This window comes from Microtus oregoni, unplaced genomic scaffold, assembly GCF_018167655.1.
Source record: "Microtus oregoni isolate MIOR12 unplaced genomic scaffold, Mior012 000050F_003, whole genome shotgun sequence".
NCBI classification, from domain to species: Eukaryota; Metazoa; Chordata; class Mammalia; order Rodentia; family Cricetidae; genus Microtus; species Microtus oregoni.
The window spans coordinates 97,501-227,064 of NW_024543227.1; the positions used below are offsets into that span (position 1 = coordinate 97,501).

The window sequence follows — 129,564 nt, forward strand, 5'->3', positions numbered from 1 at the left end:
ACCTGTGGTGAGCATTTCCTGAAATCAGGAGAGTGACATGCTCAGACTGGACCCTCTGCCTGTCTTTGTCTTTGAAGATGTGGTTCCTCTTCCTCTCTGAGTCCTGTGGCTCTGGTTCTAGGCCCACAGTGTGGGAAAGGGAAGTCACTTGCTTGGTGTAACCTCAATGACCTCCTTAAACAAATTGCTTTCTTATAGATCATCCATACATGTTAACTGCACTATCAAATGGAAGCAGAATCAGAAAAAAATCTACTCCGCACCCAGGATAACTTCCAAGACCGACACCACACAAGGTTTATCCTCCCTCCCCTCTGTAAGGGAGATATAGCCAGGAGAAGAGTGGGGCCTGATAGCGAACACTGTGGGAAGGATGGGCCAAATTTTCCTTGGTTTCCAAGGCAACATTTGTTTTTCTTTGTGGACCAGACAGTTTAAGGCAGTCTCTTTGAATGGTTTCCATGGGAATCCACTTGAGCAGATCAAAAGAGGGAAAAAGGAATTGTGTGAGACATGTAGGTGTGGGGTTAGAATGATGATGCCTGGCACACAATAAACTACTAATTCACAGAAATAAATTGATGACATGGCTGAAGAAATGTATGTGTGTGTGTATATGTGTGTGTGTGTTTGTGTGTGTACCTTCACTCAATATTGTAGAATTCACAATACACAAAGAGAATCATGGCATATTGGTACTTATTATTTTGTTACCTATTTTGAGAAGTATTTTTTTCTTTCATTAAAAATATTAATTTATTCAGGGAAAACTAGCCTTTAGTAAACAGAGCCAGGCGCGCCATCTGGTGAACAAAATGTGAGTTGCAGGACTTCAAGGCAACTATGGAGTTTCCCTATAGGCAAGGTTGGGGCATCAGAGGGCAGTGTGGGGGACCACTCACTCAGAGAACTCAGGGAGTTCAGTGCCCTTAGGATCCCGACATCTGGGGATGGTTAGACAATTATGCAATACATCCGAGTGTTAACGTGTACGTAGCTGCCAAAGAACCCGTAGATTAATATACAGACTGCAACTTTCCATTCCAGAGAGGATTTCTGAGGTTTCTGGGGTCAGGTCATCTGGGACCACTTGGACATGTGTAGCTTTGCTGTGGGACCATTCTTGTGCATGTTCTCTCGTGTGTACATCATGTCTGAGTCTCTCCCCTTAGTACCTGGGACTGCGGTAGCTGTGGAAGCTTCACATCTGACTGTTGGTCAACACTGCCTAGTTTTTCTACATAGGGAGTACATGGAATTTCTCCTCCAGCAATGTATGGCCTTTTCTTCTGTCACATTTTCCATTTAAATGGGTGTAGCATAGAGACATCTCAGTCATTAAGCTTTCCCTTCTAGAGTATGAAGTCCAGAATTAGCCCAAGACATATGTTGGGGCATCAATGTAAACTATGGAACACACATGGAAATTAGAGAAAATAAAAAGCAATTCTACTTTCTAACACTAGAAGAATATAGACAACATCTACTAAAATTGTGTGACTTGCATATTTTGGCCAATTGGAAACATACATGCATTCTTTTATGGCAGGGTTGGTACATGCACACGGAAGAACCAAGACTGTGGAATTCTTGGCCCATCTGTTGGCTCACCAGGCAAAGGTGCTTGCAGCCCAGCCCAACGAGTTTGAGGCCTGGAACTTACTTGGTGGAAGAAAAGAGCCAACTCCTGTAAATTGTCCTCTGATCTTGAACACACTACATCCCAGCACAATAAATATATACAATAAATTCTTGTTAAAGCTATGAATTTTTCTACTGCTTAAGGAAGCAGTCCCTCTTCTCCCGCTGTCCACACAGCTCAGGGCAGAGGTGACCATGTTCCCAGTTTCCCTAGAGCCTTTCCTTCGGGAACCCTGACCCTGAGGCGGTGTTTCACAATGTTCCTTCCATCCCTGCTCTTGCAGGGTGAGGTAAGTGTCCAGGTGGCCGCAGAAATGGGAAGAGTCTGGTCCTCCCAGTTGCTGAGATGAGCAGCCTCTCTTGCCACACAACCTCCACAAGAGGAAGCTGCAGATGAGATTAAGAAAAAGCTGGGCGAAAACGAGGCAGGAGCCTTCAGTATTCCTTCCACTCCAGGTGACAGGCGGGCTTGGAGTCCAGCCCTCTGAAGAATGTCAGAAAGCTCTGGAATTCATGGACTTCCCTGAGCTATGTGGTAGCAGGCCTCACCATGTTTACAGTGGAAAATCCCCACCAGTAGTGTGGGAGCGTAATAGAGACAGTGAGTTTGTATGTGCAGGGGCTCTGGATTGGGGTATGTGATAGGAAACAGTCCTGCTGTTCCCACATGGATCAGGAGATGTCTCCTGACTCCATTTTTAACAGATTATTTTATCACCATGAAATGGCATCTTTCAAAATTTTTTAAATGCTTTTTTTGTTGTTGTTGTTAATGAACAGAAACAAAACTTTTCCTCAAAATATAACAGGACAGGGAAAAACTTTTCCCAATTTTCATTGGTTGTCTTTGCCTTTAGATTTACTTTAATCCTGGGGAGGAGGGCTATGTATGTGAATGTCAGTGTCCAACAGTGTTGGATCCCGGAGGCTGGAGTTGCACATGGTTTGAGCTTCCTGTCATCGGTGCTGGGATTTGAATTCAGGTCCTCTGGGGAAGCAAGTATCGCTCCTAACCAATGAACCATCTACTGCCTCAGCTCCCCAAGGGTTAAGGTTAGGGTTAGGGTAAGGTCCTTCTATGTACCATATAGTATGTGAAGGATTGCAATTCTGTAAAAATCCCTCTGCTCATTTGAGAGATAATCACTGGAAATGTAATTTCTCAAAAGCTTTCCTATTATGTCCAGAAGATGCCACCAACCAGAGCGTACTGATTTTTCTGTTACCCGGAATGCATGGATCCTTGAATCCCCGACAGCCACCCCAGTTCTCATGGCTATAGACCAACTGTCTAGACGGCTTGTGATCCTGCCATTCTGACATGAATCATCAGATGTTACCTGCCTCCACTGGAGGGTGGGGTTGAGACGGGGTGTCTCTGTAGTTTTGGAGCCCTCCTGGAACTAGCTCTTGTAGACCAGGCTGGCCTTGAGCTCACAGAGATCCACCTGCCTCTACCTCCCGAGTGTTGGGATTAAAGGTGTGCGCCACCACTGCCCAGCCACTTGCCTCCAATTTTAACAGATTATTTTTCTCGCCATGGACCATCTATCTCTCCAGCTCCCCAACGGTGGCGTACATAGTTAACTTACTTCAGTGCATTAGGAATTTATTATGGTGGTAGCCTGTCTGCATGCGCCACCATCTCATTCTATAGCTGCTTCTTACAAAAGGAAATTCCCCTGTGGATATTTGTGCCCACTCACAAGAAATGACTAAAGGACACTTCCTTTTACCAGTGGGCCTGCTTCTTCAAGCATCTTGACAATTCAAATCTCCGAGTTTCCCGTTTTAGTTAGTTGCACGATGTTTTCATTTGCCCCAAGTCAGCTAAGCACCCGAAGAGAACACCTGTCTGTGCATGTCTGAGAAATTGATGAGTTCCAGAAAACTCTAGCTATGTGCACATCTGATATCCTGGTATAATGACTCAGACTGTATCTTAGAAGCAACTGCAGAATTGGAAGGGAAACCTTACTGGCCAAGTTGTGTTTATGCTACCCCTATAAGAGCACAAAGTTGGGAGAAGGTCACCTTATGCTAAAAAAGAGAGAAATTTCCCACATCCTCTTTGCAGAAAATTGGGGAAGCATCAATGTGGGATAAAAGGGAAGATTTACAGCATAGACCATCCCAGGGATATGCGCCTGGCAAACACAGAGCTCAAATCTCTTGGAGTCTGGAGGTGGTGTGGAGGTTTGAATAAGAATGGTCCCCATAGGCTCATGTATCTGAATGCTTAGTCTCCAAGGAGGGGCACTCTTTGAGAAGGCTTAGATGATGTGGTGTCCTTGTTGGAGTAGATGTGGCATCATTGAAGGAAGTGTGCCACTGGGGGTGGGCTTTGAATTTCAAAATCCCATGTCAGGCCCAGTGTCAGCCTCTCTCTCCCTGTGGATCAGGTAATAGAACTCTCAGCTACTTCTCCAACACCATGTCTGCCTGTGTGCCACCATGCTCCCTGCCGTGATGGTAACAGACCAACCTCAGAAACTATAAGCAAGGCACGTGAATGCTTTCTTTGATAAGAGTGGCCTTGCTCATGGTGTCTCTTCACAGCAATAGAACAGTGATCAAGACAGATGGTGTTTCATAAATTCCTGTGTTCTCAAGGTCTTTACAGTTTTAGTATACACAGGTTTGTCCATGAAGAGGGCCAAAAGGGGACTACTGTCTTCTGAAGAGCACATTATTTTAGACAAGTAACTGGAATGGCCTCCTGCTCTGCCCAAATGTCCCACAGTAGTCTCTTGTATTAATGACTGACATCTTGGAACAGATTCTAGTCAAGGCACTTATGAGTATTCAACCAGCCCCAATTCTCCCTCTGCAGCTGCTGATGGGGCAGAGGAAATCCCTTACATGACAGTGGTAGTTTGAATGAGGATGGTCCCCGTAAGCTCCTATGGTTAATGTTTCAGTGGTGAATAATTTAAGAAAGATTAGGATGTGTGTCCTTTTTGGACAAGGCGTGTCACTGGGTGTGAGTTCTGATGACTCAAAAGAACTCTGCCTCCAAGGGGAACCCTCATCCATTGCTGGTGGGAATGCAATCTTGTGCAACCACTTTGGAAATCGGTGTTTCGGTTTCTCAGGAAATTCGGGATCAACTTACCCCTGGACCCAGCAATACCACTCCTGGGAATATACCCAAGAGATGCCCTATCATATGACAAGAGCATTTGTTCAACTATGTTTATAGCAGTATTATTTGTAATAGCCAGAACCTGGAAACAACCTAGATGCCCTTCAATGGAAGAATGGATGAAGAAAGTGTGGAATATCTACACATTAGAGTACTATGCTGCGGTAAAAAACAATGACTTCTCAAATTTTGCATGCAAATGGATGGAAATAGAAAACACTATCCTGAGTGAGGTAACCCAGACCCAAAAAGATGAACATGGGATGTACTCACTCATAATTGGTTTCTAGCCATAAACAAGGGTCACGGAGTCTACAATTGGTGATACCAAAGAAGCTAAGTAAGAAGGTGAACCAAAGGAAAAGCATATAGATGTCCTCTTGGCTATGGGAAGTAGACAAAATTGCCGGGGAGAAAATTGAGATCTTGGGGGTGGGGTGGGATGGGGATTAAAGGGAGATGGGGAGAGAGGGGGATAGGGGGAGAATGGGGGAGCTTGGGGAAGGGGGAGGATTGGGATGAAGGAAGGTTGGATGGGGGAGCACGGAAGCACGGTTCTTAGTTAAGGGAGCCACCTTAGGGTTGGCAAGAGACTTGAACCTAGAGTGGCTCCCAGATACCCAAGCCGAGGTCCCCAGTTAGTTCCTTGGGCAGCTGAGGATGAGGAACCTGAAATGACCCTATCCTATAGCAATACTGACGAATATCTTGCATATCATCATAGAACCTTCATCTGGTGATGGATGGAGACAGAGACAGAGACCCACACTGGAGCACTGGACTGAGCTCCCAAGGTCCCGATGAGGAGCAGAAGGAGGGAGAACATGAGCAAAGAAGTCGGGACCACGAGGGGAGCACCCACCCACTGAGACAGTGGAGCTGATCTACTGGGAGCTCACCAAGACCAGCTGGACTGTGACTGAAAAAGCATGGGATAAAACTGGACTCTCTGAGCATGGCGAACAATGAGGGCTGATGAGAACCCAAGGACAATGGCACGGGGTTTTGAACCTACGTAATGTGCTGGCTTTGTGGGATCCTGGCCAGTTTGGATGTTCACCTTCCTAGAAATGGACGGAGGGGGGAGGACCTAGGACTTACCACAGGGCAGGGAAATCTGACTGCTCTTTGGGCTGGAGAGGGACGGGGAGAGGAGTGGGAGGAGGGGGAGAAGGGTGGGAGGAGGGGGAGAAGGGTGGGACGAGGGGTAGGGAAATGGGAGACTGGGAGGAGGAGGAAATTTGTTTTTTTTTTTCTTTTCTCAATAAAAAAAAATAAAAAAAAAAAATAAAAGACCTCTGCCTCCTGCCTGTGATCAGGATGTAAACTCTCAGTTACTGCTACGGTGTCCTGCCAGGCTGCCTGCTGCCATGCTGCCCACAGTGATGGTACTGGACTAACCCTCTGACACTGAAAGCAAGCTCCCAATTTAATGCTTTGTTCTGTAAATTCCCTTCAGCACAGCGCCTTTTCCCAGCAATAGAACAGTAGCTCAGTCAATGTCCTGTGGCTGTCAAGGGACTTGCAGTTCCTGCCTCTTTTCTTCTGTGTTATCTCTTCTTGTAGGTCACAGAGGATAATTTCTATTTCAATATCAAATTAGTGGCTCCAAAATGATGGTGAGGTAAAGGAAATACTTTGGAGATCTCCCTGCAATAGAGAAGGGACCCCAAGTTTGTTCTACATCGTAAGGGTGAATACATATTACATCTGAGTCATATGCAGAGCATATTCATAGAAAAATACATGGCAACCACACCACAAACACCGTGGAAACATACTTGGCTACCACACCACAAACACCAGGTTGCTCTTGGAAGTCCCCAGCAGGCATGGTGCAACACAATTGCAGTGACTGACCAGGATACAACTTGCCTGGCAGGCAGCGATCTGGGGACTGTACCACAGCCTCCTGGAGAGGGGATGGAAAGTCTAGGAAATCCATCCATCCCAGAGTCAGGGGATTCAAGGTGACCACCACATTCATATTCTCTACAGAGCACCACTCTGTATCCCGTGTGCACTGCCCACTTTACACTCAGGGAGGATGAAGTGAGTTGTGGAGCACTACAGTTGCTGCAGTCCATAAATGGAACTGCTCTATACGTGTGCCAGCTTTCCAAACACACTAAAAACGCATTGTATTCCATAAAACATCAGCCCTTTTTAAGAAAATAAATGTAGGCATGTAGTTTGAATGCCACCTCCTGGCCTTAGTGGGAACTACATCAGTGAGAGTCTTGGGCCCAGTGGAGTCTATGTTTGGATGGGAGGGAACATTGACTGTGACCTGGACTTGAAGGGACCATACCTCTGAAGATAAGGCAGTGTTTTTTCACCTCATTATGATTTCCTGTCACATAATACTTGACATCTTAGGTATATCAAATGTAAACCCGAGATTGGAGACCAATCCTAGTCTAAGGCTAAGATAAAGCAGCCTCATTAGATAGAGATGGTGGAGCTCTGTGTGTAAACACACACACACACACACACACACACACACACACACACCACACACACACCACACACACACACACACAGAGGCATGCACACAGCATCAAAATAGATTACATTCGTCCTTACTGCTCCAGAAACTGAACAAAATGACTACTTCTCCTGAAGTATGGAAGGTGTATAATCCTTTATCCAAAGTGCGATTGTGGGTTCGTGCATGCCTGTGAGTGCGTGAGCAATTGTGTGTGTGTGTGTTTGTGTGTGTGCGCGCGCGTGAGGTCAGGGGACAGAAGACAGCCTCCGGTGTTGTACCTCAGGTGCCATCCCCCTGAAGTTTTTCTTAGACAAGGTTTCCAACTGGCCTGGAACAAGCAAGGCAGGCTGGGTTGGCTGGGCAGCACACTCCAGGGAAAGCTTGCCTCCACCTTCACACACAAGCATGTCCCACCACACCTACTACTTTTCCTGCTGTAGTTTATCTTCATTTTCTTGATGATGCTCTCTGTGAATGACACTCAGGGCCTCATGCCCACAAGGCCAGCAATTTATTGATTTAGCTGTCTCCCCAGCCCCACTTTTACCACCCGAGCACAAGCATTTTTCTCAGTTTACACTTTAAAGTACTTTCCTTCCTGGATACGAAATTTGAAACACCACAGGAAAGCACATGTACTACCATAAGGAAATCTGTGTCTGTCGCTGGGCTGATTCCTACCCCTAAGGCACAGGGCTGTCTGCAGGGAAATCTCCTGAGAGTGAGCAATCTGAGTACAGTCCAAGCCACCATTTTCTATACGCCTTGCTGTATGTGGTGGTGAGGAAGTTGCCTTCCCATTTAGGGGATGGTAATCTTTAAAATGTCTGGGCCAGGGGCGTACATTGCTGTGCCTCATATCCGGGGAAAGAGGATGGCTTCCCATGCCAGAACTAAGCTGAAACTTTACAACAGTGAATGGAATGATAATAGTCCTGCTAACTACTTTGTGTGTTTAGTGCAGAGTCTCAGAGAAGCCCAGCCCAGCCTGGGACTCTTGCCCTTCCTCCCTCAGCCTTCAGAGTGCTGCTGGTCTTCCAAGCTTAGCACACTGCCACAGCTCAAGTATTCATTTTAATGTAAACACATTCTTAATGCTACTGTTTTCTTCTCGGCCCAGTAACATTTTCATTCCATTTCTACATGTATATGGTTGAATTCCCAAGAAATAAGTAATTTTATCATTGATTTCCCTGCAAAAATTTATTTTATAATGATCCACATCTCTTGAAAAACCATGAATTCTAAGATTGCTATTTTAGGAAATTTAGCATTGACGAGATATTTTAGGTTTTTGCTTGGTTTTCATTGTTAGTTAGGGCCTCTCTATGCTATTCAGGCTGTTCTGAAACTTTTTAGCACTAATGATCGATCGTGTAACCCCAGTGTTCAAATAGCTGGAAGTGCACGCATTTGCCACCTAACGCTGATGAAAACTGTTCTCAATACTGCCTGGCATTTGACCATTTTTCTTCATTGTTTCACAACAATTATTTTAATTTGTACATAATTTTAAAATGTACATAACTTAATAATAATTACGTTGTGTATATTCCTATGTGTATGTACACATGAATTCCTGTGCCTCCAAAGGTCAGGAGAGGTCATACCTTCCTGGAGCTGAGGTATGGTCCTTCAAGGATGTTGGAAATGGATGCTGGAAACTACCTTGGATCCTCAGCAACAATAGAATGCACTCTGAACCACTGAGACATCTCCCCTGCCAGACTGTAGACTGTTAGATTCCGTTAGCCTTTATAATGTTCATATTTTAAATTCCACTGTGTTTTCCCCTTGGTCAATGACCTGGAGTTGATGCTTCTTTTTTTTTCTTGTTTAGATTTTAGTTATACTTTTAATTATGTCTGTCTGTCTGTCTGTGGTATGCACATGATTGGCAGAGGCATTGACTCCTGATGGGGCTAGAGTTAAAGGCAGTTGTGAGCTATCTGCCATGGGGGCTGGGAGCCATACTCTCATAAACAGTAATGACTCTCTTGTCTCTTTCCTCCTCCCTCTACGCCTTGAGTGCTGGTATTACAGGTGAGGGTGAACATGCCCAGAGGGTCAAAGAACACAGAGCAATTTCCATTCTAGGCAATCATTCTGCCACGAGAGCTATGTCGCCAGTCCCCATACTGTGGCTTTTTAAATTCACCAGTGATTTCTTTTCATGGTATAGCATTCTCATTGAACAGCTACCAGAGAAACCAAGAATATAGCTGGGAATGTGTGCACAGCCAGGGGAGCAATAGCAGTGTCTAGGGACCACTTTTAAAAATCCCCAAATGTGCTCCCACCACATTTGTGAAGAGCTTGGGACAGGGCCGTCAGATGCTGGGCAGATCTAAGTGCTGTAGCATCCTCGAGTCCAGCCTCTGGCAAGGACATCCTGTTCCCGAGAGCAAGTCTCCTGCCAGCAAACCTACCTTACATGCCCAGCTTCCCAAAGGTCAGCAACAAGGGACTAGAGGCTGTTGTTGTACTGTCTGTGGATGTGTGTGCACAGCCAACGACCCAGACCCTGCAGAAGAATCACAAAACAGGAAAAAGGTTGGTCAAAGAATCAGACACATCCTTAAGCTCAGTGCTGAAGACATAAAAAAAGAAAATTTGGAAATATAGCATAGTGTGTGGAAATAGAAATGACGGAGAAAGAAGAACAGGATTTCCCTTGCACGGAGATGTGAGTGTATGTGTCCTGATGTGGGGCTGTGCCTCCCTAGGAGTATGGGGACAATGATGAAGGGATCCCAGAGATATCTGAGAAGCCGGATTCTGTGTTTGGATGTCTGTACAGCAATGGTTCTCAGCCTTCCTATGCTGTGACGTGACTCTTTTTTTTTTAAATATTTATTTATTATGTATACAATATTCTGTCTGTGTGTATGCCTGAAGGCCAGAAGAGGGCGCCAGACCTCTTTACAGATGGTTGTGAGCCACCATGTGGTTGCTGGGAATTGAACTCAGGACCTTTGAAAGAGCAGGCAATGCTCTTAACCACTGAGCCATCTCTCCAGCCCCCTGTGACATGACTCTTAATACAGTCCCTCATGCGTGGTGATCCCAACCAGAAAATTATTTCTGTTGCTTCATCATCGCTGTAAAGTTGTTACAGGTAAGAATCACAATGGAAATAGTTTTGGAGATAGACGTTTGCTGAAGGGGTCAAGTCACAGGTTGAACCACTTTTCTAGAGTCAGAGATATGTGGGACCTTCCTAGCCCCAGCAACTTTGGTTCCCTGAGCCAGGATGTCCTGGACCCATTTTCCAAACACAGGCTGGGAATTTCTGTGAGGAGAAAACAGAGTGAGACCCTCTGCTCTGAGCTGTGCTTCCCACTCTGTGAATTGAGAGCATCACACTGCTCATGTGCTAATTTGGGCGTCTTTAGTGATAATACCTGCTTTAAATACCAGTCACAAGTTCCTGCATATGTGACAGACTAATGTTGATATATGCAATTGGAATTACAGGCTGGCCTTGAACTCAGACATCCAACTGCCTCTGTCTTGTGAATGTTTGCTCCGTGCCCAGCTGTCAAAAATACGCATTTCTAAAGGCAGTCTTCTTCTGGAGAAAGAATAGGGACAAGCAGTTGCTACAGAATTTAGAGACTGATTTCACTTCAACTCTGCCTAAAACCTACTCACTTCCTTCATCTGTAAACCTACCAAGAGCAGTACATGCTGTAGAACAGCCATTTTCAAAAATACACTGAATTTTGTGTTCACTTTTTATGAGACAAATGTTAGATTCTTATTCTGTTGGAAATTATGCTACAGTTAGCTGTACTTAGAAAACTTTACATCTGAAAATTATTCATCAGCAACTCGTTATCAAATTGTTAAGTTTTACAATGACTAGATTGGGTATTCAAACTATCCTGTGTCAATACACGTGGAATAACTGATGTCAGTAAATGGAAGCACCGTGTCTCCATGTGGTCAGACAAATCCAGAGATGTTAGAGCAATGTCTCCACAAGGAAAATGCACAGCGCATCCAGGTGCTATCTGCCCTCTCCCAGACAAGGCTGCACAGGGCAGCTCTCCTGCTGATCACTGCAGCATGGCTTCATCCCTCTTTCATACCTCCATCCCTCCCCTGTCTTCGGAACCATCTCCACTGTCTCCACACACTACCTCATCCCGCCCTCCCCAGGCCTTTCTCTGTTCAGTGCCAAGTCACCTTCTACCAAAAGGAAACATATCATGACAATTCCATAACTCACCTTCCACACAGATCATATAATCCAAATGTCATACACAGCTGACAATGACAACATTTTCCTTTCTGTCCTATCCCCAAGCAGTGTCCACGTTGTCTTCAAGGTTCTGGCAACTAGCCTTGTTCTCTGCTCTTAGATCCACTGTTCTCCATGGAAGCAAGCACGCCCACAACTTGGTTTGTGCACGGTCTTGCTTCTATTTGCCATTCAGGACTCAGATCACATGCTAACTTCTGAAACCTTTGGGGGTAACATCACATACGACAATCCCCATCACAACTATTTCCTGTCCCCTTTATGATCTTTAAAGCGCCAATAATACACGGAATTGCTGTGATTACTGATTTCTTCTGCTTACTGACAGTTTGCCTATCTAACACGATATACAAGGACCCGTGCTAGTCTTCACAGTGCAGGAACAAGGTGTTCACTAAAGAGGCCACTATGTGAATATCTGGATAAACGTACACGAAGGAATTGATTTGTCTATTTGATATGCCATGCAACACAGTGGTATTTAAGGCAGTAACAAGAGAACATGGCATGGACTTAAGCAGTCTGTGACTTCATATCCTGGAAGACAGAATATCAAACACACTAGCAATACGTTTTAACATGGACAGCCATCAGAAAGAAGTGGCTATGCCACACTCACTTCCTAGGGTTTGAATCAGTGTCTGCTGTGGACCCAGATATCTACCATTTTAATAAGCATGATTCAGTGTCTGTTGTGGATCCAGATTTCTACCATCTTAATAAGCAATCCCTCCAAATGTGATGCAGTCATGCATGGCCCATTCGGGGAAATGGTCTGATGGGGATTGCTTCCATTTCAGTCCTGGTCATTTAAAGGGACCCCTACAGGGTTCAGTCATCTGGGGAGTCTATGAATGCCAGTGTTTCACAGTGTGCTGCTCTTTGCTGCGACCTGCTCAACAGGATGTGTTCCTACAAGGCATCACAGACCAGCTGCTGGTCACACAGATGGGAAGAGAAAAGGAAATGACTCACCTGGTGAGTCCCACATGATCTTGTCACTCTACTGTACTGAATATAAGGATGGAGTAGTCTGTCTGCATCCAGTCAAGTCAAAGATGTGCAGTGACATCTTCCTTTTCTTTGTTCATTTCACAGACCCTTTATACACAGCCATGTACACATCACACACACACACACACACACACACACACACACACACACACACACTCACATTGGTGGCAATGATGACTCACATACTGGAAACAAGGGCTCATGTCAGCTTCTTGTCAACATTCTGCGTGTTCTCTCTGCAGGTCTGCTGTTCTTCTCATAGAAGAGACCTGACATTGATAGACAGAGTACACAAAGTATCACTGACAAGAAGCATTTGCTTTTGGCTTTCTTCCCAGGGGTGGTCAGATAATCCAGAATTCTAGACAGATAACAAATGAAGAGCAGGTCCACTTGAATGTACTCCCACGGGCATGTTATGGGATAATTTAAGCATCACAGTATATAATGATGACAAAGGAGTACTCCTTTAAGAAATGGGTGTTTCTTAGTAGACACAAACGCATGAGTAAATCCATTAATAAACAAAAGATAAAAGGGAAACTTTACTCAAAGACAAGCAATGCTTGTATACTAGTAACTGCACAGGGAAGTAGGTATCAGAGCAACACTTAGCAGGCGTCATGGTTATAATAAACATGGAAAGAACCATACATAAAACACCCCTCTGTACAAGTCCACAGCAACACTGCTAAAATCTGCATGACTGGATGGGAAAACAAGAGGGAAAACACACGAGTACTAACCTTTTCCTTTTTGTGTTGGGGAAAATAATATTAGATATTTTGAAAATAATTACCTAAGTATTCTTCATAATACAAACCTTTCTGGAGTTACACATACATACCTAACTCTTCACATGTATCCCCTTCTTTCTCTCCACCGTGATCTCAGCACCTCCCTGATGGAGCTAGCTGGGAGGTAAAGGACTATCTCTATGATTCCAAAGATGCCATTGGGGCAAACCTTTGACCTGTGGCTGCCTTAGAAATTTTCCCCCAAACTGGTTGTTGGACATTTGTTTCTGTTCTCATAATTCACTTGCAACTTCAAAGTACTAAATTTTAAACACAGCAAATATATGTTAGCATCAAAGACATTTTCATCATAGAGAATGTAATTAAATATTTTAACCTAAAAGATTCATCAATAACTCTGTCTAAATTTAACACAGACAGCTGACCACAGTGAAATGAATGTGTGGAAGCTGTAATTTAAAATCCCTGTCACTGGAGATAGCATCAGGAAATATGAAATAATTAGGAAAACTCTGCCCACTTCTCTGTAGTGCCTAGACACTGAATGGGACAACTCATTGCTGAGAGTAAAGATGTATAGATTCATCGACTGTGGCGATATTTTGTTTCTTCCATGACAATAAAGCTTGCCTGAGAATCAGTGTGTGCAGATAGCCACTAGTTAGCCACAGAAGACAGGCAGTGTTGGAACTCACCTTTCCCAACACTTAAGAAACAGAACTCTGTGAGTTCAAGGCCATCCTGGGCTACATTAGATTGATCCAGTCTAAAAGAGAAACAGAGTCAGGCAGTGGTGACTCACATCTTTCATCAAAGTGCTTTGGTGTCACACACCTTTAATCCCAGCACGAGGGAGATGGAGAATGAAAGGAATGTGGCTGGGAAAAGAGAGGAATATAAGGTGGGAGGAGATAGGAGATCCAGGCAGTCAGTCTGAGGTCTTGTAGAGACAGGATGCTCCATTTGGTCTGAGGGTTTTGTTGAGGAAAGAACTAGTGTCTGGCTGCTCTGCTGTTCTGATCTTATAGCTCCAACCACTTAATATCTGACTCCAGATTTTATTATTAAGACCAATTAGAACTCACGCTACAATCATCTTCATGTGATGGAATATACAGGTGTCTGTTCTCCTCATACAGTCCTATAGATCCAGTGCAATACCAACAGAACTCTAACAGACTTTTCATAAACTAATGGGCTTAATCTGAAACTCACAGTGAATATGAAAAACCCCAGCTTGAAACAACCTTATAAAGGAACAAACTTGGAGGATGAACACATGATTTCCAGACTCCTTATAAACATAGAGAAATGTAGACAGTGTGCCTGATTGGAAATGACAATAAGACAGAAAAGAATATGAAGGGGACAGAAGAGTCACACATGTGTAGGGGACACCTTTAGCAAAGACACAAAGACACTTCAGTGAACAAAACATATGCTCTTCACGAGGTTTTCTGGGACTCTTGGTGGTGGTAGGGAGGTACAGCCCAGCACAGTGACCAGCAGCCTGAGGATAACCCTGTCGCTTTGATGACCTTGACCCTGGTAAAGATGAATCTAGGATGCAGTAAAGAATTTCAGAAACAGCCAGGATGAAGCAAAGGTTGTGAGCTTATTAATCCTGTGGATAGAAGCTCACACAGAATAAGGATGGCTCCTGCATGATGGCCTGAGAGTGGACTGGAGAGAGACTTGAGATTAGGTGTCATTGCAAAGGGTATGTGAGGTGGGCAGGGAGGGAGGTACAGTGGGAGAGGGAGAAATGGGAGGATTTTTATGGCTCTAAAGTTACATTGCTGAAAGAATGTAATTCAAAAAATTTCAAGATTAAATTACATTAAAGCCTATATTCAGGTTTTTAAATTAACTATAAGAATATTTTTACTCTTTAAATGGGTTCTATTTTTCCATTAGGAAAAAATATTCAATAGGTAATTAAAAAGTAAAAAATGAAACTAAAAAGCAATGCTTTTAAATGTGCTTATTCCTTTTAAAGTTTCTTTCAGTAAATTAAATTGTAAGGTGATTATGTGACTTAGGCGAGAGAATAGAGTGCTATCATCATCCATCTCAAGGCTACAAGTATTCTGCCCCTAAGAAAGCATAACTGCGTTTTTTATTTTCTGCTTTTGAATGCTTTTCCACAGAGAAGTCTGTGCACCACGTGAGTACCTAAAGCCCACAGAGGGTACCAGACTTTATGAGATCTCTCGGAACTGGAGTTACAGACAGTTGTGAACCATCGGGTAGGTGTTGGGTATCAACCCTGAATCCTCTGGAAGACATCCAGTGATATAAAAGAATGAACCCTATCTTCAGACTCTAGTTTATTTGTTGTTATTTTTAAACATTATTTGGGATGTCTTTATGAATAATTGCATCATATCTGCAGGTAATTTTGGCTCTATCAGTTGAGTTGAGGTTTCTTGAATGTCAAAAAAAAATGTAAAAATGATTACAGGGTGAGGGGCTGTGTGTTCCCTCTCATATCCCCTTCAATGCCCTGTCTTTCTGTCTTATTTTGGGACAAACAGACCTCCCCATGCACAAATATGAATATAGACAAACGTATATCGCAGGATACAAAAGTCAATCTAGAGTGAACAAATGATCTACACAGGACTAGGGAGACATCTCAGAAGTTAAGAGTGCCTTTTGCTATTGCAGAGGACCTGACTTCAGTTTCCAGCACCCAGTTCCAGTCTCTGAGCAACAGTGACAAGAACCCCAATCTTCACCCTTCTTTAGTGAAGAAGGGTTAATATTTTAAATTAAAATGAGTTTTGTGTCCCAAAGATTAAAACAATTGTTTAGTCTGCACCTTAGCTCCAAAGCAAACCAGAATTCAAGCTGCAGAAGCAGTTTAGCATTTGTGCTCCAGGGCAGGTGGGATTTCTGAGTGAGGTGAGCTGGATTCAGCTATCTGGAGCACATCCTGGCACTTATCTCAGCCGGGTCTCCCTGACTCTCTAGAGGCAGTATGACACCCTGCAGAGTGGAGCAGCAGGTTCTGTTATCAGGCACTCCTCTCCTTGGGGCAGGAAAGGCCAGACCAAGGACCTCTCCCCAGTTGCCTCTGGAAGACCTCTGTGGGGCATCTGCAGCCTCAACATCATCCAGGTCCAGATTTTATTTTCTTTCTGTGAAAAAAGCATAAACATATCATCGACCCCAAATATATATAGGTCGGGTTTTTTCATAATGCATTGTAAGGGCTTTTTCCACCTTGCCCTAGCAAAGGTCAGCTTGGTTTTATCATGTCAGATCCGTTTGCATCAGGATCTGCTTACAACTTTTATGATTTGCTTTGAAGGACCCTTGTTATGCTCCACAATTTTTTTTATTAGCCCTATATGCAGTTCTTCCATTGGAAGAGCCATTTGTAAAATTTAGCATAAAAGGCACGCCCGCAAGGGACCCAAGGAGCTAGTGGCAGCGGGGGAGGCCATGTGGACCAAGGCGCTGAGGGCAGCAGGCCTTGGCGCCCCAGGCCCCCCCCCCCCTGCCGCCGCCATGGGCATCAGCAATATGCGCCCAGGAACCCGCCTGCGGGGAGGATCAAGGCAGAGGGTTCAAAGGCTGGGGAAGTTCTTGGAAGGCGGCCACTTGGGAGATCTGTTCCTTCTCGAGAGTCTAATCCAGCACTGCCCTTGGGAAGGAGCTCCCCAAGGAACCCCCACAACCTCATGCTGGAGGCAAGAGTGGACATGCTCGGCTCCAGTATGATCATCAATGGCCCGGCTGCAGACCTCGGTGCTAAAGAGGCCAGCAGGCCCTCGAAGAAGCAGCCTGGCAGCGTCCAGAACCCCGGGCCATCCACCGGAGACCGAGCCCCTCAGCATAAAGGACAAGATATCCAAGTGGGAAGGCAAGAAGGAGCCACCTACTCCTGAGCCTGCCAGGCCAACGGAGGGCCAAGAGAACTACTTGCCACCCTGCGGGGTAGAGCGGAGAGGCAGCGAGGTCACCAGAACAAAGAATGGGTTGAGGCTTGAAACAGAGAGCTTGGAAAATGACAGCAGAAGGACAGCAAAGACCACGTGTCAGGACACAGACCGGTGGCCAGGCCTGAGGCAGAGTGATGGGCAGCCGGAGCCCAGCCAGCGCCGAGGTGTCGAGCTGAAGCCCAGTGACTTGCGTTTTCAGAGTGACCACCTCTCCGCGCTCAAACAGGTCAGGAGACTGGAGAAGGCCTTGAAGGATGGCTCTGCTGGTTTGAACCCCCAGTTGCTGGGGACTTGTTATTCCCCACACTGTCTGCCTGACAAAGCAGAAGAGGACCAGCACATTCCCGAGAGTCCTGGAAGTGGGGGTGCTTTTGCAGCTGGCCGCAAGGCCCACCCCTTGGAGGACAAGGAGCCAGGCCCTGAGGCTTCAGAGAAGTGTAAAGGCCAGGAGAGTGTATACCCGGGCTCCAGGCAGTGTCCCCGAAGCCTTTCATCAACCCCCTTCCCAAGCCCCGCAGAACGTTCAAACATGCAGGAGAAGGGGACAAGGACAGCAGTCCTGGGAGCTCAGGCATTGGCTTCAGGAAAGAGAAGAGAAACCTGCCTCCCCTGCCCACTTTACCTCCCCCTCCCCCACCGCTACCCTCCTCCCCGCCTCCTACTTCTGTGAATAGAAGACTGTGGACTGGGAAGCAGAGACCCAGTGCTGACCACAGGAAGTCCTATGAGTTTGAAGACCTACTGCAGTCCTCCTCTGAGAGCAGCAGGGTGGACTGGTACGCACAGACCAAGCTGGGACTCACATGCACTTTATCGGAGAACGTCTACGAAGACATTCTAGATCCACCTATGAAGGAAAATCCGTATGAGGACATCGAGCTACATGGCCGCTGCCTGGGCAAGAAGTGTGTCTTGACTTTCCCTGGATCTCCCACCTCTTCCATCCCGGACACTTTCACCAAGCAATCCTTGTCCAAGTCTGCATTTTTCAGGCAAAATTCAGAGAGAAGAAACTTCAAACTGCTGGACACCCAGAAGCTGAGTCGGGAGGGAGCTGGGTCCCCAGTGAGAGCCAGCCCCCCCCTAAACAGCTAGCAACCCGGATGACACTTTCTTTAACCTCGGAGACCTACAGAATGGCAGGAAGAAGAAAAAGATCCCCAGGCTGGTATTGCGGATCAATGCCTTTTATGAGGCCCGGAGAGGAAAGAAACGGGTGAAGAGGCTATCCCAGTCCACGGAGAGCAACTCAGGAAAAGTGACAGACAAGAACAGCGAGTCTGACAGCGACACCGAGGAGAAGCTGAAAGCCCACAGCCAGCGCCTGGTCAATGTGAAGTCCCGCCTGAAGCAGGCCCCTCGCTACTCCACGCTTGACCGGGATCTCAGCGAGTACCAGTAGAGGCAACTCTTCGAGTACTTTGTGGTCGTGTCTTTGCACAAGAAGCAGGCAGGGGCTGCCTATGTGCCAGAACTCACCCAGCAGTTTCCTCTGAAGTTAGAAAAGTCATTCAAGTTCATAAGGGAGGCTGAGGACCAGCTGAAGGCAATGCCCCAGTTCTGCTTTCCTGACGCCAAGGACTGGGCTTCCATCCAGGAGTTTACCAGTGAAACATTCTCATTTGTCTTAACTGGAGAAGACGGGAGCAGAAGGTTCGGTTATTGCCAAAGATTGCTGCCTGGAGGCAAAGGGAAGAGGCTTCCTGAAGTTTATTGCATTGTGAGCCATCTGGGATGTTTCAGCCTCTTTTCAAAGTTCTTGGATGAGGTGGAAAAGAGAAGAGGCATTTCCCCTGCTCTGGTGCAGCCCCTCATGAGGAGCATCATGGAAGCCCCTTTCCCAGTCCTGGGCAAAATCATCGTTGTCAAGAACTTCCTGCCAAGCTCGGGGACTGTTGTGATTGAGCTGTGTTGGCCCCTGGACTCCCGGCTGGAGCACGTGGATTTTGAGTCTCTGTTCTCCTCCCTCAGCGTCTGGCACCTCATCAGTGATTTTGCCTCCCTGCTCCTGGAAAGGAGGGTCATCTTCATTGCGGACAAACTCAGCACGCTGTCCAAGTGCTGCCATGCCGTGGTGGCGCTCATCTACCCCTTCAGCTGGCAGCACACCTACATCCCAGTGCTGCCACCCGCCACGATTGACATAGTGTGCTCACCCACGCCCTTCCTCATCGGGCTGCTCTCCAGCTCACTGCCGCTGCTCAGGGAGCTGCCACTGGAAGAGGTCCTTGTGGTCGATCTCATCAATGATCGGTTCCTCAGACAGATGGAGGACGAGGATTCCATTCTGCCCCGGAAGCTTCAGGTAGCCCTGGAACACATTCTGGAGCAGAGGAATGACCTGGCCTGTGACTAGGATGGAGGCCCACTGGACTGCGTGCATGGCCCTGAGTTCAGCCCCTTGAATGCGGTGGCGTCTGAAGCCTTTGTCCGATTCTTCGTGGAGATTGTGGGCCACTATTCCTCGTTCCTGACCTCGGACGAGGAGAGGAGCCTGCAGCGAGAGGCCTTCAGAAAAGCTGTCTCCTCCAAGAGCCTGCGCCGCTTCCTGCAGGTCTTCATGGAGACCCAGACTTTCCGTGGCTTCATCCAGGAGCGGGAACTACGCAGGCAGGATGCCAAAGGTCTGTTTGAGGTCCGAGCCCAGGAATACCTCGAAACCTTGCCCAGCGGAGAACACAGCGGAGTCAATAAGTTCCTAAAGGGTCTGGGCAATAAAATGAAGTTTCTCCACAAGTAATAACCCTCATCTTGGTTCAAGGGAAGACCTCCTCCACTGGGACCACACATTTCCAACAGAGGTCTGAGAGGCTGTGGGCTGAAGGCAGTCCCTAGCCCCAGCTCCTCCTAGAACGGGGCCTGCGAGCTGGGCACGTGGCAGGTGCTCAGGACAGCCCTGGAAGGGACCTGCCAACATGCAGCTGTTGTTACTGTGGTCGGTTCTGGGATCTTTATATCTAGGTATTAAAAGAGATTAAAAGAGAAGGAGAAGAAAGGCGTTTGGGTCTTCATTCTGTCTTGCCAGGGCTAAGAAAACTCCCTCCTGCCCTACCTCATCTCTTCTGGGTCAGCTGTTGACAGCTGTGGAGCCAGGAGGAGGGAGGAGATAGGTAGAGTGGCTGCCACCACCCATCCAGGTTCTTGTGGACTGCTCTATGACGCCACCTGGTGGCAGAGACCGTGAGCTTCGCTGTTCTTGACTGGGGTTTTTTGCCCCTTAGAAGGAAGTCCCGTAGACCTGTTCTTGCCCTAATACCACACATAAAAAGAGGAAAACTTGTTAATTGTTAATAAAATATTCTTAGGGTCCTGAAATGGATATCTCCTGTGGCCTAACCGTGACACTTAGACCTCTGCTGTGAACCTATTCCTCATAGCTGACAGACCTTTCAGGCTTCTGTAGTTGGTTCTCTTATTGAGAGGGAAGAGCTGGACAAGGTCACAGTCAGATGACCTGTGTGGGACAGTGGGAGTCTGTGAGTCCTGTGTGTACACAGGAAGGGTCTCAGGCTGGCCTCGGACTACCACCCCAATACTGTGGACACCCAATGGATTGTATGAGAAAGTAACTTCTAGCCCACATGGCCTGGAGTGGGGCGGGAGTAGTGGGAGGGGGTGTGGCTGAGGCGTTGGGGGAAGCCTGAGTGAGAATGTGAGCATGGGGGCTCACACAAGTGCCTCGGTTTAGTTAACTTTCATGATAGCAATGCTCTGTGTATTTTTATACTGCCCCTAAGTGATCACTTTTAGGATTTTGGAATATACAGTCTTTTCTAACTTATTTTCTATTATACTGTTTTACTTAAGAACTCCAAGTGAATGAATAAACAAATATCTTTATCAACATTCCTAGTGAGTGTATAATATTCTATAATATTATGAATGTTTTTGTATTTGATATAAGCATAAAAACAAAAATAAATTTGGGGAAATGTGCTAAAAATTAGCATAAAATCCTTTAAGGGATTTTTTGCTATAACATTAGCAAAATACAGTTGTGTGAATTGTAGCAATGATCTGGGAAAAGATTATTGTTTTTGCCTTTGAATTGAGCAAAGACAATTGTCCAGGAATCAGGCTTAAAATTATCAATGAATCTATTGTTTAGTATAAGAAACACTGATCATAGTCAATATTCTGTCAAACAATTTTTCAGCTTTTATCCTGTCCTTTTGTATCAGACAGGCTACTGTTTTAAATTAAGAGTTTAATATCTTAACTGGCAAAACTGGGAAGGTTTAGCCACAAACAGCATTTTTTTATAAAACTGTTGTAGAATAAGTTTGTACTTAATATACACACTTGCCATAGCTGAATTATAATTAATATACTGTATTTGTTGATTATTGCATACTTTACCTTTTGATTTATATTTTACCTGCTTGAGTATCTGTTAGGCAGCTTGCTTAAGCTTTCTATTGAAAACTGTTTTTTTTGTAAGAATTTTATCTATTGGCTCAAGGTCCCTCATAAGACTATTATAACTAGAGCTTTAACCATTGGACATCCAACCAAAAGTTTGCAAGCTATCCTCCTCTTAAGTTTTAAGTCTGCCTTACAGATAGGAAAATGGAAAAAGGAAGCATTTTAACTAATAATGCTGGCCTCATTAGACACCAACATGTAGAAGAATGAAAATAGATCCATATTCATCTCCATGTACAAAACTTAAGTTTAAATGAGCCAAAGGCCTCAGCATATAAAAATTATGTTGAACCTCACAGAGAAAAAAATTTTTGAAGTACACTTTGCCACATCTCAAACACAGCCTCAGTGGCACAAACATTGTGAGAAACCATAAACTAGATCTCTTGAATTGAGAAACTTTTGTATAACAAGGCTATAGAGTGGGAAAAGATCTTTACTTACCATAAATCCCTTTCAAAAATATATGAAGAACTCAGGAAATTAGTTATTAAAAATTAATCCAATAAGAATATTTGTTACAGACCTAATCTGAAAACTCTCAGACGAACTTAAAAATGAGAGACACCTAAAAAATGTTTAAGCAGAACATTCTTTAGCCCTCAGAGAAATGCAAACCAAAACTCTGAGATTTTATTTTATCCTTGCAAAAATGACCAAGATTAAAAATTACTGCTAACAATTTATGCTTAAGAAAATGTGGGTAGGGAAAAAACTCCATTGCTGGAAGTGCAAACTGACAGTCACCTTTGGATCACACATAGTATTGAAAAACCTGGATAAACCAGACTCCCTCATCAGGAAGAGAAGGATCAAAAATCCAGGACTAGCCTGTTCAGCGACCCTGTACCAGGAACTGTCTGAAGACAAAGCCAGACCTTTACCTCGAAAAACGTGTTTTCCAGCTGCAATTATCACAGTACTGTTTTAGGAACTAGCGGATTATGACCCTGGGAGTGGTCCCAAGGCAGGCAGCTGTCCTCCTGCGACCACCACTGTATTTTTGGAATTTATGACCCTCCTGGACCACTGGGCTGTGGCCCCTTTTCAAAAATTTTCTCTTTAGGTCACTAGAGGCTGAACTCCTCCCCCCACCCCCCCCCAACTAAAGCCACGTGCACTACCTCAGCAAGGATGGCCTCCAGCGAGCCATGGGGAGACCTGAGTGAGAGTCTCCCCAGCACTGGGGGACCCCCATTATGTCTATTTTTTTAAAATTAGGCAAATATTTACCTCAAAACTTAGCAATAACCCTTTTGGGCCTAAATACAAAGTTGTTTAACCATAAGACCATGGGCTCAGACTTGCTTACAGCAGAGTTACTTATCATAGCCAGAATCTGAAAATAACCCAAATGTACCTCTTTTACACCTAGGATAAATGAGACATCATCCTTTTAAGTATCCATGAATACCACAAAATATCTTGGAATAACTTTAAGCAAGCAGGACAGAAGTTTGAGTCCCGTAATCTCTGCGTGTGAAGGCAGAAATGTTTTTTATTTTTAACCATTATCACTTGGTAGAGTATAACTCCTGCCCTTGATAAATTTAGTGAGAGGCTGGAGTCTCAGCAGTTTAGCCTGGAGCAACACCTGTCAGCAGGAAAGAACCTCAAGCTGAAACAATACGACTCCCACCCAAGAGCGGGCTGTACAAATGGAAAAACTTGTATGAGAATTTTAAATCTTGAGAGATCCCCTACTTTCTTGGGAAAGCAGAAGAAACACAGCAAAAATGACAATTTTACTGAAAGCAATCTACAGATTCAGTGTAAATGTCCATTAAAAATTATAGCAACGGGCTGGAGAGATGGCTCAGTGGTTAAGAGCACCGGCTGCTCTCCCAGAGGTCATGAGTTCAATTCCCAGCAACCACATGGTGGCTCACAACCATCTGTAATGAGATCTGGTGCCCTCTTCTAGTGTGTGGGCATACATGGAGGCAGAATGTTGTATACACAATAAATAAATAAATTAAAAAAAATTATAGCAACATTTTTCACAGAACTCACATACAGATTTTAATGTAAATGTTCATTAAAATTATAGCAAAACTTTTCACGGAACTCGAAAGAACAAACCTCAACTTTATGAGAAAGAAATGAAAACTCAGGATAGCCTAAACAATTTTAAAAATTTTCTGAATGTATTACAATCTTTGATTTTAAAACTTTTTTACAGAAACACAGTACTGAAATTAATCTACCTTAGATATAAACTTAGACACCTACAAACTAAAGATTTTTGACCAAGAAACAAGATTTTTAAAAATGGAAAAGAAGCATATTTACTGTCCTAAATGAAGCTGCAGCTTTTTGAGTCTAGATTCCTTTATAGCAAACCTGCCTGTCAGCTTTTGCTCCATATGGCAGGGGGTTAAAGACATAGGCTCTCTAGCCCTAGCAGCCAGCCTGCTTGGCAGGCATAGCTGTGTGGATTGTACCCTAACTTATCGCACCTCGAGGGACTCCCTTTTGAGTCCGCAAGCAAACACATAAAGCAAACACATAAATCTCTCTTTTTGACTCTTACTCCTCTCTCCCTGATTGATTGATTTTTTTTTTTTTGAGACAGGGTTTCTCTCTGGCTTTGGAGCCTGTCCTGGAACTCGCTCTGTAGACCAGGCTGGTCTCGAACTCACAGAGATCCGCCTGCCTCTGCCTCCCGAGTGCTGGGATTAAAGGCGTGCGCAAATTCCTGTATGAATTTCTCTTCCTTTGAAAGTCCCATATCTTTTTGGACGACAGTGATCCTGCGCCTACCTCATTCTGCAGATGTGTCTGAGTTCTACAGCCACAGAATCTTCTTTTTTCTTCTTGTTGTTGTCCCGGGACCGCGCATCTTCATCCAATAGTTGGCCGTGCTCCAAGTCACTGGTTCGGGCGCCACTGTAAACCGCTTTGGGTGGGTTACTCAGTCTAGGGTCTGTAACCCACCTGGCAGTTCAGCTATTCCAGGGTCCCGGAGAGGCACTATCTGGAAGATATGGGGGGAAAGAGGAAGAAGGCTAGGTAGATTTGTCGAAGCCTGCGCTTATTAGAGACAGGTTTACAGTTTATATAAGGTAAGGAATTGGGGGGGGGGGCACAGGGGCCTGGACTCTTGTCGCATGGTTCACGTAGTTCACGTTGGTCACTAGGCCAGGAGGTTACATTCGGTCAGATCACATAGGCGGGGAACTCACAACTAGGAGTTGACACACCTAGTTCTCTAGATAGTTTGGAATGTGGGGCGGGTTCCACTAACAGATAGCTCTCCATTAACAGCCAATTTGGGTATGGGGTAGGCTCTGTCAATAGAACGATTCCTAACACAATTAGGGGTGTGGGGTTCTCTGCAGACTCCCCAGGGTGATGGTTCCTGTAATGACTTCAGGAGGAAACAGCTCCTGACACCCTATCTTCAGACTCTAGTTTATTTGTTCTTATTTTTAAACATTATTTGGGATGTCTTTAGGAATAGTTGCATCATATCTGCAGGTAATTTTGGCTCTATCAGTTGGCTTGAGGTTTCTTGAATGTCAGAAAAATGTAAAAATGATTACAGGGTGAGGGGCTGTGTGTTCCCTCTCATATCCCCTTCAATGCCCTGTCTTTCTGTCTTATTTTGGGACAAGCAGACCTCCCCATGCACAAATATAAATATAGACAAACGTATATCGCAGGATACAAAAGTCAATCGAGAATGAACAAATGATCTACACAGGACTAGAGAGACATCTCAGAAGTTAAGAGTACCTTTTGCTATTGCAGAGGACCTGACTTCAGTTTCCAGCACCCATATGGTGGGTGACAGATGTCTGTAACTCCAGATCCAGGGGAACTGACAGTCTCTTCTGGTCTCAGTGGGCATCTGCACTCAAACGTGTATATGGCACACACAGACATACAGGCAGACCCTCAGTAAATAGGGAAAATAAACCTAAAAGAAGTCCAAATTACAACCTAAACATGAATCTTGTAGCAGAATACAATTGGATGTTCAGGTTCATGAATTACAAACAAACTTCTTAGATACGGCAAACCCCCTTTCATTAAATGAAGAACAGGAGTGTTAAGAATTCCATAAAGTGAGAAAATGTCTATTCTTCCAAATATATGATAGAAACATATTTTTCTTACCTGGGAAAATGAATGTGGGAAATTGTATATCAGATGACAGTCTTCTTGTATCCAGAATACAGAAAGCTTCTAAAGGAGACACTAAGAAAATAAACAATTCAGGAAATAAAACTTGACCAGAAGGGTGAGTAGATGCTCCACTAAGAGAAACATACAGCAGCAACATGCTTAACACTTAGGGAAGAGAGACAGGTGATTCTGATGGGACTCTCGACACCCATATAAAATACTCAGAAATAAAGACTTGTCATACAAAGACCTGGCAAGTTTGTGGAGGATGACTCTCAAATACCCACTGCTGGTGGCCATGGAAAACAGGATGATAACTTGGAAAAATCTTTTTCTGTTTCTTCATATGTTAATTGTCATCTGGCCATCACAACCCAAATATATAACCTGGAGAAAGAGGACATATTTTCTTTTAAAGACTTATTTATTTCAGTTCACAACAGCTTTATATACAAGACACTGAAATTGAAAACAACCTCAGCAACAGGCAACAGGCAAAGACTCATTTCCCAAAACCAGCACGGCAGTTTTCAACTGTTAACTCCAGTGCCAAGGGATTCAATGTCCACTCTTGGCTTCCATGAGCAACAGGCATGCATGAGCTCTTCATACCTATATGTAGGCAAGCATATATACACATGAAATAAACTAAATTATAAAACTTGCCGTGTAGCTATACATTGCTACACTATTTCATATTAAGAATGAACAATTATCATGGGCAACAAAAGAGATAAATTTAAACATATATTCAAGATGAATGAAGGCCAGATGTCTCTAAACTCTGGTTTTATCCTAATACATTCCAGCATATATAAATTTGTCTATAATATCAGATTGTTGTATTTTTCTGCAGACAGGGTTGGGCAGTGGTTGGGTATGAGAACCTAAGTAACATAAAGAAACTTTATGGATTGGTAAATAATAATGAAACTTATACCTACCTGAGTATAAGAAGATGTCTATTGTCATTATGGGGAAAAGTGGAAAAATACAAATTACGTTTTATATTTGGTGACTTGGACTTCAGAGATTGCCCCATGGTTAACAGGACTTGCGGCTATTACAGAAGACCTGGGCTGGGTTCTCAGCACTCACTTGCTGGCCCACAATGGACTGCATATCTGTTTCTAGGGGAAACAACACCCCTTTCTGTCCAAAGCAGCACACCCTGATCCTGAAACCAGAGCAAAAGAAACATACACTGACCCTGAGACTAGAATCAATTCACTGGCCCTGAAACCAGAGCCCAACGTTTTAAAAAGGCCAGTGAAATAAACACACTTTGTCCCTGAAACCAAAGCCACAGAAACACACTCTTCCACTTACCAATTCAGCGAAACAAACTAACCAATCTCTCAGCATAAAAGGAACCAATCCCAGAGCAGGAAAACAAGCTAATCACTGAGCATGAAACCACCCTGTACCTGTTCAGTTGGGAGCTGCCTTTCCCACTCTTGCAGGGTCAGCCACCTCCTGGACTCTTCCCTCCCAGTGAATCTCTTAAATGAGGCTTGGGTGAGACCTTCTTTGCCTAAGAAGAACAGAGAAGCAATGACTTCAACTGGAGCCAAGCAGAGGTGAGGGGAGCAGAACTGGAAAAGTTTCTCCTAGCAGAGCAGAGTTGTTACTCTTCTGAGGATCTAAGGAGAGCTGTAACAACCTGGCTGGGGTAACCCTCCCCTACCAGAGCAGAGCTGTTAATTTGGGGCAAACTTTCCCTGAAGCAGGGCTGTGAGCTCCTAAGCTTAAGGTGAATTTGTGATATTCATTGATGCCATTTTAAAAGGATTCCTCTAGCCAATACTGGGACAAATGGAGCATGGAAATAGAGAACGGCAATAGAGAGGAAAACAGTTTAGGAAAATGGGTGTTGAGCCATACTGATAAAAGTCAGCACATGAGTAAAGAACTATGGAGATAAGTAAGCAGTGTACTACACACCAGGTCATCATTGAAGAGGACCAGGAGAATTATAACACATAACCTATCACAGCAGTAAGTGATTAACTAACTTTCACACATATATATCCAGGGACATATCTGCACAAGCATGAGCATATACACAACACACACTAACAATTGTCAATGTAAACACACAGCTCTCACCTCGAAGGAAGAAGAGAGTTCATTCTGGAGTCAAATATCTGTGAGTAAACATGAGTGAGACAGGTTTATGTTAGTACAAATTGCATGTCACAATGTGGAAACAGTTTCATGAAGTTTTTATAATAACAGAATGAAGAAACTGTAGACTCTCCTTCAGTGCATTGGAGATAATATTAAGTAGACTATTATGGTAAAGCAGAGAAACCTCAGCTACTAGCTGCTATGTGATGACACACAGTACTTTGACTCGCAGAAACTTAGAGCTTTGTTAAGGAGACATATTCTGATATTTTAAATGTCAGGTCCAACGTCATCTGTTAGTGACAAGGTGTTAGGTAAGTCCAACACAGGGGGCCCAAGGATTGGCTACTCATGGGCTCAAGAGAACACAAAGGAAATTGTAATTAGGCCCTGGGACTGCGACTTCCACCATCTCCATATCACTGCAGGTCTAAGAGTCAATCAATCAGGCTTTGCAGACCAGCCTCTGCCAAGGAATTCCTGTACAAACACACACACACACACACACACACACACACACACACGACACACACACACACGACACCTCTCATTCTCACTCTCCTAGCTCCCTGGTGTTTACTGAGAGCTCAAGGGGTACAATCACGTTACAACAGATTCGTCTCTGACCACACACAGGATGGTGAGAGCTCCTAAATTATGTGGTCTGAATGAGATTCCTGTGACGATGGCCATGGACTTGTCTCTGGGACATTTCTCTCATTTGTTTCAGACTGTCAATAATAACCTGTAAATGCCGATAAGAAAATAGCGACAAACTGCATTACACATCAAATAACGTTTTCATCATGGGGTAATCCATGCTTTCAACAAAATATATCCTTTGTAAGTTTCATTGACACTTGTTTCCTGACAGTTTACAGAAGATTTAATAATTTGTTCACAGAAAAAACAATACGTATCAATTTGTTTAAAAAATAATAGCAGTTATAGATGAATCAAAAAGTACAAATATTTGTGCATTATCCCGACAGATAGATCCATAGTGCTGATAGGCCGAGAGATTTCCAAACATTGCTGAATTGGAGACAACCTGTCTTAATGAAGGACAACTATGTTCACGGCTCAAACAATTCATTATTAGTAAGATGTCTGTTGATTCAAAACTGAGCTACAGATTCGATGCACTAACAATAAAATAACACTTACTCTTTTTAAAAATTCTCCAAAAACCAAAAAAAAAAAAAATTGAGTGGAAGCCGGGCGGTGGTGGCACAAGCCTTTAATCCCAGCACTCGGGAGGCAGAGGCAGGCGGATCTCTGTGAGTTCGAGACCAGCCTGGTCTACAAGAGCTAGTTCCAGGACAGGCTCCAAAACCACAGAGAAAACCTGTCTCGAAAAAAGAAAAAAATATAAATAAATAAATAAATAAATGTAAAAATTGAGTGGATAATTCTAAACATTGTAGACTAAATATATAGCTTGTGTAAACCTTAGAAACAGACAAATGTTAGAGAACAGCATTGCCTGATAGGAGACCTCTGTTTGAACCTACAGTAATTGGACCAGCATGCTTTTGAATCAAAGTTGGCAAGAAAAAGTCCAAAACCAACATTCCACGCTCACATCCACACATTTACAGACCACTGCCTATATCGAGTCAACATTTTTCCTGTGTCTGATGCTGGCATCAAGCTTGTGTGTAGTGCGTGTAGTGTGTGCTGAGAAGAACTGACCATACTCCTGCTGCAGCCTCCCAGGCACTGGGATTACTGGCATATGTACCATGATTGGATAATTGGAGAACTGATGTTTCACAAATAAACAAGGCAATTTGATGCATAAAGATGGCCTTTCAGGAAGCAATACTGAGGCAAGTGTATATCCAAACCCACAAATATAAACTAGGACCTACATCGTATCATATGTGAAGACCATTCAAAATAAATTACAGATGTAAAAATATAAAAATCAGCCTATAAATGTCAAACAGAACACAAGAAGAAAATCCCTGTCACTGAGTGCCAGGCAAAGATTTCGCAGACAAGACACCGAATAAAAACCGTAATTGAAGAACTAGAGAAGGTGGGATCTTACAATTTAAAATCTCCTGCTCTTCCAAAGACATGGATGAGAATTGAGATGATAAGTCTGAGGCTAGGAGAAAAGTTAGAAATACATATATCTGATAAAACATTTCTAACATTTCTATGAAACATACGGAAAACCTCAAATGTCAGCGAGCAATCTCACGCACAGAGTGGGAAGTCGGGATCACAGAGTGCTCATTTGGCCTCATTTCCCTCCTGCTCACTCTCCAACAACTCCCCTCCTGGACAATGGCTCCAGCACAGCCCTGTACAGAACAGCACAGGAGGAGGCAGAATGGTCCCAAGTCTCTCTCCTTCCGGAGAAACACAGGCTGCAAGCACGAGGTAGGAGTGGTCCTACTTGGATCTGGAATCCCTGCATCTGCCTCCCAACCCTCAGAAAGATTCTGGTGCTCACCTCCGGGAATCCATAAGCTCAACTCAGTCCAAACACCAGGAACTGAATGCTCCTTTCCAGGACATCGTCCGGTCGCCATTTGAAAAGAGTCGCCATAATGACCCCGGTTTCTATGAAAACCGCAATGCTGCCTCCCCCTTAGTAACCAGGAATGGCTCCGCCCAGCCCTCCCTTACTTCCTCTCAAAGGAAGAACTCTTCACCCTTGTTTTCACCCAAGAAAGCATACCCATTAGAGAAACTGTCCCCACTACGAATGCAGAGCTTTTCTTTTTTTTTCCGCTCTGTGAACAAAGCATATCCCTAAAAGCCCGACCACATTGTACTCACCAGACCATGGTGGTATCTATGGAAATGTCGTCACAAAGATGAACATTGCTGTCACGGTGACAAATGAGCAATTTTATCCAATAATTAGCTATGCATATATAACCTCATCACGGGACTTTAAATTCTGGGACACCTTGTACAGAAACATCCTGAAAAAAGAAAATCAAAGGTTAAAAGTATTGTTTTGGAGATGCCGGGGCTCGAACCCGGGGCCTAATATATGCAAAACATGTGCTCTACCTCTGAGCTACATCCCCACACCTGGTAACAGCTTCATCAAAGCCCTTGTGAAGTCAGAGGAACCGCGCCAACGTACAGAGTCTCTGCAAGGGTCTGCATCAGGTCCTTTGAGCATACTGGATTCCAGGTTGAGTTTAGTGCTTTGATAGGATTCTTGGGACATTTGTTGCATGAGAAAACAATCTATTTTCAATCAAAGGAAAAATAATAACAATAAAAATAATAACAACAACAATTATAAGAACAAACCTTATATTCTTTGAAGCATGGTAAGCTAACAATGAATGATACTTTGAATTACTCAGTCCCATCAATTTTACTTCAACTTTACCTGCAGGTGGTTCAACATGCCAGTATCATGGGGAATTAATAATAATATGTTGCTGATATGCGGTCATGTTTGAGAGTATGAGTAGCTTCCTGAAACCCTCTCTAGCATACCTCCTTTCTCTTTTAAAAGACGCCTTAGTTTCCGGGCTTGAAAGGCAGTTTTTATAATCTTGGTCAGGCTGCTCATTTTGTTTCTTAACGTTGCCAATACTGTCCATCACTCCATTTACGGCAATAACTAAATGTGCGGTAGCTATTGGTTCACAAAACCCTAAGGTGCTGTCACTTTCTGCATGTTTATGTATCTCACCGCATGCTTTGTAAGTTTCAAAAATGAGAGGTTTTCTGAAATATGTCCTCTTTTCATACATCACCTAGTATATGTCTCAATATACAAAATCATTAAATAAATATTTCATGTATGTTCAGATGAGTTAGAAAAGTGAGTATTTTTAAAAAGAAAACAATCATTTTTTTTCATTTACATACCATCCAAGTTTCTATTCCCTCTCCTCAGCCCATTCCCTCTTCTTACCCGTCCCCCCAACCTTCATCTACTCCTCAGAGAAGGCAAGGCACATTGCCCAGAGGAATTAATACCTGGGGCTTTAATTTAATTCATTGGTCCATGTGTCTGCTTTTATGCCAATACCAAACTGTTTTTATCACTACAGCGCTATGGTGAAGTTTTAATTCAGGGATGGTGATGCCTCTGGAAGTTCCTTTATTGTACAGGATTGTTTTAACTATTGTAATTTTTTTTCACATGAAGTTGAATATTGTTCTATTAGTCTGTGAGCAATTGTGTTTGGATTTTGATGGGCATTTCTTTGAATCTCTAGAATGTTTTTGGTAAGATTGCCATTTATATTATGTTGGTCCTACCTATGCAAGAGCATCCATGAGCGTGGGAGATCTTTCCATTTTCTGATATCTTCTTCAGTTTCTTTCTTTAGAGACTTAAAGTTCTTGTCATATAGGTGTTTCAGTTGTTTAGTTATAGCTACCCCAAGATAATTTATATTTGTGGCTCTTGCAAACAGGGATGTTTCTCTGAGTTCTTTCTCTTTATTTTATCATTTCTATATAGGAGGGCTACTGATTGTTTTGTGTTGATCTTGTATCCTGCCACATTACTGAAGGTGTTTATCTGCTGTAGGAGTTCTCTGGTAGAGTTTTTGTGGTCACTTATATGTACTATCATATCATCTGCAAATAATGAAAGTTTGACTTTTCTTCCTTTCCAATTTGTATCCCTTGATCTCCTTTTGTTGTCTTATTGCTCTAGCTAGGTCAACTAATACTATATTGAAAAGATACGGAGAGAGTGGACATCCTTGTATTCTTCCTAATTTTAGTGGAATCACTTTGAGTTTCTCTCCGTGTAATTTGATGCTGGTTGTTGGCTTGCTGTAAATTGTTTTTATTGTGTTTAGATAGGTTCCTTGTATCCTGATCTCTTCAATACTTGTACTCCAGATGGGACTCAAACTACCTCATATTCCACATATAGCACTTGGGGCATATACCCCAAGGACACTTCAACCTACCAGAAGGTCACTAGCTATTCCATGTTCATTTCCACTCTATTCCCAATAGCCCAAAATTAGAAACAACCTAGATGTCTCACAATATAATAATGGATAAAGAAAATGCTGTACACTTCTATAATAGAGTATTATTCTTATTTCAGAAAAAAGACATCATGATATTTGCAGGTTAAATGATGGAACTAGAAAAAAATTTCTGAGTGAGGTAACCCAGACTCAGAAAGACAAACATAGTATGTACTCACTTCTAAGTGTATATTAGATGTAAAGCAAAGGGTAACCAGGCTGCCATCCAGAGCTCCAGAGAAGCTAGGTAACAAGGAAGCCCCAAGGAGGGATGCATGGATCGCCCTGGGAAGGGGAATTAGATGAAATCCCCTGGGTAAACTGGGGGTGAGGCCGTGGTGAAGGAGAGGCAATGGTGAAGGAGAACATGAGGGAACAGGATGGTCATAGAGAATGGAGTGGGAAAGCAATGTAAGAGGGAACTTGATAGAGAGAGTCACTATGGTTTTAGGGAGAAACCTGGTGCTAGGGAAATTCCCAAGAATCCACAAGGATGATCCCAGCTAAGATTCCTAGCAGTAGTGGAAAGGGTTCCTGAACCAGCCTTCCCCTATTATCAGATTGGTGACTACCCCAACTATCATTATAGAGGCTTCTCCAGTAATTGATGGACTCAGATGGGCCTTCTGTATGTGGAGAGATAGTTGTGAAGTTTGGACTATCTGAGGGGGCCCCCAGCAGTGGGATCAGGATCTATCCTTGGTGCTCAGCCTTGTTTGTTGGTGCCCATTCTCTGTGTTGAGATGTGATGCTATCCTTAATGCAGGAAAGAGGGACTTGGTACTGCCCCAAATTAATGTGCCCTTACCCCTCGGGAGGAGTAGAGAAGGTGTGGGCTGCTGTGGGGATGCATGGGGAGTGTGAGCAGAGGGAGAACTGTGGTTGGAATGTAAAATGAAATTTAAAAAACAAATTGATGAATTTAAAAAACAACAGAACCCACCCCCCAAATCCTCTTAGCCAAGACTGGTGGTTCATGCCTACAATCTCAGCACTTAGCACGTGGAGAAAATAGAATGCAAGATACAATGATAAACATTATTCTTTATTTTTGTTTTATTATATTTTATTTTGTTGTGGTTTGTTGCTATATCTTAGAAGCCTTTTTTTTTAAATGAGAGACAGAAAGGAAGTGGACCTGGATGAAAGAGACTGGGTAGAGCTGGGAGGAGTAGAGAAAGGGAGTCAGGAGAAATTGTATTCAGATTATAGTGAACTTGAAAAGAATCTGTTTTCAATAAGTGGGGTGGAGAAAAGTTTTAAAAAGAGAAGATCATTGTAGGACTTCAAATTAGAGGAAACTTATTTAAGTTTCTGTGCCAAATGATAAAGTGCATATAAATATATATCTATATCTCATGCAACATGTGGAATATATCATACCTGAAAATATGGTTGCTATTTATCTGACAGTGCTGGTGAACATGGTGCATCTCACTGTGCACTTCTAATTTCTAGGTTTCATGCTGAATGTGAAGAGACAAAGAGAAGACAGATATGTGTAGCTGAGTCCCAAACTTTGCCTCATACATACCCTCCTGAGCCCATACAAGCATGCACAGAGGCAGAACCTTTCCCGCCCCTCTAACAACAGCCAAGGCAATGAACAGAGGCTGCTTTGTAATAAGGCATTTACTTTTGATGCTTTCCTCCCATTAGCAGGGCAGGGTTCTGGGAAGATAGCAAAGGAGGGGAAAGAGGAGAAGGGGGAAGAGAGGGAGAAAGAGAGAGAAGGGGTGTGGAGAGGGAGACAATGGGAAGAGTCAGGCTTCCAGCTAGAGTCAATTTACCATACCAAACAGCCTGGGAACCCTTTGGGACTAAGAGGTTATCTGGGTTGTTGGTGCATATTTTGAGTGTATTCACTCTTGATTTTAGCTCCATTGTAGCCAGGCCTACATTTTCCTCTAGCTTCATGTGCAGAGATTTCCAGGGCCAGTCCTTTTCCATTAGCTGAACTCAGTTGGCCCATCTGTATACTGGGACTCTGCCTTCTAATCTTGGCTCTCAGTGCCCTTTTCAGCAGGCTATGCTTTTGTTTATGAGTAGGTTATTCTTCTACCCCGATCTGTCTGCTCACGCTAGATATGGGCCATGTTGTATCTGCTCCTGGACTCTGCCCCATGGTTCTTTTGTGAGGCCCTCCATTTGCGCTCCTTAGACTGGGGAGGGGAGTCCCTGCTAAGTCTTTAGTCTTACTAAGTGCCTGTTGTATGCCAGGTGCTGTCTTCCATGCTACCAACTCCTCTTGGCCGCACTTGTTATAGATCTGCTTGGATTAAATGCCCCTTCTCCACCGAGTTTTCTGTGGCAGGAGTGGCACCTTTCTCTTGGTGTTCTTTCTCCTCTACCTAACCTCAACAGAGCAATGTGCTGCTAATCCCCTTCTCAATTGTCTGTAACTAGGTCTCTGACGTCAACATTCAAGTCTGCATCATTTCCAGAACATGGGAGACATACCTCCTCTTGGTACCATGCAGACTTAGGCCTGTAGTGAGGCTTTCCCTTCCAAACCTTTCCTGCCCTTTCTGGAGACTAGGACAATACTCCGTGCTTTCCACTGCCCTCCACTCTGCCTCAGCCAATGGATCCTGAATAAATAGCTGCGGTGGATTTAGGAGGTTGCCGGGGCAGTGGGCCTCTGCCTGTGTTTAACAGTACCTGAACACACTTTTTTTTAAAAAAAAAATGGAGAGCTCACCATCAGATTCAGACTCCTTCCCTTCTATTGGGAAATCCTTCCTTGAAAGGAGCTGAAGTCCATCTCTGAGACCGGGAGTCATACGTAGTCAGCTAAAGAAAGCTCATGGACACCAGGCAAGGCACCCACCCCCTCAGCTATAGGAATTGTATCCAGAGTCAGATGATCAGCTCCAAGCGATATAGAAATTGAATAAAGGGTTGGATCCTCTGATTTGACTCAACAGTCCTGGTCATTACCTATGGACCTCCCCGACCTTAGACTCCGGAATATGGTGGCTGAGGCCATGACTCGAGTCTTCCCAATGCTGACCACCTATCTGCAGGCTGTTCGTGGCTAGTTTCTGGAACAGAAGCTTCTGACCCTGAAACTTTGGTGTTTCGCTCCTCTACCACTATGCCTTCATTCCACGTCCCCTCATTCCTCCCTGTTCTGATTGGTGTGAAAGGAAAGGCAGATGACATTAATGCCCACTATGTGACAGATACTTTCTTACATGCTAGCTACTATGTCTCATAATGCTGTGCAAGCATGTAGCATTGTTATTCACATATGATGAACATAGTAACTGAGACCTAAAGCAGTGGAGGTATAATTTTAGTTTTGCATTGCTCTGGTTATGGTAGCAAGCTTAAGAGGGCAGGTTTTAAAGCCAGATTTCATGAATTTGAATCTCAGCCCTTCCACTTCACAGCAGTGTGACTGTGAGCAAGTTACTCAACCTCTCTGAATCTCCGTGTTCTTACTTCTAAAATGGTAGTAATTATGCTAACAATTTAAGAAACATTGTGATGACTGACTATATATAACACCAAAGGCCCAAGTTGTTAACATTGAATATCATATCAAGGATTTCTTATAACTATTATTCTGTTAATTTTTCTTGCTAGAATTTATTGAACCCCCCCATTAAAGACTGGGTATGCTAGGCATTCTGCATTTAAGATGGTCCCTGACCTTAAACCAAGTGTGGTGGCTCATGTTTGTAATATCAGACTATGGGAGGATGAGGCAGAAAGATTGCACGAGTTCAAGGCATATCTGGGCTGCAGCGTGAAAGCCTGCGTCAAAATAAAAAAATGCGAGCCGGGCGATGGTGGCGCATTCCTTTAATCCCAGCACTCGGGAGGCAGAGGCAGGCGGATCTCTGTGAGTTCGAGACCAGCCTGGTCTACAGAGCTAGTTCCAGGAACAGGCTCCAAAGCCACAGAGAAACCCTGTCTCAAAAAAACCAAAATAAATAAATAAATAAATAAATAAATAAATAAATAAATAAAAAATGCGTAAGGATCTTAAATCTTGTTAGTTACACAAATGCTTCCTTTTTCTTGAAGAGAAGCTCAGGACTCAGGTCTCAGAATTGCCTAGCCTGAGGTTTCCAGCTCTGAGTAGTACAATCATTTCTGCAACTGGAACCACAGCTTGGTGGGATTGTGGGAAATGTGAATAAGGCAAATTGTCTTTATTAAAGGGTTAAATAAGACAAAGTCTTTTTTTTTTTTAATAATAGAGAATCCACTTGAAAAAAATTGAAATTTCCCCCGGGCCAGCACTTCTTCAAATCAAAATGTGTGTTCCACGATGCATGGTATTCTCAGAATTTGTGCTTCACTTACCAGCTAAGCCATTTAAGTTACCCAAGTGGATAAGCATGTCAGGCCCAGCTCTGACCCCTCAGGCTAAGGCACAGGCTCCCTTTTGTGGTAGAGATAAAAACCAAACCAAAAACCAAATGGGATTCTGCTCAGTGTTCTTGACTTTGATTGGGCACGGCTATGTGCCATTCTGCGCAAGTCAAACTTCTTGCCTTGCTAAAATGGCTTTGTGATTATTTTCTTGAGACTCCAGACCTAGTTCTATTTCTTTTCTTTTCTTTCTTTCTCTTTTTGTTTTTATTTATTTGTTTGTGTGAGGGTTTGTTGTTGTAGTTGTTGTTGTTTGAGACAGGGTATCTCTGTGTAACATCCAGACTTATTTCTAAGAAGAGTAAGGCCTACATCCTTACAGTCCTGCCCAAGAAGAGTTTAAAACAGTTCATAGCTTTCAGTCTCTATTCCTTTCCAGTGAATTTATCAGTCCCTTGAATTAGAAAAGGGTATGGATTTGGAGAGGATAGTGATGGGAGTGTATGAATCCGTGTTCTGAGAGCAAGGAAGACGCAGGATCTGCCTATGAAAAGCCATGAGATATTCTGTTCTCAGGGAACCCATGTCTGAAAGTGACACCCACTTCTGTTCCTCGCTTCATTAAGTCTGAAGGTGGTCCAAGCTCTTTGTTAAGAGCTCTCATGTGAGGAAGGAGCCTGAGCTTCTTCTGAGTTACTGTGAAAGTAGCCCTGTTGTAGACCTGGACGTCCCATTCCGTGGAGAGACTTGACAGAATCTTCCTTTGTATCTTTCTCTTGAAGCCACAACCCCCACTTTCTGAATTTCAAGGAGACTAATCCCTTGTCTTGGAGCTTGGTCCCATCCCAATATACAGGCAGTAGGATGGAGGACTCCTGGGTTTCTCCCTCTTTGTGCCAGTTCCTGTTGATCTCCACCAGGGATCTCTTCCCCGACTCTCCCAACTTTTCCAAGAATAAACCTTGGAACATGAAAGATTCCAGAAAACTAGGTGAGAAAGGCTCCCATTTAAACCTATAAGAAAGATTTAGGATGGGGAATATGGGATTTCCTTGGTGGAGTCTAGAACCTCTGGGTAAACCCAAGAGTATGAGCTTGGTGGGAGGACAAGGGATACCTTACCTCCAGGAAAAGAGGAGGCTTCGGTTCAACCTCCATTCCTGTACAGGTGACCCTGCAGTGGGAGTTGCTCAGTGCTTGCCATAGGACAAAGGATCCTTGAGAGGTACAAGCTTCTGGGCATAGCTCCTATGTTGGGGGTAGCTGCTGTAAGAATCCTATTCCTGGCCTAGGAAAGGAGTTAACCTCTCCTGGTATTGGTCAGGAAAGCTTCTAGGGGACCTAACTTCCCAGAACATGTAGTAAGATGATTACAATTTGAGTTAATACTCCTTAGGAGGAGACAGTGGGTCCCTGGCAGGGGGCTCTTGAGATTATAGATCACATCTGATCTGAAGCAATCTACCACAGGATGGAATAGAAGAGATAGGGGCAGTATATCAGCTATCTGAGTCACCCAAAGAGTTATGAATTTGGGCCACAGTTAACCTAAAAGGGGCAAGGAACCACTCACAACCAGACAAGCTATGTGCTGTCCTCACCTTCACATGGCAGGAAGGTATTACTATACTTGTGTGACAAAAAGAAATGGATGCAATGCATAAAAGACTTAGCATGACATCAGCAAAGCACTGTGCTCAGGGATTTGTACTTAGCCTAGTCCCACTGCTGTGCAAGATGGACCTGAAAGTATCACAGGGAGTAGATCCAACTGTATGTGGGCTTAGATGGTGTGGAAACTGGATTGGAACCCATGTTATGGCACCTGGTTGGAGCTCATGCTTGTGAGAATACTCTTTTCTTCTTGGTGGTTGTCAGGTAAGGAAGGACGTGTGGCCCACCTCCCCGTTCCCCTTGCACTTGAAGCCTCAAGGGTTATGAGCTCTGAGGGTTATTCTAACACCTCATCACTCACCTCTTTGCCCAGAAAATTGTCACCTCATTTGCCCTGAAGCCAAGACAGATGCAAATTGTTGAACATTTCTGGGAAATGCTGAAGAACTGTCAGTGGCTCTGCTATGGATAAAAAGGGAGGGAAGAGGCTAGTAGCAGAAATAACAGCCACATCAGGAGTTAGACATTTAAAGTCTCAGGAAGCTCTGAACATAAAGAAATCCAGACATGATCTCAAGTCAGCCTGGGGTGTTATAAAGTCGTCTAACCTGGAAGAAGAGATAAGGTGTGTGGGTAAGGCTCGAATGTAGCCAGAAGTCATTACTTTACCAACTATGGACTTCTGAGATTCAACAAAGTACCCAAAGCAATCTATCATGAAGAGGAAAAGTCAAGTGCACTAACTACATCAGCCATGGGGACCTCAAGGTAGTCAGGAAATGGGGGTAGAGGTGGGCCCTGTATGTCTAAGGTATCTAACAACACAGGCCACTCTCTTTCTTAGACATTTTCTTTCTTTTTTTGTTATTTTTGACTTATGTTTTTCTTTCTTCCTTTTATTTTTTGTGATTCTTAACAAAAAATAAAACTTGGAACCAAAAACATAATTCTTGATCATAATGTAAACTGTCTTTACCATACTAAAATAGGATTCTAATATAAGTTTTAGAATTTATTTATTAGTGGGCACAGTTTTAGAAGATCATAAATGACAGTAAACTAAAAATTACTGACTTTTCTAGTTGATTTTTCTGAAAGTCATATATCTATGCTTGGGAGCAAGTGAGTCAGATGAAAAACTGGAAAGAAAGGAAAGGGTTGTGTCTCAGTGAAAGATTGTGGGCTCATGCTGTCCAAGGTCCTGGGTCCAATTCTCAATATTAAGAAGTAAAAAGTAGAAGTAAGGTAGCAGAATATGGACAAAGACGAAGAAACTAAATTACAGAATTAATAAATTTTAAAGAAATAGGTTACTATACTGTATGAAGTAAGTAAGATCTAAGGATGGAATAAAATTCAGATCATTATTTGACTAAGGACCTATATTTTCCTCTGGGTGTGTTGAAAAGTGTCTATAATATATAATGCTAGCAAAAGCTGTGAGGGAACTGAGGCAAGAGGATCATGAGTTCTGGGCCAGCCTATTATATGGTGACAAATGATCCTGTCACAAAACAGAAGAAAGTATCCAAAGTCAAACAACAAGCATATGTTGTTTTATATTCAGAACCCATCAGGGGCTATCACAATGATGAACCTTGGGATGATCTTCTATACAGAAAAATTACTCAAAAGTTCATTATTCATTGACTCATGAATATTTCAGACCAAGAAGGCTTTAATGTCACCAAATAAAAAGGTATATCCCAGTCTAGAGTATCATATAAATGTCATCATCTGAGTAGAAAATCTTTTAGATTTTAGTCTTAACAACCCCCAATTTCTGAGTCACAGATGGTCATTTTACAATCTCTTCTTATCTTTCACATTATTGCTTACATCCTGTGAAAACAATAACTACTTTTAAAAAACTTGGCAATATCTCAAACCATTTTAGAATAAGGACAATGTATTGTTGCCATATGTGATCTTGTAAACAATCTTAATTGGGTTAAGAATGTAGCCCCAAACAAATTTTTTTCCTTTTTTACCCATTTTATTGAGCTATACATTTTTTCCACTCCCCTCCCTTTCTCTTTCCTCACGTTCAACCCTATTCTGCTCCCAATTTACTCAGGAAATCTTGTCTTTTACTACTACCCATGTAGATTAGATCTATGTAAGTCTCTCTTTGGGTCCTCATTGTTGTCTAAATTCTCTGGGATTGTGGTTTGTAGGTTGGTTTTCTTTGCTTTATGTTTAAAAACCACTTATAAGTGAGTACATATGATAATTGTCTTTCTGGATCTGTGTTGCCCCACTCAATATGATGTCTCTAGATCCATCCATTTGCCCACAAATTTCAAGGTGTCATTATTTTTCTCTGCTGTGTAGTACTCCATTGTTTAAATGTACCACATTTTCCTTATCCATTCTTTGGTTGAGGGGCATTTAGGCTGTTCCCAGGATCTGGCTATGACAAAAAAATACTGCTATGAACATAGTTGAGCACATGTCCTCGTGGCACGATTGAGCATCCTTTGGATATATACCCAAAAATGGTATTGCTGCGTCTTGAGCAGAGTTAGGAAGGGAAAACTAAACTGAATGCTGGGGAAAAGAAGGCTGATTAAGAAAGAAGTCATAGAGCCACCACCAGAAACAGCCATGCTGAAACTAATTCCTAGACTGTATCTGTCCCATAAAATCGATTCAATGAATCCTTGAATGGATTAAATAATAAATGGGTGGTCAGAGGAATGAATGAACCATTCACATTCTGAGCTTTACCTAGTCTCTAATCTCAGCTTTTCCACTTACCAACAGTGTGACCTTGAGAAACCTCCCCTTAGCCTCAATTTGTTGTATGTCTCACAGGGCTGATTTAAGAATTTTAATGAGATAATCTGTGTAAAGTGTTCAGCACAGTTCTTGGCATATAGGAAGAATAAGTGACATGTAAGATGATAATTACAAAGCTCTTTGTAAAAGTGCATACTTGAAAATATAAAAGATGGGTTCCTCAGCTATATCCTGACTGGGGTGACTGAACATGTCCTGCAAATCTTATACTTACTTTACAACTGAATAAAATCTCTCTCTCAACCCGCCCCCCCCGTATATGTGTATACATACATACATACACACACATACATATATATCTCAGTTTGATTATTCATCTAACTATTGATGAACATCTAATCTAGTTTGATTCCATTTAACTTTTGTGAGTATAGTCACGGTGAACATGGATGTGCAAGTTCAGTGGAAAGCCCCAAAAGTGAATGGGTCACCCTGGGTACCCTACCAGCATAAGCAAAAAGGGGAACTCACCGAGAGGAAGTCATTGATCCAGTCTGGCAGAGAAGGTGCACAGGAAGGGTGTTTTCCAGCACGTGGGCCTGGGCCCTGTGCCTGCTGGAAAAACAGAACCTTTTGATAGGAAACTTCCATCTGTTAAGAAAAATCTTAAAACGATCCTCTCCACCCACGCAAAATAACTCCAATTAGACCAGATCACACCAAACCCAAGATGCTCACGTTTAATGACTGCAATGTTCTTGAGAGTTCCAGGGAGCCGAATTAAAGAATCCAACTTAAACAGGTCAGGTACATCCCCCTCAATTCCCTCGTCCTAATTTTTTTTTCCTTAATTTAACTTTGTTCTTTGTTCTGACAATACCTTAAACAGGATAAGAGATACCAGATATTTCCATGCCATAGACACCGGCCAGAAGCAAACAGACCAACTATGCCAGGATGTGGCCAGCACATAGCTTTCTCAGATTCCTGCACACAGCCTTCTCAGGTTCCCTGCCCCCCAAGGATAATGCCCACAAATCAGCAGGAAGCAGTTTTGAGAATTCGCCACCCCAATTCCTTCTAACTGTGGTGTCTAATCTGCTGCTTTTTAATATAAGAAAGACCTTGGGAATGGTTTTTTGTCTCTTTAAGAGTCAAGCCATGCCCAGTCCCTCCCCCATCCATGGAGGCAATCTGATCTTCAGCTTCCTGCTTGAGTGCATTCTCTTTTCCATCTTTCTCTCAGAGAGACAGCTTTGCTTCTGCCTCACTCCCCACTTCTCGGCTCCCCCTTCTCTCTCTCTCTCTCTCTCTCTCTCTCTCTCTCTCTCTCTCTCTCTCTCTCCTCTCTCTCACCCTTTCCCCTACACAACCCCCTAAATAAACATTCAACCTCACTCTGCATGTCGTGTCTATCCATGTTTCTGTCTTCTGCCTGCCCGCCATGTGTCTCCCTGAATGGGACCAGCCATTGCTCAGGTACCAGCATCCTGCTCTGCCTGGGGTCCACTGCCTGCTGACACATGGCCCGCCACCACCGCTCTGAGACCAGCAGCTGTCTCTGCCTGGGAGGAGGGTGGGGAGACAGAGAGAGACCATGCAAAACCTGTGACCATATGTTAACTAGCTTGTGAGAGTGGTTCTGACCCTTCCTGGAGAGGGGTCAGGACTTGGCAGGCTTCCCTGAGGTGGAGTCTGAACCAAGGCAACTCCAGGGGAAAGGGGCTTAGGATGGATGCCAGGGACTGGGATGATGCTTCCAATCTTCCCAGAATAATTGGATATAGGGGTGTTAGAGGCCTGGGGTCTCACTTTTGACCAAATATCCCACAACAGCCATCTGTAATTTGTTCATCAATGAGGAAGTTTAAAAACAAAGGGAATGCCTGTTCCTGATTACTGATTAACTCCGTACCTATTAACACTTAACTATCAGGTACAGACAAGAGCCCATCAGCAATTGTCATACATCTCTAGAAACACATAGGCGTACAAAAAAAAAAAAAATCCCACTAAAACCAAGATCGTTGGGCAATGTCGACGTTTATTCTTCAAAGGTTTTCCTAATTTTATGTTTTTTTTTTCTCCAACTCCTTTTCTTGTTGGGTGGCTAGGGAAAGAAAAATAGAAAAAAAAATCCTTAAAAGGGATTTTCCTCTTTCTTTTATTTTTTCTTTCTTTTTTTGATTTTCTTAAAATTAAGTTAGGTTTCTTCTACAAGATAGATTTACTAAGTCACAGAAGGTGCTAAACATGCAAAAGCCTTAATCACTTATCCTCATAGTGGAGATATGTATGTGTTAGAACACCTGAAGACTTTACAATAATCCATATATTCTTACATATAAAGTTTATATTTAAGAAATAGATTTAAAATATTGTTAAAATATTGTTATTGTCCACAGAGTGTTCTACGAATGAGGAGTAAGTAAGAATGGCATTCGGTTTTATCCTTATAGAACAAGGAAGTTTCATGTTTTCAGATGATTTTTTGAATTCTTGAGTTTTCAATTAAAGCTGACAAGATGAAAATACCACTCAGCTTTTAAAAGTTCAGTTTATGTTTTTCCAGGAGGTTGTTATTCTGAAGAGCAAACTGATCCTTTGAAGCTGGGAAGCCGGGATACACACAAACTCTAAACTTAGTCTTCCACCTTATTTTATAGCTATTTCTAGAAGACTTAAACTACAGGCTGCACAGTTTTTATGTGTGAAAGCATAGACTCAAACTGTTGCATCCTGAAAAATGTGTAATACTCACATTAACATAAAACCTGGGTAAAATCGAGATTGATATAGTGCCACATCCAATATTCTAGAATTAGCTTTAATGTAATTTTAGTAATTTTGTAAGAAGAAAATAATCTAGATACTATTATTACTACAACCTAGCATACAAACCATGTACATTATCTAAATAAAAGACAACTATTTGATATTTTAACTGCTGCATTAATTATCATAATTCTCTTACTAATACTTAGGTTTATTAACTGACTATGCTAACTTTCACCACTGTTCCTCTCAACTAGAAACCTCCGTGACTTACTTTCCTTCGATGGAAACATATTTTGTTCTGCGGTAGTAATTTTTTCCAGTTTTGATCTCTCAAACTTTTCAATTTCCGATATGTCAAGTTTTGTCAGCCATTTGAGTGAAAGAAGAACAACAAAAAATGTTACCTGATAGAACTATGATCAGATTAGGAATAACAAAACTTCATACAAATTCAAAATATCAATGAATACATTGTATGTTGGTTTTCAACAAGGAAACAGCCGGTCTTAGAAAGTCATGCTTTCGTAGGGTACTCTGATTGCAAAGATTTAGTCCTTTTCTGGTGGCAGCAAATGACAGCAGATGAAGATGCTCCAGAAACTAAGATACTCTAGAAACCCAGGGGAAAATAAAAGCCTGACTTTTAAAATCCCAGCAAAGGTAAAATGAGACTATGAGCATATTCACTTTCCAGTCAGCTACTTTTAGGGGATTTGGGAATGATGGTGAGCATCACACGCTAAAAGAGAGGCACACAACACTGTACTAATTTCTATTGAATGTCCAAAGTCAGTGTATTAGAACACTGCAATAAGACAGGGAAGGGTTTAACCTAGTCATTGCCAATTACATGTCTCAAAGTACCTTCTTGTAACCTTGGAGAGTGTATAAAAGAAAAAAGAAAAGTCACTATTTATGATCAAGACTCAAAAGCTTTAGTAGAATGAGGAATACCAAATACAGCTGAGTCCTAGTTCCAAAATAAGAAGGCAGAGCTCTTCAGCCAGGGCCTGGCTTTATCTTAACAGGGCTAGGACACAATCTACTGACCAGGGTAGACTACAGAGCCCTCTACCCCACCCCAGCCCCAGCTTCCATGTCTCAAATCCTTTCAGTCATGGGTATCCTAAGGCCTCCTTTGCCAGGTGAACATTGCAGATCTCAAAGCTGGGGTAATTGTCCCATCCACAGTGAGGACAGACCTTCACATACATCAATCATCAATCAAGAAAATGTAGGTTGGGTGTAGTGCTGCATGCTTTTAAGCCTAGCACTTGGGAGGCAAAAACAAGTGGATCTGAGTTCAAAGTCAGTCGTGTCTATATAGGGAGTTCTAGGCCCAACAGGACTACAAAGTGAGACTATGTCTCAAAAAAAAATGAATAAATAGTCAGATAGACCTCACCTTTGAAATGTATGTATAGAATTGCAGTGCTTGGTAAGCAGAGACAGGAGGGACAGGAGCTTAACACGGTCATTGTAGTCTACATAGTGAGTTCAAGAACAGCCTGGGATACATGAGACTGTCTCGAATAAGAAGACAGACCCACTGAAGCAGATTAGTGGTTACTATAGCATCTAGAAATCGAAATACAGGAGTGACTGCTGAAAGATAAGGAGTTATGTTTGTTCTTCATTTTCTCTTTAAGATGTGGGAAATGTTCTGGACTTTGATAACTCTGACAGTTGTATAATATTTTGAATATAATGATGCCCTGCTCCTGTATGGAGGAGATCCATTCATAGGGGTATGTGTGTGCCCGCTCGACTGGCCGGTCTAATCTCCAAAATATATAAAGGACTCAATAAACTAGACATTAAAATTCTAATTAATCCAATTAAAAATGGGGTACTGAACTGAACAGAGAATTCTCAACAGAAGAAGTTCAAATGGCCAAAAGACACTTAAGGTCATGTTCAACTTCCTTAGCAATCAGGGAAATTCAAATCAAAACAACTTTGAGATACCATGTTACACCTGTCAGAATGGCTAATATCAAAAACACCAATGATAGCCTATGCTGGTGAGGATGTGGAGTAAGGCAAACACTGATCCATTTCTGGAGGGAATGCAAACTTATGTAACCACTTTGGAAATCAGTGTGGCAGTTTCTCGGGATATTGGGAATCACCCTACCTCAGGATCCAGCAATACCACTCTTAGGAATATACCCAAGAGATGCCCAATCATACTACAAAAGCATTTGTTCAACTATGTTCTTAGCAGCATTATTTGTAATAGCCAGAACCTGGAAACAACCCTGATGCCCTTCAATGGAAGAATGGATGAAGAAAGTATGGAATATATACACATTAGAGTGCTACTCAGCGGTAAAAAACAAAGACATCTTGAATTTTGCATGCAAATGGAGGGAAATAGAAAACATTATCTAAGTGAGATAACCCAGATTCAAAAAGATGAATATGCTATGTAGTCACTCAGTAGTGGACTTTAGCCATAAACCAAAGACATTGAGTCTAGAGTTCACAAGCCTAGAGAAGCCAAATAACAAGGTGAACCCAAAGAAATATATATAGAGAGATTCTCCTGGAAATTGAATGCAAACAAGATTGCCATGTTGGGAACATGGGGGTAAATGTAGGGGTGGGGGATGGATGGGGGAAGGGGAGAAGGAGAGAGAGAAGGGAGAAGGTAAAACTGGGGAGAGTTTGGAAGAGTGGGGAGGTGAAGATGGAGGAAGGGCTGATATAGGAGCAGGGAAGAAGATATCTACATTAAGGGGCCCATTTTAGGGTTGGCAAGAGGCTTGCCTCTAGAGATGATCCAAGGTGTCCACGAGATGTCCCCAGCTAGGTCCTTGGGCAGCAGAGGAGAGAGTGCCTGAACTGGCCTTGCCCCACTATCACACTAACGATTATCTCGAGTATCACCATAGAATCTTCATTAGACGAAGGATGGAGATGGAGACAGAGACCCTCATCAGAGCAACGGACTGAGCTCCCAAGGTCTAGTTGAAGAACAGAAGGAGGGAAAAGATGAGCAAGGAAGTCAGGACTGTGAGGGGTTGGTCCAGCCACTGAGACAGTGTGCCTGATCTATTGGGAGCTCGCCAAAGCCAGATGGACCAGACCTGAATGAGCCTGTGATCAAATCAGACTCTCTGAATGTGGCTGACAATGGGGGCTGACTGAGAAATAGCACTGGGACCTATTTCTACTGCATGTGCTAGCTTTTTGGTACTCTCGGCTACTTGGATGCACACCTTCCTAGGCCAGGATGGAAAGGGGAGGGCCTTGGACTTTCCACAGGTCAGGGTACCCTGCCCTCTCTTAAGGAGGGAGGGGAGGGAGGAAGGTGTGGGGGAGGCGGGAGGGGAATGGGAGGTGCGGAAGAAGTGTAATTTTAGAATGGAAATTTAAATTAAAAAAACACAAAAAAATAACAAAAGAAATTTCTTAATTGGGAGCTGGAGAGAGTACTCGTTGGTTAAGTGTCCTTGCCATTCAGACACAAAAGACACTGGAATCCTTGTAAGAAGTTGATTGTGGCCATGCAGGTTCCTGTAACCCCTGGACTGTTGAATCTGAAGAGAGTGGAGACCCCAAAATCTCTGGGGCCTGCAGATGGCCAGCCTAGCTCCAGGTTCAGTGAAAGATGCTGTCTCAGCGGAATCAGGTGTAGAGTGATAGATCAGAGCACCCCGCCTCCTCTTCCGGTCTCTGTGCATGAAGGGTACACCACATGTATGCACACAACACACACACATGTATTCACAGAACACACATACAAACACGTGTATTCACAGAACACACAACACACACGTGTATTCACAGAACACACATACAAACACGTGTATTCACAGAATACACATACACACACGTGTATGCACAGAACACACACATACAGACACGTGTATGCCCAGAACACACATACAAACACGTGTATGCACAGAACACACACATACAGACACGTGTATGCCCAGAACACACATACAAACACGTGTATTCACAGAGCACACATACACACGTGTATGCACAGAACACACAATACACACACGTGTCTTCACAGAACACACATACACACGTGTATGCACAGAACACACACATACAGACACGTGTATGCCCAGAACACACACACATATACACCCTCGTGTACAGACATAAAGAGGGAGAGGGAAACCGAGATTTTACCTGGACACTAATATTTTGCCTTTTTAAAGTTTTTTTTTTTCCTTAGGGTTTCTCTGTGTAGCTTTGGAGCCTGTACTGAAACCTGCTCTGTGGTCCAGGCTGGTCTCGAACTCACAGAGATCCGACTACCTCTGCCTCCCAAGTGCTGGGATTAAATGCGTGTGCCGCCACCACTACTCCAATTAAAAAAAAAAATTGAGCCAGTATTTCACTATGTCACTTTGTCAGTACTGAAAGTCATCACATAGAAGCTGGCCTCTAATTTCCCCAAATCCACTTACCTATTTCCTAAGTCCTGGGATTAATATAAACCACCATGCCTGGCTGGGTTTTGTTTGATTGTTTTCGTTTTTAAGACAGTATCATGAAGTTCAGACTAGTCTCAAAATTACAATCCTCTGCCCTCACTCTGTGTGTCCTCATGCCATAACTCAAGAATGTTACCACAAAATTGCCTCATTTTATTTATACTGCTTTGGTCTGCTGATACTAATTTCTATTGTTGATGAGAACTGTTGATTATATTCTCTGACAAGTGATACATTGGGATTCACCTGCCTCTGTCCCCTGCAACACTGTGGTTATCGACATATACCAGATCTGACTTTTAATTGGGTGCTGGGTAATAAAATCTAGGTCCTCATTCTTAGGCAACAAGCCCTTTAGCCAAGGAACCCTCTCCTCAACTCAATATTAAAACATGTTATTTTATTTTTTAAGGTTTTGTTCTATTTGTAATTCTCTCTCTCTCTCTCTCTCTCTCTCTCTCTCTCTCTCTCTCTCTCTCTCTCTGTGTGTGTGTGTGTGTGTGTGTGTGTGTGTGTGTATGAGTGTAACTCCTACTAAAGTCCAGAAATTGGTATCAGATCCTTGCAGCTAGAGTTACAAGTGGTTGGAAGCTATGGGTTTTGGTTGGTGAGAATCAAATTTGTGTCCTCTACAAGAGAAGATGAGCTTTTAACCACTAAGCAAATTCTTCACCCCAAACCCTGTGTTTCTTAAGTCGCTATTATAACAAGGTTTGCAAAGCCTGAAATATTCGGGTTAGAGTAAAACTGTAACACTAATCTATGCTCCAAAAAAATCAATAAAATCTACCCAATACTGTTCCTTATATATTAAGAAATAATACAACTGAATAAATTAAACCGTGGATATGTGTGTGTTCTGTGCATACATGTGTGTGTATGTGTGTGTTCTGAGCATACACGTGTATGTGTGTGTTCTGTGAATACACGTGTGTATTGTGTGTTCTGTGCATACATGTGTGTGTATGTGTGTGTTCTGAGCATACACGTGTATGTGTGTGTTCTGTGAATACACGTGTGTATTGTGTGTTCTGTGCATACATGTGTGTGTATTTTGTGTTCTGTGAATACACATGTATATGTGTGTTCTGTGCATACACGTGTATTTGTATGTTCTGTGCATACATGAGTGTGTGTGTTCTGTGCATACACGTGTGTGTGTTCTATGCATACATGTGTGCATACATGTGGTGTACCCTTCTTGCACAGAGACCGGAAAAGGAGGCTGGGTGCTCTGATCTATCACTCTACACCTGATTCCGCTGAGACAGTGGCAATCTTTCTGCCTCATCCTCCCATAGGCTGATATTACAAACATGAGCCACCACACTTGGTTTAAGGTCAGGGACCATCTTAAATGCAGAATGCCTAGCATACCCAGTCTTTAATGGGGGTTCAATAAATTCTAGCAAGAAAAATTAACACAATAATAGTTATAAGAAATCCTTGATATGATATTCAATGTTAACAACTTGGGCCTTTGGTGTTATATATAGTCAGTCATCACAATGTTTCTTAAATTGTTAGCATAATTACTACCATTTTAGAAGTAAGAACACGGAGATTCAGAGAGGTTGAGTAACTTGCTCACAGTCACACTGCTGTGAAGTGGAAGGGCTGAGATTCAAATTCATGAAATCTGGCTTTAAAACCTGCCCTTTTAAACTTGCTACTATAACCAGAGCAATGCAAAACTAAAATTATACCTCCACTGCTTCAGGTCTCAGTTACTGTGTTCATCATATGTGAATAACAATGCTACATGCTTGCACAGCATTATGAGACATAGTAGCTAGCATGTAAGAAAGTATCTGTCACATAGTGGGCATTAATGTCATCTGCCTTTCCTTTCACACCAATCAGAACAGGGAGGAATGAGGGGACGTGGAATGAAGGCATAGTGGTAGTGGAGCTAAAAACCAAAGTTTCAGGGTCAGATATTTCTGTTCCAGAAACTAGCCATGAACAGTCTGCAGATAGGTGGTCAGCATAGGGAAGACTTGGGTCATGTCCTCAGCCACCACATTCCTGAGTCTAAGGTCGGGAAGGTCCATAGGCAATGACCAGGACTCTTGAGTCAAATCAGAGGATCCAACCCTCTATTTAATTTCTATATCGCTTGGAGCTGATCGTCTGACTCTGGATACAATTTCTATAGCTGAGGGGGTGGGTGCCTTGCCTGGTGTCCAGGAGCTTTCTTTAGCTGACTACATATGGCTCCCGGTCTCAGAGATAGACTTCAGCTCCTTTCAAAGAAGGATTTCCCAATAGAAGGGAAGGAGTCTGAATCTGATGGTGAGCTCTCCATTTTTTTTTTTTTAAAGTGTGTTCAGGTACTGTTAAACACAGGCAGAGGCCCACTGCCCCGGCAACCTCCTAAATCCACCGCAGCTATTTATTCAGGATCCATTGGCTGAGGCAGAGTGGAGGGCAGTGGAAAGCACGGAGTATTGTCCTAGTCTCCAGAAAGGGCAGGAAAGGTTTGGAAGGGAAAGCCTCACTACAGGCCTAAGTCTGCATGGTACCAAGAGGAGGTATGTCTCCCATGTTCTGGAAATGATGCAGACTTGAATGTTGACGTCAGAGACCTAGTTACAGACAATTGAGAAGGGGATTAGCAGCACATTGCTCTGTTGAGGTTAGGTAGAGGAGAAAGAACACCAAGAGAAAGGTGCCACTCCTGCCACAGAAAACTCGGTGGAGAAGGGGCATTTAATCCAAGCAGATCTATAACAAGTGCGGCCAAGAGGAGTTGGTAGCATGGAAGACAGCACCTGGCATACAACAGGCACTTAGTAAGAATAAAGAATTAGCAGGGACTCCCCTCCCCAGTCTAAGGAGCGCAAATGGAGGGCCTCACAAAAGAACCATGAGGCTGAGTACAGGAGCAGATACAACATGGCCCATATCTAGCATGAGCAGACATATCGGGGTAGAAGAATAACCTACTCATAAACAAAAGCATAGCCTGCTGAAAAGGGCACTGAGAGCCAAGATTAGAAGGCAGAGTCCCAGTATACAGATGGGCAAACTGAGTTCAGCTAATGGAAAAGGACTGGCCCTGGAAATCTCTGCGCATAAAGCTAGAGGAAAATGTAGGCCTGGCTACAATGGAGCTAAAATCAAGAGTGAATACACTCAAAATATGCACCAACAACCCAGATAACCTCTTAGTCCCAAAGGGTTCCCAGGCTGTTTGGTGTGGTAAATTGACTCTAGCTGGAAGCCTGACTCTTCCCACTGTCTCCCTCTCCACACCCCCTTCTCTCTCTTTCTCCCTCCCTTCCCCCTTCTCCTCTTTCCCTCCTTTGCTATCTTCCCAGAACTCTGCCCTGCTAAAGGGAGGAAAGCATCAAAAGTAAATGCCTTATTACAAAGCAGCCTCTGTTCATTGCCTTAGCTGTTGTTAGAGGGGCAGGGAAAGGTTCTGCCTCTGTGCATGCTTGTATGGGCTCAGGAGGGTATGGATGAGGCAAAGTTTGGGACTCAGCTATACATATCGGTCTTCTCTTTGTCTCTTCACATTCAGCATGAAACCTAGAAATTAGAAGTGCACAGTGAGATGCACCATGTTCACCAGCACTGTCAGATAAATAGCAACCGTATTTTCAGGTATGATATATTCCACATGTTGCATGAGATATAGATATATATTTATATGCACTTTATCATTTGGCACAGAAACTTAAATAAGTTTCCTCTAATTTGAAGTCCTACAATGATCTTCTCTTTTTAAAACTTTTCTCCACCCCCTGTATTGAAAACAGATTCTTTTCAATTTCACTATAATCTGAATACAATTTCTCCTGACTCCCTTTCTCTACTCCTCCCAGCTCCACCCAGTCTCTTTCATCCAGGTCCACTTCCTTTCTGTCTCTCATTTTAAAAAAAAACAGGCTTCTAAGATATAACAACAAACCACAACAAAATAAAATATAATAAAACAAAAATAAAGAAAAATAAAAAATAATGTTTATTATTGTATCTTGCATTCTATTTTCTCCACGTGCTAAGTGCTGAGATTGTAGGCATGAACCACCAGTCTTGGCTAAGAGGATTTGGGGGGTTTGTTCTATTGTTTTTTAAATTCATCAATTTGTTTTTTAAATTTCATTTTACATTCCAACCACAGTTCTCCCTCTGCTCACACTCCCCATGCATCCCCACAGCAGCCCACACCTTCTCTACTCCTCCCGAGGGGTAAGGGCACATTAATTTGGGGCAGTACCAAGTCCCTCTTTCCTGCATTAAGGATAGCATCACACCTCAACACAGAGAATGGGCACCAACAAACAAGGCTGAGCACCAAGGATAGATCCTGATCCCACTGCTGGGGGCCCCCTCAGATAGTCCAAACTTCACAACTATCTCTCCACATACAGAAGGCCCATCTGAGTCCATCAATTACTGGAGAAGCCTCTATAATGATAGTTGGGGTAGTGACCAATCTGATAATAGGGGAAGGCCGGTTCAGGAACCCTTTCCACTACTGCTAGGAATCTTAGCTGGGATCATCCTTGTGGATTCTTGGGAATTTCCCTAGCACCAGGTTTCTCCCTAAAACCATAGTGACTCTCTCTATCAAGTTCCCTCGTTCATTGCTTTCCCACTCCATTCTCTATGACCATCCTGTTCCCTCATGTTCTCCTTCACCATTGCCTCGCCTTCACCACCTCCTCACCCCCAGTTTACCCAGGGGATTTCATCTAATAACCCCTTCCCAGGGCGATCCATGCATCCCTCCTTGGGGCTTCCTTGTTACCTAGCTTCTCTGGAGCTCTGGATGGCAGCCTGGTTACCCTTTGCTTTACATCTAATATACACTTAGAAGTGAGTACATACTATGTTTGTCTTTCTGAGTCCTGGTTACCTCACTCAGAAATTTTTTTCTAGTTCCATCATTTAACCTGCAAATATCATGATGTCTTTTTTCTGAAATAAGAATAATACTCTATTATATAAGTGGACAGCATTTTCTTTATCCATTATTATATTGTGAGACATCTAGGTTGTTTCTAATTTTGGGCTATTGGGAATAGAGTGGAAATGAACATGGAATAGCTAGTGACCTTCTGGGAGGTTGAAGTGTCCTTGGGGTATATGCCCCAAGTGCTATATGTGGAATATGAGGTAGTTTGAGTCCCATCTGGAGTACAAGTATTGAAGAGATCAGGATACAAGGAACCTATCTAAACACAATAAAAACAATTTACAGCAAGCCAACAGCCAGCATCAAATTACACGGAAACTCAAAGTGATTCCACTAAAATTAGGAAGAATACAAGGATGTCCACTCCCTCCGTATCTTTTCAATATAGTATTAGTTGACCTAGCTAGAGCAATAAGACAACAAAAGGAGATCAAGGGATACAAATTGGAAAGGAAGAAAAGTCAAACTTTCATTATTTGCAGATGATATGTTAGTACATATAAGTGACCCCAAAAACTCTACCAGAGAACTCCTACAGCAGATAAACACCTTCAGTAATGTGGCAGGATACAAGATCAACACAAAACAATCGGTAGCCCTCCTATATACAAATGATAAAATAAAGAGAAAGAACTCAGAGAAACATCCCTGTTTGCAAGAGCCACAAATATAAATTATACTGGGGTAGCTATAACTAAACAACTGAAACACCTATATGACAAGAACTTTAAGTCTCTAAAGAAAGAAACTGAAGAAGATATCAGAAAATGGAAAGATCTCCCACGCTCATGGATGCTCTTGCATAGGTAGGACCAACATAATATAAATGGCAATCTTACCAAAAACATTCTAGAGATTCAAAGAAATGCCCATCAAAATCCAAACACAATTGCTCACAGACTAATAGAACAATATTCAACTTCATGTGAAAAAAAAATTACAATAGTTAAAACAATCCTGTACAATAAAGGAACTTCCAGAGGCATCACCATCCCTGAATTAAAACTTCACCATAGCGCTGTAGTGATAAAAACAGTTTGGTATTGGCATAAAAGCAGACACATGGACCAATGAATTAAATTAAAGCCCCAGGTATTAATTCCTCTGGGCAATGTGCCTTGCCTTCTCTGAGGAGTAGATGAAGGTTGGGGGGACGGGTAAGAAGAGGGAATTTGCTGAGGAGAGGGAATAGAAACTTGGATGGTATGTAAATGAAAAAAATAGATTGTTTTATTTTAAAAATACTCACTTTTCTAACTCATCTGAACATACATGAAATATTTATTTAATGATTTTGTATATTGAGACATATACTAGGTGATGTATGAAAAGAGGACATATTTCAGAAAACCTCTCATTTTTGAAACTTACAAAGCATGCAGTGAGAAACATAAACATGCAGAAAGTGACAGCACCTTAGGGTTTTGTGAACCAATAGCTACCGCACATTTAGTTATTGCCATAAATGGAGTGATGGACAGTATTGGCAACGTTAAGAAACAAAATGAGCAGCCTGACCAAGATTATAAAAACTGCCTTTCAAGCCCGGAAACTAAGGCGTCTTTTAAAAGAGAAAGGAGGTATGCTAGAGAGGGTTTCAGGAAGCTACTCATACTCTCAAATATGACCGCATATCAGCAACATATTATTATTAATTCCCCATGATACTGGCATGTTGAACGACCTGCAGGTAAAGTTGAAGTAAAATTGATGGGACTGAGTAATTCAAAGTATCATTCATTGTTAGCTTACCATGCTTCAAAGAGCATAAGGTTTGCTCTTATAATTGTTGTTGTTATTATTTTTATTGTTATTATTTTTCCTTTGATTGAAAATAGATTGTTTTCTCATGCAACAAATGTCCCAAGAATCCTATCAAAGCACTAAACTCAACCTGGAATCCAGTATGCTCAAAGGACCTGATGCAGACCCTTTGCAGAGACGCTGAACGTTGGCGCGGTTCCTCTGACTTCACAAGGGCTTTGATGAAGCTGTTACCAGGTGTGGGGATGTAGCTCAGAGGTAGAGCACATGTTTCGCATATATGAGGCCCCGGGTTTGAGCCCCGGCATCTCCAAAACAATACTTTTAACCTTTGATTTTCTTTTTTCAGGATGTTTCTGTACAAGGTGTCCCAGAATTTAAAGTCCCGTGATGAGGTTATATATGCATAGCTAATTATTGGATAAAATTGCTCATTTGTCACCGTGACAGCAATGTTCATCTTTGTGACGACATTTCCATAGATACCACCATGGTCTGGTGAGTACAATGTGGTCGGGCTTTTAGGGATATGCTTTGTTCACAGAGCGGAAAAAAAAAAAAGAAAAGCTCTGCATTCGTAGTGGGGACAGTTTCTCTAATGGGTATGCTTTCTTGGGTGAAAACAAGGGTGAAGAGTTCTTCCTTTGAGAGGAAGTAAGGGAGGGCTGGGCGGAGCCATTCCTGGTTACTAAGGGGGAGGCAGCATTACGGTTGTCATAGAAACCGGGGTCATTATGGCGACTCTTTTCAAATGGCGACCGGACGATGTCCTGGAAAGGAGCATTCAGTTCCTGGTGTTTGGACTGTGTTGAGCTTATGGATTCCCGGAGGTGAGCACCAGAATCTTTCTGAGGGTTGGGAGGCAGATGCAGGGATTCCAGACCCAAGTAGGACCACTCCTACCTCGTGCTTGCAGCCTGTGTTTCTCCGGAAGGAGAGAGACTTGGGACCATTCTGCCTCCTCCTGTGCTGTTCTGTACAGGGCTGTGCTGGAGCCATTGTCCAGGAGGGGAGTTGTCGGAGAGTGAGCAGGAGGGAAATGAGGCCAAATGAGCACTCTGTGATCCCGACTTCCCACTCTGTGCGTGAGATTGCTCGCTGACATTTGAGGTTTTCCGTATGTTTCATAGAAATGTTAGAAATGTTTTATCAGATATATGTATTTCTAACTTTTCTCTTAGCCTCAGACTTATCATCTCAATTCTCATCCATGTCTTTGGAAGAGCGGGAGATTTTAAATTGTAAGATCCCACCTTCTCTTGTTCTTCAATTACGGTTTTTATTCGGTGTCTTGTCTGCGAAATCTTTGCCTGGCACTCAGTGACAGGGATTTTCTTCTTGTGTTCTGTTTGACATTTATAGGCTGATTTTTATATTTTTACATCTGTAATTTATTTTGAATGGTCTTCACATATGATACGATGTAGGTCCTAGTTTGTATTTGTGGGTATGGATATACACTTGCCTCAGTATTGCTTCCTGAAAGGCCATCTTTATGCATCAAATTGCCTTGTTTATTTGTGAAACATCAGTTCTCCAATTATCCAATCATGGTACATATGCCAGTAATCCCAGTGCCTGGGAGGCTGCAGCAGGAGTATGGTCAGTTCTTCTCAGCACACACTACACGCACTACACACAAGCTTGATGCCAGCATCAGGTACAGGAAAAATGTTGACTCGATATAGGCAGTGGTCTGTAAATGTGTGGATGTGAGCGTGGAATGTTGGTTTTGGACTTTTTCTTGCCAACTTTGATTCAATAGCATGCTGGTCCAATTACTGTAGGTTCAAACAGAGGTCTCCTATCAGGCAATGCTGTTCTCTAACATTTGTCTGTTTCTAAGGTTTACACAAGCTATATATTTAGTCTACAATGTTTAGAGTTATCCACTCAATTTTTAAAAAGAATAAGTGCTATTTTGTTGTTAGTGCATCCAATCTGTAGCTCAGTTTTGAATCAACAGACATCTTACTAATAATGAATTGTTTGAGCTGCGAACATAGTTGACCTTCATTAAGACAGGTTGTCTCCAATTCAGCAATGTTTGGAAATCTCTCGGCCTATCAGCACTATGGATCTATCTGTCGGGATAATGCACAAATATTTGTACTTTTTGATTCATCTATAACTGCTATTAGTTTTTAAACAAATTTATACATATTGTTTTTTCTGTGAACAAATTATTAAATCTTCTGTAAACTGTCAGGAAACAAGTGTCAATGAAACTTACAAAGGATATTTTTTGTTGAAAGCATGGATTATCCCATGATGAAAACGTTATTTGATGTGTAATGCAGTTTGTCGTTAAATTCTTATCGGCATTTACAGGTTATTATTGACAGTCTGAAACAAATGAGAGAAATGTCCCAGAGACAAATCCATGGCCATCGTCACAGGAATCTCATTCAGACCACATAATTTAGTAGCTCTCACCATCCTGTGTGTGGTCAGAGATGAGTCTGTTGTAACGTGATTGTACCCCTTGAGCTCTCAGTAAATACCAGGAAGCTAGGAGAGTGAGAATGAGAGGTGTCTGTGTGTGTGTGTACAGGAATTCCTTGGCAGAGGCTGGTCTGCAAAGCCTGGTTGATTGACTCTTAGACCTGCAGTGATATGGAGATGGTGGAAGTCGCAGTCCCAATGCCTAATTACAGTTTCCTTTGTGTTCTCTTGAGCCCATGAGTAGCCACTCCTTGGGCCCCCTGTGTTGGACTTACCTAACACCTTGTCACTAACAGATGACGTTGGACCTGACATTTAAAATATCAGAATATGTCTCCTTAACAAAGCTCTAAGCTTCTGCGAGTCAAAGTACTGTGTGTCATCACATAGCAGCTAGTAGCTGAGGTTTCTCTGCTTTACCATAATAGTCTACTTAATATTATCTCCAATGCACTGAAGGAGAGTCTATAGTTTCTTCATTCTGTTATTATAAAAACTTCATGAAACTGTTTCCACATTGTAACATGCAATTTGTACTAACATAAACCTGTCTCAATCATGTTTATTCACAGATATTTGATTCCAGAATGAACTCACTTCTTCCTTCGAGGTGAGAGCTGTGTGTTTACATTGAATATTGTTAGTGTGTATTGTGTATATACTCATGCTTGTGCAAATATGTCCCTGGATATATATTGTGAAAGTTAGTTAATCACTTACTGCTGTGATAGGTTATGTGTTATAATTCTCCTGGTCCTCTTCAATGATGACCTGGTGTGTAGTACACTGCTTACTTATCTCCATATTTCTTTACTCATGTGCTGACTTATATCAGTATGGCTCAACACCCATTTTCCTAAACTGTTTTCATCTATTGCCGTTCTCTATTTCCATGTTCCATTTGTCCCAGTATTGGCTAGAGGAATCCATTTAAGATGGCATCAATGAATACCGCAAATTCACCTTAAGCTTAGGAGCTCACAGCCCTGCTTCAGGGAAAGTTTGCCCCAAATTAACAGCTCTGCTCTGGTAGGGGAGGGTTACCCTAGCCAGGTTGTTACAGCTCTGCTTAGATCCTCAGAAGAGTAACAACTCTGCTCTGCTAAGAGAAACTTTTCCAGTTCTGCTCCCCTCTCCTCCAGTTGACCCCAGTTGAAGTCATTGCTTCTCTGTTCTTCTTAGGCAAAGAAGGTCTTACCCAAGCCTCATTCAAGAGATTCACTGGGAGGGAAGAGTCCAGGAGGTGGCTGACCCTGCAAGAGTGTGAAAGGCAGCTCCCAACTGAACAGGTACAGGGTGGTTTCATGTTCAGTGATTAGCTTGTTTTCCTGCTCTGGGATTGGTTCCTTTTATGTTGAGAGATTGGTTAGTTTGTTTCGCTGAATTGGTAAGTGGAAGAGTGTGTTTCTGTCCCTTTGGTTTCAGGGGCAAAGTGTGTTTATTTCACTGGCCTTTTTAAAACGTTGGGCTCTGGTTTCAGGGCCAGTGAATTGATTCTAGTCTCAGGGTCAGTGTATGTTTCTTTTGCTCTGGTTTCAGGATCAGGGTGTGCTGCTTTGGACAGAAAGGGGTGTTGTTTCCCCTAGAAACAGATATGCAGTCCATTGTGGGCCAGCAAGTGAGTGCTGAGAACCCAGCCCAGGTCTTCTGTAAGAACAGCAAGTCCTGTTAACCATGGGGCAATCTCTGAAGTCCAAGTCACCAAATATAAAACGTAATTTGTATTTTTCCACTTTTCCCCATAATGACAATAGACATCTTCTTATACTCAGGTAGGTATAAGTTTCATTATTATTTACCAATCCATAAAGTTTCTTTATGTTACTTAGGTTCTCATACCCAACCACTGCCCAACCCTGTCTGCAGAAAAATACAACAATCTGATATTATAGACAAATTTATATATGCTGGAATGTATTAGGATAGAACCAGAGTTTAGAGACATCTGGCCTTCATTCATCTTGAATATATGTTTAAATTTATCTGTTTTGTTTCCCATGATAATTGTTCATTCTTAATATTAAATAGTGTAGCATTGTATAGCTACACGGCAAGTTTTATAATTTAGTTTATTTCATGTGTATATATGCTTGCCTACATATAGGTATGAAGAACGCATGCATGCCTGTTGCCCATGGAAGCCAAGAGAGGATATTGAATCCCTTGGCACTGGAGTTAACAGTTGAAAACTGCCATGCTGGTTTTGGGAAATGAGTCTTTGCCTGTTGCCTGTTGCTGAGGTTGTTTTCAATTTCAGTGTCTTGTATATAAAGCTGTTGTGAACTGAAATAAATAAGTCTTTAAAAGAAAATATGTCCTCTTTCTCCAGGTTATATATTTGGGTTGTGATGGCCAGATGACAATTAACATATGAAGAAACAGAAAAAGATTTTTCCAAGTTATCATCCTGTTTTCCATGGCCACCAGCAGTGGGTATGGGAGAGTCATCCTCCACAAACTTGCCAGGTCTTTGTATGACAAGTCTTTATTTCTGAGTATTTTATGGGGTTGTCTAGAGTCCCCTCAGAGTCACCTGTTGATGGAGGAAGGTCATTGGCTAATAAAGGAACTGCCTTGGCCCATTTTATTGGTTAGAAGATAGGTGGGAGGAGTAAACAGAACAGAACGATGGGAGGAAGAGGAAGTGAGCTCAGACTCCACAGCTCTCCTCTCGGGGGCAGAAGCCTCAGAGAGACGCCATGCCCCGCTCCTGGGCAGACACACGAGATGAAGCTCCGTCCTAGAATCTACCCGGTAAGACCGGTGCTCACAGATTATTAGAGATGGGTTGATCGGGATAACAGAATTAGCCAGTAAGGGCTAGGACTAAAGGGCCAAGCAGTGTTTAAATGAATACAGTTTCCGTGTAATTATTTTGGGTAAAGCTAGCCGTGGGGGCGGCCGGGTGCCGGGGACGCAGCCCCGCCGCCCTTATTACTACAACCTGTCTCTCTTCCCTAAGTGTTAAGGATGTTGCTGCTGTATGTTTCTCTGAGTGGAGCATCTACTCACCCTTCTGGTCAAGTTTTATTTCCTGAATTGTCTATTTTCTTAGTGTCTCCTTTAGAAGCTTTCTGTATTCTGGATACAAGAAGACTGTCATCTGATATACAATTTCCCACATTCATTTTCCCAGGTAAGAAAAATATGTTTCTATCATATATTTGGAAGAATAGATATTTTCTCACTTTATGGAATTCGTAACACTCCAGTTCTTCATTTAATGAAAGGGGGTTTGCCATATCTAAGAAGTTTGTTTGTAATTCATGAACCTGAACATCCAATTGTATTCTGCTACAAGATTCATGTTTAGGTTGTAATTTGGACTTCTTTTAGGTTTATTTTCCCTATTTACTGAGGGTCTGCCTGTATGTCTCTGTGTGCCAAATACACGTTTGAGTGCAGATGCCCACTGAGACCAGAAGAGACTGTCAGTTCCCCTGGATCTGGAGTTACAGACATCTGTCACCCACCATATGGGTGCTGGAAACTGAAGTCAGGTCCTCTGCAATAGCAAAAGGCACTCTTAACTTTTGAGATGTCTCTCTAGTCCTGTGTAGATCATTTGTTCATTCTCGATTGACTTTTGTATCCTGCGATATACGATAGTCTATATTTATATTTGTGCATGGGGAGGTCTGCTTGTCCCAAAATAAGACAGAAAGACAGGGCATTGAAGGGGATATGAGAGGGAACACACAGCCCCTCACCCTGTAATCGTTTTTACATTTTTCTGACATTCAAGAAACCTCAAGCCAACTGATAGAGCCAAAATTACCTGCAGATATGATGCAACTATTCCTAAAGACATCCCAAATAATGTTTAAAAATAACAACAAATAAACTAGAGTCTGAAGATAGGGTTCATTCTTTAATATCACTGGATGTCTTCCAGAGGATCCAGGGTTGATACCCAACACCTACCCGATGGTTCACAACTGTCTGTAACTCCAGTTCCGAGAGATCTCATAAAGTCTGGCACCCTCTGTGGGCATTATTAGGTACTCACGTGGTGCACAGACTTCCCTGTGGAAAAGCATTCAAAAGCAGAAAATAAAAAACGCAGTTATGCTTACTTAGGGGCAGAATACTTGTAGCCTTGAGATGGATGATGATAGCACTCTATTCTCTCACCTAAGTCACATAATCACCTTACAATTTAATTTACTGAAAGAAACTTTAAAAGGAATAAGCACATTCAAAAGCATTGCTTTTTATTTTCATTTTTTACTTTTTAATAACCTATTGAATATTTTTTTCCTAATGGAAAAATAGAACCCATTTAAAGAGTAAAAATATTCTTATAGTTAATTTAAAAACCTGAATATAGGCTTTAATGTAATTTAATCTTGAAATTTTCTGAATTACATTCTTTCAGCAATGTAACTTGAGAGCCATAAAAATCCTCCCATTTCTCCCTCTCCCACTGTACCTCCCTCCCTGCCCACCTCACATACCCTTTGCAATGACACCTAATCTCAAGTCTCTCTCCAGTCCACTCTCAGGCCATCATGCAGGAGCCATCCTAATTCTGTGTGAGCTTCTATCCACAGGATTAATAAGCTCACAACCTTTGCTTCATCCTGGCTGTTTCTGAAATTCTTTACTGCATCCTAGATTCATCTTTACCAGGGTCAAGGTCATCAAAGGGACAGGGTTATCCTCAGGCTGCTGGTCACTGTGCTGGGCTGTACCTCCCTACCACCTATGGGGAGTCCCAGAAAAACTCGGTGAAGCACAAATGTCTGCTTCACTTAAGTGTCTTTGAGTCTTTGCTAAAGGTGTCCCCTCACACATGTGTGACTCTTCTGTCCCCTTCATATTCTTTTCTGTCTTATTGTCTTTTCCAATCAGGCACGCTGTCTACAATTCTCTAGGTTTATAAGGAGTTTGGAAGTCAGGTGTTCATCCTCCAAGTTTGTCCCTTTATAAGGTTGTTTCAAGCTGGGGTTCTCCATATTCACTGTGAATTTCAGGATAAGCCCATTAGTTTATGAAAAGTCTGTTAGAGTTCTGTTGGTATTGCACTGGATCTATAGGACTGTATGAGGAGAACAGACACCTGTATCTTCCATTGCATGAAGATGATTGTAGCGTGAGTTCTAATTGGTCTTAATAATAAAATCTGGAGTCAGATATTAAGTGGTTGGAGCTATAAGATCAGAACAGCAGAGCAGCCAGACACTAGTTCTTTCCTCGACAAAATCCTCAGACCAAATGGAGCATCCTGTCTCTACAAGACCTCAGACTGACTGCCTGGATCTCCTATCTCCTCCCACCTTATATTCCTCTCTTTTCCCAGCCACATTCCTTTCATTCTCCATCTCCCTCGTGCTGGGATTAAAGGTGTGTGACACCAAAGCACTTTGATGAAAGATGTGAGTCACCACTGCCTGACTCTGTTTCTCTTTTAGACTGGATCAATCTAATGTAGCCCAGGATGGCCTTGAACTCACAGAGTTCTGTTTCTTAAGTGTTGGGAAAGGTGAGTTCCAACACTGCCTGTCTTCTGTGGCTAACTAGTGGCTATCTGCACACACTGATTCTCAGGCAAGCTTTATTGTCATGGAAGAAACAAAATATCGCCACAGTCGATGAATCTATACATCTTTACTCTCAGCAATGAGTTGTCCCATTCAGTGTCTAGGCACTACAGAGAAGTGGGCAGAGTTTTCCTAATTATTTCATATTTCCTGATGCTATCTCCAGTGACAGGGATTTTAAATTACAGCTTCCACACATTCATTTCACTGTGGTCAGCTGTCTGTGTTAAATTTAGACAGAGTTATTGATGAATCTTTTAGGTTAAAATATTTAATTACATTCTCTATGATGAAAATGTCTTTGATGCTAACATATATTTGCTGTGTTTAAAATTCAGTACTTTGAAGTTGCAAGTGAATTATGAGAACAGAAACAAATGTCCAACACCCAGTTTGGGGGAAAATTTCTAAGGCAGCCACAGGTCAAAGGTTTGCCCCAATGGCATCTTTGGAATCATAGAGATAGTCCTTTACCTCCCAGCTAGCTCCATCAGGGAGGTGCTGAGATCACGGTGGAGAGAAAGAAGGGGATACATGTGAAGACTTAGGTATGTATGTGTAACTCCAGAAAGGTTTGTATTATGAAGAATACTTAGGTAATTATTTTCAAAATATCTAATATTATTTTCCCCAACACAAAAAGGAAAAGTTTAGTACTCGTGTGTTTTCCCTCTTGTTTTCCCATCCAGTCATGCAGATTTTAGCAGTGTTGCTGTGGACTTGTACAGAGGGGGTGTTTTATGTATGGTTCTTTCCATGTTTATTATAACCATGACGCCTGCTAAGTGTTGCTCTGATGCCTACTTCCCTGTGCAGTTACTAGTATACAAGAATTGCTTGTCTTTGAGTAATGTTTCTCTTTTATCTTTTGTTTATTAATGGATTTACTCATGCGTTTGTGTCTACTCAGAAACACCCATTTCTTAAAGGAGTACTCCTTTGTCATCATTATATACTGTGATGCTTAAATTATCCCATAACATGCCCGTGGGAGTACATTCAAGTGGACCTGCTCTTCATTTGTTATCTGTCTAGAATTCTGGATTATCTGACCACCCCTGGGAAGAAAGCCAAAAGCAAATGCCTCTTGTCAGTGATACTTTGTGTCCTCTGCCTATCAATGTCAGGTCTCTTCTATGAGAAGAACAGCAGGACTGCAGAGAGAACACGCAGAATGTTGACAAGAAGCTGACATGAGCCCTTGTTTCCAGTATGTGAGTCATCATTGCCACCAATGTGAGTGTGTGTGTGTGTGTGTGTGTGTGTGTGTGTGTGTGTGATGTGTACATGGCTGTGTATAAAGGGTCTGTGAAATGAACAAAGAAGAGGAAGATGTCACTGCACATCTTTGACTTGACTGGATGCAGACAGACTACTCCATCCTTATATTCAGTACAGTAGAGTGACAAGATCATGTGGGACTCACCAGGTGAGTCATTTCCTTTTCTCTTCCCATCTGTGTGACCAGCAGCTGGTCTGTGATGCCTTGTAGGAACACATCCTGTTGAGCAGGTCGCAGCAAAGAGCAGCACACTGTAAAACAATGGCATTCATAGACTCCCCAGATGACTGAACCCTGTAGGGGTCCCTTTAAATGACCAGGACTGAAATGGAAGCAATCCCCATCAGACCATTTCCCCGAATGGGCCATGCATGACTGCATCACATTTGGAGGGATTGCTTATTAAGATGGTAGAAATCTGAATCCACAACAGACACTGAATCATGCTTATTAAAATGGTAGATATCTGGGTCCACAGCAGACACTGAATCAATACCTGTGATGTGGGGGGTGGCATAGCCACTTCTTTCTGATGGCTGTCCATGTTAAAACGTATTGCTAGTGTGTTTGATATTCTGTCTTCCAGGATATGAAGTCACAGACTGCTTAAGTCCATACCATGTTCTCTTGTTACTGCCTTAAATACCAGTGTGTTGCATGGCATATCAAATAGACAAATCAATTCCTTCGTGTACGTTTATCCAGATATTCACATAGTGGCCTCTTTAGTGAACACCTTGTTCCTGCACTGTGAAGACTAGCACGGGTCCTTGTATATCGTGTTAGATAGGCAAACTGTCAGTAAGCAGAAGAAATCAGTAATCACAGCAATTCCGTGTATTATTGGCGCTTTAAAGATCATAAAGGGGACAGGAAACAGTTGTGATGGGGATTGTCGTATGTGATGTTACCCCCAAAGGTTTCAGAAGTTAGCATGTGATCTGAGTCCTGAATGGCAAATAGAAGCAAGACCGTGCACAAACCAAGTTGTGGGCGTGCTTGCTTCCATGGAGAACAGTGGATCTAAGAGCAGAGAACAAGGCTAGTTGCCAGAACCTTGAAGACAACGTGGACACTGCTTGGGGATAGGACAGAAAGGAAAATGTTGTCATTGTCAGCTGTGTATGACATTTGGATTATATGATCTGTGTGGAAGGTGAGTTATGGAATTGTCATGATATGTTTCCTTTTGGTAGAAGGTGACTTGGCACTGAACAGAGAAAGGCCTGGGGAGGGCGGAATGAGGGAGTGTGTGGAGACAGTGGAGATGGTTCCGAAGACAGGGTAGGGATGGAGGTATGAAAGAGGGATGAAGCCATGCTGCAGTGATCAGCAGGAGAGCTGCCCTGTGCAGCCTTGTCTGGGAGAGGGCAGATAGCACCTGGATGCGCTGTGCATTTTCCTTGTGGAGACATTGCTCTAACATCTCTGGATTTGTCTGACCACATGGAGACACGGTGCTTCCATTTACTGACATCAGTTATTCCACGTGTATTGACACAGGATAGTTTGAATACCCAATATAGTCATTGTAAAACTTAACAATTTGATAACGAGTTGCTGATGAATAATTTTCAGATGTAAAGTTTTCTAAGTATAGCTAACTGTAGCATAATTTCCAACAGAATAAGAATCTAACATTTGTCTCTTAAAAAGTGAACCCAAAATTCAGTGTATTTTTGAAAATGGCTGTTCTACAGCATGTACTGCTCTTGGCAGGTTTACAGATGAAGGAAGTGAGTAGGTTTTAGGCAGAGTTGAAGTGAAATCAGTCTCTAAATTCTGCAGCAACTGTTTGTCCCTATTTCTCCAGAAGAAGACTACCTTTAGAAATGCTTATTTTTGACAGCTGGGCATGGAGCAAACATTCACAAGACAGAGGCAGTTGGATGTCTGAGTTCAAGGCCAGCCTGTAATTCCAATTGCATATATCAACATTAGTCTGTCACATATGCAGGAACTTGTGACTGGTATTTAAAGCAGGTATTATCACTAAAGACCCCCAACTTAGCACATGAGCAGTGTCTGCAGAGGGTTTCACTCTGTTTTCTCCTCACAGAAATTCCCAGCCTTTGTTTGGAAAATGGGTCCAGGACATCCTGGCTCAGGGAACCAAAGTTGCTGGGGCTAGGAAGGTCCCACATCTCTCTGACTCTAGAAAAGTGGTTCAACCAGTGACTTGACCCCTTCAGCAAACGTCTATCTCCAAAACTATTTCCATTGTGATTCTTACCTGTAACAACTTTACAGCGATGATGAAGCAACAGAAATAATTTTCTGGTTGGGATCACCACGCATGAGGGACTGTATTAAGAGTCACGTCACAGCATAGGAAGGCTGAGAACCATTGCTGTACAGACATCCAAACGCAGAATCCGGCTTCTCAGATATCTCTGGGATCCCTTCATCATTGTCCCCATACTCCTAGGGAGGCACAGCCCCACATCAGGACACATACACTCACATCTCCGTGCAAGGGAAATCCTGTTCTTCTTTCTCCGTCATTTCTATTTCCACACACTATGCTATATTTCCAAATTTTCTTTTTTTATGTCTTCAGCACTGAGCTTAAGGATGTGTCTGATTCTTTGACCAACCTTTTTCCTGTTTTGTGATTCTTCTGCAGGGTCTGGGTCGTTGGCTGTGCACACACATCCACAGACAGTACAACAACAGCCTCTAGTCCCTTGTTGCTGACCTTTGGGAAGCTGGGCATGTAAGGTAGGTTTGCTGGCAGGAGACTTTCTCTCAGGAACAGGATGTCCTTGTCAGAGGCTGGACTCGAGGATGCTACAGCACTTAGATCTGCCCAGCATCTGACGGCCCGGTCCCAAGCTCTTCACAAATGTGGTGGGAGCACATTTGGGGATTTTTAAAAGTGGTCCCTAGACACTGCTATTGCTCCCCTGGCTGTGCACACATTCCCAGCTATATTCTTGATTTCTCTGGTAGCTGTTCAATGAGAATGCTATACCATGAAAAGAAATCACTGGTGAATTTAAAAAGCCACAGTATGGGGACTGGCGACATAGCTCTCGTGGCAGAATGATTGCCTAGAATGGAAATTGCTCTGTGTTCTTTGACCCTCTGGGCATGTTCACCCTCACCTGTAATACCAGCACTCAAGGCGTAGAGGGAGGAGGAAAGAGACAAGAGAGTCATTACTGTTTATGAGAGTATGGCTCCCTGCCCCCATGGCAGATAGCTCACAACTGCCTTTAACTCTAGCCCCATCAGGAGTCAATGCCTCTGCCAATCATGTGCATACCACAGACAGACAGACAGACATAATTAAAAGTATAACTAAAATCTAAACAAGAAAAAAAAAAGAAGCATCAACTCCAGGTCATTGACCAAGGGGAAAACACAGTGGAATTTAAAATATGAACATTATAAATGGTAACGGAATCTAACAGTCTACAGTCTGGCAGGGGAGATGACTCAGTGGTTCAGAGTGCATTCTATTGTTGCTGAGGATCCAAGGTAGTTTCCAGCATCCATTTCCAACATCCTTGAAGGACCATACCTCAGCTCCAGGAAGGTATGACCTCTCCTGACCTTTGGAGGCATAGGAATTCATGTGTACATACACATAGGAATATACACAACGTAATTATTATTAAGTTATGTACATTTTAAAATTATGTACAAATTAAAATAATTGTTATGAAACAATGAAGAAAAATGGTCAAATGCCAGGCAATAATGAGAACAGTTTTCATCAGCGTTAGGTGGCAAATGCGTGCACTTCCAGCTATTTGAACACTGGGGTTACACGATCATTACTGCTAAGAAGTTTCAGAACAGCCTTAATAGCACAGTGAGGCCCTTCCTCAAAATGATAACCAAACAAAAACCAGAAATATCTCAGAAAATGTGAAATTTCTTAGATAAACAATCTTAGAGTACATGGTTTTTCAAGAGATGTGGATCATTATAAAATAAATTTTTGCAGGGAAATCAATGATAAAATTATTTATTTCGTGGGAATTCAACAATATACATGTAGAAATGGAATGAAAATGTTACTGGGCCGAGAAGAAAACAGTAGCATTAAGAATGTGTTTACATTAAAATGAATACTTGAGCTGGGGCAGTGTGGTAAGCTGGGAGGACCAGCAGCACTCTGAAGGCTGAGGGAGGAAGGGGAAGAGTCCCAGGCTGGGCTGGGCTGCTCTGAGACTCTGCACTAAACACACAAAATAGTTAGCAGGACTATTATCATTCCATTCACTGTGGGAAAGTTTCAGCTTAGTTCTGTCATGGGAAACCATCCTCTTTTCACTGGATGTTAGGCAGAGCCCTGTGTGTCCCTGGCAGACACATTAAAGATTACCATCCCCTAAATGGGGAAGTGACTTCCTCACCAACACATACAGCAAGGCGCACAGAAAATGGCGGCTGGGACTCTACTCAGATAGCTCACTCTCTGGAGATTTCCCTGCAGACAGCCCTGTGCCTTAGGGGTAGGAATAAGCCCAGCGACAGACACAGATTTCCTTATGGTAGTACATGTGCTTTCCTGTGGTGTTTGAAATTTCGTATCCAGGAAGGAAAGTACTTTAAAGTGTAAACTGAGAAAATTGCTTGTGCTCGGGTGGTAAAAGTGGGGCTGGGGAGACAGCTAAATCAATAAATTGCTGGCCTTGTGGGCATGAGGCCCTGAGTGTCATTCACAGAGAGCATCATCAAGAAAATGAAGTTAAACTACAGCAGGAAAAGTAGTAGGTGTGGTGGGACATGCTTGTGTGTGAAGGTGGAGGCAAGCCTATCCCTGGAGTGTGCTGCCCAGCCAACCCAGCCTGCCTTGCGTGTTCCAGGCCAGTGAGAAACCTTGTCTAAGAAAAACTTCAGGGGGATGGCGCCTGAGGTACAACACCGGAGGCTGCCTTCTGTCCCCTGACCACATGCATGTATGCATACAATTGCAGAAGCACACACATATGCACACGGGCACACAACGACACACTGGATAAACGATGTTTATACCTTCTGTACTTTAGAAGTAGTCATTGTGTTCCGTTTCTGGGCAATGAAGTAGAAGGACAAATGGAATCTACTCTCATGCTCTGTGCATGCCTGTGTGCATATGTGTGTGTGTGTTTGCACACAGAGCTCCACCATCTCTATCTAATGAGGCTGCTTTATGTTAGCCTTAGACTGGGATTGGTCTCCAATCTTGGGTTTACATTTGATATACCTAAGATGTCAAGGTTTATGTACCAGGAAAATATACTGAAGTGAAAAAACACTGCTTTATCTCCAGAGGTAAGGTCCCTTCAAGTCCAGGTCACAGCCAATGTTCCCTCCCACCCAAACATAGACGCCACTGGGCCCAAGACTCTCACTGATGTAGTCCCCATTATGGCCAGGAGGTGGCATTCAAACTACATGCCTACATTTATTTTTTTTAAAGGGGCTGATGTTTTATGGAATAGCAATGCGTTTTCAGTGTGTTTGGAAACTTGATACAATACTAGAGCAGTTCCATTTATGGATTGCAGCAACTGTAGTGCTCCACAACTCACTTCATCCTCCCTGAGTGTAAAGTGGGCAGTGCACACGGGATACAGAGTGGTGCTCTGTAGAGAATATGAATGTGGTGGTCACCTTGAATCCCCTGACACTGGAATGGATGGATTTCCTAGACTTTCCATCTCCTCTCCAGGAGGCTGTGGTACAGTCCCCAGATCTCTGCCTCCCAGGCAAGTTGTATCCTGGTCAGTCACTGCAATTGTGTTGCACCATGCCTGCTGGGGACTTCCAAGAGCAACCTGGTGTTTGTGGTGTGGTTGCCATGTACTTTTCCATGAATATGGTCTGCATATGGTTTAGATGTAATATGTATTCACCGTTACGATTTAGACCAAGCTTGGGGTCCCTTCTCTGTTGCACGAAGGTTTCCAAAGTATTTCCTTTACCTCACCCTCATTTTGGAGCCACTAACTAGATACTGAAAGAGAAATTATCCCCTGAGCCCTACAAGAAGAGATAACACAGAAGAAAAGAGGCAGGAACCCCAAGTCCCTTGACAGCCACAGGACATTGACTGAGCTACTGTTCTATTGCTGGGAAGAGGCGCTGTACTGAAGAGAATTTACAGAACAAAGCATTAAATGGGGAGCTTACTTTCAGTGTCAGAGGGTTAGTCCAGTACCATCACTGTGGGCAGCATGGCAGCAGGCAGCCTGGCAGGGCACTGTAGCAGAAACTGAGAGTTTACATCCTGATCACAGGCAGGAGGCAGAGGGCTTTTGAGTCATCAGAACTCACACCCAGTGACAAACCTCGTCCAATAGGGCCACACATCCTAATCTTTCTTAAACCATCCACCATTGGGATTGAAACATTCACCAAAAGAGGCGTATGGAGATCATCCTCATTCAAACTACCACCGTCCTATAAGGGATTTCCTCTGCCCCATCAAGCTGCAGAGGGAGAATTGTGGTTGGCTGAGTACTCATAAGTGCATAGACTAGAATCGGTTCCAAGATGTCAGTCATTAATAGAAGAGACTACTGTGTGACATTTGGGGAGAGCAGGAGGCCATTCAAGTTACTTGTCTGAAATAATGTGCTCTTCAGAAGACAGTAGTCCCCTTTTGGTTCTCTTCATGGATACTGAAACTGTATACTGAAACTGTAAAGGCCTTGAGCACACAGGAATTATACAAGATTTAGTGAACGTACACACACACACACACACACAAACATACATACACACACACACTTTCATCAGCCATGTCGTCAATTTATTTCTGTGAATTAGTAGTTTATGGTGGGCCAGGCATCATCATTCTAACCCCACATCTACATGTCTCACACAATTCCTTTTTCCCTTCTTTGATCTGCTCAAGTGGATTCCCATGGAAACCATTCAAAGAGACTGCCTTAAACTGTCTGGTCCACAAAGAAAAACAAATGCTGCCTTGGAAACCAAGGAAAATTTGGCCCATCCTTCCCATAGTGATAGCTATAAGGCCCCACCCTGCTCCTGGCTATATCTCCCTTACAGAGGGGAGGGAGGATAAACCTTGTGTGGTGTCTGTCTTGGAAGTTATCCTGGGTGCGGAATAGATTTTTTTCTGATTCTGCTTTCCATGTGATAGTGCAGTTAACATGTCTCCATACTTAACCAAGTATGGATGATCTATAAGAAAGCAATTTGTTTAAGGAGGACATTGAGGTTACACCAAGCACGTGACTTCCCTTTCCCACATTGTGGAACTAGAACCAGAGCTACAGGACACAGAGAGGAAGAGGAACCACGTCTTCAAAGACAAAGACAGGCAGAGGGTCTAGTCTGAGCATGTAACTCTCCTGATTTCAGGAAATGCTCACCACAGGTTTCTCACATAGCAGTCACCTCCTCTCAGCTCTCCCCGTGGGTAGTCTGAGAGCAAAAAGACACTCTTCTCCATTGCTGGAGAGAATGCAACTGTTCTCCAAGCCTATGGATGGATCTTATGCTAGTGAAAACCTCAAGCGTGCATTCTGGGGACCAGGGATCTTTCTTCTAAGGATCCATCCCAAAGAACACAGAAGGGGACACAAAGACTGTCAGAGCAACACTGTAGAACTCCAAGAGGAGAACTATGAAAATCGTCTGTGGGAAGGAAAGAGGGACAGCATGATCTCAGGTGTATCTAGGACTGCTTTCCTCTGCTTCCTGACAGTTTACCCATATAACACAATACTCCAAGATCCGTGGTAATCTCAGTGCAGAAACACGGTGCCCACAAAAGAGGCCAGTATGTGAATAGCTGGATAAACATATCTAAAGAATTGATTTGCCTATTTGATATGCCATATAAGACACCGATATTTAAGGCAGTAACAAGAGGACATGGTATGGAATTAAACAGTCTGTGACTCCATATCCTGGAAGACAGAATATCAAACACACTAGCAACACGTTTTAACATGGACAGCCATCAGAAAGAAGTGGCTATGCCACAGCCCACTTCCCAGGGTTTGATTCAGTGTCTGTTGTGGACCCAGATATCTACCATTTTAATAAGTACTCCCTGCAAATGTGATGCAGTTATGCATGGCCCATTCAGGGAAATGGTCTGATGGGGATGGCTTCCATTTCAGTCCTGGTCATTTAAAGGGACCCCTACAGGGTTCAGTCATCTGGGGAGTCTATGAATGCCATTGTTCCAAAGAGTGCTGCTCTTTGCTGCTACCTGCTCAACAAGATGTGTTCCTACAAGGCATCACAGATCCGCTGCTGGTCACATGAATGGGAAGAGAAAAGGAAATGACTGACCTGGTGAGTCCCACATGATCTTGTCACTCTTGCTCAGGTAACAGGCTGACAAGACCACACCACACTTGGTTCTTCTCCAGGAGTTGGTTCTGCATGGAGAGTTCACTGTTTTCTCCCCTGTTCTACTAGAAGCCAGAGAAGGAGGAGAGAAATCTCATGGGGAGGGGAAGAAGGCGATGAGAACGCTCATGCACTCTACTGTACTGAATATAGGGATGGAGTAGTCTGTCTGCATCCAGTCAAGTCAAAGATGTGCAGTGACATCTTCCTCTTCTTTGTTCATCTCACAGACCCTTCCTATACACACCCATGTACACATCACACACACACACAAACACACACACACACACACACACACACACACACACACACTGGTGGCACTGATGACTCACATACTGGAAACAAGGGCTCATGTCAGCTTCTTGTCAACATTCTGCGTGTTCTCTCTGCAGTCCTGCTGTTCTTCTCATAGAAGAAACCAGACATTGATAGACAGAGGACACAAAGTGTCACTGACAATTAGCATTTGCTGGTGACAGTCTTCCAGGGATGGTCAGATAATCCAGAGTTCTAGGCAGATAACAAGTGAAGAGCAGGTCCACCTGAATGTGTGTCCTCCCATGGGCACATTATGGGATAATTTAAGCATCACAATATATAATGATGATCTATTGAGAGCTCACCAAGACCAGCTGGACTGTGACTGAAAAAGCATGGGATAAAACTGGACTCTCTGAACATGGCGAACTATGAGGGCTGATGAGACGCAAAGGACAATGGCACGGGGGTTTGATCCTAAGTAATGTGATGGCTTTGTGGGAGCCCAGCCAGTTTGGATGTTCACCTTCCTAGATATGGACGGAGGTGGGAGGTCCTAGGTCTTACCACAGGGCAGAAAACCCTGACTGCTCTTTGGACTGGAGAGGGAGGGGGAAAGGAGTGGGGAGAGGGGGAGAAGGGGGGCAGGAGGGGGCGTAAGGGGGGAGGAGGGGGAGGGAAATGGGAGGCTGGGAGGAGGTGGAAACTTGTTTTTTTTTCTCTTTTTCTCAATAAAAAAAAAAAGAAACAGAACTCTGTGAGTTCAAGGCCATCCTGGGCTACATAAGATTGATCCAGTTTAAAAAATAAACAAAGTCAGGTAGTGGTGACTCACATCTTTCAGCAAAGTTCTTTGGTGTCACACACCTTTAATCCCAGCATTAGGGCGATGGAGACTGAAAGGGATATGGCTGGGCCAAGAGAGGACTATAAGGTGGGAGGAGATAGGAGATTCAGGCAGTCAGTCTGAGGTCTTGTAGAGACAGGATGCTCCATTTGGTCTGAGGATTTTGTCGAGGAAAGAACTAGTGTCTGGCTGCTCTGCTGTTCTGATCTTATAGCTCCAAATACTTAATATCTGACTCCCGATTTTATTATTAAGACCAATTAGAACTCACGCTACAATCACCTTCATGCGATGGAATATGCATGTGTCTGTTCTCCTTAAACAGATCTGTAGATCCAGTGCAATACCAAGAGAACTCTCAACAGACTTTTCATAAACTAATGGGCTTATCCTGGAACTCATAGGAATATGAAGAACCGCAGCTTGAAAACAACCTTGAAAAGGGACAACCTTGGAGGATGAACACCTGACTTCCCAAACTCCTTATAAACATAGAGAAATGAAGACAGCGTGCCTGATTGGAAATGACAATAAGACAGAAAAGAATATGAAGGGGACAGAAGAGTCACACATGTGTGAGGGGACACCTTTAGCAAAGACACAAAGACACTTCAGTGAAGCAGGCATATGCTCTTCACCGAGTGTTTCTGGGACTCCCTGTGGTGTTTGGGAGGAACAGCCCAGTACAGTGACCAGCAGCCTGAGGATCACCCTGTCCCATTAATAACCTTGACCCTGGTGAAGGTGGATCTATGACTAAGCTGCATAAAAGAATTTCAGGAAAAGCCAGAATACAGCAAAGGTTGTGGGATTATTAATGTTTTGGACAGAAGCTCACATAGAATATGGATGGCTCATGCATGAAGGCCTGAGTGAGGACTAGAGAGAGACATGAGATTGGGTGTCATTGCCAATGGTGTGTGAGGAGGGCAGGAGAGTGAGAAATGTGAAGATTTTTATGGCTCTCAAAGTTACATTGTTTAAAATTACATGTAAGAATACTTTGAGTCTTTAAATGGGTTCTGTTTTCCCATTAGGAAAAAATATACAATTGGTTATTCAAAAGTCAAAAATGAAAAAATAATCTTTTGAAATGTTCTTATCCCTTTTAAAATTTCTTTAAGTAAATTAAATTGTAAGGTTATTAGGTGAATTTACAAGTATTCTTGTCCTAAGTAAGCACAATTCATTAATTTATTTTTATTTGTTTAATGTTTTTCCACAGGGAATATATGCACCACATGAGTGAGTACCTACTGCCCACAGAGGGCACCAGAGTTTGAGATGTCTCGGAACTGGAGTTACAGACACTTGTGAACCATCCGGTAGGTGCTGCATATCAACCCTAGATCCTCTGGAAGACATCCAGAGAAATTAAAGAATGAACCCTATCTTCAGACTCTAGTTTATATTTTGTTATTTTAAAACTTTCTTTGAGATGTCTTAGAAAAAGCTGCATTATATCTGTAGATAATTTCGGCTCTATCAGTTGGGTTGAGGTTTCTTGAGTGTCAGTTATAAAAATATAAATTAGATCACAGGGTGAGAGACTCTTTCTCCTCTCATATCCCCTTCAATGCCCTGTCTTTCTGTCTTATTTGGGACAAGCAGACATCCCCATGCACAACTATAAATATAGACAAGTTGTTAGTCACAGGATACAAAAGTCAACCCAAAATGAACAAATGATCTACACAGGACTAGAGAGACATCTTCGAGGTTAGGAGTGCCTTTGGCTATTGCAGATGACCTGACTTTAGTTTCAGGCACCTATATGGGGGCCCAAAGTTGCCTATAAGTCCAGATCCAGAGGAACTGACAGTCTTTTCTGGTCTCGGTGGGCAACTGAACTCAAACGTACATATGGCACACACAGACATACAGGCAGACACTCAGTAAATAGTGAAAATAATCTAAAAGGTAATTGATCCAAAATACAACCTAAATATGAATCATGTAGCAGAAAACAATTGAATGAATTATAGATAAACTTCTTAGATATGACAAACCCCCTTTCATTAAATGAACAACTGAATTGTTAAGAACTCCATAAAGTGAGAATATGTCCACTCTACCAAATATATGTTAGAAACATATTTTTCTTACCTGGGAAAATGAATGTGGGAAATTGTGTATCAGATGACAGTCTTCTTGTTTCCAGAATGCATAAAACCTCAAAAAGAGTCACTGAGAAAATAGACAATTCAGGAAATTAAAGTTGGCCAGAAGGGTGAGTAGATGCTCCACTAAGAGAAACATACAGCAGCAACATCCTTAACACTTAAGGAAGAGAGACAGATGACTCTGAGGGGACTGTCGACACCCCCATAAAATACTCAGAAATAAAGACTTGTCATACAAAGACCTGGCAGGTTGTGGAGGATGAAACTCTCATACCCACTGCTGGTGGCCATGGAAAACAGGACAGAGACTTGGAAAAGTATTTCCCAATGTCTTCATATGTTAATTGTCATCTGGCCATCACATTCCCAAATATATAACCTGGAGAAAGAGGACATATTTTCTTTTAATGATTTATTTATTTCAGTTCACACCAGCTTTATATACAAGACACTGAAATTGAAAACAACCTAAACAATAGCCAACAGGTAAAAGACTCATTTCCCAAAACTGGCATGGCGCTCCCTACTGTCTGTAACTATGGTGCCAAGGGATCCAATGCCCTCTCTTGGCCTCCACAGGCACCAGAAATACATTTGCTCTTCATACCTATATGTAGGCGAGCATATACACACATGAAATAAAACTAAATTATAAAACTTTCAGCGTAGCTATACATTGCGACACCATTTAATAGTAAGAATGAACAATTATCATGGGCAACAAAATAGATAAATTTAAACATATATTCAAGATGAATGAAGGCCAGATGTCTCTGAACTCTGGTTCTATCCTAATACATTCCAGCATATATAAATTTATCTATAATATCAGATTGTTGTATTTTCCTGCAGACAGGATAGGGCAGTGGTTGGGATTGAGAACCTAAGGAACATAGAAATGAAACTTTATGGATTGGTAAATAATAATGAAACTTATACCTACCTGAGTATAAGAAGATGTCTATTGTCATTATGGGGAAAAGTAGAAAACTAGTAATTACGTTTAATGTTCGATGACTTGGACTTCAGAGATGGCTCCATGGTTAAGAGGACTTGCTGCTCTTATAGAAGACCTGGGCTGGGTTCTCAGCACTCACTTGGTGGACCACAATGGACTGCATATCTGTTTCTAGGGGAAACAACACCCATTTCTGTCCAAAGCAGCACACCCTGATCCTGAAACCAGAGCAAAAGAAACATACACTGACCCTGAGATTAGAATCAATTCACTGGCCCTGAAACCACAGACAAAAGTTTAAACAGGCCAGTGAAAGAAACACACTTTGCCCCTGACACCAAAGCCATAGAAACACACTCTTCCACTGACCAATTCGGCAAAAAACTAACCAATCTCTCAGAGACTGTAACAACAAAGCTGCAACAACTTGGCTGGGGAAACCCTCCCCTACCAGTGCAGAGCTGTTCATTTGGGGAAAACTTTCCCTGAAGCAGGGCTGTGAGCTCCTAAGCTTATGGTGAATTGTGGTATTCCTTGCCTCCCGACTGCCAGGATCCCTTTCCATCTGAGCAGCAATGTTTACAACATATACACACAATTTTTAAAACATTGCAGTCATTGGGTGCCGGGAAGATATCCCCAGGCTGCCTGACACCGTTCTGTTCAGGCAGGTGCCACACACCCACAGGCAAGCCTGCATTGTCAAAGCCTGGGCTGGCGGGAAGACATTCACAGGTCGACCCGGTACTTCCAGGAAGCCATTATGGTGAGCAAAATGTGTGGTGGAGAAATGGGAGAGAAAGAGCAGCCGAATGGTTCATGAGCTATGAAAAGAGGGACAATGGAGGACGTGAAGGTGGTGAGGAACAAGCTGAGGTGGGTGGTCTTCTTACCACGCCAACCATCAGGACTCAAGCTGTTTTTAATTGATATGTCTGGGTATGTGTTAATGTCCATGGTCCATGCTGCCACTAAAGGGTACACAGAAGCCTGGAGTCTGGGCTGTGTCCACTGGCCTTGTTGGTGTCCTAGGGCTGTGCTCTCACTGGAGTGTCCCTGATCTGAGAGACGCATGCTGCCAACCGGGGCCTTGGTGTTGTCCATTCCCGAGCTGCTGCCAAGGGTCTTGTCTGGCTCTGTGGCCCTACAGAGGCCAGGGTCTGAGTTCATGTCCATGGCTCTTGTCAGCATTGAAGGCCATGTGGTTGTTAGAGATCTGGACTACCACCTGGGGCCATGCTGGTGTCTGAGTGTCATGATGACACTGGGGCCATGCCGATCTGTGGGGCCTGCATTGCTGCTGTTTTGTTAATATAGTTTCTGTGTGATTACTCGGGTCTGGGTGGCTGGGAAACCACAGTGAAGTCTGTTCACAAGAACGGGTGCTGATGGCATGGCCATAGGACAGCTGCTCTGCCCCTAGCCTGAGGGGGGTATCTCGAGTGGGCTGGACTAACAAGCTCAACTACATCCTAGGCCCATATTCAGGGCCTTGGGTTGGCCCATCCTAACATCTCCCCCATCATTAACTGGCTGGAACTCGTAAAGGGACAGGTCTTCTGGAATGATACCTGTATGATCTCCATTACTCATGGTGGACCCGGAATGTCTGAGGTGAGTTTTGGTGAGGGTACACTGACGATGGGTACCAGAAACCAGAGGCCACAAATGAGACAAAAGACTTATTGCAATAAATGTTTGCAACAAGAGCTGATTGGACAAAATGGTGTGGTATGTGATCACCAAGGATCCCAATGCCACTAAGATGAATGACCAGATGTGTTGTATGGGGGGGAAAGATCGAGGGGCAAAGAGGTTGGTCGTTGGCTTGGGTTCAGATTTTCGTTTGTTTTACCTTTGTTTTAGTGGCTTATTCTCTTGTTGGGTGAGGGGCATATATGCAGGTACCTCAAAACAAACAGATTTGGGTTCATGATGTGAAATTCCCAGAGGATCTATAAAGAAATTATGTTGAAATTGTAATCAACAGAATTTGTTAAAGTACATTTCTAAGTATTTGGCACCAGCCTGGTGCCCAGAGAAAAGTCTCTGTTAAAATCTAGAAAAGTTGGCCGGGCGGTGGTGGCGCACGCCTTTAATCCCAGCACTCGGGAGGCAGAGGCAGGCGGATCTCTGTGAGTTCGAGACCAGCCTGGTCTACAAGAGCTAGTTCCAGGACAGGCTCCAAAACCACAGAGAAACCCTGTCTCGAAAAACCAAAAAAAAAAAAAAAAAAAAAAATCTAGAAAAGTTTGTGCTACAATCCCAAAGAACCTAGAAAACAATGAAGACCTTAAGAGAGACATACACAGATCTAAACTACATGAGAAGTAGAAGAAGACAAGGTCTCCTGAGTATATTTGGAGCATGGAGACCATGGGAGTGGATAAAAGGGGAGGGGAGAAGAAGGGAGGGGAGCAGAGAAAAATGTATAGCTCTATAAAATCAATAAAAGTTTTTATGTTCAAATCACATTCTTAGCAAGTCTGTCAAAGGAGTCTTTTCACATCCATCTGAGACATTCACGCTTATCACTGGTGATGGTTTAAGCAGGCATTATCACTACAGGTTCAAGAGATTTGTGGATGAGCCATTCACATCCCTTTTCACAGAGCCGGGAGTTGGGCGAGTGCAGGCACTGATGCCTATTTTATTTTCCACAAACACCCCACCTTTTCCCAGAAAATGGTTTATGGTCATTCTGAATCAGGACGGGTACATGCTTGTATATCCAGAAGCCTCCATGTCTTTCTCCCTCAGGAAGTGAAGCAGCATTTTCTGGCTTGCATCTAAGAGTTTTATCTTCCTGTGTCCATAGGGGTCAGCCCCCACCATAGGGCACTCACACTCTCAGCTCAGTCCCATTATTGGGGGCGGGGAACGTCTGCTGTCCTTGTCATGTATTCTTGTGTTCCATAAATGTCATCTTGGTTTCTATGACCACAATCTGGCACAAGCTGCATATAGAGATGCCCTGCCCATCCTCCCTTGTGCCCTAGACTTTTTCTGAGAGCAAAATGCCTTTGAAGACCTTTGGGCTCTGTGAGAATGCACCCTGAGAGAAAGCAGGTCTAAGTAAGGTTGCAGGGATGTCTCAGGGGTTAAAGTGCACTGTGCCACTGCAGAGGACCTGAGTGGCTTACAATTTTCTGTGACTCTAGATCCAGGGGAACCAGTGTCCTCTCCTGGCCACCATGGGCATGTGAATTCATGTGTACATATTTCACACACAAATACACTCCAATCTCATGACGAAAAATAAAAATAAGTTAAAACTGAATAATCAATCTAAATAGACAATATAATAAGTAGACAACCTAAATACCTTCAAGCTCAGGAACATGGATTAAAAACAAACTTCTTACCAGACCCAGAAAGACAAATGTAATATGTACTCTCTCATGAGTGACTTTTAGACATAAAGCAAAGAAAAACCAGCTTACTTTCCACAACCCCAGACAACCTAGAGAAGGAAGAGAGACATTGCCGGTCTACATAGGAAGGAGAAAAAGATAAGAATTCCTGAGAAAACTGGCCGTGTGGGGGGGGGGGGTCAAAGGAGAGGAGGAAGGGGAGAGTATAGGAAGGTAGGATAGCGGAGCGAAATGTATAGCTCAATAAAAACAATAAAAACCAAACTTCTTAGATATAACAAACCTCTTTTCATAAGTTGAGAAGCGTGTTGTTAGGACGTCCATCAAGTGTCAGATGTACACTCTTCCAAGTAATGGTTGATAAATGAAGACAATGCCCTGATGGGGAAATACAAGTTTGAAAACCATGCACAAGATCAAGGAATTCTTGTATCTAGGATACAGAGCATCTCACAGACATCATTAAGGTAAGTGCTACTTATATAATAGAACAGATGATTCTAAATGACCAAGCGTACTGATATCATAAGAAATGTAAATGTATATGAATTTATCAAGCAAAGAAAATACTCTTCAGGTTGCCTGTTAAGATAACTACTGACTTTTAAAGCACATACCCCTTAAATGTTACACTGAACACTTAGAAATGAACAAAAACATAGTAGCCAATTACAAATAAAAGGAAACCTGAGATAAAAATTCTGATATTTGAGAAATGCTTAAAAGAATATGCAATTAAGAGATATCTTTGAAACCCACAATAATTCTATGGGCTCAACTTTAGTGGCAAAATGTTACTTTTTCAAGGGAAATAGCAATCATGGGCAGGTTTTTTTTTGAGGAATGTGATGGCTAATCTTGGTTTTCAACTTGACTATATCTGAAATCAACTAAAACTCAAGCATCTGGACACTCCCGTTGGAGATTTTCTTCACTGAATTATTTGAGGTGAGAAGACCCACCCTAATCTGGGCAACATCTCTGTTGGAAGACCACATCAAATAACATGGAAGAGGAAAGCTTTTGCTTTTGTGTGCCCTCATTCTTACCAGCAAGTTCATCTACCCTGCTTCTGAGGCCTTGGCTGGAGGTGAACCTATGTTTTGGGGAGTCCAATACTGAACAAAGACTAATAGCAGGTCCCTAAGAATCCTCTAGAACTCCCATGCCAAATGATAACCTCTGAGACATCCAGTCTTGTTGACTGAACAACTACCATTTATGGCTTTTCTGTGCAGGGACAATAGCCCTTAATGGACTAGCTTGACCACATTCTATCAGTTATGTTTCTTTAGAGCAGTGATTCTCAACCTTTGAGTTTGACCCCTTTCACAGGGATCAGATAAGACCATAGATAAACAAAGATATTTACATTGTTGTCCATAAAAATAGCAAAATTACAGTTATGAGAAGCAATTAAATAACTTTGTAGTTGTAGGTCAGCACAATATGACGAACCGTATTAAAGAAAGGGTCACAACTTTGGGAAGATTGAGAACCACTGCTTTAGTGAGATCTGACTAATGCAACGGATAAGGAAAAGCTCAGGAACAATAGTAGATTGGAACACACTGCTTTCGATGCAACAATAATCATGGGAAATAATACATTGAAAAGATTTATGAAAGCTAATTTCCCTGTAGATCCTATATGTAGCTCAATGAATTTCTGAAACCTGATAGAAGACAACCTACTCACTCTCCAGATAAATATGGAAGATTCACCAAAACCAACTCCACATGAAGCTGTTAAATTTGTATACAAATGCACATATGTATTGAAATATTTCAATTTGCAGGTGACTCAATGGAAAAAGACAGGCACATGTAATCCTGCCTGCCTACTGAGTTCAATACCCAGACCCATGAGGTGAAAGGAGGGAACCAATCATCACAAACTGTCTTTGATCGGCACACATGCACCTTGGAACTGGTTCCCTGAAAGGTACACACACACACACACACACACACACACACACACACACACACACACTTTTTAACCCCAAATAATTGGTCACCATGACAGCTGCTTAGAGATCTATAGTACTAAGTACACCAATGTGTGTGTGTGTGTGTGTGTGTGTGTGTGTGTGTGTGTTTGTGTGCGTGTGAGCACACATTTGTGTGATCACAGGTATGGAAATGTCATAGTACAAGAGAGGAGGTAAGAGAACAAATTATTTTGGAGCCAGTTCTTGTCTTCAACCTTTTGAGGCAGAGTTCTCTAGTTTCTGCCGCATACACTGTGTACTCCAGGGTCCCTGGACCACAATCTTTCAGCCAGTTCTCATGCTTATACCTCCCATCTTGCTGTAGGAATCCTGGGATTACAGATGTGAGCACCACATCTGGCTTTTACATGGGCTCTGAGATCTGAACTCAGATCATCAGGCTTGCCCTCGAAGTAAGCACTTTTCCTTACTGAGCCATCTGCAAGTCAAAAAACAAACAAACAAAGAAGCAAGAACAGAACAATTTACCCAGCCCCTTACCGTTTCAGAATTATAAATCAAAGGTGTCACTTTTCTTTTTACTTTTTCCAGACCCCAGTAAAAATCCTAAGCCTGCCTGTCCTGACACTGTGGACATCTCGTTCTTTTTGGGAAAACCATTGTCCTAAACGTGCTCCACCACCAATGCAGCTGCTTATTGAACCTTCCTGAATTCTGGAACCTTAACTCAAAGGCAATGACCTTCTCTACCCCTCTAGTCCATTTTGTTCCTCCTGACAGTCACCGAAACTTACAGCTTGCCTACATTTTGTGATTTTTCTTGGAAAGAAATAAGATTATTCTTTACCTTCAGAGAGAAACCCAAATTGTCCACTATGTAAAATAAAATAATACTTAATCATCAGTTTAGAAATGAAGGGGTTAGAAAAATAAACTGCAAGATAAGTGTGGTACGGAGTGACCAAAATCTCTGCACTAAAGAGAAAAAGGAAGGAAGATGATGAAAAGTCCCAGTCCAGCCTGCTTTACATAGTGAGTTCCAGGCCGGCTAGAAATACATGTCAAAACAAAATCAAGCCACAGATGAATATATACATAAATGAAGGGATAAAGCGTACCCAAGTGTGCTGGATAGTTTTACATCAACTTGAAACAATCTGGAGTCCTCAGCCAGGAGCGAGCCTCACTGAGAAAATGCCTTCATAAGATCAGGCTGTAGGCAGATCCATACAGCATTTTCTTAAGAGTGACTGATGGAGGGTGGTCCTGGTTCAATAAGAAACCAGTCTGAACAAGCCCTGTGACCAATCCAGTAAGCAGCACCCCTCCATGACTTCTGTACCAGTTCCTGCCTCACGGTGCCTGCCCTACTGAAGTTCTTGTCCTGACTAACTTTACGGTGAGCAGTGCTGTGGAAGTGAAGCCAAATCAACCCTTTCCTATCCACCTTGCATTTGGTCATGGCATCTTTCACAGCAGTAGAAATCCTGGCTAACCCAAAAAGAGAAAAATATTCCAAGAATGGTGAACTCTTTGCATCCATAAATGTAGGAGAAGACCCACGTTTTCCAGAAGCTCAGTAAAACAAACCAGACTCAGTAAGGATAAAAGACCCAAGTTTTCTCTCAGATATCGAATCAAGACTTGAATTCGTTTATGAGTTGGCTGTGTGTGGTCATGCTTGCAGGTCATGAAACTAGAATTAGACTACAAGGAGAAGAACACGGGCTTAAAAGAGGATGGAAAAGAGAGGGCAGTGAAATATGTGGGCCATGAAAACAGAAGGTGCAAACTACTTGTGGATGGGAACACAAAGAGATATGCCTAAAACAGTGTTGATTAAACCAGGTAGCGTATGAACCCAAGAAATACATGAAATGATTGATATAGGCAAACTTCAGAAAATAAAAGCAAAAAAACCTTGAGATCACGTTGAAGGAATTCTGTTTTTGGTAGAAGAAAAAAGACAAAAAGAAAACCACGTAATTACAATGAGGCATGTAGTCCAAGGGATAAAGCACAATATTTGTTAAAGTGCTGAAATAGAAGCAATTTTCAAATCTGAATCTCTTGGTCTACATATATTATTCTCCAGGGTTATAGTGGAGATAAAAAGATATCATCAAAAGTAAACATAAGTGTTTCTCAATATGAGACATACTGCTAAAAAGGACTAAAGGAAGTTTACAAACAGAAGCAAATCTATAGATGTTGTGGGGTGCTGCGGGTTGCATTCCGCCACCCAGCTCCCACCACCGGCTAGCTTTACCCGAAATAACAACACACAAACTGTATTTATTTAAATCACTGCTTGGCCCATTTCTATCTAACCACTTCTAGGCTAATTCTCACATATTAATTTAGCCCATTTCTAATAATCTGTGTTGCGCCCCTAGGTGTGCTTACCAGGAAGATTCTAGCCTATGTCCATCCTGGGCCTGAGCTTCATAGCGTGTGTCTGCCCAGGAGCCAGGAGAATGGCGTCTCTCTCAGGTGTCTGCTCCCGAAAGGAGAGCTGTGGAGTCTGAGCTCACTTCTCTTCTTCCCAGCGTTATGTTCTGTTTACTCCTCCCACCTATCTTCTAACCAATAAAATGGGCCAAGGCAGTTCCTTTATTAGCCAATGACCTTCCTCCATCATTTCCCCTTTTTCTGTTTAAACAAAAAAAAGGCTTTAACTTTAACATAGCAAAATTACATATAACAAAACAGTTATCAAGTAAAAGTTACAATAATCTTTATCATAACTAAGGAAAACTATAACTATAACTAACTATTCTTAACTCCATCAAAGACTCCAGAAAGATACAATACTACCTAAGCAAACAAGAAAAAAAGCAACTTTTAAAACTCTAGAAATGACAGAGACATCTTGCTGCCTGGATAGTCACCCAAGGTTCCTCTGTACCGTTGGGGCATCCATCTTCAGCCTTCAGGCCCATGGTATTCAGCAGACATTTCCATAAAGCAGGAAAATTCAAAGTCAGTTCAGTCACTATCTGTTGTGTCCTGCAGAATGTCTCGCAGACTCTTTCATGAATCAGGAACCCCAAAAGATCATCTCACCTTAGGCAAGTTCAGTAGTCCTCTCTCTGTGGGTTCTCTGTGTCCAGTTTATGCAATAGTCCAGGCAAGAGCAGTTTCTTGCCCAAATGGCTATCAAACTCCATAAGGTGCCTCTTCGATGCCCATCTTCCTTTTAAAGTAGATTGGTGCTGCCAGGCGCAGAGTGTCTCATTGTCATAAAATGTCCTAAGTTATTAAAACATTTAAAATGCCATATTCTATAATCTTTGAAAGATATGAAGAATGCCTATCTAAAATATATCTATGTACATCTAGAAAATCTTAACTAACATGACTACAAACTTGACTATTATGATTATCAATTAACAATCTATATTTCTAATTATACATTATATTTTTAAATGAACTACACAATCACAATACCTTAATCAAGATCAAGAAATACATATACATATAACCAAATTGACCTTAAAATCCATACCAATGCAAATTATTCATACCTATATCATTTGCCCCTTTAAATGTAAAAGAACATTTATAAACAATATTTGGGAACATGGGCGCAGTTTTTTCTCTCCAAACTGCTTCCTGCTGAATGGGGGCGTCATTAATTAGGTCTTTCATGGTATAACCTGTGTGCTAGTTTCATCTCAGTTGGCAGTTGAGCGAAGCAATTTTCTGAAGATGTTCACAACAACCCTTCAGGAGGGCGTGGTCCATCATACCATATCGGGATAAATGCAATCCACAAGGTCTGATCCTCTGTGAAAACAAAAGAAGAATCTCTTTTCCAAAGTATCATATCCTTAGATCCAAATTCTAAATATCTATGTTGGATTAGTTCAGCAGCATTTATAAATAAATATCTTTTAGCAGCTGTTGCTCCTTCCTCAGCATTCAAATAATTCAAAGAGAGCATAATAGCATACAGTATCAAAATTCTCTGTGTATTTTCCATCTTTGTGCAGCTTTGTTTTAACCTCTATTTTGTTTATTTTTACTTTTAACTCTTTGCTTTTTGAGACAGGTTCTCTGTATCTTTGACCTGTAGTAACTCTGTAGACCAGGCTGTCTTTGAACTCTCAGAGATCCGCCTGTCTCTGCCTCCCAGGCATTCGGGATTAAAGGTGTACACTACTACACCTTGAACTCACAGAGATCTGTTTGTCTCTGCCTTCTAGGCACTGGGATTAAAGGCGTGTGCTACCACACACAACAACTCTCTTCCTTTTTTTGTTTTTTACTTTAAGAACTTCAACTTTTAGTCTGCATATATTTTTAACACACTTTAAACCATTTAAAAATTTTCTTTGTCTTTTAATCTCTCTTTACTGTATATCTCTCTTTTTCTGACCACATGAGTCTTTAATTTACCAAGCAATATCAGTAGGATTAAAGGTGTGGCTTTGCCCACTGGATCCAGCCCATTCCTTAGCTTTCCAGCCTCATGGCTGAGGTACTGGCTGTAGCCATGTTTACTGCCACAACTCTATGGCATTTCAAGGTCCCTGCCAGCAAGCGAACTTCAGCAGCCTGTGCTTGCAAACCGCACGAACCGCCTGCGTAAAAGAGTCAGAGTTTGCCCTGGCAGGACAGCCCAGAAAGCGGCATTTTTATTTTTATTTATTTATTTTTTTTCTTTTTTTTTTTTTATTGAGAAAAGGAGAAAAAAAACAAGTTTCCACCTCCTCCCAGCCTCCCATTTCCCTCCCCCTCCTCCCACCCTATGCCCCCTCCTCCCACCCTTCTCCCCCTCCCCCCACTCCTTTCCCCCTCCCTCTCCAGTCCAAAGAGCAGTCAGAGTTTACTGCCCAGTGGAAAGTCCTAGGACCTCCCCCCTCCGTCCATATCTAGGAAGGTGAACATTTAAACTGGCTAGGCTCCCACAAAGCCATCACATTACGTAGGATCAAAACCCCGTGCCATTGTCCTTTGCATCTCATCAGCCCTCATTTTTCGCCATGTTCAGAGAGTCCAGTTTTATCCCATGCTTTTTCAGTCACAGTCCAGCTGGTCTAGGTGAGCTCCTAATAGATCAGCTCCACTGTCTCAGTGGGTGGGTGCATCCCTCGTGGTCCCGACTTCTTTGCTCATGTTCTCCCTCCTTCTGCTCCTCATTGGGACCTTGGGAGCTCAGTCCAGTGCTCCAGTGTGGGTCTCTGTCTCTATCTCCATCCATCACCAGATGAAGGTTCTATGATGATATGCAAGATATTCGTCAGTATTGCTCTAGGATAGGGTCATTTCAGGTTCCCTATCCTCAACTGCCCAAGGAACTAACTGGGGACCTCGGCTTGGGCACCTGGGGGCCCCTATAGAGTCAGGTCTCTTGCCAACCCTAAAGTGGCTCCTTTAACTAAGAATTGTGGTTCCGTGCTCCCCTGTCCAACCTTCCTTTATCCCAATCCTCCTGTTTTCCCAAGGCCCGACCTCCTTCCCTTCTAACTTTTCTCTCCCCATCTCCCCTTACCCCCATCCCACCCCACCCCCAAGATCCCAATTTTTTCCCCGGCAATTTTGTCTACTTCCCTTAGCCAAGAGGATAACTATATGTTTTTCCTTGGGTTCCCCTTCTTACTTAGCTTCTTTAGATTCACCTATTGTAGACTCCGTGACCCTTATTTATGGCTAGAAACCAATTATGAGTGAGTATATCCCATGTTCATCTTTTTGGGTCTGGGATACCTCACTCAGGATAGTGTTTTCTATTTCCATCCATTTGCATGCAAAATTAGAGAAGTCATTGTTTTTTACCGCAGCGTAGTACTCTAATGTGTAGATATTCCATACTTTCTTCATCCATTCTTCCATTGAAGGGCATCTAGGTTGTTTCCAGGTTCTGGCTATTACAAATAATACTGCTATGAACATAGTTGAACAAATGCTTTTGTCATATGATAGGGCATCTCTTGGGTATATTCCCAAGAGTGGTATTGCTGGGTCCAGGGGTAGGTTGATCCCGAATTTCCTGAGAAACCGAAACACTGACTTCCATAGTGGTTGCACAAGATTGCATTCCCCGCATTTTTAAATGGCGCAGCTTTTTTTCTGGTACGGCTGAAAACTGAAAAGCATGCGTTCAGCTTTTCGTCAACACCATTTAAGTGTTTCGTGGCAGGACCTCTTAAGAGCTGCAGGGTTTTGCAGCTGAAGCTGAGTCAGGAAGCCTCTCTTAGATGAGGCGCTTGCTTGCCTCTAGCAAGCAGAGCAGACCCGAGAACACAGCGAGTCTAGTTGCCATCAAACAAATCGTAGCACTTTACTCCAAATGCTCTATTCAAAAGCTCTGTCTCCCTCAGGAGCCAGAAAGAGATCGCAATGGCGGCACAGCCCCAGGAAGTCGCACTTTAAAATGACACAGCGTTTTTTCTGCTACTGTTGCCGAATCAGGAAATCTCTCTACAGCATGCCACCAACGAACAGCAAAAATCTGTGTTAAACTCTCTCTCCCTTATTTGTAAGCCTTCTCAGGTTTTTTAAGTGGGTTTAGTCCATCACATCGGGCGCCAATCTGTAACGGCGTAAACAAATGCAGACAGATTGTAAAAAAATATATATCTATAGCTTTAATGTAGAAATAGACTTACAGAAGCACCGTTCCCGTGGAGACCAGGAAAGCAGAAGTGATGGCTGGGAGCATGCTCGCCAAATTTATAGGCAGACATTAGCCCGAGGCGAACACGCCCCCCAAGGGGCGGACCTATCCCTACATATAGAGGAAACATAGAAATATCTGGAAGAAGGAAAAATAAAATCAATGCAGAAAATGATTAAACAAAACACAAATTTCATTTTCCTCTTAATATCTCTCAGTTCTGTGTGATGTTTTAAGCAGGAAGCATAGTGATGTGATGTGGTCCTCTATAGACATAGAGTAAATGTATTGTAGATTTTGTTCTTACAAGGGGTGATTGTGAAGGAGCTATAATTACAATAATATCAAATAGGGTTAGACTCGCAGGCAATCACAATGTTTGAGTTCCACTCTCTAGCTCTTATCAGGGAGATCTTGGATAGCTGCTGTAACATACTTACTCCAAAGTGCTTTGGTCTTTCTATCCAGCTGAGATGAGAAGGCATTTATGCACACAGGATCATGTTTAACCTCAGGATTGCTAATGAACAGAAGATGAGGTATTGTTATTATATTGAATGGATAAGGATGGGGGAAGGGATCTAACTCACCCTTTTGTCCCAATGTTCTGTCCGGTCTGGCAGACATCACAGCACACTGGGTTCTTCCATACAAACTCCTGCTTCTGGGTTGCAGATATTTCCCTTTATGTTTACACTAGAAGGTAGCAGAAGGGAAAAGAAAACTCATGAAATAGAGGAAACCAGGATGAGGAAGCACATAAATCCCAGGGGATGGAATGATGGTGCCTTGTCTGTGCAGACGACATCAATGGAAGGTACACAATGATGTTTTTCCTCCTCCCAGGTCATCTCACCACCCTGGGCATATACAGTGATAACTGTGACTGCAGACACATACTGGGAATGTGAGCTTGTGCATTTCCCATTCCCATGGCAAGAACTCCCCTTCTCTGTGTGCACTCAGGCCCCTACTTTCATGCCACAGCCTTCCATGGGCAGCACAAAGGGGGCAAGGGAAATCGGCCAACCACAAAAATACACAGGTTTTGTTTCCTCTCCATTCAGGCCCTGAAAATGATTCTTTGAGGTAGGCATCATTACTTCCTTTCCATACAGGGGCTCAGAGAGTACAATGCGTAGACCCAGGAAATTCTCCAGAGGCACCAGATGAACACAGATGCCATCTTAAAAGGATTCCTCTAGCCATACTGGGACAAAGGGAGCATGGAAATAGAGAACAGCAATAGAGGAAAACAGTTTGGGAAAATGGGTGTTGAGCCATACTGATATAAGTCAGCACATGAGTAAAGAAATATGGAGATAAGTAAGCAGTATACTACACACCAGGTCATCATTGAAGAGGACCAGGAGAATTATAACACATAGCCTATCACAGCAGTAAGTGATTAACTAACTTTCACACATATATATCCAGGGACATATTTGCACAAGCATGAGTATATACACAACACACACTAACAAATGTCAATGTAAACACACAGCTCTCACCTCGAAGGAAGAAGAGAGTTCATTCTGGAGTCAAATATATGTGAGTAAACATGAGTGAGACAGGTTTATGTTAGTACAAATTGCAAGTTACAATGTGGAAACAGTTTCATGAAGTTTTTATAATCACAGAATGAAGAAACTATAGTCTCTCCTTAAGTACATGGGTGATAATATTAAGTAGACTGTTATGGTAAAGCAGAGAAACCTCAGCTACAGGCACTAGCTGCTATGTGATGAAAAGCAGTCCTTTGACTGGTAGAAACTTAAAGCTTTGATAAGGAGACATATTCTGATATTTTAAATGTCAGGTCCAACGTCATCTGTTAGTGACAAGGTGTTAAGTAAGTCCAACACAGGGGGCCCAAGGAGTGGCTACTCATGGGCTCAAGAGAACACAAAGGAAATTGTAATTAGGCCCTGGGACTGCGACTTCCACCATCTCCATATCACTGCAGGTCTAAGAGTCAATCAACCAGGCTTTGCAGACCAGCCTCTGCCAAGGAATTCTTGTACACACACACACACACACACACACACACACACACACACACACACACGACACCTCTCATTCTCACTCTCCTAGCTCCCTGGTGTTTACTGAGAGCTCAAGGGGTACAACCACGTTAAAACAGATTCATCTCTGACCACACACAGGATAGTGAGAGCTACAAAATTATGTATGTCTTTTGCGTGTGATATCTGTGACGATGGCCATGGACTTGTCTCTGGGACATTTCTCTCATTTGTTTCTGACTGTCAATAATAACCTGTAAATGCTGATAAGGAAAGGGGGAGAAACTGCATTACACATCAAATGAAGTTCCCATCACGGAATAATCCATGCTTTCAACAAAAAAGATTATATCAGACTTAAGAGTTCCATATGTCTTCCCAGGGCATATGCCTTTGAGGTTAGGTTATGCAGGGCCTCTCATTTAATAAATTATTTTCCTATGATTGTGGTCACATTGAGAAAACTACTTTGCATTCATCTGCAATTATTAATCGGCTTTTATACTTTCTTGTAATTCTCCTTCAATCCATATTTTGCTGTGTGACTGAAATATAAGTATGAAAGATTTGCATTCTCCTAATGAATTTTACACATAACATTACTGCATGTTTTAAAATTGTTTTATTCCACTTTAGTTTTAGTTCTTTCTTAAACGTTAAGATTATAACTCTAGATTTCTAATAACTCGTTCCTGGATGGTATGTGTTTACTTCTTTTTAAGTGTTCAAGTTAACATTTTAATGCCTTTGTTTCAGATATATGTCTTGAAAAAAGCAATCATTTTAGAGTCTATTTCAGTCAGCAATAAGAACATCGGTTATTTTTGGCTTTTGTTTTGTGTTTGGTAAGTTATGTCCATTTACATTTTTTACATTTATTTGTTTGCCTATTTTGTGTGTCTGGCAAGGCCATACATGATCTACAGTGTACTTGTAGAGGTCAGAGGACAACTTGCAGGAGTCATTTCTCTGCTTCCACAATGTGAGTCCTGGGGATCCAACTGAAGTCATCAGAAGCAGTACTCGGGCTTCTATTACACTTTAATACGATCTACATATAAGGTGAGTCACACAGTATACCTTTTTGTCCAACATATTTACTTGTAAACTTTCATTGCAATGAGTCATTGAACTTGTTCATGGCCTCTAGTTTCTGGTACACTATCATCATGGGACCCTCAACAAAACTCCTCTAGGATATCCTGCAGTCACCCCACGTAACAGAGATTCTGCAGGTATTGTTCCCCAGGACCAGTCAATTCCAGCATTCCAGTAGGCCTTAGATGGTGTAGATGTTAGGATGGGCCAAGCCAAGAACCCCAATATGGACCTGGGTGGTAGCTGAGCTGATCAGCTGCCTGCCTAAGGATAGGGCCGAAGCCAGCTCACCTATGCCCATGGCACCAGGCCCAGTTTTCCAATGCCCATGGTGAGGTGTGGGACTAGCTCTCCTGTGAAAGTCAGGGCCAGCTCTTGACACAATATCCACCAAAGGGCAGAACCAGCTCACTCTGGCCCTTGGATATCATCATTCATGGCTCTTAAGGCCCCCTGTAGTAACATGGGCCACAAACATCAGCACATACCCTAGCTCTGGTAGGACCATAGACCCAACATGATCCTGGCAGCAACTCGTCCTTGATGTCACCATTTCCCGGGTGGTTTCACAGACCACACAGATCAGGATGGCACCAGCTGCAGCAAAGCCTTTGGACACCAACGTGGCCTCAGGTGGTGGCCCACACCTCAGGCATCCGCATGGCCTTCATTGGTAACAGGAGTCAGGAAGACAAAGACCCTGGCTACTGCTGGGTCACAGATATGGCCCTGGTCAGCAGCTCAGGCATGGACAACACCATGGCCCAGGTTGGCAGCTCGGGTCTCTCAGATCATTGTCACTCCAATGGCAACACAGCGCTCAGATCCCAACAAGGCCAGAGGACACAGCCCAGACTCCAGGCTCCTGTGTGCCCTTTGGTGGCAGCGTGGACCATGGATGTTAACATAGACCCAAGCTGCAATAAGAACAGAGACCCAGAAATGACCTTTGGTAGCAACCTCGGTCCTGATGACCCCATGACCATGAATGACAAGAAGACCACCCCCTCAGCCTGTTCCTTACCACCTTCTATTCCCCCTCTTTTCACAGCACATGAACCATCCCGCTACTCTTTCTCTCCTGTTTCTCCACCACACATTTTGCTCATTGTAATGGAAGCCTTGTAGCTCTGGGCAGGCCTCTGGTTGTCTACCAGCCAGACCAGGCTTTGAGGACTCTGGCTGGACTGTGATTGGCTAGTACCTTCTGGACCTGGATGCCATAAGGCAGAGTGGAGATGTCTTTCTGCCAGACAATGAGTACAATTAAAAACATATATGTGTAGTGTAAACATTTCAGCTCAAATGTAAAGGGATCCTGGCCGTCCAGATGCAAGGAATACCACAAAGTCAGTATAAGCTTAGCAGCTTACAGATCTGCTTCAGGGAAAGCTTTCCTCAAAGTAACAGCTCTGCTCCATCAGGAAAGTTGTTACAGCTTTGGTCAAATGACAATTAACATATCAAGAAACTGAGAAATATTTTTCCAAGTTATTGTCCTATTTCCCATGGCTACCAGCAGTCAGTATGATAGTTTCATCCCCCACAACCTTGCCAGGTCTTCATATTATTATTTCTGAATATTTTGTGGGGGTGTCAAGAGTCCCCTAGAATCACCTGTCTCTCTTCCCTAAGTGTTAAGGATGTTGATGCTGTATGTTCCGCTTAGTGGAGCATCTACTCACCCTTCTGGACAACTTTTATTTCATGAATTGTGTATTTTCTTAGTGACTCTTTTTTAGGCTTTCTGTATTCTGGAAACAATAAGGCTGTCATCTAATACACAATTTCCTACATTCATTTTTTCCCAGGCAGGGAAAATATCTTTTATATCACAGTGTACATTTTTCACTTTATGGAAGTCCTAACAGTCCAGTTCTTCTTTTCATAAAAGGGGTTTGTTATATCTATGAATTTTGTCTATAATTCTTTCAATTGCTTTCTGTTACAAGATTCATGCTTAGGTTGTATTTTGGATTAATTACCTTTTAGATTTGCTTTCACTATTTACTGGGTATCTGCCTATATGTTTGTGTGTGCCGTATGCACATTTGAATGCAGATGCTTGCTGAGACCAGAAAAGACTGTCAGCTCCCCTGGATCTGGAGTTATAGGTATCTCTGGGCCACCATATGGGGACTGTAAGCTGAAGTCAGGTCCTCTGCAATAGCCAAAGGCACTCTTAACCTCGGAGATGTCTCTCTAGTCCTATGTAGATCATTTGTTAATTTTGGTTGACTTTTGTATCCGGTGATAAACAACTTGTCTATATTTATATTTGTCCATGAGGATGCCCACTTGTCCCATAATAAGACAGAAAAACAGGGCATTGAAGGGGATATGAGAGGGGAATACACAGCCCCTCACCCTGTGATCATTTTTTTTTTTTTTTTTTTGGATTTTCGAGACAGGGTTTCTTCATAGCTTTTTAGTTCCTGTTCTGGAACTAGCTCTTGTAGACCAGGCTGGCTTCGAACTCACAGAGATCTGCCAGCCTCTGCCTGCCAAGTGTTGGGATTAAAGGCGTGAGCCAACACCACCCGGCCCTGTGATCATTTTTACATTTTTCTAACTGACATTCAAGAAGCCTCCACCCAACTGATAGAGTCGAAATTACCCACAGATATAATGCAAGTAGTACTAAAGACATCCCAAATAGTGTTTAAAAATTACAGCAAATAAACTAGGGTCCGAGGATAGGGTTCATTCTTTAATATCACTGGATGTCTTCCAGAGGATCCAGGGCTGATACCCAGCACCTACCTGATGATTCACAACTGTCTGTACTCCAGTTCTGAGAGATCTCAAACTCTGGTGTCCTCTGTGAGCAATAGGTATTCACTCAGATGGTGCACAGACTTCCTTGTGAAAAACATTAAAAAAATTAATTAATTATGCTTACTTAGGACCAGAATGTTTGCAGAATCACATATTCACCTTACAATTTAATTTACTAAAATTTTTTTAAAAGGGATAAGAACATTTAAAAGCATTTTTATTTTTTACTTTTAATAACCTATTGTATATTTTCTTCAAGTGGAAAAACAGAACCATTTCAAAGTCTCAAAGCATGTAATTTTCAAACAATGTAATAATGTAACAATGTAACTCTGAGAACCATAAAAATCTTCACATTTCTCACTCTCCTGCCCTCCTCACACACCCTAATCTCAAGTCTCTCTAGTCCTCACTCAGGCCTTCATTCCTGAGCCATCCCTATACTATGTGAGCTTCTTCCATAGCATGAATAAGCTCACAAGCTTTGCTTCATTCTGGCTTTTCCTGAAATTCTTTTCTGCATCCTAATCATAGATCCAGCTTTACCAAGGTCATGGTCATCAAAGGAACAGGGTTATCCTTAGGCAGCTGATCACGATGCTGGGCTGTACCTCCTATAACCACCAACAGTCCCAGAAAAACTCGGTGACCAGCATATGCCTGCTTCACTGAAGTGTCTTTGTGTCTTTGCTAAAGGTGTCCCCTCACACGTGTGTGACTCTTCTGTCCCCTTCATATTCTTTTCTGTCTTCTTGTAATTACCAATGAGGCACACTGTCTTCATTTCTCTATGTTTATAAGGAGTTTGGGAGTCAGGTGTTCATCCTCCAAGTTTGTTCCTTTTCAAGGTTGTCAATGTCAGGTCTCTTCTATGAGAAGTACAACAAGACTGTAGAGAGTACACACAGAAGGTTGACAAGAAGCTGACATGAGCCCTTGTTTCCAGTATGTGAGTCATCAGTGTCACCAGTGTGTGAGTGTGTGTGTGTGTGTGTGTGTGTGTGTGTGTGTGTGTGTGTGTGTCTGTATAAGAAGGGTCTGTGAGATCAACAAAGAAGAGGAAGATGTCACTGCACATCTTTGACTTGACTGGATGCAGACAGACTACTCCATCCCTATATTCAGTACAGTAGAGTGCATGAGCGTTCTCATCTGCCTTCCTCCCCTCTCCATGAGATTTCTCTCCTCCTTCTCTGCCTTCTAGTAGAACAGGGGAGAAAACAGTGAACTTTCCATGCAGAACCAACTCCTGGAGAAGAACCAAGTGTGGTGTGGTCTGGTCAGCCTGTTACCTGAGCAAGAGTGACAAGATCATGTGGGACTCACCAGGTCAGTCATTTCCTTTTCTCTTCCCATCCGTGTGACCAGCAGCTGGTCTGTGATGCCTTGTAGGAACACATCCTGTTGAGCAGGTAGCAGCAAGAGCAGCACACTGTAGAACAATGACTTTCATAGACTCCCCAGATGACAGAAGTCTGCATGGGTTCCTTTAAATGACCAGGACTGAAATGGACGCCATCCCCATCAGACCATTTCCCCGAAAGGGCCATGCATTACTGCATCACATTTGCAGGGAGTGCTTATTAAAATGGTAGATATCTGTGTCCACGACAGACACTAAATCATGCTTATTAAAATGTTAGATATCTGGGTCCACAACAGACACTGAATCAATACCTGAGAAGTGGGGTGTGGCATAGCCACTTCTTTCTGATGGCTGTCCAGACTGAGAAGCTTCTGTAAAGCAAAGGACACTGTCGCTAAGACACAAAGGCAACCCACTAACTGGGAGAAGATCTTCACCAACCCCGCAACTGACAAAGGTCTGATCTCCAAAATATATAAAGATCTCAAGAAACTAGACCGTAAAAGGCTAACCAACCCAATTATAAAATGGGGCATTGAGCTGAACAGAGAATTCTCAACAGAAGAACTTCAAATGGCCAAAAGACACTTAAGGTCATGCTCAACTTCCTTAGTGATCAGGGAAATGCAAATCAAGACAACTTTAAGATACCATCTTACACCTGTCAGAATGGCTAAAATAAAAAACACCAATGATAGCCTTTGTTGGAGAGGTTGTGGAGAAAGGGGTACACTCATCCATTGCTGGTGGGAATGCAAACTTGTGCAACCACTATGGAAGTCAGTGTTTCGGTTTCTCAGGAAATTCGGGATCAACTTACCCCTGGACCCAGCAATACCACTCTTGGGAATATACCCAAGAGAGGCCTTATCATACAACAAAAGTATATGCTCTATGATGTTCATAGCAGCATTGTTTGTGATAGCCAGAACCTGGAAACAACCTAGATGCCCTTCAATGGAAGAATGGATGAAGAAAGTATGGAATATATACATATTAGAGTACTACTCAGCAGTAAGAACCAAGGACTTCTTGAATTTTGCATACAAATGGATGGAAATAGAAAACACTATCCTGAGTGGGGTAAGCCAGACCCAAAAAGAGGAACATGGGATGTACTCACTCATATTTGGTTTCTAGCCTTAAACCAAGGACATTGAGCCTATAATGGGTGATACTAGAGAAGCTAAATAAGGAGAACCCAAAGAAAAACATATAGGCATCCTCCTGAATATTAACCTTCAGCAGGCGATGAAAGGAGACAGAGACAGAGACCCACATTGGAGCACCGGACATAAATCTCAAGGTCCAAATCAGGAGCAGAAGGAGAGAGAGCACGAGCAAGGAACTCAGGACCGCAAGGGGTGCACCCATACACTGAGACAAAGGGGATGTTCTACTGAGAACTCACCAAGGCCAGCTGGCCTGGGTCTGGAAAAGCCTGGGATAAAACCGGACTCTCTGAACATAGCAGACAATGAGGACTACTGAGAACTCAAGAACAATGGCAATGGGTTTCTGATCCTACTGCACATGCTGACTTTGTGGGAGCCTAGGCAGTTTGGATGCTCAACTTACTAGACCTGGATGGAGGTGGGGTTCCTTGGACTTCCCACAGGACAGGGAACCCTGATTGCTTTTCGGGCTGAGGGGGGGACTTAATTGGGGGAGGGGGAGGGATATGGGAGGCGGTGGCGGGGAAGAGACAGAAATCTTTAATAAATAAATAAATTAAAAAATTAAAAAAAAGTATTGCTAGTGGGTTTTACATTCTGTCTTTCAGGATATGGATCACAGACTGCTTAATTCCATACAATGTCCTCTTGTTAATCCCATAAATACCAGTGTGTTACATGGCATAGCAAATAGATAAATCAATTCCTTCATGTATGTTTATCCAGATATTCACATAGTGGCCTCTTTTGTGAGCACCGGATTCCTGCACTGAGAAGACTAGCAGAGTTAGATGGCTAAATTGTCAGTAAGTAGAGGATAGCAGTAATTGCAGCAACTCCATATGTTATTTGTGCTTTAAAGAACTCAAGGTGGACATAAAATGGCTGTGATGGGGATTGTTGTAGGTGGGGTTTCCCCCAAAGGTCGGTTTCATCAGGTAGCATTTGACTCGAGTCCTGATTGACAAGAAGAAGAAGGGATATACAAGCCTTGTTGGTGGGCTTGTCCACATGGACCTCATTTGGTCTACGAGCAGAGGACAAGCCTAGAGGCTGGCGGACAGTGTAGTCATGTCGGTGTGAGGTGGAAAGGGTAGATGACTCTCATAGTCTTTCAGTTGTATTATGACTATGAAAGGAAGATTTGGAGAGAGTCACAATTTCACTCTTGTTGTTGTTATGTTATTGTGTGTAGAATGAACTGAGTAGAAACTGTTGCGAGAGTGGGTTGGAACAGCCATTATGGTCAACGGGAGCCATGCAGCTGCAGTGTGTAGAGAGTAGAACATTTGGCCATGGCTGCTGTTGGCAGGGCAGTGACTGTGCATGGGGCTTATGGGGAAGAGGCGGGGCAAAAATTCCTGGGCTTTTCTGGCTCCATGTCCACATAGTGGTGCTGTTTTCTGATATCAGTTGTTTCTTGTGTTTTTGAGACATTCCCTGGATGGTTTGGAAACCCAATGACCCTTATCGTGAAACTTGGTGATTTAATGACACACATCAGTTGATGAAGAAGCTTCTCTCATCTCTGCAGCAATACTTGCTCACCTTAGTGACACCTGGAAGTGTCATACAATGTTCACCTCCCAGAGGAGTAGTAGTAATGGCACTAGTGGTAAAGGTAGTAGTAGTGATAGTGGTGGTGGTATTGGTGGTGGTGGTGATGGTGGTGGTGATGGTGGTGATGGTGGTGGTGGTGGTGGTGATGGTGGTGGTGGTGGTGGTGGTGATGGTGGTGATGATGGTGGTGGTGGTGATGGTGGTGATGGTGGTGGTGATGGTGGTGGTGGTGGTGATGGTGGTGGTGGTGATGGTGGTGGTGGTGGTGGTGGTGGTGGTGGTGGTGATGGTGTTGATGATTGTGGTGGTGGTGGTGATGGTGGTGATGGTGGTGATGATGGTGGTGGTGGTGGTGGTGGTGGTGATGGTGGTGGTAATGGTGGTGGTGGTGGTAATGGTGGTAGTGTTAGTGGTGGTGGTAGTGGTGATTTTGGTGGTGGTGTTAGTGGTGGTGGTGGTGGTGATTTTGGTGGTGGTGTTAGTGGTGGTGGTGGTGATGATGGTGGTGGTGGTTGTGGTGGTAGTGATGGTGGTGGTAATGGTGGTGGTGGTGATGGTGGTGGTGGTAATGGTGGTGTTGGTAATGGTGGTGGTGTTAGTGGTAATGGTGGTGGTGGTGATGGTGGTGGTGGTGGTGGTGGTGTTAGTGGTGGTGATGGTGTTAGTTGTGGTGGTGGTGGTGGTAGTGGTGGTGGTGGTGGTGGTGGTTGTAGTTTCACCTCTGGGACCTCTGAACTCGCCAACCATGGGATCATGATGACATTTATAGTACTAGGCAAGTGTTTCCTCCTGTGGAGTGGGCCTTAAATTGAAACATAAAGTTACTTGGTTAACTCTGTGATATTCATGCCACTGTTGACCCATGGGTATATCTTGCCATGTTGGCCATTATTGTAGTTCACAGAGGAATAAGAACATTGACAACTTTCCCCCACTCAATAGCCTGGTAGTATCTTCTGGTAATAGGAAAACTAGGTAATAGGAAGGAAGGTTTCTGGTCAGTGTCAACTTGATTTCTCCATACCCTGTGGCCAACGTGTGTGGTGTCTTAAGCAATAGGAATCAAGAGCAATGACAATAGGAATCAAGATCAAAACAATAACTGCATTGTTTTGGGGGATCACTGGAACAGCCCTGACCAACAGCTGGAGGGGGTGTTCCACACTTGGCACTGGGCTTTTTAATAATCCATGGCTTCTGGGAGGAGTATCATCCCTTTCGTCAGGTAACTCCAATTAAATTCATATATATTATAAAATAGTAGGTTTGGCTACTACTATCACGTCTGGTCTTTAATTCAATCTGTAAGAGAAAATATTTCACATCTCCCTGATAAGTCTGACTTGCTGCACTCAAGTGAAGATCTCCATTTTAACACGGACTTTTTAGTCTTTTCCAAATTCTTCCTGATGCGATAGGTCACTGTGCACTTTTCTGTTGCATTCCTGGCCCCAAATCTGGAATCAGCCATTTTCCCCAGGCATCTTTGAGGGGGCAGTGTTTTTAGTGTACTCAATCTGAGCAATGGAGTTGTTGGTGATAAGTAGTTGATTGGAATCAGTGCATGGAATGAGTACTTCTGCATCTTCGAGAGCATAAATGTCAGCCTCTGTCCTGGTTTCTTCCAGGGCACTCTATAGGAGATCATTTTCTTTTCTTGGGGGGCGCTCAACTATCCAGTGTTTCAAAGCACAAGCATACATATTTTATCAATTCTCCCACTCACAAGAAAGGTGTGCACTCTCTGTTCCCAATGCACCTTTCTGAATTGATGAAAATGCTCTGCATCTGCACTGCCCAGCCCAGGAAGCTCTAGCTGTCTGTGGCTGTTGGCCACTGGAAATCTGAGCAGTGCTGAAGGTGACACTTATAATTATGATTAAATTTTGTTTGTTAAAGCTGACTTTATTTATTTTAAATAGGGTTATATAATTTATTAACCTCCATGTGCCGCATGTAACTGAGGAAAACATTAGGCAGATAACCCTGGCCTCATTTCTTCACCTTGTGTTGTGTATTCACAATATATCCTGGAGATCACTCTATAATTATAATCATGGACTTCATGTTGCCTTCTTAAAAATTATTTTGTTTGTTTTGAGATAGAATCTCAGTATATAAGTCAGGTAAAACTTGAGCTCACTATGTAGCTCAGGATAGCCTCAAAACGACTATTCTCTTGTCTTTACCATCAGCCTGTTGGCATCACAGATGCATACCATCATACCTGGCTAAGCACATGCGTACCTAGTCATTTGAGTGGTAGATACACCTGAGATCATGCTGTCCCTCTTTCCTTCCCACAGATGTTTTTCATAGTTCTGCTCTTGGAGTTCTACATTGTTGCTCTTTCAGATTCTTTGTGTCCCCTTCCGTGTTCTTTGGGATGGATCCTTAGAAGAAAGACCCCTGGTCCCAGAATGCACGCTTGTGGTTTTCACTAGCATAAGATCCATCCATAGGCTTGGAGAACAGTTGCATTCTCTCCAGCAATGGAGAAGAGTGTCTTTTTGCTCACAGACTACCCACGTGGAGAGCTGAGAGGAGGTGACTGCTATGTGAGAAACCTGTGGTGAGCATTTCCTGAAATCAGGAGAGTGACATGCTCAGACTGGACCCTCTGCCTGTCTTTGTCTTTGAAGATGTGGTTCCTCTTCCTCTCTGAGTCCTGTGGCTCTGGTTCTAGGCCCACAGTGTGGGAATGGGAAGTCACGTGCTTGGTGTAACCTCAATGACCTCCTTAAACAAATTGCTTTCTTATAGATCATCCATACATGTTAACTGCACTATCAAATGGAAGCAGAATCAGAAAAAAATCTACTCCGCACCCAGGATAACTTCCAAGACCGACACCACACAAGGTTTATCCTCCCTCCCCTCTGTAAGGGAGATATAGCCAGGAGAAGAGTGGGGCCTGATAGCGAACACTGTGGGAAGGATGGGCCAAATTTTCCTTGGTTTCCAAGGCAGCATTTGTTTTTCTTTGTGGACCAGACAGTTTAAGGCAGTCTCTTTGAATGGTTTCCATGGGAATCCACTTGAGCAGATCAAAAGAGGGAAAAAGGAATTGTGTGAGACATGTAGGTGTGGGGTTAGAATGATGATGCCTGGCACACAATAAACTACTAATTCACAGAAATAAATTGATGACATGGCTGAAGGAAATGTATGTGTGTGTGTATATGTGTGTGTGTGTGTTTGTGTGTGTACCTTCACTCAATATTGTAGAATTCACAATACACAAAGACAATCATGGCATATTGGTACTTATTATTTTGTTACCTATTTTGAGAAGTATTTTTTTCTTTCATTAAAATATTAATTTATTCAGGGAAAACTAGCCTTTAGTAAATAGAGCCAGGCGCGCCATCTGGTGATCAAAATGTGAGTTGCAGGACTTCAAGGCAACTATGGAGTTTCCCTATAGGCAAGGTTGGGGCATCAGAGGGCAGTGTGGGGGACCACTCACTCAGAGAACTCAGGGAGTTCAGTGCCCTTAGGATCCCGACATCTGGGGATGGTTAGACAATTATGCAATACATCCGAGTGTTAACGTGTACGTAGCTGCCAAAGAACCCGTAGATTAATATACAGACTGCAACTTTCCATTCCAGAGAGGATTTCTGAGGTTTCTGGGGTCAGGTCATCTGGGACCACTTGGACATGTGTAGCTTTGCTGTGGGACCATTCTTGTGCGTGTTCTCTCGTGTGTACATCATGTCTGAGTCTCTCCCCTTAGTACCTGGGACTGCGGTAGCTGTGGAAAATTCACATCTGACTGTTGGTCAACACTGCCTAGTTTTTCTACATAGGGAGTACATGGAATTTCTCCTCCAGCAAAGTATGGGCTTTTCTTCTGTCACATTTTCCATTTAAATGGGTGTAGCATAGAGACATCTCAGTCATTAAGCTTTCCCTTCTAGAGTATGAAGTCCAGAATTAGCCCAAGACATATGTTGGGGCATCAATGTAAACTATGGAACACACATGGAAATTAGAGAAAATAAAAAGCAATTCTACTTTCTAACACTAGAAGAATATAGACAACATCTACTAAAATTGTGTGACTTGCATATTTTGGCCAATTGGAAACATACATGCATTCTTTTATGGCAGGGTTGGTACATGCACACGGAAGAACCAAGACTGTGGAATTCTTGGCCCATCTGTTGGCTCACCAGGCAAAGGTGCTTACAGCCCAGCCCAACGAGTTTGAGGCCTGGAACCTACTTGGTGGAAGAAAAGAGCCAACTCCTGTAAATTGTCCTCTGATCTTGAACACACTACATCCCACCACAATAAATATATACAATAAATTCTTGTTAAAGCTATGAATTTTTCTACTGCTTAAGGAAGCAGTCCCTCTTCTCCCACTGTCCACACTGCTCAGGGCAGAGGTGACCATGTCCACAGTTTCCCTAGAGCCTTTCCTTCGGGAACTCTGACCCTGAGGCGGTGTTTCACAATGTTCCTTCCATCCCTGCTCTTGCAGGGTGAGGTAAGTGTCCAGGTGGCTGCAGAAATGGGAAGAGTCTGGTCCTCCCAGTGGCTGAGATGAGCAGCCTCTCTTGCCTCACAACCTCCACAAGAGAAAGGATCAGACCAGATTAAGAAAAAGCAGGGGGAAAACGAGGCAGGAGCCTTCAGTATTCCTTCCACACCAGGTGACAGGCGGGCTTGGAGTCCAGCCCTCTAAAAAATGTCAGAAAGCTCTGGAATTCATGGACTTCCCTGAGCTATGTGGTAGCAGGCCTCACTATGTTTACAGTGGAAAAACCCCGCCAGTAGTTTGGGAGCATAATAGAGACACTGAGTTTGTATGTGCAGGGGCTCTGGATTGGGGTATGCTGTGAAAGGGGATCCTGAGCCAGTTTTCTTATCTTGGAATTAGTTGAGTCTAGGACAAGCCTCTCTTTAAGAAATTGTTTGTCCTCTCCCTAGGTACTCAGCTACCCTTCATTTTCCATGTACAGTTAGCATCATTCCATAAGCTCATTGCAGCCAAGGCACAGTTCTTGTGTCTGGGTCTATCAATTATCTAGATGCTTCTGCGCACACTGTGGAAGGCAGATATCCTTTATTCAATTGTCTACTGAGTCAAATCCTAATCTTTTCCAGAAAAATCTTCCCAGGCATCCTTAGAAGCAGTGCATTACTTTATTCTATCAGTTAACATACAACATTGAATGTTACCATGATGGACGTCAATATTTTGTCTATGTTGTTAATCTGAGCTATCAGTTTTCCATCGACCTGCCATTGGAACATTTCTCTTTGTCTCTTTTCTTGAGAGTCCCTAAATTGACTAAATGTAACATTAAATACTTTATATCCCATAGAATTCAAATTTCAGATAAGTAAAATAACATGACATGCTCCAACCAATGAAAGTAATTGTTTTGTAGAACTGAAATTGTATGGAGTTGGTTCAATCTGAAAACTATGAACACAATAGACAATGTGGAGTAGAAGCAGAATGTTCTAAGGCTCATAAGGACCTAGGAATTTCTAAATGGGGTTTGCTAAGACTCAGGAAATTCTGAAGACAGACTCCTTGAGACTCAGAAGTTAACAATTCAGGAGTCTCTGGAAGTCTTTAAACTGGCCAGATGCGCAGGGCACTTTCCTTAACAAGTTTATATAAGCAACTTGTTCACTGAGGGCCACGTTTCCAGATTTTGTTGTCACTGCCCACGCTGGGGCTTTCAGGCATAAGGCTGTCCCTGAGTGGTTCTTCCACCTGTAAGTAACCCCTACCCATGCTCCCATATGGAACTCTTATAAACTCCTTGTTTCACCAAGTTAGACTTGGGTGATGTCGTGTCTTTTACTTTGGTCGGTCGTTGGTTTCCTCTCTGGGGTTAGTAGACCCTTGTCCCTGTCTTCCTAGCAATAGTGACATACAAGTGTTCTCCTAAGGGGCATCTCTTCAGATTGCTGAAAACCTCTACTGACAGATCCCAATGGAGCGCACAACACCCAGCTGTGCCTGCTTAATGTACAGAAGAAGCCTGGGAAATATTCAATAGCCATTGTTTTGCCTAGCACAAGTGAATATTGGAACTGTGGCCTCTATGAACTTCCTATCTACCTTTTCACCATGATCTCTTACTATAGGATAATATGTAGCTCTTTTCTCCAGGATTGGTGTTTGGGGCATTGTGATATTTTGACTGTAGCTTGTGTGTTAGTGTATGCGGTGGGGTGTAGACTTTCATTTACTTGATTGCTTACTAAAGTGAAAATCTCACCTTAGTACCTCTATGGGTGAAGGAGACAACCTGGGCAGTTTCTCCTTTTATACTCTGAGGTAACCTAAGTTGTTATTGTCGTGGTGACGAGATGAGTGCATAGTGAGACTAGGGAAACGCACCTTCCCATGTAAGAGAATATTTGGAATGGAAAATAAGGATTTCTTGGGATCAATCAATGCATTGTTGAAATGACTGTGCTTTCTCTATTATCCAAGGCCTGTCACTCCAACACAACAGTGAAGCTCTGCTGCTCCTGAATCAGCAAAGTGTGTTACTATGGCCAGTCTATTAGTTCTTTTGCAAGAGATGGCAAAGTGTGTCTTCTTTCCTTTACAGGGCTAGCTCACCTAGAAATCCACTAGGAGATCTCCTCAGGTCTCTCTGATAGTATTCCTCAAAAGTCACACTTTAAGGCAGCACTCCCCCCCTGACAATGGGAAATTTCTGTGGTCCTTAACGTGGGACAACTTTGCCAATTGCCTGCCTCCTGGCCTCCTCTTTCCTAGTGAGTATGGTTTTCTTTGGGTGACCTGAAGGGTGAAGAAGTTTTGCTTTCAGGGAATGAGAGGTCACAGAAGGGTGAGCTGGGTGAAGACACCTTCAGTGTGTAGAACATCATGTGCATCATAGGTACCACTGAAACCTGATGCCATTTTTACATTTTAATGCCTTTTTATTGGAGGCTGGTGTGAAGAGCAAGGCAGAGTCCCACCTCCAGGACTTGGACTCCGGTAGAGGTGTGGGTTACCACACTAAAAACTGAACACCTTTCATGGTGGGGAGACCCAACTATCCCAGAAGGTTGGAAGGTCTTTCTTAGTAAATTTAAATTATTGTTCCATGTCTTATGAATTAGATACCGGCGTGCTGCTGAGGAGGTTCCCGTGATTCCAGGCCTCGGGTGTAATCCCAAATCTTTGGATCCACGGATAACATTCTCGACTGTTCTGAGAAGATTCTTATGTGTAAACTGAGTCTTTAGAGTTCACCGTGCTTATCCAGGCATTTTAACAATCACAGCACCTCCACACCTATTTTTCAGTCTTCCTTTCTAAGATTTAATTTTATTTTTAATTTTGTGTATGCCCCTATAGATGCTCATGGAGGGGAGAAGAGGGTGTCAGTGTCCTTGGATTTAGAGTGACAGGCAATTGTCAGCTACCCAGTTTGGGTACTGGGAAGCCAACTGAAAGAACAGCAAGTGCTTGTAGCTGCCGAGCCGCCGCTCTAGCTGTTTTTCACCATTGTTGTTTTTTGGAGACAAGGTTTCACTATTCAGCCCTGGGTAACTTGGAACTCACTCTGTAGACCAAGCTGGCTTTGAACTCACAGAGATGTGCCCGTCTCTGCCTCCTGAGTGATGTAATTACAGACCTGAACCACAACATTGAGCTTCTACCATTCATTCTTAAACCACAGTTTCCAGTGATGTATGATAAAATTCCCAGTCACGCATCTGGTCAACCCAGAGCCATCTACTTCCTTCCTGATTTCGACCCTCACAAGCCAACATTGCTCCCATTTGCCACCCTGGAAATTTCTACAAGCAGAGCTATTAACTTTATAGACAGGTTCCATGATATCATGGATGACAACAGGGGTGATAAAGGACAAGGCTGTTGTGTTGTAGCTCTCTTATGAAGTACAGTAGCATACCATGGTCAAGACTGATATAAAGAGTTTGTTGCTGGCATTCTCCCCTGGTGTCCAACTAAAGAGACTTCCAAAACCCATCTATGGTTTAGATTTGTTTCTTTACTTTTTATTTTATTTTATTTTTTGAGACAGGGTTTCTCTGTGTCATAGCCCTTGCTGTCCTGGAACTAGCTCTTGTAGACCAGGCTGGCCTTGAATTCACAGGCATCCACCTACCTCTGCCTCCCGAATGCGGTTTAAAGGCATGCACTACCACCGCCCTGCTAGATTTGCTTCTTTTTTTTTTAATATTTATTTATTTATTATGTATACAGTATTCTATCTGTGTGTATGCCTGCAGGCCAGAAGAGGGCACCAGACCTCATTACAGATGGTTGTGAGCCACCATGTGGTTGCTGGGAATTGAACTCAGGACCTTTGGAAGAGCAGGCAATGCTCTTAACCACTGAGCCATCTCTCCAGCCCTAGATTTGCTTCTTAAGTGGCATTTCTGATTCATATAACTTATATCTACTTGCATCAGTAGATACTGCCAAGCACGATTTAAAAACAATTGTTCCAGTCTAAATTTCCAGGCAAGAACTCAATGTATTCCACATGCTTGCCAACACTTGGTGACATCCAACTGGTTCTTCTATTTGTGTGGATATTTTGGTATCTCATAGTCTTAGAGATGGTGTGCCTCATGTATCTCAGGCAGATCTTCAATTCCAGCTTCTCCTGCCACAGCTTAAGTGCTAGGATTACAGGCATGCACCAGACAGTCTGGTTTTATATAGTGGTGAAGATTGAATCCAGGGTGCCACAGATTCTAGCCAAGTACTCTACCACCTGAGCTACAACTCCAGTCCTTATTTTGAGAGGGGGTTTGAGGATGACCTTGGATTTCTGGTCATCCTGGATCAGCCTCCCAAGTGCTGGGATTAAACACGTGTCATTGGGCTCAGCTGACATTAGTTTTAGTAGGTAAATCTCTAGTGCTATGTCTCTTTTAAGTATAAGAATGTGTGTCCTCTCTCTTTGCATTAGTCCATGTTCTCAAGAGAAATATATCCAAAGAGGACCAAATGGATATGATACCATGTAGATTAATACCATGTAGATGTAGTGGCTTACACAATCATTAGGTAGTCATGTTATAAATAATGGATAACCTATGAAATAGTTACAGCTTAATATCAAGGGCAAAGAACTGGGAGAACCAATGCTAGAATTTCCAGTTGAAATGTCACTTTTGCATTCAGTTCTGAAGCCAGTGAAAGAAGATAGCTCAGTTCAAGCAGTCAATTCAGTCTGTCGAGTTTAGTCTGGCCATCGGATGTTTGGGTAATGTGAATCTAAAAAGGCAAGCTGTTTTGCTCAGCTCACAAATTCAAGTTTAATCTCATCCCCAAAGATGCACCCCAAACAACATTAGCTCAAAGTCTTTAATTTTTCAGACTCCATTAAGAGTTTGTCTTCTGCCCTATGAAGATTGCTGATTTAACCCTTAGTATGCCATACATTATTTGGGTCACTTCTCTACCTTTTAAATTCATATTGAAATTAGAGACTAAACTAAACTCAGAGTTTGGTAAAAATAGGTCAGCTCTGGTGATGCTTATTCCTACAGTCTCATTAAGAACTCACTGTTCTAGTTGTCTTTCTTCTGGTAACATCAAAGCTGATCATCTGGTGATTGGTGAAGTAATCATACAATTTCTAATATGTATTGCACACCAAAGTTTTTGCAAACAAGGAAGAATGTTGGGTAGATCTTCACTGTTAAAAGGATGATATCATAATTTTATAACTATGTATGTATTATTTATGATTTTCTATTACAGGAACTTCTTATCAACTTTGCTAAACTCTGGTATGCAAAGAAGGTTCACATAAATATTTAATTCTTTTGCAGTGGTTTTCCTAATGTTTTGTTACTCAAGTAACATAAATCTTATTTGTTTTGCTTTCCATTAAATTTCTTTACATTTGGGACACTGAATTTGGGAACACATGAAATATGAGTATTACAGGAACATGAAATTTTAATTATGAATTTAATCTTAAATTTGAATGGCTTTTATAGCTAGCCAGTGCCACAGTGTTATATAGTAAGTACTCTAGATGTTTTTCCATATCTTAATTTCTTCACTTAGTAATATACATTGAATATCCCTTACACAGTAGAGAAAGGGAATCTTGCTATATTATTCCTGCATTATATATAGTATAGTATGTGGTTGTACCTTGTATTATTCAGTGACTCCCCCATTAGTGAACATCTATATTATTTTTCATCTTCTTTTTTTTTTACAAGGAAAGACCTTATGCTTATATTCATGTCTTTTGATATTTGTGCAGTGTGATTTATTATAACTTTGAGATAGAACCTTAGAAGAAGTGTGGTGGGTTCAGAAAGAAAACATACTATAACTCTTTTTTTTTATTTTTTTATTTTTTTTTAATTTATTTATTTATTAATATGAGAAGATTTTGCCTAGGTGGTGGCGGTGGCATATGCCTTTAATCCCAGCACTTTGGAAGCAAAGGCAGAGACTGGAGGATCTCTGTATCTCTGTGAGTTCAATCCCAGCCTGGTCTAAAGAGTGAGTTCCAGGACAGCCAGAGCTACACAAAGAAACCCTGTCTCAAGAAAACAACAACAGCAACAAAACTACCTCCAAGAAAGAGGGAGGGAGGAAAGGAGGGAGGGAGGGAGGGAGGGAGAGAGAGAGAGAGAGAGAGAGAGAGAGAGAGAGAGAGAGAGAGAGAGAGAGAGATTGAGTCACAGACTTCAGAATATAGCAGGGAGAAGTAAATGTGAGTGAGAGAAGACGGCTCCAAGGGTAAGATGCTTGCCACAAGAGCATGAAGACCAGAGTTCAGATACCCAGAACTCAGATAAAGGTGAGAGATTACTTGCGTGTCATTTTAGCACTCTTGGAGTGAGACAAGAGATGATAACAAAACAGTTCCCAGACACTCACGAGACAACTAGCTCAGCAGACACAAAGGCACACACACGGGAGTCAGTCACAAATATTTCCTTGCTAGCATGCTATGGATGAAGATGTTTTTTTCACAAAGGGGTGACCAACACATCAGGTAAAGCTTCCAGAAAGAAAGGTTTAATCCTGGTTCAGTCCACTACAGAGAAGACAAATGATCAGCCACGTGATAACATGAGAACAGGAGTGTGTGGCAGAATAAAGGTACTCATCACTTGCCTGACAGGAATTCGAGAGCTCAGTAGGGTAACATATTCCCAAAGAAGCATCCGAAGTGAACTAGTTTCTCCAACTAGGCTCCATCTCCTTCAGAAGCTACAACTTTCCTAAATGGAGCCATTAGCCTGGACCAAGCGTTCAAAACAAGAGCATGGCAGGGGTGGGAGGTGGGGGAAGGTTCCTTTTCAAACCTAGTACTCTGCTCAGTAGGTACCCAGAGGTGTCTTCTGCCAATTCAAGTGGCTGTTTTTGGGAAAGTTCAGAGGAAACATAATGGGAAACTATGATATTTTGTCGCCATACGCATACATCAATAAATGTAATTTTAAGTCTTTAAAAAAGGAAGCATAAGCTATCATTTACAATAGCACAGGACACCAAGAAAATCAGCAATACAGCCCAGGCGTGGAGGTCAGAGGGCAATTCTTGGGAGTTGTTTCTCTACTTTCACCATGGCAGTAAGTGCTTTACCCGTTAAACCATGATGTCAGCCCAGTAACTCATACTTTCTGAGGAACGCAAATGGCATGGCGTTACCATCTTTGATGAAAGCCATATCTGTATATTAATCCATACCTATCTTTATGAATCAACATAATAATAGCACTGGTGAAAGAAATCTTTTTTATTTTTAATTTATTAGATTTCTAAAAATACCAATCCAAGTTCCGACTCCATCCCCTCCTCCCATTCCCTCCCCCCACCCCCACCCAGTCCTCAGAGAGGGTAAGGCACATTGCTTTGTGAAAGGAATCGTAATAATATGCAATAATAACTTCCTTCTTATCTGACGCTAAATGGTAAGTTATACTTTAAAAAAATTCTCACAACCTATGAGACGGAGCTATTGCCTGACTTTAAATATATGGGAATTGATGCAGGCAAATGGAGTGTAAAGGCTAGATTTGAACACAGGCTATGCAGTTTCATAATAAGTACATGTGGGTCTCTCTGATGATAAAAGTCCCCTATATTCACAATTATAGCAAACAAAACTCCTGCAAACAGACACGCGTTTGTTGTCCAGAAACTGAGAAGAATTTTGCCAATTGTCTACATCCCCCTTTAAGATGGTAGCCTGCAAAAGAGCAAGCGTTTTGCCTTCAGAGAAAGATAAGGGAAAGGAAGGTTGTGTGTAAACAGTGCTGGAGTGGAGGATAAGACTGCAGGTCGCTGTTGCCACAGTAACCTGACGTCATCAAGGCGATCCATAAGTTTTTAGTTAGATGTACTTCATCTACCGAAAACAGGGTTTCACTGCCGCTAATGTGATTTGCTTCCAAAACTTGCACAGGGTTCTGCTAACAGAAAGCAACCTGGCACACTTTTTCAAAAGACTGTGATTAGTTTGGTTATCTTAAAAGAGTTTTCTTTCAGGGACAGGCAAGGGCATGGAAAAGAAGTCCATGTGGAGACATTTTAAGATTTTCTAACAATCCTAGCATCGCGATTGCTTTAGAAACATGACGTCATTATGGTGACCAAAATGTCTTTTAAAGCACATTCTGCAGCTAAAATCGTACTTTTAAAATCTGTCAATGGTCTTCATCCTAATCTAATGAACGTTTTTTCTCAGGTGGCCTCAAGGGTGAAAGGTGCTTTGTTCTCAGAAATGGGAGTGGGGGCGGGGGAACTTGAAGAAGGGGTGGGTACACAGTCATTTCCGGTTTGGGGGAAGACTGAGTGCGTCCCAGTTGCTATAGAAACCCGACACCTCTTTTTGACAACATGGGCAGGTTTTGATCAAGAACAAGGGGTTGTGATTAAGAGAACGGTGTCCCTCTTTCCTTCTCTTGTGGTTACCCTGAGGTGGGCATCCTTGCACGGTTGAGAGAGGCAGGGATCACTGATCTAAAAGGACTGGTTACTGCTTTGAAACTTGGGGGCAAGGAGGCTCAAGGGCAGCAGAGATATGGGATCCTCTCCTTAAGGGAGTGTGCTACCCTTGACTCTTTCCAAGTAGCCCATCTTCTCCTTGAAAAAATTGGGGCAGAACGCAAGAGGTCACCCCACTGGATCACTGGTATCTTCTGGTTAACTCCAGCTTAAACAGCAGTTGTACTCAGTGCAGCTCGGTTGGAAAGCAATCCCGACCACAAAGTCACCATAAGCATAACAAACAGCCTATAGCTAGCCTTGTTCCAGGGAAAGGCTTCCCCGACTTAACAGATCTGTTCCTGCAGGGGAGGGGTTCCCCTACAAAATTGTTACAGGAGAGTTTTTGTTAAGTTCAATTTTGGCTTTTTAAAAGTTCATTTTTATTTTATTTATGTTGGAGTGTTGTCTGCAGGTATGTCTGTATGAGAGCAACAGATCCTCTGGAATGGCCAGCTGTGAGGTGCCATGTGGGCGCTGGGAATTGAACCCAGGGCCTCTGGAAGAGCAGTCAGTGCTCTTAACCACTGAGCCATCTCTCCAGTCCCTGATTTGGGCTTTTTGATTCGTATTGTATCATCCACAAATTTTATGTTTAATTTTCCCATATCGTTGCACATATGGATGAATCGTATTGACTTGTTTGGCAGCAGTGTTGAGGATTGAACCAAAGCCCTTCAGCTTGTTGGCAGACATTCTACCACGGAGAGCTCTCTTTACTTTTTCTCCTTCCCCTTCAAATAGGAGCTCCCGAGTGGAACCCCTGCTTCAGTTTACCAAATGCTGGGATGACAGGCTTTGGACAGCACACTTGCTTTATCTCTTCACCCCTTGATGGAAACATTGTGTTTCTGTTCGTAAAGCTACTATGAGCATCTGGGAATTGTGGTGACACTGTCTAGTATGTTCAATAAAAGAGAAAAATCCTTTTTATAGGGACACACACACACATACACACACACACACGAGGGGGAGGGAGGGCAAGAGGGAGGGAGGGAGGGAGGGAGGGAAAGAGAGAGAGAGAAACACACACACACACACACACACAGAGAGAGAGAGAGAGAGAGAGAGAGAGAGAGAGAGAGAGAGAGAGCATAATAGCTACTCATATGAAAGTAGTCCCAGATGAAACAACTACAGGAATTTCAGGAACATTCTCCAGAGGAAAGAAAAGGTGGAATCGGGATCTTTGTCTACAGTTTCATTGACAACTGCACACATCTCAGCCATCATATGTTTAACATTACTCACTCCTAACCATTCTAGGAGGAAGGCATCATTATTCCCAACTTACACAGTCGGAACAAGGCTAATGAGGAATCACACAAACCCATTCCTTTTCCTTTTAACTGTGTGCTTGTGACAGCTCAGTCTGCAACCCTATGTCTATGGTGAAGCTAATGGAGCAGAGGACTTCATAGTGCAGGAATCTCGATGCTACAACGAATCGGCTGAAGAGTCAGGGGCTTATGATCTCTCTGCCTCTCTCTCTCTCTCTTTCTCTCTCTCGTGTGTGCATGATCCTGTCAACTATAAGTCAGCGGAAATCTGATACTGAATATCAGTATTACCAGTACCAATATCAATGTTCTGATGCTGAACTATACATCAAGCAGACAGAAGTTAATAAGAAACAGTCTAAAATCCATCACCATCATCACCTTACATCACAGTAATGGCTCCAAAGCTTGAAGCTCAATGCAAGCATGAGTGTGGGCTGCTTTTTATGGCTACCATTCCAGGTGGCCTCCATGTGAGTCATACTGTTTGATTCTAGCCACTCTCCTTGCTTCCATGGTAGGAAGGAGAAAGTTGGGCCAGGGTGGAATCTATTGAGGTCCTTCTATGTACCATATAGTATGTGAAGTATTTCAATTCTGTAAAAATCCATTGGCTCATTTCAGAGATAATCACTGGAAATGTAATTTCTCAAAAGCTTTCTTATTGTGGCCAGAAGATGCCACAAACCAGAGTGTACTGATTTCTCTATTGCCCTGAATGCATGGATCCTTGAATCCCCATCAGCCGCCCCAGTTCTCATGGTTATAGACCCTGGCTAGATGCCTTGCGGTCCTGCCATTCTGACATAAATCATCAGATGTTACCTGCCTCCACTGGGAGGTGGGGTTGAGACAGGGTTCTCTGTAGCTTTGGAGCCTATCCTGGAACAAGCTCTTGTAGACCAGGCTGGCCTCAAACTCACAGAGATGCACCTGCCTCTGTCTCCCGAGTGCTAGGATTAAAGGCGTGCGCACCTAGCCACCTGCCTCCAATTTTAACAGATTATTTTTCTTTTCATGAACCATCTATCTTTCCAGCTCCCCAAGGGTGGCATACATAGTTAACTTACTTCAGTGTGTTAGGAATTTAATATGGTAGTACCCTGCCTGCATGTTCTACCATCTCATTCTATAGCTGCTTCTTACAAAAGGAAATTCCCCTGTGGATATTTGTGCCCATTCACAAGGAATGACTCAAGGACACTTTCTTTCACCAGTGGGCCTGCTTTTTCAAGCAGCGGGACAATTCAAATCTCTGAGTTTCCCGTTTTAGTAAGTTGCACAATGTTTTCATTTGCCCAAAGTCAGCTAAGTACCTGAAGAGAACACCTGTCTGTGCATGTCTGAGAAATTGATGAGTTCCACAAAACTCTGGCTATGTGCACATCTGATATCCTGCTATAATGGCTCAGACTGTATCTTAGAAGCAACTGCAGAATTGGAAGGGAAACCTTACTGGCCAAATTGTGTTTATGCTACCCCTATAAGAGCATAAAGTGGGGAGAAAGTCACCTTATGCTACAAAAGAGAGAAATTTCACAATCCTCTTTGCAGAAAAATGGGGGAGCATTAATATGTGGGACAAAAGGGAAGCTTTTGTCTGCTAATGTTCTCATAGTTACAGCGTAGACCCTCCCAGGGATATGCGCCTGGCAAACACAGAGCTCAAATCTCTTGGAGTCTGGAGGTGGTGTGGAGGTTTGAATAAGAATGGTCCCCATAGGCTCATGCATCTGAATGCTTAGTCTCCAGGGAGGGGCACTCTTTGAGAAGGCTTAGATGATGTGGTGTCCTTGTTGGAGTAGAAGTGGCATCATTGGAGGAAGTGTGCCACTGGGGGTGGGCTTTGAATTTCAAAATCCCATGTCAGGCCCAGTGTCAGCCTCTCTCTCCCTGTGGATCAGGTAATAGAACTCTCAGCTACTTCTCCAACACCATGTCTGCCTGTGTGCCACCATGCTCCCTGCCGTGATGGTAACAGACCAACCTCAGAAACTATAAGCAAGGCACGTGAATGCTTTCTTTGATAAGAGTGGCCTTGCTCATGGTGTCTCTTCACAGCGATAGAACAGTGACCAAGACAGATGGTGTTTCATAAATTCCTGTGTGCTCAAGGTCTTTACAGTTTTAGTATACGCAGGTTTGTCCATGAAGAGGGCCAAAAGGGGATTACTGTCTTCTGAAGAGCACATTATTTTAGACAAGTAACTGGAATGGCCTCCTGCTTGCCCCAAATGTCACACAGTAGTCTCTTGTATTAATGACTGACATCTTGGAACAGATTCTAGTCAATGCACTTATGAGTATTCAACCAGCCCCAATTCTCCCTCTGTAGCTGCTAATGGGGCAGAGGAAATCCCTTACATGACAGTGGTAGTTTGAATGAGGATGGTCCCCGTAAGCTCCTATGGTTAATGTTTCAATGGTGAATAATTTAAGAAAGATTAGGATGTGTGGCCCTATTGGACGAGGCGTGTCACTGGGTGAGTTCTGATGTCTCAAAAGCCCTCTGCCTCCTGCCTGTGATCAGGATGTAAACTCTCAGTTTCTGCTACAGTGCCCTGCCAGGCTGCCTGCTGCCATGCTGCCCACAGTGATGGTACTGGACTAACCCTCTGACACTGAAAGTAAGCTCCCCATTTAATGCTTTGTTCTGTAAATTCTCTTCAGCACAGCGCCTCTTCCCAGCAACAGAACAGTAGCTCAGACAATGTCCTGTGGCTGTCAATGGACTTGGGGTTCCTGCCTCTTTTCTTCTGTGTTATCTCTTCTTGTAGGGCACAGGGGATAATTTCTCTTTCAATATCAAATTAGTGGCTCCAAAATGATGGTGAGGTAAAGGAAATACTTTGGAGATCTTCCTGCAATAGAGAAGGGGCCCCAATCTTGTTCTACATCGTAAGGGTGAATACATATTACATCTGAGCCATATGCAGAGCATATTCATTGAAAAGTACATGGCAAACACACCACAAACACCATGGAAGCGTACTTGGCAACCACACCACAAACACCAGGTTGCTCTTGGAAGTCCCCAGCAGGCATGGTGCAACACAATTACAGTGACTGACCAGGATACAACTTGCCTGGGAGGCAGCGATCTGGGGACTGTACCACAGCCTCCTGGAGAGGGGATATAAAATCTAGGAAATCCATTTATCCCAGTGTCAGGGGATTCAAGGTGCCCACCACATTCATATTCTCTACAGAGCACCACTCTGTATCCCGTGTGCACTGCCCACTTTACACTCAGGGAGGATGAAGTGAGTTGTGGAGCACTACAGTTGCTGCAATCCATAAATGGAACTGCTCTATACGTGTGCCAGCTTTCCAAACACACTAAAAACGCATTGCTATTCCATAAAACTTCAGCCCTTTTAAAGAAAATAAATGTAGGCATGTAGTTTGAATGCCACCTCCTGGCCATAATGGGGACTACATCAGTGAGAGTCTTGGGCCCAGTGGCGTCTATATTTGGGTGGGAGGGAACATTGGCTGTGACCTGGACTTGAAGGGACCTTAGATAAGATAAGGCAGTGTTTTTTCACTTCATTATACTTTCCTGGCACATAAAACTGGACATCTTAGGTATATCAAATGTAAACCCGAGATTGGAGACCAATCCCAGTCTAAGGCTAACATAAAGCAGCCTCATTAGATAGAGATGGTGGAGCTCTGTGTGTAAACACACACACACACACACACACACACACACACACACACACACCACACACACACACACAGAGGCATGCACACAGCATCAGAATAGATTACATTCGTCTTTACTACTCCAGAAACTCAACAAAATGACTACTTCTCCTAAAGTATGGAAGGTGTATAATCATTTATCCAAAGCGCAATTGTGGGTTCGAGCATGCCTGTGAGTGCGTGAGCAATTGTGTGTGTGTGTGTTTGTGTGTGTGCGCGCGCGTGAGGTCAGGGGACAGAAGACAGCCTCCGGTGCTGTAACTCAGGCGCCATCCCCCTGATGTTTTTCTTAGACAAGGTTTCCAACTGGCCTGGAACACGCAAGGCAGGATGGGTTAGCTCGTCAGCACACTCCAGGGATGGGCTCGCCTCCACCTTCACACATAAGCATGTCCCGCCACACCTGCTACTTTTCCTCCTGTAGTTTATCTTCATTTTCTGGATGATGCTCTCTGGGAATGACACTCAAGGCCTCATGCCCACAAGGCCAGCACTTTACTGATTTAGCTGTCTCCCCAGCCCTACTTTTACCACCCAAGCACAAGTATTTTCTCAGATTACACTTTAAAGTACTTTCCTTCCTGGATATGAAATTTCAAACACCACAGGAAAGCACATGTACTACCATAAGGAAATCTGTGTTTGTTGCTGGGCTTATTCCTACCCCTAAGGCACAGGGCTGTCTGCAGGGAAATCTCCTGAGAGTGAGCTATCTGAGTAGAGTCCCAGCCGCCATTTTCTGTGCGCCTTGCTGTATGTGGTGGTGAGGAAGTCACTTCCCCATTTAGGGGATGGTAATCTTTAATGTGTCTGCCAGGGACACACAGGGCTCTGCCTAACATCCAGTGAAAAGAGGATGGTTTCCCATGACAGAACTAAGTTGAAACTTTCCCACAGTGAATGGAATGATAATAGTCCTGATATCTACTTTGTGTGTTTAGTGCAGAGTCTCAGAGCAGCCCAGCCCAGCCTGGGACTCTTCCCCTTCCTCCCTCAGCCTTCAGAGTGCTGCTGGTCTTCCCAGCTTAGCACACTGCTCCAGCTCAAGTATTCATTTTAATGTAAACACGTTCTTAATGCTACTGTTTTCTTCTCGGCCCAGTAACATTTTCATTCCATTTCTACATGTATATGGTTGAATTCCCACGAAATAAGTAATTTTATCATTGATTTCCCTGCAAAAAATTATTTTATAATGATCCACATCTCTTGAAAAACCATGTACTCTAAGATTGTTTTCCTAAGAAATTTCACATTTTCTGAGATATTATTGGTTTTTGTTTGGTTTTCATTTTGAGGCAGGGCCTCTCTATGCTATTCAGGCTGTTCTGAAACTTCTTTGCAGTAATGATCCTGTAACCCCAGTGTTCAAATAGCTGGAAGTGCACGCATTTGCCACATAATGCGAATGAAAACTGTTCTCATTATTGCCTGGCATTTGAGCATTTTTCTTTAATGTTTCACAGCAATTATTTTAATTTGTAAATGATTTTAAGGCAAAGAATGTGCATAACTTAATAATAATTATGTTGTGTATATTTGTGTGTGTATTTACACATTAATGCACGTGCCTACAAAGGTCAGGAGAGGTCATACCTTCCTGGAGCTGAGGTACGGTCCATCACGGATTTTGGAAATGGATGCTGGAAACAGACCTTGCGTCCTCAGCAAGAATAGAATGCACTCTTAACCACTGAACATCTCTCCAGCAAGACTGTAGACTGTTAAAGTCCATTAGCCATTATAATGTTCATATTTTAAATTCCACTGTGTTTTCCCCTTGGTTCAATGACCTGGAGCTGATTCTTCTTTTTTCTTGTTTAGATTTATTTTTACTTTTAATTATGTCTGTCTGTCTGTCTGTCTGTCTGTCTGTCGTATGCACATGATGGGCAGAGGCATTGACTCCTGATGGAGCTGGAGTTAAAGGCAGTTGTGAGCTATCTGCCATGGGTGCTGGGACCCATACGCTCATAAACAGTAATGACTCTCACATCTCTTTCCTCCTGCCTCTACGTCTTGAGTGCTGGTATTACAGGTGAGGGTGAACATGCCCAGAGGGTCAAAGAACACAGAGCAATTTCCATTCTAGGCAATCATTCTGCCTCGAGAGCTATGTCGCCAGTCCCCATACTGTGGCTTTTTAAATTCACCAGTGATTTCTTTTCATGGTATAGCATTCTCATTGAACAGCTACCAGAAAAATCAAGAATATAGCTGGGAATGTCCTGCACTGCCAGGGGAGCCATACCAGTGTCTAGGGACCACTTTTAAAAATCCCCACATGTGCTCCCACCACAGTTTTGAAGAGCTTCGGACAGGGCCACAGATGCTGGGCAGATCTATGTGCTGCAGCATCCTCGAGTCCAGCCTCTGGCAAGGACATCCTGTTCCCGAGAGCAAGTCTCCTGAGAGCAAACCTACCTTACATGCCCAGCTTCCTCAAAGGTCAGCAACAAGGGACTGGAGGCTGCTGTTGTACTCTCTGTGGTTGTGTGTGCAGAACAATGACCCAGACCCTGCAGAAGAATCACAAAACAGGAAAAAGGTTGGTCAAAGAATCAGACACATCCTTAAGCTCAGTGCTGAAGACATAAAAAAAGAAAATTTGGAAATATAGCATAGTGTGTGGATATAGAAATGACGGAGAAAGAAGAACAGGATTTCCCTTGCACGGAGATGTGAGTGTGGGTGTCGTGATGTGGGGCTGTGCCTCCCTAGGAGTATGGGGACAATGATGAAGGGATCCCAGACATATCTGAGAAGCCGGATTCTGTGTTTGGATATCTGTACAGCAGTGGTTCTCAGCCTTCCTAATGCTGTGACATGACTCTTAATACAGTCCCTCATGTGTGGTGATCCCAACCAGAAAATTATTTCTGTTGCTACTTCATCGCAGTAAAGTTGTTACAGGTAAGAATCATAATGGAAATAGTTTGGGGGATAGACGTTTGGGTGGGGATAGATAGTTTGGGGGATAGAGGTCACAAGTCACAGGCTGAGAACCACTGTTCTAGAGTCAGAGAGATGTGGAACCTTCCTAGGCCCAGCAACTTTGCTTCCCTGAGCCTGGATGTGCTGGACCCATTTTCCAAACACAGGCTGGGCATATCTGTGAGGCACGAAACAGAGTGAGCTGTGATCTCTGAGCTGTGCTTACCACTCTGAATTGAGAGCATTAGAATGCTCACTCATTGATTTTATGGGCCTTTAGTTACAACATCTGCTCTAAATGCCAGTCAGAAGTTCCTGCATATGTGACAGACTAATGTTGATGTATGCAATTGGAATTACAGGCTGGCCTTGCACTCAGACATCATACTGCTCTGTCTCGTGAGTCCTGGGATTAAATGTGTGTGCCACGCCCACCTGTCAAAAATACGCATTTCTAAAGGCAGTAGTCTCCTGGAGAAAGAATAGGGACAAGCAGGAGCTGCAGCACCTAGAGACTGATTTCACTTTGACTCTGCCTAAAGCCTACTCGCTTCATCCGTAAAACTGCCAAGAGCAGTACATGCTGTAGAACAACCACTTTCAAAAATACTTTAAACGTTAGGTTTGCTTTTCGTTAGACAAATGTTAGATTCTTATACTTTTGGAAATTCTTCTACAGTTAGTTTTACTTAGAAAAGTTGACATCTGAAAATTATTCATCAGCTGACACGTTGTTAAATTACTAAGTTTTACAACAACTAGTTTGGGTATTCAAACTACCCTGTGTCAAATACACGTGGAACAACTGATGTCAGTAAACGGAAGCACTGTGTCTCCAAGTGGTCAGACAAATCCAGAGATGTTAGAGCAACGTCTCCACAAGGAAAATGCACAGCGCATACAGGTGCTATCTGCCTTCTCCCAGACAAGGCTGCACAGGGCAGCTCTCACGCTGATCACTGCAGCATGGCTTCATCCCTCTTTCAATCCACTTCCATCCCTCCCCTGTCTTCTGAACCATCTCCACTGTCTCCACACACTCCCTCATCCCGCCCTCCCCAGGCCTTTCTCTGTGCAGTGCCAAGTCACCTTCCACCAAAAGGAATCAAATCATGTCAATTCCATAACTCACCTTCCACACTGATCATATAATCCAAATGTCATAGTCAGCTGAAAACGACACACATCTTCCTTTCTACCCTATCCCCAAGCAGTGTCCACATTGTCTTCAAGGCTCTGGCCACTGGCCTTGTCCCCTGCTCTTAGATCCACTGTTCTCCATGGGGGCAAGCACGCCCATAACATGGCTTATGCATGGCCTTGCTTCTTTTTGCCATTCAGGACTCAGATCACATGCTAACTTCTGAAAACTTTAGGGGGTAACATCACGTACCACAATCTCCATCACAACTATTTCCTGTCCCCTTTATGATCTTTAAAGCGCCAATAATAAATGGAATTGCTCTGATTACTGATTTCTTCTGCTTACTGACAGTTTGCCTATCTAACACAAAATACAGGAACCCGTGCTAGTCTTCACAGTGCAGGAACAAGGTGCTCACAAAAGAGGCCAGTATGTGAATATCTGGATAAATATATATGAAGGAATTGATGCGTATTTGACATGCCATGTAACACACTGGTATTTACGGGAGTAGCAAGAGAACACGGTATGGAATTAAGCAGTCTGTGACTCCATATCCTAGAAGACAGAATAACAAACACAGTAGCAATACTTTTTAACGTGGACAGCCATCAGAAAGAAGTGGCTATGCCACACCACACTTCACAGGGTTTGATTCGGTGTCTAGTGTGGACCCAGATTTCTACCATTTTAATAAGCACTCCCTGCAAATGTGATGCAGAAATGCATGACCCATTCAGGAAATGGTCTGAAGGGATGGCTTCCATTTCAGTCCTGGTCATTTAAAGGAACCCATGCAGACTTCTGTCATCTGGGGAGTCTATGAATGCCATTGTTCCACAGTGTGCTGCTCTTGCTGCTACCCTGCTGCAACAGGATGTGTTCCTACAAGGCATCACAGATCCGCTGCAGGTCACATGGATGGGAAGAGAAAAGGAAATGACTCACCTGGTGAGTCCCACATGATCTTGTCACTCTTGCTCAGGTAACAGGCTGACAAGACCACACCACACTTGGTTCTTCTCCAGGAGCTGGTTTTGCATGGAGAGTTCACTGTTTTCTCCCCTGTTCTACTAGAAGGCAGAGTAAGGGGAGAGAAATCTCATGGGGAGGGGAAGAAGGCGATGAGAACGCTCATGCACTCTACTGTACTGAATATAGGGATGGAGTAGTCTGTCTGCATCCAGTCAAGTCAAAGATGTGCAGTGACATCTTCCTCTTCTTTGTTCATCTCACAGACCCTTCCTATACACACCCATGTACACATCACACACACACACACACACACACACACACACACACACACACACACACACATACTGGTGGCACTGATGACTCACATACTGGAAACAAGGGCTCATGTCAGCTTCTTGTCAACCTTCTGCGTGTTCTCTCTGCCTTCCTGTTGTTCTTATCATAGAAGAGACCTGATATTGACAGAAAGAGGAGACAAAGTGTCACTGACAGCTAGCATTTGGTGATTACTGTCTTCTGGGGGTGGTCAGATAATCCAGAATTCTAGACAGATAACAAGTGAAGAGCAGGTCCACTTGAATGTGTGTCCTTGCACGGGCATGTTATGGGATAATTTAAGCATCACAGTATATAATGATGACAAAGTGGTACTCCTTTAAAAAATGGGTGTTTCTGAGTGGACACAAACGCATGAGTAAATCCATTAATAAACAAAAGATAAAAGGGAAACTTTACTCAAAGACAAGCAATGCTTGTATACTAGTAACTGCACAGGGAAGTAGGTATCAGAGCAACACTTAGCAGGCGTCATGGTAATAATCCATATGGCAAGACCCATCCATAAAACACCCCCTCTGTAAACAGTCTACAGCAGACACTGCTAAAATCTGCATGACTGGATGGGAAAACAAGAGGGAAAACACACGAGTACTAACCTTGACCCTTTTGTGTTGGCAAAAATATTATTAGATATTTTGAAAAAAGTTACCTAATTATTCTACATAATACAAATCTTTCTGGAGTTACACATACATACCTAACTCTTCACATGTATCCCCTTCTTTCTCTCCACTGTGATCTCAACACCTACCTGATGGAGCTGGCTGGGAGGTGAAGGAGTATCTCTATGATTCCAAAGATTCCATTTGGGCAAACATTAGACCTGTGGCTGCCTTAGAAAATTTCCCCCAAACTGGGTGTTGGACATTTGTTTCTTTTCTCATAATTAACTTGCAACTTCAAAATACTGAAATTGAAACATAAGCAAATATATGTTTTCAAAGACATTTTCATCATAGAGAAAGAAACCTGACATTTCAACCTAAAAGAGAGCTTTTGTTAAAATCTACCCACAGACATTTGACCACAGTGAAATGTGTGGAAGCTGTAATTTAAAATCCCTGTCACTGGAGATAGCATCAGGAAATATGAAATAATTAGAAAAACTCTGCCCACTTCTCTGTTGTGCCTAGACACTGAATGGGACAAATCATTGCTGAGAGTAAAGATGTATAGATTCGTCGACTGTGGTGATATTTTGTTTGTCCTATGACAATAAAGCTTGCCTGAGAATCAGTGTGTGCAGATAGCCACTAGTTAGCCAGAGAGGACAGGCAGTGTTGGAACTCACCTTTCCCAACACTCAGGAGGTACAGGCAAATGGATCTCTGCGAGTTCAAGGCCACCCTGGGATACACTAGATTGATCCAGTCTAAAACAGAAAGAGAGTCAGGCACTGGTGGCTCACACTTTTCTTCCCAGGGTTTGTTGAAGAGAGGAATATAAGGTGGGAGGAGATAGGAGATCCAGGCATTCAGTCTGAGGTCTTGTAGAGACAGGATGCTCCATTTGGTCTGAGGATTTCATAGAGGAAAGAACTGGAAGCTGGCTGCTTTGCTGTTCTGATCTTATAGATTCAACCTCGTAATATCTGACTCCAGATTTTATTATTAAGACCAATTAGAATTCACTCTGCAATCACCTTCATGCAATGGAAGATACAGGTGTCTGTTCTCCTCAAAAAGACCTATAGATCCAGTGCAATACCAACAGAAATCTAACAGACTTTTCATAAACTAATGGGCTTATCCTGAAACTCATAGTGAATATGAAAAACCAGAGCATGAAAACACCTTCAAAAGGAAAAATCTTGGAGGATGAACACATGACTTCCAGACTCCTTATAAACCTAGAGAAATGAAGACAGCGTGCCTGATTGGTAATGACAATAAGACAGAAAAGAATATGAAGGGGACAGAAGAGTCACACACGTGTGAGGGGACACCTTTAGCAAAGACACAAAGACACTTCAATGAAGCAGGAATATGCTGGTCACCGAGGTTTTTTGGGACTCCCTGTAGTGGTAGGGAGGAGCAGCCCAGTATCGTGACCTTCAGCCTGAGGATCACCCTGTCCTTTGATGACCTTGACCCTGGTAAACTGGGTCTAGGCTGCAGAAAAAACTTCAGAAAAAGCCAGGATGAAGCAAAGGTTGTGAGCTTATTAATCCTGTGGATAGAAGCTCACACAGAATAAGGATGGCTCATGCATGACGGCCTGAGTGAGGACTAGAGAGAGACACTTGAGATTAGGTGTCAGTACAAAGGGTGTGTGAGGAGGGCAGAAGAGTGAGAAATGTGAAGATTTTTATGGCTCTCAGAGTTACATTGTTTTAAAATTACATGTAAGAATACTTTGAGTCTTTAAATAGGTTCTGTTTTCCCATTAGGAAAAATATACAATATGTTATTAAAAAGTCAAAAATAAAAAAATAATCTTTTGAAATGTTCTTATCGCTTTTAAAATTTCTTTTAGTAAATTAAATTTAAGGTTAATATGTGATTTTACAAGTATTCTTGTCCTAAGTAAGCACAATTAATTAATTTATTTATATTTGTTGAATGTTTTTCCATAGGGAAGTTTGTGCACCACATGAGTGAGTACCTACTGCTCACAGAGGGAACCAGAGTTTGAGATGTCTTGGAACTGGAGTTACAAACAGTGTCAACCATTGGGTAGGTGCTGGGTATCAACTCTGGATCCTCTGGAAGACATTCAGAAATATAAAAGAATGAACCCTATCTTCAGACCCCAGTTTGTTTGTTTTTATTTTTAAACTTACTTTGAGATGTTTTTAGGAATAGTTGCATCATATCTGCAGGTAATTTTGGCTCTATCAGTTGGGCTGAGGCTTCTTGAATGTCCTAAAAATGTAAAAATGATCACAGGATGAGGGGCTATGTATTCCTTCTCATATCCCCTTCAATGCCCTGTCTTCTGTCTTATTTTGGGACAAGCAGACATCCCCATGCACAAATATAAATATAGACAAGTTGTTTATCTCAGGATACAAAAGTCAACCCAAAACAAACAAAGGATCTACACAGGACTAGAGACATCTCCGAGGTTAAGAGTGCCTTTGGCTATTGCAGATGACCTGACTTCAGTTTCCAGCACCCATATGGTGGCCGACAGATGCCTATAACTCCAGAGCCAGGGGAACTGACAGTCTTTTCTAGTCTCTGTGGACATCGGCACTCAAATGCGCATATCGTACACACAGACATACAGGCAGACACTCAGTACATAGTGAAAAGAAATCTAAAAGATAATTGATCAAGAATACAACCTAGAGCCTGGAGAGATGGCTCAGTGGTCAAGAGCTCTTCCAAAGGTCCTGAGTTCAATTCCCGGCAACCACATGGTGGCTCACAACCATCTGTAAAGAGGTCTGGTGCCCTCTTCTGGCCTGCAGACATGCACACAGAATATTGTATACATAATAAATAAATATTTTTTTGAAAAGAATACAACCTAAACATGAATCGTGTAGGAGAAAACGAATGAATTACAGACTAACTTCTTAGATATAACAAACCTCCTTTCATTAAATGAACAACTGGATTGTTAAGAACTCCATAAAGTGAGAAAATGTCCACTCTTCCAAATATATGTTAGTAACATATTTTTCCTGCCTGGGAAAATGAATGTGGGAACTTGTGTATCAGGTGACAGTCTTACTGTTTCCAGATTTCCCAAACCTCAAAAAGAGCCAGTAAGAAAATAGACATTTCAGAAAATAAAAGTTGGCCAGAAGGGTGAGTAGATGCTCCACTAAGAGAAACATACAGCCGCAACATGCTTAACACTTAGGGAAGAGAGACAGGTGACTCTGAGGGGACTCTTGACACACCCATAAAATACTCAGAAATAAAGACTTGTCATACAAAGACCTGGCAGGTTGTGGAGGATGAAACTCTCATACCCACTGCTGGTGGCCATGGAAAACAGGACAGAGACTTGGAAAAGTATTTCCCAATTTCTTGATATGTTAATTGTCATCTGACCATCACATTCCCAAATATATAACCTGGAGGAAGAGGACATATTTTCTTTTAATGACTTATTTATTTCAGTTCACACCAGCTTTATATAAAAGACACTGAAATTGAAAACAACCTAAACAACAGGCTACAGGTAAATGACTCATTTCCCAAGACTGTCATGGCAGCTCCCAACTGTAACTCCAGTGCCAAGGGATCCAATACCCTCTCTTTGCATCCATGGGCACCAGGCATGCATGTGCTCTTCATACCTATATGTAGGCAAACATATATACATATAAAATAAAAATAAATTATAAAATTTTCTGTGTAGCTATACATTGCTACACCATTTAATATTAAGAATGAACAATTATCATAGGCAACAAAATAGATAAATTTAAACATATATTCAAGATGAATGAAGGCCAGATGTCTCTAAACTCTGGTTCTATTCTAATACATTCCAGCATATATATTAATTTGTCTATAATATCAGATTGTTTTTTTTTTTGAGACAGGGTTTCTCTGTGGTTTTGGAGCCTGTCCTGGAACCAGCTCTGTAGACCAGGCTGGTCTCGAACTCACAGAGATCCGCCTGCCTCTGCCTCCCGAGTGCTGGTATAATATCAGATTGTTGTAATTTCCTGCAGACAGGGTAGGGCAGTGGTTGGGAGTGAAAACCTAACTAACATAGAAATGAAACTTTATGGATTGGTAAATAATAATGAAACTTTTACCTACCTGAGTATAAGAAGATGTCTATTGTCATTATGGGGAAAAGTAGAAAAATAGTAATTACGTTTAATATTTGATGACTTGGACTGCAGAGATGGCCCCATGGTTAAGAGGACTTGCTGCTCTTACAGAAGACCCGGACTGGGTTCTCAGCACTCACTTGCTGGCCCACAATGGACTGCATATCTGTTTCTAGGGGAGCAACACCCGTTTCTGTCCAAAGCAGCACACCCTAATCCTGAAACCAGAGCAAAAGAAACATACACTGACCCTGAGACTAGAATCAGTTCACTGGCCCTGAAACCAGAGTCCAACGTTTAAAAAAGGCCAGTGAAATAAACACATTTGCCCCTGAAACCAAAGCTACAGAAACACACTCTTCCACTTACCAATTCGGCAAAACAAACTAACCAATATCTCAGCATTAAACCAACCAATCCCTGAGCAGGAAAACCAGCAGATCATTGAGCATGAAACCACCCTGTACCTGTTCAGTTGGGAGCTGCCTTTCCCACTTTTGCAGGGTCAGCCACCTCCTGGACTCTTCCCTCCCAGTGAATCTCTTGAATGAGGCTTGGGTGAGACCTTCTTTGCCTAAGAAGAACAGAGAAGCAATGACTTCAACTGGAGACGAGTGGAGGAGAGGGGAGCAGAACTGGAAAAGCTTCTCCTAGCAGAGTAGAGTTGTTACTCTTCTGAGGATCTGAGCAGAGCTGTAACAACTTGGCTAGGGAAACCCTCCCCTACCAGAGCAGAGCTGTTAATTTGGGAAAAGCTTTCCCTGAAGCAGGGCTGTGAGCTTCTAAGTTTAAGGTGAATTTGTGGTATTCCTTGGCTCCTGACTGCCAGGATCCCTTTCCATCTGAGCAGCAATGCTTACAATATACACACAATTTTTAAAACATTGCAGTCATTGGGTGCCGGGAAGATATCCCCAGGCTGCCTGACACCATTCTGTTCAGGCAGGTGCCACACACCCACAGGCAAGCCTGCATTGTCAAAGCCTGGGCTAGGGAAGACATTCACAGGTCGACCCGCTACTTCCAGGAAGCCATTATGGTGAGCAAAATGTGTGGTGGAGAAATGGGAGAGAAAGAGCAACAGAACTAGCTATGATAAACGGTGCAATGAAGGATGTGAAGGCAGTGAGGAACAGACTGAGGAACAACCTAAATACCTTCAAGCTCAGGAACATGGATTCAAAACAAACTTCTTACCCAGACCCAGAAAAACAAATGTAATATGTACTCTCTCATGAGTGACTTTTGGATAAAAAGCAAAGAAAAACCAGCCTACTTTCCACAACCCCAGACAACCTAGACAAGAAAGAGAGACATTGCTGGTCTACATAGGAAGGAGAAAAAGACAAGAATTCCTGAGAAAACTGGCCATGGGGGGGGGTGGTCAAAGGAGAGGAGGAAGGGGAGAGTATAGGAAGGTAGGAAAGCAGAGCTAAATGTATAGCTCAATAAAAGCAATAAAAACCAAACTTCTTAGATATAACAAACCTCTTTTTATAAGTTGAGAAGCTTGTTGTTAGGACGTCCATCAAGTGTTAGCTGTATGCTCTTCCACGTAATGGTTGATAAATGAAGACAATGCCCTGATGGGGAATACAAGTTTGAAAACCATGCACCAGATTAAGGAATCCTTGTATCTAGGATACAGAACATCTCACAGACATCATTAAGGTAAGTGCTACCTATGGCTTTTCATGTAATAGAATAGAGATGATTCTAAGTGACCAAGAGTATTGATTTCATAATAAATGTAAATGTATATGAATACATCAAGCAAAGAAAAATACTCTTCAGGTTACCTGTTAAGATAAAATCTTAACACCAAAACATGGACGCCTGGTAGTCCAATGACCCGCGGACAAAAGGGGGGTCTTGGGGGGCAGGGCGGGGACAAGTAGAACACAGGACACCATGCCAACAAGCTGAAGGTGCACGTGCTCCCTTTCGGGGGTCCTTGAGGCCTGCCCGGTTGGCAGACACTCACCTCTCTGGGTGGGTAGCCTTAATGTAGGAGCAGAAAACTGTTCCTGAGCAAAGAACCTTTCAGAAAACGCAGGCTTTGGGGGGAGGCCGTGTGTAAGAAAGACAGCCCTGCAGAAGGAGCTGGGGGAGGGGGGTTTGTGCTCTTTTCCTGGACAATCTGCCCCTGGATAGCACACACTCACC

At 42.9% G+C, this 129,564-nt stretch overlaps 2 long non-coding RNA genes, 2 other non-coding genes and 1 pseudogene across 5 annotated transcripts; 4 read left to right on the forward strand and 1 right to left on the reverse strand.

Annotated features, from left to right (window-relative positions):
* The first annotated feature begins 16,481 nt into the window (after nucleotides 1–16,481).
* LOC121436744 lies at nucleotides 16,482–21,117 on the forward strand (annotated as a pseudogene).
* A 9,816-nt stretch (nucleotides 21,118–30,933) lies between these two features.
* On the reverse strand, nucleotides 30,934–31,005 carry Trnaa-ugc. The gene has a single exon. It is a non-coding gene; the product is annotated as a tRNA-Ala (tRNA).
* Nucleotides 31,006–55,789: 24,784 nt separating this feature from the next.
* Trnaa-cgc lies at nucleotides 55,790–55,861 on the forward strand. Its single transcript has one exon. It is a non-coding gene; the product is annotated as a tRNA-Ala (tRNA).
* Nucleotides 55,862–56,319: 458 nt separating this feature from the next.
* LOC121436757 lies at nucleotides 56,320–59,596 on the forward strand. Its single transcript, XR_005972763.1, has 4 exons — nucleotides 56,320–56,378; nucleotides 58,566–58,603; nucleotides 59,176–59,282; nucleotides 59,533–59,596. It is a non-coding gene; the product is annotated as an uncharacterized LOC121436757 (long non-coding RNA).
* A 5,122-nt stretch (nucleotides 59,597–64,718) lies between these two features.
* Nucleotides 64,719–96,447, forward strand: LOC121436761. 2 transcript variants are annotated; one of them, XR_005972768.1, is made up of 4 exons: nucleotides 64,719–64,772; nucleotides 67,445–67,539; nucleotides 92,215–92,368; nucleotides 96,390–96,447. It is a non-coding gene; the product is annotated as an uncharacterized LOC121436761 (long non-coding RNA). The 2 variants fall into 2 exon arrangements; XR_005972769.1 differs by having other exon boundaries at nucleotides 96,387–96,443.
* The last annotated feature ends 33,117 nt before the right edge of the window (nucleotides 96,448–129,564 follow it).